We start from the raw sequence: 144,179 nt of genomic DNA, 5'->3' as shown, positions 1-144,179 counted from the left end.
TATAGTAAAAATATCATGGTTCCAGTGTCTCACCACCCCCACAGCAAAGAATTTCCTCCTGATAGCTTATCCATCCCTCTTTCAGTTTAAAGCCATCACCTCTCATCCCACCACTACCTGCCCCTGTAAAAGGTCCCTCTCCAGCTCTCTTGTAGCCCCTTTTGGTACTGGAAGGGTGGTCTAAGGTCTGATGAATTAGCACAGGGCTATTTAAAGCTGATTACAAAGCATCCCTACTTATTCCCAACAAAAATTTCGCATGGCTTTGGAAATTCTATTTTAATGCTTGGCGATGGCAGCAATAGAGAATTAATTATGAACTGTAGCACCCCTTTGGGCATTACTGAAGTCTAAACAGGCAATAAGCTGCAAGCTTAAAAGGTCTGAGAAGGATTTATGGTGGACTAACAGATCCAAAGAAACTGCTTTTGAGGAAGCTAAAACTCCACGACAACACAATGCCAGGCAAAGTAATTTTAAAAACTGAATTGGTAATGTCCCCTCGGCTGAATGCAGCAATTGGAGAGGCCAGAGCCAAGAACAAAAGTTTAAATCTAGTCCACATAATTCCATCACACAATTCCATAAACCACCTGCCTCACCAGGTTTTGCCATCCCAACTCTAGGGGGCCAAAAGCAAGAAAAAACAAACTCAAGTTTTCTCCGAATTACATCAGTGTTACTGGGACATTGAAATAAGAACAATCAGAATTTAACTGACTATAAACTATCACAGTAGTGTCTTTCTAATTTGTGTTGTGGTACCACCTACCTTTCCTGACACAGAATGGGGTTGCTCTTGTTCCTTTCCCCACACAGTAAACTGCCCACAAAAATGTGGAGGAGATAAATAAAACCTCTGAAAACCTAACCCCCACTGAACACAGGGTTATCAACCCAGAACAGAAAGAAGGCTTGACACCACACACAGCTCAAATTTAGGGACAAGTCCGAATTTTTTTCCTTTCATGGAACTAGGAGTCTAAAGATAATTTTGGGGAAGTTTTTACTTGCTTGTAAACGTAACTATGCATACATAAAAGAGTTAGTCATCTTCTCCAGGTCAAAAATAAGCACAGCAATTTCCACAATGTGTCACAATACAATATTAACTGCGTATCTGCACAGTCACTGAATCAGTGGACGCTTAATAGCCTTAATTTAGAATATGTATATTTTCCAGAATCAGACTTCTGAACCCTGAACTACTAACACCACTTCTGAAAGGGTCAGTTTGCTGTATAAACACCTCTAAAGCTGGTGCCAGTGATGAGAAACAAGCAGTGTGCCCTCCCTGACACAGAGAGGAGGCTGCGCTTTCCAAGTTCATGGGCTCCTCACACAGAAAGAGCTTGAACAGGGAACGTGCAGCCAAGAATTTGCTCACACACAAAACTCACACCCCAAATTCCTATTATATAGGTACACATCTATTCTAGAGAGGCAGGCAAGCCAGGCTGCCAGCACAGACACAGAAAGCAGCCCCTCAGCCTTTCTGTAGCTCCTTGACTCTGGATCCAACTCGAGAGCAAGCTGGGAAAACAGAAGGACCACGGGGAGGCAGATCTCAGTTTCAGACACCTGAAATTGTCTGTCTTCATTTTAAGGGAATCAAAACACACCGTGCCCTTCAGATGCAAAGCCTCTTCCACTAAGAAAAGAGAGCTTTTCTGCTGACACCAGGGGAAGCAGAGGGAGGCAAAGAAACAGACACAGGTTACCAAGCATTCACAACAAATGAACCAGCCACGTGGGAGAGTCCCAATGGCAAACATATAGCATTTCAAAGTTTTTCCTTTTTTCCCCCCTTTTCAAGGTACTAGTTATAAAATACCCGAGCAGTGAGACAGCTGGAGCAGATACAAGGCATGTGCTAAAAGAGGCGAAAGACTTCAAGCATACTCATGAAGAGACTGGAGAGCAATCACCTCTGTTTTCTGGTTTCTTACACTTAAAGAACATCTCCAGCCAAAACATAGGCTCCTCACATCCACAAAAAATGGGTTATTGACAGGAGACTAGAAAACCCTGCTTAAGCACATCTTAATAAAAACAAAACCTTTTCAGACCATCCGTCTAGATGCTAGGCGAAACTGAAGGAAACCTGATCTCCCCACAAACAGCACCACCCTGATATCAGGGCAATTAATTAAAAACAAGCAAAAAAGAAACTCAGAGTGAAACAGAGACAACTTCCCATTTTTATATGATTTCCTTTATACTAATTTGTTAAAAAGTCACCTGATTGTACAGACAGGGCAGGCAAAGTCACATCACTTGTGGCAGACCACACGGCAAGAAGAAGTGGAATGAAGAATGCTTCGGTTCCCCTGCAGAACTTCATTCCCCCACCACACACACACTCTGAGATGCAGCTGCAATATTTTTTCCGAGCACCATGAAAAGAACAGCACCAGCAAACATCAAACAGTGCTTTAAAAGGTATCAGCGCTGGCTGATCAAGGTTCATCAAGGCTGTCAGGTATCAACGCTGCAGGTCCATTTAGCACGGGGAAGGACAATTCTGCAGCCACAATGGTGAAAAGAAGTGAACCAAAGGGACGAGCCAAATGCCGTGTCACACAGCAGCCTCCCAGAACACAGACCCGATAAGGCAGCAGCGATAAGGAGGAGATGGGGCAAGATTCAAGTCAAGGGAGTAAAGCGGCTAATTACTCCTCTGAGCCGCAAGTAAAGCGGTTAAAAAGATACATTTTATACTTTAAGGCTTGTATTTTCAAGGAAAGAATTGTAAATTTGTATGTTTCCTCTATTTCTAAAGAAGTAAAGCATGACAAAAACGGAGACTACGGTAAGATTCAGGCGGAGTAAGATTTAAGATCAGGGACATGCTGAGAGTTGAGTCAACAGTTTTAATTCTTAAAACCTTTACTGACCTCATAATACACAGCGAAAAAACTGCGTAGAGTTAGGAGCGAAAGTCTGTTGCTGCTTCAGTGCAAATTCTCATCCTCCAGAAAGGACAAACCCCGCTGTTTTTAGAGAAACACCGGACACCTCAAACTAAGCATAAGTGGGCACACAGAGTGCCCGTGTCAATGATAACAGACATGAAATCCAGTTCGGTTGTCAGCCAATCTGTTTTCCACCCATGTAATATAATTAGCACCCAAAATAAAGTGGCGAAATAAAGAGGGAAGCAAGATGCCCTCTTTTCTGCCAGATCAAGGCACTTCGTGAGCATCAATTAGATGTTAATGTCCCTGGGAGGCAAGCGTGACAAGTCTCATTAAGCCATTTTAAAGATTAGAACACTGAGTCACAGATTAAGAACTTCCTCAAAACCAAAAGCAGAGTCAGAGAGGGGGGCAGCTACACCCCAGCTGGGACTGGCAGCAGAGGACAGCACCTTACTGAAAGGTTTAGAGTCTCTGCTGAGAAAGAAAGGCAGGGGGGGGAAAAAAAGTTCACGCTGCCACGAAGTTTCCTGTCCATGCCAACACGCCTATGTTTTGACCTGCAAGGGACCATCTTTAGGTACAAGAATGCCGTTCCATTTCCACGCTCAGATCTCGTTTTGGCTGAAGGCACCAACAAGGTTGCCAATTGTAAACAGCTTTTAAAGACGACAGAGACCTCCAGATATGTTTCAATAAACTTGAGAGAGAACTCAAAGCTTTTTGATACTGGCTCAACCTTGCAGGCATAGGGGCAAATAAACGTACAATCACCACTCCACGGGGCAGCTATCTGAATTCAAGTCACATGCTGAATTTAGACACGAAAAACGGAGTGAACACGACAAGACAATCACCGTTAACAAACACTTCGAAGCGTAAAGAGAAACTCGGCAGATGCCGTTCTCAATCACCCCAAAAGGTGAGCAGAGACGGATGTTACGCTGATTAACACACTCATTAGGACGCGTCCAAACTAATACCCCGCTCCAGCGTTGTAACATGTTGGGAAGGCGCTCGGCTGCCTTAATCGCGGGCTACTCACTGAGCGAAAAGATTATTTTGACTTTTCCTGCGTGGCCGTCCGAGCCAGCGCGGTGCCACCGTCCGGGAGGGCTCCCGGAGCGCCGCACCCGGACCCGCCGGTGGGGGCACGGCACAGCCCGGCTCATCCCGGCACAGCCCGGCCAGCCCCGAGCGCCGCCGCCCGCGGAGCAGAGCCCGGTTCGGGGCGCTCCCTCCCTCCCGCCCTCGGACGGACCCCCGTGCCCGGCGCCAGCCCGCGGGTCCCGCTCCGTGCCCCGCTGCCCTCCCCGCCCGGCCCCGCCGCACCTGCTGCGCCTGTCCCGCGGACCCAGCGGCTGCAGCGGCGCCGCCGCTCCTCATGCTGCCGGCGCTGCCTCGGCACGGCTCGCCGGGCTCGGGGCGGGGCCCGCGACCCGCCCGCCCCAGCCCTGGCCCTGCCCGGCCTCGGCCCCAGCCCTGGGTGAGTCGGGCGGAGCGCGCTGAGCCCCGCGCAAAGTGCGCGTGCCCCGCCGCCCCGAGCGGGGCTGTTTCTGAGGGGCAGTTTCTGGGGGCAGTTTCCCGCAGGCGTCCCGGTGGTTTCGGGCCCCGAGCGGGACGAAGCGGCCCCACCTGCCATAGGGGAAGCGCTGCGAGGGACAGTGTGGGAGCCCGGGGTGCTTCCTCTCCGCTGCTAAAGTTCTGGTTTTGAGAAGGGTAAAGGTTGTCACGTATTCGGCAGGTTCAAGAAGGTTTCGGTCTGCAGGCAAACAGAAAAGCACTGGGGAGAAAGTTCAAGATCAGCTACCAGCGCTGGCGCTGTAACTCCCAATTCCCATCGACAGTAACATCTTGCTGACGGCAGATGTGAAGTTGTATAAAAGAGGAACAAAGGAAAACAATCAGGAATTACTTGAAGTGCAGAAAGGGAAAATGAGCTAAAGCCCATATCTGCCAACGTAAAGGCTTGGCAAAAGCCCCAGCGGGCCCACTTTATAGGTAACCTCAGCCAGCCATAAATACTTTGACACATGCCCCACAGTCACTGCACCTCAGAGGCGCTGCAGAAGGCTGTGGCAGAGCAAGGCAGCAGGACCCTTGGCCTGCCGTGACTTGAGCTCTGATCCTTTTCTCACCTCAGCCAAATTTGAAGCGGCTTTTTGGGTAACAAGTGTGAATGGGGCCCTTTTCGTCCTTGTACAGCTGAACATAACAAACTCTCTAGTGACCCAAGTGGTTTAGCCAGCTCTCTAAAATAATTTGTCTATTTTAAGGTGAGAATTTAGTTGTAGAAAATCTCTCATTTGGGTTGAAATTTGTCTTCTAGTTTTTTTGCATTGTGCTTGGCTGAACCCAAGTTTTACTCAATGATTAACTTTTAATTGCAATATGTTTGTCTGCTGATTTAACTTCAGGAGATTAACTGTACTTTCTCCTCCAAGTGATAAAAGCAGGAATATAGAAATAATGGTGCATACTATTTCCCTGTTATCTAAAAGACTATCCTCTTTAGCAGCCTTGGGGAAGGCAAGAACAAGGAATGAGAAAATCCTCTTGGCAAACTTCCAGAAAAAAAAGTGATCTGTAGTTATCAAAGAGGCATGTGTGTATGAAAGAAATAATATTTCTATGATTTTTACAAAGTCTTTATAGTTTCCACTGTGTTGTTATTATATTTCTAGAGTCCCATACCTTCTGGGTGGTTTTTTCATAAGCAGCTCTTCACAGCAGTGTTCCTCCTGCTTCTTTGTCAGAGCTCCTCCAAGGCTCTCCCTGACCAGCCAACCCACCCCCTTTTATCCCAGTCATCTTCACCAGCCACAGCTGCTGCCCAGTTAAGGACATCACAGCTGCAGCCCATCTAGAACAACTAGGATTGAGGCAAGGCCACTTATACAATACATAGATTTTACCGTGGCTCAAAGGCCACCTATACAATACACACTAAGCTTCAATGGCCACCACCATTTAATTTCCCCCTTTTCTTTTAACAATTATACAATACATATAACCCACCATGACTCAAAGCCCATGTACCTCCACAACTCCTTGACTCAAAGGCCGTATTTCTCACAGCTCTCAGGCTGCCACAGCTCTTGGCTGTCCTATCTTCCACAGCTCTCAGGCTGCATATCTCTATCACATCAGGGTCACCACTTGTTATATTCATATTTCTAGCGTCCCATACTGCTGTTGTTAGATTGCTAGAGTCCCATACCTTCTCTCAGTGTTTTCTTATGGTTGTCACAGCTCCTCGACTCAAAGTACCACAGCTTTTCACCAGTTGTTGTATTCATATTTCTAGCATCCCATACTGTCACAACCATATTTCTAAAGTCTCGTACCTTCTCGGTGATATTCCTTGGGGGCAGCTCTTCACAGCTGCCCCCACAGACCTTCTCCTGCTTGTTGCTGCTCCTTAGTCAGGGCTCCTTCCAGGCTCCCCCTGACTGGCCAAGCCCACCCCCTTTTATCTGTTATCTTCACTGGCTACAGCTGCAGCCCAATTAAGGACATCACAGCTGCAGCCCATCAAGAACAACTGGGACTTACCAGGGCAAGGCCTATATACAGATGTTCAAATACAATACAGATATTTTACTAGGACTCCTACTATATTTCCCCCTTTTCTTTTTCTTACAGCGACAGGTTTTACATATTCTACTTACAATTATACAATACATATATTTTCACAGCTCTCGACTGTACAATACAATACAACTAGGACTCCTGCTATACCACTGAGGGTCAGAGAACCCAGAAATATAAAGTCTGAAAGACTTTAGCCCCTACTGGGAAATATTCCAAAACCTCTTTCTTGAAGATAGCTGTTCCTTTTTGGTTAGGAAAGATGCTTGCAGCACTGGTCTCCCACATGTCTTCACCTTCACAACTGTCCTCTTCCCTCCATGCCTCAGAAAGAGTTAGTAAGTCCATAAAAAGATAACCCTTTCCTGCCAAGTTCTTCCAAAGCTTTTCTGCATCATCAGGGGCTGCATGAAGACCAGCGGGAACCTTGCTGTTTATTAACTATAATTAGTGTATTTACTCATTGTCCTCCACTGTTTGATCTTTGAAAGTGGCTGAAAGATGACTGTATCATTTACACTAAACTATTATCACAACCATCTTTAAAAATTATGTTTCATTAGATGTTACTTAACCAGAATTAAGAAATTCTTTATTCATAGTCACACCTACCTCTCTCCAAAGGAAAACATAAGTGAGATACTCAAACTGAGATAATCACTCTGGGCTAAGATGAACCCACATCAGTTAAAAGATTAGACTAAAAAGCATTAATCAGGAGCCACCAGTCTGGCATTACATGGGGCTCTGAGATATCCTAGCTCACCCTCCCTCCTTGGAGGTGAGGGACACACAAGCACAAAGGGAGAGAGCAGCTTCCCCAGGTGCTGCACAGCCTCACCTTGCCAGGACCAAGTTCCTGACCCTTTTTTTAACATTGTGGCTGCTTTGTAATTGTTTTGTTCAATCCTAGCCTGTTCTGCATTGAAAGGAGAGGAAAAAGGAGTAAGAATGGTCCTTACAAAAACCAATCCAGCCTTATTAGCTGGTATAAAGCTGTGCCTGCTAACTCTGCTGTAGGATATTGATCCCACTCTGTGGCTGGTGATGTGCAGCACCCCCTTTCCTGAAATGTGCAGGCCTGTCTATTCAAATTCTTGTAAATGGATTCTTATTTACATATCCAGCACAATATCCAGTTTGAATACCCTTTTTGTGGTATTCAAACAACTTGTCTGATCCGTTCTGATGAACTGTGGGTGTCTTCAAAGTTAACTGAATTTTTCATACAAGAGAGATGGTCTGGCTGTGCCCTGGAGACCACGCTGAGCTCCCTCCTCAATCATTTCTTTTCTTTATGACTTGGAGAATTCATCATGTATCAGTTTGTGATCTGTAGGGTGCAGATAACAGCACTCTATTCCTTCATTCCCTTATGGGGTTATGAGGATAAAACCCTCCTATGAGGCTGAAACTTCGGCATTCTGCTGCATCATGTGAAAGACCACTATGGGTATTTTCCTGCTCTTGTTTTGAAGTTGCTCATCGTACTGATCTCTGGTGAGAATCAGTAGTTAAATACAAATTTTCATGTTCTCTTCCTTCATTAATGCTTGGTTTGTATCAACATAGAAAGCCATTAGGGTGGTTCTTTTAAAGGAATTTTGCTTTATAGAGTGAGGAAAAGAAAACAGATCTAAGGAAAGGAAGCTGGATTCTTTACGTGGGAGCATGTAATTTTCCTGGGGCCTGGAATAGCTGGATTTTCTTACCACATGTGCAGGAAATAGCCCTTCCTACCCAGTCCTGGGTGTATCAGATAATACCCTTGGCATATAAAGGAACTATTCCAGTGTGAGACACCTTCCAAACAACATTTGTGTTCAAGTGTCCAAGCACATTAACAGATTTATACAGGTCTATTGAGGTTTATCAAATACTTTGATTCATTAGAAAAAAGCAGACAGAAATACCTGTGAAGCACACACAACTAATTTTCTAGCCTCTTCCCACGGGAGGCTCCAAGTTCATTTGTTAGGAGAGTTTGGGGATGGGTCCTTCATCATCCTGCCTTCCTCCTGTGATGTTTGTTTGATGCATGTTACTGACACAAATCTAGGAAATTTCACTCTTTGGGCCTTTTCTGGCCATATCTCCCTGAGGCTAAAAAGGGTGTGAAATTTTTAATAATGCACCAAATCTGGGGACAGGATGATCTCTTGCTTCTGGTATCATTCAGCATTAATTGATTCATTTCCTAAGACACTTTGCTAAATGCAATTTCATAGAGAGACAGACCAGCTAGCCAGCCTCTTCAAAATCTTCAGCTCATGAATCAAAAAAAATTCCTTCTTTGAAGGCAGAAGAAATTAATCTTAGAATCTGTAGGATAACTTTAATTTTAGTAAGGCATGAAATTATGGTCCCATATTTATTCCTATAATGGAGTCATGTCTCAGTGTCATTTTACTTCATTAAGGGATAATGTCAGCTCTGGTGATGCTGTAATTACAAATCCTGGAAACTTTTTTTGAGTTCTGAAAAGCAACAGTCACAACCCTAAGAAGTTTTAAACCTCTTATGGGGCACATATAAACTTGTAAAGTGTATTTGAATTTTGAGAAGGCTTGACAGATAATCAAATAAGGTGGACATTATGAGGGGTGGAATAAACCATTATGAAAAAGAGTTGCATCTTTTGCTTTCCTCCTTGTAGGCAGTCTTTTAGTCAACTCTTAAAAGATTTAGTCTTTCAGAAGGGTATGTTTTTATAATTACCCTTAGGAATACCACTAAAAGCCTTCATTTTATCAATGTTAAGTCATCAGAGTTTATTCCACAGATATTTCATATTTTCATTTCTGACGCTTGGGTTTGTGTGCTCAAAAGAATAAAAAAAAAGAAGTTTTTGATTCTGCTTTGGTTTGCAGAAGTCAGTACTTAGAAATACATGAGAGATATCAAAGCCAGGGAGCTGCTTCTGTTGAAATAAATGCCAACATCTCACTGACTTCAGAGAGAAAAGGATCAAGTAATTAGGTGTTGTTTTGCATGGATTCCAGCAGGCTTTGGATCAGGCCTCATTTCCCCAGCCCGTGCTTGCAGCATTGCTGCTTTGGATTGTGCTGACAAACGACTCTCTGTAAAACCAACCCGCCGAGCTCAGCAAAGCTGATAAGATTTCCTTCCTGCACTGCCGTGCTAGCACCTTCCCTGAAAATGTGCTCCCACTTTGCCCATACCTGATTGCAGACTTGAGGCTTTGCAGAGAAAAATGAAACTTCGATGTGATAAAGTGATAAAGGAATTTAAGCTAATGCACACTCTTCCAAGCCAAGTGATTCCAGGCTATGTGCAGCTGGGAAATAGATTCTGCCTTGCTGGGGTGCTAAAACACCTGCATGAGCCAGTAACTACCAGCTGCTTGAGGGATTGTCACATTGCAAAACAGGCAGAGAGGGTTCAAATTGTATCTGGAGAAAAACAGAGCTCTGTGAGAGACATGTTGGGGAAATTTTGTGAGAAAAAAAAATAAAAAACAACCAAACCCAAACAATAGAAACAACTCACACACCTGCGTGGAAACAGTTCCTAGAATGTGACTGTCAGTGAGTAAGGGGAACATTCTGTGAACGTATTCTTAATACAAATTAACTTTTCTGTATGTGTTGTCAGCAAGAATCTAGATTATTTCTTGTCTGTGGGAAACCTTCTGTCAGAGACAAAGATCACTTTCCACATGCTTTGATCTTAGCATATTAAATCTTAGCAGAGACTTTATTTAATTAAATGTTATTTATGTTTTGTGGGTGTTACTGAACAAAGAAAGACTTCCCTGAGTGTCATTAATGGAAAAGTGACAGAGGGTTTGAACCAGGGAGGACCATCAGTCTGAATGCAGAGATATTTTAGGGAAATCACCATTTCTCATTCAGCTGAACACTCAAACATACTTGCCTAACTCAAGGTGAAACCACAACACTTCTCAGTGCCATCCTTCCAGTCTCTCAGAGTCTTCATTTTGAAGTTAACCACTGAAATTGCTGCTTTAATTGCTGTGATTTCACACACACGAGCAAAGCTCTGTTACAAGGCTGGTGCTGAACCTTGGGGAAGGAGGTACTGAGGGACTTTCTTTGGCAATGCCAGAGTTTACTTTGGGACATTCTGGTGACTGATCACTTACTGTGCTGCATTGCACTGTGTTAGAGGAGAGGTGACCTCACTTCTCATGCTCAGCCAGGAAGGAGTGGCCAGGAAGAAGATATGTTCTTTTTTAAAAATCATCTAACACAAATGTTTCTGACCTGCTCTATGGAGATAATAGAAAACAACCAGCAACTGCTGGGCATGAGTTTTGTCTGTTATACATTATTGTCTGTCTTGACAGCATAAAATTAATAAACTACATGTATTCAAACCCCCTTTGTTTGAAAAATAAGGTTGCTAAGATACAAGAGTTATGCACATTTAATGCCATTTATGGTCAGAGGATCCTGTCAATAGGAGGGGAATAACTGAGACCTACAGGTTCCACTAAAGTTTTGCTCATTATAGTTGAACATACTTCAGCAAGAAGTGCTGATAATGATAAAAATTTGGTTTACGTATAGGTTTGCGTTTCAGTATGATTTAAATATGTTACAAATAATTGTATCTGTGAATTTTGTCCAAAACTGGTCAGTTGTCATGGGCCAGGAGGTTAAGTGGGTATGCCCAGGGAAATGTGCATATTGATATTTTTCACTACTGTTCTTATTGTTAAGAGAGAAAATTAATCCAGCCTCTTACATTTCACTAGAATCAATGCTATGCTCATTTAGACCAGAAACCAACTTGTCCTCTGAACTTGCTCATGGCCAAAAAAGAGAAAAAAAACAAAAGAAAGAAAATATAACAAGTGGCAGCGCAGCAACACAACTGCTAAACCTAAAGGTATTCCTGGCACTGCCAGGCTGCCCATAGTACACACACAGAAGAGACTTTTCCCCAAACTTGGTGCTATAAAATTGAGAGCTAGAGGTCTCTAATCACTACCTTAAACTTAGGAAAATTATCCTCAAAAGATTGCATTTCTTGCTGGGTAAAAATACAGCCATGTTCTCAACCTGCTACTCAAGAATATGCTCTTCAAAGTTTAATTGCTTTTTAACTACTCACTGCAACTCCAGTCTTTTTTCTTTTTTAATTTTCTATCCAGCTACAGCAGCACTGAAGATTTCTCTTTCTTATCTGATCACAGGGGAAAAAAAAAAGAAAAGGAAAAAAAAAAAGAGCAGCTTGTTTCTGCTTCCACCCTTTCATCCCTGGTTTCTTGAATGAGGCCTGAAGCAATTTACCTGTTTAACCTTGTGGGAGAATTAAGTTATTCAAGCTTAGTCAACTTCAGTTTCCCAGTTAAACTGGCCCCCTGCCAGCATTGTCAGCTTTCCATCACCCTGTGGGGAAGGTTTACATAACATCCCCGCTCCCAGGGAGGCTCAGTGCTGCCTTGGTGATGTGCACAGACACCAGCACTGCCAGAACCCCTCTGCCACATTCAGAGGGGCTCAGGAAGGGATGGTCACATTCACATTCTCTGAAAAACCGGTTTGCCCAGGACTTTTCTCCTCGGGAAGCTGAGAAGCCTCAGAGAAAAGGAAAACAATTCTTATCTCATTTGCTTCTCCTGTGTTGTGCTCATGTGGAATGTGTTTGGAGATTGTTTACCCACAGGTGATTGTTCCATTGGATTCTGCTGGGAGTTGTTTTCACTCTTTGGCCAATCAGGACCAAGGTGTGTTGGGGCTCTGGAGATAATCAGGAGTTTTCATTATTATCTTTGTAGCCTTCTGTAACTATCCTTTCTGTATTCTTTAGTTTAGTAGTTTAGTATAGCATTCTTTGATATAATAAAGTATATAATAAAGTTAATAAAGATAAAGATAGATAAAGATAAAGATAAAGATAAAGATAAAGATAAAGATAATAATAATAATAATAATTAGCCTTCTGAGAACATGGAGTCAGATTCATCACTCCTTCCTGCCATGGGGCTGCCAGCAAATACCACGGGGACAATGCCCTTCAGCAGTGCTAACAAGAGGAAAAGCCAGTGCCCCAGTCCCCCTGGCACAGCCAAACAGGGGTTTTAGTGAGTGTTTGACAGCGTTGGGACCGTGTGTGGGATGAGGCCATGGCCGTTCTCCCTGCTCTGGTTTTGGGGATGCTGAGGATGCTGAGGATGCCGCCTCCCCAGGGATCCAGGACCACATCTCCTGCCAGCACTTGGCCATTAGCTCAGTGCTTGGCAGAGCCGTGCCAGCCCACAGGTTGTCACCAGCTGCCAGGGTGACAGCAGGGCCTGTTGAACAGCCTCCTTTCCCTTCCCTGGCTGCCTCAGTGCACACGATGGCAGCACCAGCAATATTGTTCCTGACAACCTGCAAAATATTTGTGTGAACTTCACCATTTAGTGTTTAAACATGTCATGGTGGCAACTTCAAACAAACAAGCAGAGCTTACGGGGAGACCTTTTCAGGCTTGCACCATCTGCCAGTAGCTTTCCTGTGTCCGTGCCAGCATGAAAAAAAAGGAGTATTCTCTAATTAAAAAAAAAAAAAAAAATTAGATCTTGTGCATCTGCAAATTTGTCAGCAGGGCAGATGGCATCCCTTCCTGCTCCTCAACAGCCAGAGTCTGAAATAACACTGAAGAGGAAGAGCCTGAACACACTGAGAGCAAAACCACTTAGAAGTGCCTGGAAGGGCAGCAGCAGCACTCGGGAAGGGAACAAAGCCTGGGCACAAGTGCATTCCCTCAGCCACTGAAATGAACACTAACAATACCTCATTCCCAGGGCAAATCCTCTTCAGCAGAAACCCTGGCCGTCAGCTGGCTCCGGGATTTTTCCTCTTTGCTCACAGAGCTGACATTTCTTTAAGTGCCTTTTTTTCTGGCAATATTTGCAGTTCCCAATACGTGGGAGTGGGACGGACCTGTGGAACAGCACAGCTCAAAACGCTCCTTTCTGCGTGTGAGTGCTCCTTTCAGCTCCCTGTATTGCATCCTTGCAATTCCTTAATGAGCAGCAATCATGCTGCTCTTTCAAGATACCATCTGCCATCACCCATTCACCAACACACTGGTTAGCGATGGATGGATGAGATAAAGATTAAAAGGCATTTAGTTTGAAATATCTCCACTGGATTCCAATGGTTTATTTACTTCCTGGTGATCAAGAGATTCCAATGGTCTATTTACTTCCTGGTGATCAAGAGATCACTGGCCTTTTACTTTCACTCCCAGAGACAAATATTTGTTATCAGATGGTAAACAAAAGTTTAGTGGTACGTGGATAATTCATATTGAACTTCAATACAATAGGAATGCTATCCAAGACTGTTTCAGAGAATGGTTTCTTGTGAAACTTCACAGATGAAACTTCCTTATTAAAAACAACAAAAAAAAAATTCTGCATTTTGAGCAGGCTCCCATTTTAATGAATTGAGTTAAAGGGCTGGTTTCCTTCATGCCACTTCTCTTGTCATTTACTCCAGGCAGTGACAGAGCAGGACATTTTTCCTAGTGCAAAAATCCTAGTTAGGATTTTTGCTGGGTGCTCACGGACAGCAGATTTATATTTTTGTATTTTTTATTTCACAACATATCCAGACTTTGGAAACTTGCCAGGTCTCGCCTTCAGTTTGGCTTGAAACGTTAGTCTGTAAAGCACCAATAAGCATCTGAAACTAAACTAATGTCTGCATGTCATTACTTCTAAATGTGTAGGTGCTTGTGGCATTTCTGCAGTACTTTTTGTTCCAGATTGTCATTTTGCCTGCCCCGATAGTGTGTGCAGCCCCAGTTTCACCCTAATAGCTCTGGCCAAAGGGGTCAGCTGAGAACAAGGCCTTGGAGCATCTCCCAGGGCCTGGCTGGGCTCTGTTACCAGCACTGCTGAGCACAAAAATGCAAAGTTTAATGAAGTCAGTGGAAAGACTCCTACTGGCTTTGGGTTAGCTTTGCATCCAGCTGTAAATTATGGGACTTGGATTTTATTTCCATTACTTGTCCACAGTGTACTTTGCCTGTGTTAACAGCATAGCTCCTTTTTAAACAATGACAGAACTGATCTTTCCAGTCAAGTGATCCATTTGTCAGTAAATTACACTGCAATATGACCAGATAGGCACCCTAAAATTGCTGCTGGAAGGAAAAGAGTGAAAAACCTCTTTCTGGGTTTGTGGGCAGTCACTGGCTTCAGGGCAATCACCCAGTGTCCTGTCATTCTTTGTATTCAGCATTCTGAAATGGAGGAATAGTTGCTATCCCACCTTTCCAGAAGAACAATGTTATCTCCTTTCTAGAAGATAAATCAGAGCTCTAGGAAATGATAGGAAAACTGGTCTCCTGTGACTCCATGGCTGGCCAATGGCAGAAGTTAAATTAACACAGGAATATCTAGCTTATGTCCCATTTCTGCTCTCTCTGTTCCTGTGACATTTCCAGACTGTGTCACAGAAGAAAGCCCATAGGAAGTGCACAGGAAATCAGGATTTTGTCACTTTAACAAGTTTAAAGAAATACATGTTCTTGGAATTAAAAGCAGAGGCCCTGAAAACAAAAGAACTGCTATGAAGGAAGTTTAATTTTAAGTTATAAAGTGATTGCTCTCCCTACACACTCATCTAAATAAAATTAAGATGTAATAAATAGTGTTAAGTAATTAAAGTGATCTAAATTAAAAAAAAAAACAGGAAAATTTTCATTAAGAATACTGGTGGTATGTCTGTGCAGTCATGTAGCAAGAGACTTTGCTCTCTGAGAAACAATTTTCCCTCAGAACATGTTCTATTTATAACCCCCCTAAGCCTTTTGCAGTATGTTTCCTGTTCAGACACCAGAAAATGACTCAGCCAATCAGTCCAGTCACTTCCCAAACATGGGATTCAAAACTAGGGAGAAAATCATGAACATGCTCAAAACTTGACTGATGAGTCAAAATACTCTTTAAACTGATTCTTTTGGGATTTTTTTTTAAGGTACTTGTTAGAAATGGTTCACCTTGTCATTTGGGAGCACTTAGGTGCTTGTTCTCCGAGAATGATATTTCGTTCATTCATTCACTGTGAAATGCTTTCTATCTCTGTAATTACTCTACCACTGTATTATATTTCAAAAGTAATAGCCAAAAACTGACATGGACAAGTCTCCCACTGCTCTTCTTTGGGCCGTGGTGGGCATTATTATGAAGAAGCACTTTATACTTTTAGCTTGCATAAGAAACTATATTGGAGTTACAACTGGTTAAAATTGTGATTTTCAGCTTATTTACTAATTCACTGCTAATTTTTAAGCTCTAGAATATGAGAGATGTTGCTACATTTTCCATGTACAAAAGTGAACACTATTTAAATAATCCATAAACCGCCTCCAGCACACTAGTCTGCAAAAAAATTGGAGATGGAACTGGAACACAGAGCAGAAGCATTCTCAATTCTCCTTTCAAGAGCAGGAACATTATCAAAAGCAGGACGGAGTTCCATCCTAAAACAAGAACTGATGCATAGCTGCAATCTGCATGATTCATCATAGCTACAACCACAGAAATTCTTCCACACTCCACAGCTGAAAAAGTGTTTCCTTTTGTCCAGATGTAAAAGCACCACATTTCTGGCATTTCAGCCATTTAGCTTAAAGAGAGCATCACCTGCAAGTCTTGTCCTAATCTAAAAACCCCAGAATATTCCTGACCCTTTGGAACCTGAGTCATGTCTCAGAGTTTATGAGATCATGGCCTGTTAAGCAGAAGAGCACATATGATTCACAGCTAGAAAATTACCTGCATTTGATACCTACTTCAATTTATTTAGGTTTGCTTTTTTCAGAGAGACTAAACAGGCTTTCTCTAATGCCACTGTGTTTTTTTTTTTTTTTTCAGGCAGATCCTTAAAACAGGTTGGAAGTGGCAGAGGAATGTGGTAAACAGCTACAAATGAGAGAGGGGGTTTGAAACGAAACTTTTTCCACATTGAGGTTTTGAAATTAAACCTTTTCCACAATGGGGTTTTGAAATTAAGCCTTTTCCACATTAAATGAGCTAAATTCACATTGAGAGTGTTGACAGGCCATTTGTGGGCCTATGGCTGGCATGGCTTGGGTGCCCCATCCTTGCTTTGGTGCCAGAAGCCGTGGGATAAATAAGGATGGGGTGTCGGTGTCAGGCTGACAATGTCACTGTGAAAAACGGCCCAGGGCACATTCCAGCCCTATCACTGCTGCTCTTTCATCTGCAGGGGCTGCTCTCACTGCCTGCACCAAAACAGAGCTCCAGAGCACATGGAAAGCATGCAGGGATAACTGCCATGGAAACATCAGGGGAAAATCAAAATACCCGCACGTTTTCATCTCCAAGTGCAGTTTCTGATGTGGTACCACCTATGTCTGCTCCAAGCTTTGTCCCAAGCACCAACAGTGCTCACTGGGGGTTCAGGATGGAAAACTGACACATGTGAGCAATGAACTTGCTCTTACAAAGTGTGTGTCTCACTGCCTTCAGAATGCTGTGGCTTCTCCCATCTCTTCTTGGCATTTCAGCTTCCAGTTTTCTGCCTCAGATACCCAGCGATATTTTTATGACAATAATGAAACTGCTCATTAACTCCAGACATGCTTTGCTAAGTCTTTTCTCTTAATTAGGAAAAATTTATGTTTCTTAGGTAATATATACCCATTGTCCCTCTTTTTTTCCAAGCCCAAGTTCTTGTCCTGTATGGGACAAGGTCACCCTGAATTCTTCTGAAAAATAACATTTTTATAGCTTGACATGGTGCACATATTTACTGGGAGTGGACAGAGAGATGGGTCTGCAACACCATCACAAGACCCAGGGCAAGCACACATGACCCTCGCCCTAGAGCTGCAAGAAGTTTTGATTTAAAATTTTGTTTCAAAATAGATTTGGACAGCTGCCCAAGTCTGAATGCCTGTGCTGCATTCTGCAACAGAGAGGGAAGAGGCAAAGAAGGGGGAAAGAGGGAGGAAATTGGATTAAAAGAAAACTCCCCAAGTAAACATAGGTGAAATAATTAAAGAGAGACCTTGGAAAACTCCATCTACTTTAAACTTCTTAGAAAATAATGATTTGGAAATACAAGCCAAAGTCAGCCAAAGTATAATTAAACAGTTCAACAGTGTACCTTTTATTTAACAAAAAGTCATTATACAACTGCATTTTTCAGATTAGATGGAGCAAAATAAGTTGTGTGCAGAACAAAAAGTAACATTGGGCGTCAGTGTTACTTTCCAAGGCCCCTGTTTCTCTGGTGTTCTTAAAAAGTCCTTCACCTCTTCTATGCAGGGTAACTTGTCAAGTTTCTCCTCTGCCCTTTCCCCATGCCCTGCTATGATGAGTTTGGATGTGGATGCCAAGAGCAAACCTGCCTGAGTTCAGCTTGGTCACATCCCCTCCACAGGGAATTCTGTGCACCATTCCTGGGAGATCACAGAAGCAAACTTCATTGGGACCAGGCAAATTAAGAACTGCTGTTGATCAATATTTCCTGCCAGACAGAACAATTAAACCCCTCACCAAGGAGCAAGATCAGCTGGCCCTCAGTTAAGAGCGCTTAAGAAGCAAGGATCTGTCAATTATGCCAGAAATAGTTCCAAAAGGAGCACAAACACCACAAACACACATGACAAAAAGGTGAGGCTGCAGAGAGGAGAGGCTGAATGATTTCTGAGCTCAGTTATGGCCTTTGGCTGGGGGCTGCTGCTGCCCCAAGTGCAGCACCTTATCCAACAGTGATGCAATTGTCATGCAAAGTAAATGGAGCATCTCAAGCCATGCCATTTGCTGAAACTGGACATTAAAATACTCAGAGTGATGAATTATTTTAAAACAATTCACTACCTTGCCAGTCCTGATAAAGTTCTCTGTGAATTGTTTTATGTATGTGTTTGAGACAGCAAATAGCAGGAATGGAGCCATGTGTTCTACCAGTTCAATACAGGTTGAATATACCCCTGATAGCAGAGATTACTGATAATCAGAAGGAAAATAGGACTCAGAGGAAGATACATAAATAAATGAGTACCTGAGGAACTTTATCTTAATTTGATTTCCTATCTAATGCCAGTTGTTAATTTTTAACTATGTTCTTTCTGTATATAGCATTATGGTACCCCTTTTAGAAGTATTTTTGCCTTAATTAAAAAGGCTGAAATATTAAAGAAGCTTCTGAAATTGCAGAAGAAGAAATTGCAGCAAGAGCTAGCTTGCCTCAGAACAAAAAACTCCTGCTGCTGTAGGTTATTTGTAGCTTGAACATATCTAGTTCCTACTTCCAAATTTAGGGTGTTTCTTCTGCTTGGTTATGGAGCTGACAGTCTCCTTGCCTTTACTATCATTTAACCAGGTATTCAACACTGCATTTCTCTCTCTCTTTTTTTTTTTTTTTAAGTCAGAATTTTCTAAGGACAATTTAATAATATATTCAATAATCATAGGTGTGTTTATAAGCCACACTTACATGTTACATGTCCATTGTCAAGCTCTATCACCCATTAAACTTTGTCAACTGATGCTGTTTATGGCACCATCAATTATTTATTTTCTTTTTGCAAACTGTCTTGAATTTGGTCTGACTTTGCCTTTGGCAATCTTAAAGTAACTATTCTGAAGTCCCTTTTCCCAGTTAAAATACTGGTATATCATCTGGTTTTCGTCCATTTTATCCATTTTTACAATTCAGTAAAAATGCTACTTGGTCAAAGAATTCTTTAATCATCCCAGCTATACCCCTGAAGTATTGGACTACAATCAAAGCTGAAAATATGGTTTTGTGTATAAAATGAATTACAAGAGGGGCATGTCATCACACAGTGCAAAGAATCAATAATGAAGTGACTGGAAAATTAAAAAATACTATAAATTTCTGCTCTCACTGTGTTGACTGTAGTAAAACCTTCTAACAGCACTGTCTGAGCAGGAAGTCTGGCAGGGCTCACAGTAATCCAGCCTGAGGTAAATAAAGGTGTGGGCAAGTTTCAAAACATCTCAGGTGCTGACAGGGTCAAAGCCTAGGACTCTCCTACAAGTGGTGAAAAGAAAATGTTCAAATGCTTGAAATACTGTTCCTCAATGGGAAAATTAAAAAATAGCACAACAGCCCGAGTCCAAAAGGGTACAGTAGCTGAAAAGTAATTCCATATAAAGAAAAAAAAAATAAAATCAGTAAATTCAGTAAGTGGTTATATTTAGAAGGCCTCAGTGCCAGCTGGGTTTCGGGCAATGAATTGTTGCCAACCCTATTCCTTCTAAAGATATGTCATATCAAAGAGGCAGCTTTTGGTCACCAGAAACAAACACAAGGGTGACCAAGGCTTTGCAGAAGCAGATAGGGAAAGGCTGCACTGGATCATACACAGTAGCTATGCAGGGATCAAAACCTGATATTGTGGATTTCTGTGGCAGAGTTACATCTGCTAGAAGAAATTATTTCATTCACAGGGTTGACACTCTTGGTTCTCACACAGGAAGGCCACATTTACACTGGCCCTAAGCCCATTCACCCTTGAACAAAAATGAGTGCAACACTAATCAGGGCAAAATCAGCACACAGAACATAATGTTTGACTTTGAAAAGCCACAGTGGTGTTTTATGTTTTTTGAAGAATTTAAATCTTCCAGTAACTTGCTGTTAATACTCTGCAACTTTTTCTGAGTTAAGTTCTGTTCTTGTCCCATTGATAGATTTTGTTTGTATAATTTACACAGAATGATTGAGTGGATTAGGGGTCACTGGTTATCCACATGGGAGAAGATTCTTCATCTAGTTAAGGCTTATTCTTGTTCCAAACACTGCTGGATAGGCCAGAACTGGTAATGCATATTGAACAAAGTCCAGCTTGTGAAGAAAGCTGTTTGTGGGACAAGCAAACTACGTTCATTTTGTGCAAATTCACAGAATCACTGGGTTGGGAGAGACCTTCAAGATCATCCAGTCCAACCCAGCCCCAACCCCTCAACTGAACCCTGGCACCCAGTGCCACATCCAGGCTTTGTTAAACACACCCAGGGATGGGGACTGCACCACCTCCCTGGGCAGAACATTCCAGAACTTTATCACCCTTCTGTAAAATACTTTTTCCTAATATCCAACCTGTATTTCCCTTGGCACAACTTGAGACTGTTTGATTACTCAGAACACAGAACAGAAGCTAAACACAGTCTGGGGCCTGATTCTTTTCAAGTCCACAACTCAATGTTCAGGTTTAAGTGTTTATAGTTCAGAAGAAGTAATTTTAGCTGTTTTAAGGAATTAGTATCACCAGGCCAAGACAGCTGTGGTGACACACGTGACATGACAGAATGATGTCTCTGCACAGCAACAGAGCTGTGTCAGCTGGAGATCCTAAATTTAACCCCAACAGCATCAGGTTTCAGATATGCACCAAAACCACCTACATGTCAATATTTATTTGGTCTTTTGGATCTGTAGATACATTTGAAAGGAAGAAAAATGCTCAAGGACAGCAGATGCACCGGGTTCTAATCCCAGTTCCTGTCTGAGTAAACTTGGCTTCTCCTCTCATCTTCTACAGGATGTAAAAGTATTTAGAAATGTTTCTTCTCTGTGAGGAAGGCTTTACTCATGTGATTAGTGGGTTAAGAGGTAAAGATTAATGATTGTAAAGTGCTTTGAAATCCAAGATGAAAGGTAAAGGTATTATGCAAGAATGATTATTTTACACAAGTTAATATCATTTGTTCCTTATGATGTAACATAATGAGGAAGGAAGAATTCTTAAACTAGACACCGAGGTCTGGCAAGGGAACTGGGATTCTGGCTGCCACAGAGTTTTCATGCCCATATGCTACACAGCTACATCACAGACCCTGACCACAAAAGAGAAGTGATGAAAGGGTTTTTTTCCTCTTAGTGTTCTTAGCAGAAGTGATGCGTGTTTGTGATGGGTGTGAAAGTGCTTGGGTACACATGCACACCATATAACACATCATAACAAGGCTATCATCACATCAGACAAGACAACATAATTTCTGTAGGTCTGAAACAAGTGCCAAATCAGATGGGGAAAAAAAATAGCTTTTTTTTCTGCACATAAAGTCTTTCACTGGCTCGCTGCTTTCCTTTTCTGGGCCTCTGTCAGTACAGGACACAAAATAACACTATGTGGACATGCAGCTCTTCTAAGGCGAAAAGAGAATTTTTAATTTCTGACTCTATTATTTATAGATTTTAAAAAGTGACAGTGGATTGGAGGGTGACAGTACCACCTCTCCAATGACACTGGACAAACCAACAGTCCCATCAAATTTCTCTTTTTCTAGAAAAGAATACAAAACAATAAGTTATTTACATAAAGTGTGTGAGAAAGTTTGTTACAAAAATGTGAAGATCAGAAGGCTTAGAAAAACTTTAAAAAATCAGGGCAACAGGCCTCCAGCCTCTCTGGTGCAATAGCAGATTTACAACACAAAAACAAAAAAAGGATTCACCACAAGAAAAAGAGATTTGGGAGGTTTTTTTTGCCTAGTTTTCAATCACCTGGTTCTTGGACCTTCAGGGCACCCCTCTCTCACTGTTGGCTCTATGTCCTGCCATCAGGTGAAAGAAAAAAGAGCCAAATCTCTCCCTGTATCACTTCCCCAGCTCTGCTTGCCACACCTGCGAAACAAAGGGGAGTTTCTCCTGACAAAGGGAAGCAGGGAGGTGAAGTGAAAGGATGCAGGTGGATGGAGGTGATGCTGTCACTGCAGCAGGTGACCCACTTGTGTCACACAGGCACTGGCAAACCCCTGACACCTCTCCAAGACACAGCCTGGATAAGTAAATCCATCTGTGTGCGTGTGCAGCCACAGAGAGGAAATATTTACACTGCTAAGCATTTGGACGATGGAAGCATAAACAAAGAGAAGGCTGCTGGAGCCACTGGAACCCATCAGAGGGGTGCCAGCCCCAGCAGGGTGAGCTGCTCCACATAATGTGCCCTGGATGTGTCAGACACTGGGCAAACCTTACCTTCAGCAAGCACTGAAGGCAGCATTTTAATCCCTTTAGTATGGCTCTGGTACACTGATCACCAAAATCTAGGGCAGGCCTCTGAAGTAGCTGGATCAGGCTCTAATACTCCCTTAGATCATAATCCTGCAAAGATTTAACATTTGCAAATAATTTTATCATGTGAGTGGTTAAAAGGGATGTTGGAGGAACTGGGTCAGAACTGGAAAATTCAACAAATTCCAACTTTGGTTATATCCATCAAGGATACAGCAGAAATGAGGAAAATTCAGGGTGGCTGCTGAGAGAACCTGACTATTAGGAAGGCAGCATTTCAAGCCTTAGATATCAGCTTAAATTCACCCACAAACATTCACTCCTATCAGCCTCAAAGGATTTTAATCAGCATGCAAAGCTAAGTAAATCTGCAAGAGATAGGGACTGGGCTATAGCAGTCTTTCTCTTGACACAAATATTCTGCACTTTGCCCTGACCCCATGCCTATTTTAGTGCTTTACCACTTTTGTTGCTAAGCTTCCTTTTTTTCAGCCTTCATCCTCCAAACTGGACACCTCAGCATACAAATGCTGTGAGGCTTTTACCTGCAACAGCCATCAAGATAACACTAGAAATAGGAGAGCTGAAAGAGAGAAGCTGCTCTCTAATTTAAAAGCTGAGCAATGAGTGCTTGCAGCCCTCAGCTGAGCTACCTTACCACCTGAAAAATTCTGGCTGTGGATTTGGCCTCTTGCCTTCTGTGTAAAGCACTGGAAGTTTAATTTACGGGAAAATAGTTGCATTTCTTGAACAAGTTTTGTGTGGTTATTGTGGGAGGGAGAAGGAAACTGAGCAGAAGAAAAAAATATATTCTAAAAAATTGGGCAGATTACAGATGTGTCAGGTGAGAAGTATTTGTTTAGTCACTGCTAGGTTTGATATTGGATAATTGAAAAATGTATCAAATTTTCCATGAATATTTCTGCCTGGGGATCTGCTACAGCCCTGCTGTGTTTAGGCACGTGTTTGTCATTAGAAAGCCTCTGCCCTGCTGCTTACACACCTTCTCTCACAGGGAGAATAAACACTCACAGAAAAATTAAAAGTGTTCTGGAAACAAAATAGGAAGAAAATATCTTTTTAATTTTTTTTTACTTTTTTGCTGCAATAAAAATGAGACCAGGAAAAAACCCAACAGTAATTAATGCTGGTTTTGTAGATCAGTGTGTAATTAAGATTCAGATACCAGAGGAAGAAAAACTGGGTAAGACCAGAGTATGAACAGTAAGTTCATCAATTCCTGCTGGTCAGAAAATGTGTGATTGTTCAAGTACTGAACAGTGCAGTATCAAGGAACAAGCTTTAGCATGTCATTAAGAATCTAACTTAGTTCAGACTCTGTCCTTTATTTATAAAATCATCTATTTGATAAATCACAAGGCAGAAGTGCTTGCCCTGGTGAGGGAACAGTTGGGGCAGATGTTTCTGTAGAGGACATCACTTCCTGCTGTCCTCCTTAGCTCATTTCCAGTCCTTGTGCAATGAGCCAACTCTGCTCTGACAGGCTGCAGAGACACAGTAAAACTCAGCTGATGAAATCAAAACTGTTTTACAGCAGCGTGTCCCTGCTCCCACAGCAGGTTCACAGCTAAATGTGTCCTCTGTGCTTGCTTCTGTACTGATTCCAGTCCTAATAAACAAATAAAATTCCCCCTCTCTCATTACAGGAGGTTTGGTGCAAAATTCAAGGTTTTCAACAAGCCTTCACATCAAAGTAGCTTATTAAAAGCTTCAATCCTAAGGTCTTGAAAAGCTGCATGAGCCAGAAATACAGGAGCGGAGACTAAAATAAAAAAATGTCATAATATAATAAAAGAACTGACCTTGCTAAATTACATCTTAGTCTTCAAGTTCCCATAGGTACTTAATTCCTTGCAGACTGAAGGTCTATAGTAGTTCTTTCCCAGTCTGTCAAAAAAGTTTCCAAAATTTAGTTTAGACAAGTGAAAAATCAAGGCACTAATTGAAGCATCTTTCTACACTTTCTGTCAGCAGAGAAGGATATGTTACCGTTGTTTACTGCACAGAATTCTGTGTTAATTAGGTTAGAACTGACAACTTGAGTGCAAAGTTATTTGTGTAAAAGAAAGGTGATAGGGTATAAAAATAGGCTGCTGTTTTCAAGCCACCCAGCAGTTGGGAAAAAAAAATTAAAACTCTTTTCCAAGTAAAACCTTGAAGTGTTGAGGGTTTTTTTACAATTCTATAGCTAATAAAAAAAGTATTTTTAAAAAGCTATACAAATTCTATTTTTTTCCAGTCATTCTTTAAAATACTGTGTTCATTGTAGGTGTTTCCTAGTAACTAAAGGCCACACTCATTAAGTAGCTCTGATATTCCTGGTTTAGAAAAACTCATAAGCAGGAGATCATCTGACCAGCCCATAAATACATTTAATTTTTATAATAATTGGCTAAATTATTAGTCACATTTCAAGATATGTTGAAAACTACCATGTGCCTAAGACAGCACAGTCAGTAAGTATGCCTAAATAGTCATTAAATTCCTAATCCAGAATGTTTCAGTATCCTATCTTGTTGCTTGCCTGCTAACAAACAACAAGAAAATATGTGCATTAAATATCATTGATCCCAAGCATTTGATAATCATGGCCCTTGTCTGAGGCTTTCTGATAATAAATGTGCCTGTAATTTGCTTTTCACATAAAACTGAGCAGGTTATTAAGTGCTTTTCAGCAACCACAGCTTAATAGGTAAGGTATTTTCATATTTATTTTTAACTCAAAAAAAATCCAGAAGCTGGAGCTCAACAAAAAACAGACCACCAAAAATCATGACACTCCCATGACATTGTGAAAATCCATTGACAAGACATGGAAAAATGAACTGATGCAGGGGGTTTTAAAAAGCTGCTTATTTATTTTCATCCTGGCATGGCAAATAGACCTATCCAACAATTTTAGCAGGCATGATAAAAGGCTCTTTTATCAAAAGGAATTAAGGCAAGGCAGGCAGGGTATAAAACAGAGTCCTGAGACATCAAAAGGAAAAAAAGAAACTATTTGTTGGCCTGCAGGAAAAGCAAAAGCTCATTTAACTAAGCAGGTAGGGAGCTTGAGAAGTTCCATCCGTGGTACAGTTTATCTTGTGTGGAAGCCCAGGGCACCACAGGGAATATTACTCTCTCTGCTCTGGGTGCCCTGACCCCCAGGGCAGCACTGACTCTGACCCTCATCCATGGAGAAAGTTTCCCAGACTTCAGGACAGACTGGAATCCACAAGAGTGTGAAACAGATTATAGAGAGCAGTGTGGGTGTATCACTGGGTGAGAAATTCAGGTTTTGGGGTTTTTAGTACATTGTGGATGGAAGCAACATGGAGGGCACAGGGTGTCATCCTGGGTTTCTTCTTCATGCTACTTCTTCCTTCTTCTCCATGGGTTTGGGTGGCATTTTGTGATTGGGCAGGAAAGTCCCCATTGCAGCTCTTTGGGATCAGTTATTGGGTTAAAAGGGAAAATAATCCAGGTGTCAGTTCTTAATTGGATAGTTTAGTCTTAAAAGACCTTGTACCAAGAGATTGTTGGCCATTTTGTGCCTTCTAATGAAAAGCTGCTGAGCTCACAGTAGTGAGACTGTTTCACTGATAAGAAATAACAAACACCTGAGTCTGAACATGAATTACTGTCTCAAGTGCCTTCAGACCCAGAGAAACCCACAACTGGCTCCCCCACATTCTTGGCTCCAGCTGTCTGGCTGGGCATGCACACAAGGACAGGCTGTTATATTTCATATTTCTAGAGTCCCATACTGTCGCAATCATATTTCTAAAGTCTTGTACCTTCTTGGCAATATTCCTTGGGGGCAGTTCTTCACAGCACAGACTTCTTCTGCTCACTGCTGCTTCCTAGTGAGGGCTCCTTCCAGACTCTCCCTGACTGGCCAAGCCCACCCCCTTTTATCACAGTTATCTTCACTGGCTACAGCTGCAGCCCAATTAGGGACATCGCAGCTGCAGCCCATGAAGAACAACCAGGGCTTATCAGGGCAAGGCCTATATACAGATATTCAAATACAATACAGATATTCAAATACAATACAGATATTTTACTAGGACTCCTACTACAACAGGCGGCCACCCTCTGTTCCCTGCTGCAGCCACACAGCCCAGGCTGAGCAGCCAAAGCAGAGCCAGAGCTGAAGCAGGCACTGCTCTTGTACCTCCCTGTCCATGTGGATCTGAGAGCCAGCAGTGTTCATGCTGCCTTTCCTCCTTGCTGCATCCCAGGCCATTGCTGTAAGGCACATGCAAGGCTCTGTGCAAAGGAGAACAAGGGTTCTGTGAGGATTTCAGTGATCTGCCCAGTTCCCTGCAGAGCTGCTGTCGAGGGGAGCTGTGAGTGCTCATCCAGCTGTGCTCCAGCCCCGTCCTCACACCTTCACCACAGCTGGATTTCACAAGAGCCCCCGGGGCAGAGTGCAGCCACTGGGTTTCAAAACACTTGCAGAATGTTTGGGCCTAATTCTTTGGGGAGGATTTAATTTTCTTAATGAGTCTGAGTAAAATCATTAGCTTTCAGTGTGGTACAGGGAATACTTTGGGAGATTTTATGAGGTATGCTTCAGCACAGCACAAGAAGACAAAGTCACACCAGTTGGACATGTGATCTCAGAACACAGCAAGCTGTTTTTCTAATATCTCTACTGCACAGTATGTTTTAAAATACTGAGCAAACCAATCACACTGATTGATTTTACTACACCAGAAATCATACACAATTTTTTTCTTTACAATGTAATTGATATTCCTTTTTGTGTCATGATTTTACCATAAAGACCCATACTGAAGTGTCTTTATCCCTGGAATCAAGTAAGGAATTATTATGGAAAGTGGACAAGTGGGAATCTTACACCTTTGGAGCCAGGTCCTTCTCAGTGTTCCCTCAGCACATGCCATTTTCTGTGCGGATCGGCTGTTTGTCTCTGCCCGGACACGCATAGGATGGGTCTGGGGCAGCCCGCGCTTCAAAGGACGAGTCTGGACTCTTCAGATTTTCAGTCTTCGGATTTTATTTCTTATTTCTTATTATTTCTTTTATTATTTTATTATTTTATTTATTATTTCTTATCTATAGAATTTTCTTTCTGCCCGACAGAGGTCTGACCAGCAAGGCAGCCAAGGGCACTCTGACCTCCCACTGTGCGGTCGTCTATTTTTATACTAAAAACTACGTACATCATATTTACCTTTATTTCCCAATACCTTTCACCCATATTAGCAAGTGCACCTTCACCATGGAGCAATCCCAGAGTGCCAACATCACCACAGAAAATGGATGACAAGAAGAAGAAAGAAGAAGGACAAGACACGCCCTGATCCCTCCATCTTGTCTCCATAACCCCCCTGTACCAAAACCCTAAAATCTATATTTGATTCTGTAAATACATCATTCTTACACCATTCATCCCCAAGTGACTCTGATGTCCTCAAACAGGTGGCACATCCCTCGAAGGGTCAAAGTCAAGCCAACAGGTATTTTGGCTAACATTCCAGGATCTCCGAGCACCCCAAGGGTTGTCTCGGTAACTCTGGACATCGGGAGTGATGTGCTGAGTTCCTACAATTTTCTTGCTCTGTGTCAGTGGCCCAAGATACAGAAGCTGCTCTCTGGAAAATGACTGTGCCTACATGAATTGCATGGGCCATGAGTCCAGCACCTCTGGGCTCCAGGTAAGGCAGCATGGCTGGGTTGTGTCACTCTCCACATCATTGAGTCACCCCTGTGACACTTTCCCTGGTGACACTCCCGCTGCGCCACCTGCCTGGCCTCGCTCAGCAGAGCGCGGCTTGTGCAAGCAGCAGATGCTGCAATCTCCCAGTGGGAAGCAGGAGGCCCATGGCAGCAGTGGCACCCTGCAGAACAGGGCAAAGCACTCCCAGAACCAGCCCTGAGTACAGCCTGCTGTAAGAACCAGCCCTCCTGCAGTTTATTCCTCATTGCCTCGTGCCTGGCAGCAAAGAACGTGACCCCTGCAAATCAGCCCTGACTTGGGTGGCAGGGAGCCACAGGAAAGGTGGCACTTCAGGCTAGCACTCCCTTCCCCCCGTTCTAACCCTTATCATCAAATAGCAAAAAGAATGAAAACAAACTGTGGCTGCAGCCAATGGTGCATTACATTTTCTGTTCTCACCAGCACATTTTGCAGGTCACTGTTTGGCCAGTGAATCGTAACACGGTGTTCCTTCACCACTTCCCCCTTGCGCCTCTTTTTAAATTTGAAAACAGGTATCTTCTTCCAAGCTAAATACTTTTAACTGCTGGACTTCACAGAAAAAGAAGGTCACAAGCTGACTCATCAGCAGGCTGGACTCTTGAGGAGCCTGGACAGGACATCAGGGCACGTAAGTTATAAATGCCAGGTACAGAGATACTCACCACCCAGGGAAACAGGTGTGTGTGTTCTTAAGGTTTCCTGTGATTTATGAAGTAATAAACATATTATGCCAGGCCAAAATGTCCTGGGCCTGATTTTCCACTGCTTATGATCATGTACATGTGTTTGCATCTTCTACAGCCCATGCACGGAGTAAGCTTTCAAATAAATCAGAGTAGAAGGGGTCATGTCTCTTGGTGTGAGGCATAAACACACAACTGTTGACTTTTAGAAGCTGACCTGCTAAGTTCACTGTGAGTGAGAGGGACAGTTGCTAAGAAGAGTCTAAGACTTTATGCAAACAATTTGTATTCCAAGCATTCAAAATACAGAAAAAAATCTCCTTTGCAATTACTATTTGGCACCACCAGCTGGATGTTCTAAGGAACTAAAATCAAGATTTTTTTTTTTTTTTTGTACTGCTTAAAACTGGAAATACCAGCAGTGTGATCCTGTGGTTTATAGTTCTGTACTTTATTTTGCCTTGCTGGTAATGTATAAATAGCCGGTCCTTCTGCACAAGAAGGGGACCCTGCAAGAAACAGAGGCAAAGATTCTGTTCAGACCCTGCAAGAACAGAGGAAAGCTGTTAGAAATCAACTTATCAGCTCACAGGATTTTTTTACAAAGGCCAAATTTACATTTTTTTACTCTTACAAGTACTTGGCATGTTTCATTTCTTCAGTGTAATATATAAGGTGAGTAAAGTAGAAGCAAAACACATCCTTCCATTTCTTTCTGTACACAGGATGTACCAGAAGTGTGTGAGCTGAGGGATGCACAACCTCAGTCTTCAGTGAAGAACAATACATCATGTGTTCATCATCATCATCATGTGTTCATCAGTTGTCCAGCAGTGTTCTGCTGCCCTTATCCCTCTGCCAGGGTTGATAAATGCCATGAAAGGAAATTGAAGTGACCTCCTGCAGATTCAGAACAGGTGTGGTGGTGGCAGGAGATTGGATCTCTCCTCCCGGTGCTGGAGCCAAAACTCCTGCACCCAAATGTCTGATTTGTCTGGAACTGGGTCCTCCTCTCTGCTTTGGAAGGTGAGGTGGTTCTGCTGCAAGCACAGCGAGAGAGGGGTGAGCAGCTGCATGAGATGACAAGTTTTATGTCCAGGGAGCTCAATGTCACCGTCCCTCCTCACAGTGACTCTTGGTGTGACCCTGAAGTTTTCAGGATGATTTCCCCTGTCAAATTTGCAGGGCACCCCCGACAAAGGAAGGAAATGATGAGGAGGGCTCCACTGATATTCAGAAGGCTAATTAATTACTTTGTTATACTATATTATTCTATACTATATTATATTATGTTACATCTAAACATTATTCTATACTATGTTACATTGCATTTTATCTAAACTGAATCTGCCAAGCACTCACTCTGCTCACAGTGCCCAGAATCTCGTGGCTGTCACCCACAATCCTGACACACACACCTGGTCCGGACAGGCCAAGGGAACAGAACACCCTCACTGTGGGTGAACAATCTCCACATTGCATTCTGCTGTGGCACAAACACAGGCACAGCAAAGATTCACAGGATCACAGAATAATGAGGTTGGAAGAGACCTTGAAGATCATTGAGTCCAACCTGTGCCCTAACACCTCAACTAGAGACATGGCACCAAGTGCCATGTCCAGGCTTTTTTTAAGCACATCCAGAGATGGTGATTCTACCACCTCCCTGGGAAGAGCATTCCAGTACTTTATTATTCTTTCAGTGAAATTTTTTTTCCTAATACCCAACCTATCCCTTCCCTGCTGTAGCTTGAGCCTGTGTCCTCTGGTTCTGTCAGACCAACCCCACCTGTCTGCAGCCTCCCTTCAGGAAGGCGTAGAGAGCAATAAGGTCACCTCTAAGGTTCCTCTTCTCCAGGCTAAACAGTCCCAGCTCCCTCAAACATTCCTCACAGGGTTTGTGTTCCCACCCCCTCACCAGCTTTGTTGCCTCCTCTGGACGTGTTCAAGCATCTCAAATGAGATAAGAATTGTTTTTCCTTTCCCTGAGGTTCAGACAATGTGAAACCCAGAAATCCTTGGGAAAAACTGTGCCTTGCTTTTCCCTGTGAGGAGAAATGTGGCGACATTCCCCTCCTCAGGCTGAGCTGCAGGCACACACCCCACTCTGCAGCCCTGAGGAAGCAGCTCAAGTGGCACGGTGACAAGGACTGGGGATGGAAAAGGATTAGAGAGGCTGAGTCAGTCATCATAAGCAATGATTAACTTCGGGGTTCTCTGCTTTTGGCATCCAGATCATGTAGAATCATGGGATTAGTGCAGTGCCGGCCAGCCTCGTGTCTCTGGGCCCTTCCCTTCATAGCAGGCACGAGGAGGAGACCTACCCAGCCAGCAGAGGAAGAGGTGAAAGCTGAAAATGCACAACAGCTATTCACAGTAACTTCTGCCTCACTGCAAGCACTGCTGTAGCTGTAAACAAATAAACTATAAAATTTGGCACAAGAGGGGCCCAGGACTGGAATAGCAGGAATGCTGCAGATCAAGATTGATGTGCACTGGCAGAGCTACCCAGAGAAACATGCATGGCACCTGTCCCCATGGTGCCTGCCTTGAGCTAGGGATACTAATCCCCTGCTTTCACAGCCACAGAGCTCAAACCTGCTGGTTAAAACAACACCTTGGGCGCTGGAAAACGTTTTGAGGGAGATTTTGGTGAGAAGGAAAAACATGAGTAAGCAATATGTACTCATAAGTGTGTTTGTAGGGGAAGGACCTTACCTGTTCTTAGGAATATGTGTGTGTGTGTGTATAAAACTAGGTATGTTCTGTGTGTTGATAACAGGATCAGCATTAAAAGATGTGACAAGAAAGATAAGGACTGTTTACAGTTCCAGCCACATGAGGTGCTACATGGTTCATTCCAGAAAACCTTCTCAATTTCTGCCTGGGGTGTTTTGCTGGATTTAGGGCAGAAATACCTAGCCTGGATGGGATGGTGGAGGACCTGAAGCCTTGCTGACAAATATCAGCAGCAGGCATCTGATTAGTTAGATGCCATTATTCAACCATTCTAAAATAACTATGACACCATTGCAGCCACTAATCCTTTCTGAGAATGACAAGTAAGAAAGCATTAATTGGGTAACCATTGCTGACTGTACTTTCTGTGGGACTGAATGTACTGCCATTTTTGTCGTGCTCTTTTCCTTCCTGAAATATTCCTCACTAAGCCCTAACACTATTAATGTCAAAACTCCTACTAATTTTAGTGGGTCTAAGAAAAAACCATTTTGTCCCCCCATCAGCTAAGAACAACTCCCTCAAAAGATAGGGGAGGGAGTAGATGCAGAATTTTGTAGCTATGTTTCACATTAGGATAATACTGTATTTTCATCTTTTCACATGAATTTGTCTTGAACACAGTAACAAGTAAGTACAAACATAGCAGCTCTCAAACTCTAATAAACTCCTTCCTCTTACGTAAAATATATTCTGAGAAAAGCATTAATTGTGGGCAGAGTATATCAAGCCTGAAAACTTTTCAGTGTTTTTAATTTCTTTTAAAATGGATTCAGAAAATTTCTGGACAAACCATCAGAGATATTTTTGTGTGTTTTAGGGATAATGGAGTCTGCAGTGAAAAAAGCAGAGCAGTCTGTGATGGAAACTCCACACTAACCATTGTACGTGGCTTCGGAATGCCCACGTAAAATTGGAAATAGTTTTGCAGACAGTAGGAGGTTCCTAATTTCATTTCCCTTGAGGAAAATAACAGATACAGTGGAACTGCTGTAGAAGCAGTGTCCTGGTGCGTTTTCAGCCCGGGAACCCCACTAGATGGGGACATTTCCACAGGACACTCCTGGCTCCGGGCAGGGCTCAGAGTGCTTGCACCAGCACCAGCTCACTCACCTCTCAGACTCTCCCCTTTGGGACTGGACTAGCTCATTCACCTCTCTGATTCTCTCCTTTTGGGACTGGATCAGCTCACTCACCTCTCAGACTCTCCCCTTTAGGACTGGACCAGCTCACTCACCTCTTTGATTCTCCGCTTTTGGACCAGCACCAGCTCATTCACCTCTCAGACTCTCTCCCCTTTGGACTGGATCAGTGCATTCACCTCTCAGACTCTCCCCTTTTGGACTGGACCAGCACTAATTCATTATAAGTACTAATTCAGGGCAGTAACTAATTCAGTTTGGGGCAGGCTTTCTGGTTAAAGAGCAGCCAATCCAAATAGTTTTTTTTTTTTTACATGAGACCAGTTGAGTGTGTGCCTGTGCACAAACACACACATATGGGCACACACACACTTGCACATGTAGGTGCATTCCAGAGCCTAAATGGAGTGAAAATCCCCCTGCTCCTTAGTTGGAGTAAGTTCTTCACCCTTTGAAAGTTAAGCATCTCAGACATGTGAGACTTTGGGCACAGATTCGTTTTTCAATGGCCTTCTGATTTTTGTTTAAGGTTTAAACTCAGCTTTACATTTCAGAAGTATTTGCAGGATACTTCTAAAGGGTGTGCTTGAAAATCAGAAACTTGCATTTTGTGTATGTGTAAATCCTTTTCTGCAGCCCAGTGTTTTCCAGTCTGTAACAATCTGTGCAATGGGAACAAGGCCTACATGGAGTTGTCACTTATTCTGATTATAAGAAACTACAGAAATGTTGAGATTTATGAGGTCCTTTTTCCTTCACAGGTGCTAGCATCAGAACATGGAAATATACCTTATTTTCACTTTATGTTACACAGATTTGGGGATCTGCTAGAGATCACTTTCTCTTTCCAAGATTCATAGAATCATTTAGGCTGGAAAAGGCCTCTAAGATGGCCCATCTATTAACCCAGCACTGGCAAATCCCACTAAACCATGTCCTTAAATGCCACATCTACACATCCTCTAAATCCCTTCAGGGATGACAATTCCACCACTTTCCTGGGTAGTCTGACCACCCTTCCAGTGAAGAAATGTTTTCTGATATCCCATCTAAACCTCCCTGGTGCAGCTTGAGGCCATGTCCCCTCCTCCTGTCACCAGCTGGGAGGAGAGGCTGGTCCCCACCTGGCCACAGCCTCATTTCAGGCAGTTCTAGAGAGTGATAAAATCACCCCTCAGCCCCTTTTCCTCCAGACTGAGCACACATAGTCATGATTTTTAAATATTTCTGTCCTCTTTTACCAGTATTTTATCTGTGCTCTCTCTGCCTCTCTGTGTTCCTAATGTGTCATACCCAACATAACTGAAGAACAAATTGTTTGGTATTTCTTGAAATCACTTCCAATTAAAATGCTCTTTCTGTGAGCCTCAGGGAAACCAGGTTGTACATGAACTCCACAGGTCCTGCATGAACTTCACACACTCCACAGCACAAAACAGATTCCAGAGACCTAGGAAGTCATCACAAATACCACTGAGCTGAATCACTGCAGAAATGTTATCTTTGTTAACTATTTATTCCCTAAATGTTCTCTTTGTTTACCATTTATCATTCCCTCACACCCACAAACTGGATAAGAGCACAGGAACCCACACCTCACTATCAACAGGGACACACTGCTCGTGTTTTTTGGTCTCACCTCTTTTCCATCACACTGATAACTGTGGGGTTTTGCCAGTTGCAAGCAGCTCTTGGCTGGCATTTGAGAAATAACTCAGCTGGTGACTGGGAAAAGTATGTAGGGATGATCCATCAGAACAAATTAACTCCTTGCTCTCTGCTGTATTTCTGTGACACAACTAGCTTTTCTTTTAGTACCAGGTCCAATTCGGATTCTCTGAAGTGCTTTCTTTGTCCCCCTCTTAATTTGTTCCTTCAGAGGTGTCTCAAATGGCAAATTGGAGGCATGCTTTAAGCTAGAGTATGTATAAAACCCCACAACTTACAACCCCATCTGCTTGCTTGTACACAGCACAAGTAAGAAAACTGACACTTCATCCACAGCCTGCAGTTTTTCTGAAATAAACCATCAGCCCGTAATCCATGCAAGTTTAATTCTGGACAACTTTCCAGCATTGGTGACAAAACCCAGTGGAACTGCCGGAAATCATTGTCCAAGACAACCTAAATATTTTAAAGCAAGGTGCCCTTTGTAACATCATGTTTTCAGTGAAGTGTTTGCCCAGTCTCTTTTTGTTTTTATCAGCAAATTGCTCCTTCTTCAAACTGTAACACCCCATTACCTTAAAATAATTAACTTAAAATAGCAAGTGCTGGGGGGAGCATCTTATGTCTCAGTTTGACCACACACCATTGGAAGAAAATAATCAGAAGCTCTGTTTTAAAGCCTTTTCTTGATAATTATAATTAATGTAATTAATTTTATTGATAATTACATGTTCTTTAAAAAAAACAAAACAAACAAACTAAATTAACTTCATGCATGTGCAATGCTGGGATCCCTTTTCCAATACATAAAGTGAAAGAGCTGGAAAGAGAGTGGTGCACAGCAGCTGAGAGCTAGCCCAAAGCAGCACATGAATTATAGACAAGAGTAAAGACAATCATTTATAATGAGTCATTTTTAACACTGGCTTTTACAAAAAAAAACATTGCTCACTAGAAAATGCTTTTGTTACAGCTTTGCTGTGTTCCATGCTGCATGACCTTCTCTTATCTTTTTATGAAAATGCTACCACTATCATGGTTTGTGCTGCTCAACAGCAAGTCTCATTCTCACAGCTCCTTATCACACCAGCATATCTTTATCCTTCCACATCATTCCCACCATGGGAGAGAGTGAAACAGTTTTAACCAAACTTCTCAGAGCCTACAACAGTTTTGAATGTCATTTAGAAGCCATTCTCACCAGCTGAATAGCTGTAGACACACCAGTGATCTCAGAGCAGAGCCAGTTCTGAGCAGGCTTAGGCCCAGCAGTGAGCTCAGTGTGTGCCATGGATCAGGTTCAGCCCAACCCTCATTTCAACTGTCCCAGGAGAAACCAGAGAGAGACTGTGACTGAAATGGGAAAAAAAAAAATTTGAATGAATTCAATATTCCAGTGCTGCCAAAGTAGATAACTTAGGGTGAAACCCTTTTTCTTTCATGACTGGCCCAGTACATGCAGCAAATGCACACAAATCCACCCATTCTGTGAATTATGTACCACATATGCATCCCAGAAGGATGAAGTTTACAGCAGGATCAGAAACTGGGCTTTGCTTTTGCAGGACTTGACAGGTCAGTGGTGGTGAAAGTGTTTTTCTGACTGGAGGCCTGGGAGCAGTCAGGCAGAGATAGAAGCAAGGCTGCAGCCCTGTGAAATGGAGAAGCTGAAGTATGGAATGTTTTATTCCAGCTCAGTGAAGGTGGCATGTCCCCAGTCAGCTCCTGGCCACAGGTTGCCTGTCTAGGAAAAAAGTGAGAACTCAACTTGCAAATCACGAGCCTTGAGATATGGAAGGATGTAGAAATCAAAGATTCCTTGCATGCCCAAAGTACTTTTTGCTCTGATAAGGAGAAAACAGAAACTTCTGGCTGCAGCATTTACTTTATTACTCATTTATTTCTGCAGCAAGATGTGTTTTCATGGCATAGATACAACAGAATTGTCAGGTGATATAGCCCAGCTTAAAGATTACCAAAACCCAAATAAATGAAATCTCTTTTTATCTCCTTGTCAGATTTTGTTCCAGAGTACAGATGATAGCAAAAAAAAAAAAAAAAAAAAAAAAAAAAAAAAAAAAAAAAAGGTTCTTTACTCAAAATTGAATTATATTTCTATAGTGTTTTGTCCTTATTGTTTCTTACTGCACTGCAGGAATTGTTTCCTGCCACCACCACCTTACAGGTCAGACAGCTCTTAGGGTCTGTGGTCCTGTCAGCCCCTTTGCTGATGCTCAAAGATGCTGAAATTAAAAGTGGGCTCTTGGAAGACTAACAACCTCCAAAGGCCAGGGAAGTCACACTACTCAAAACCAGAAAGGCTTCCTAGGTGAAAAGAATGTGCTTTGAAACATGCCCAGAAAATGACTTGGTCACCTCAGTGCCATGAATCCCTCCTTGCACTGCCCCTGAAGTTGTCTCACACCTGCTCTGCACTCTGATCTCATCTCCAGAAAGTTGCCATGATTGATTTTGCTGCAGACTGATAACTGTGCTGATTCACTGGTTTACTCTGAAGTATGACTGTGTTTGAATCAGTCAATGATTGCCTGGCTGTGTCAGGCACATCATGTTCCCTCAGTTTCCCCAGATTCTCTCTTTTGAGAAAATAGTGTTTTCTTTCACCCCTATATTCATTTTGGGCAAATCCTGGGTGTTTCTTCCTCTCTTGAATAAGGCAATAATAAAGTGGCCATTGATAATGCTTTTGAGATATTCTTGATGAATTTTCTTCTCTGATTAATTGTCTTGTCTCCACAACTTGTTCTTTTCCTCCCGGTTATTCCTTACAGCTAATGAGCATTCTGCTTTTCAGCAGGCATTGTGATTCTTTTGCCTTTTCTTTGTTTAAAGCCTAGCCCCATCATCAGCCTTTCTTTTATTCTTTCTGACAGCCAGTTTCTAACCACAAATCCTGTGTTATGTAGCAAACTCTTTCTAACCATCCTTCCTCTGCCTGTGCTTGCACAAGCGTAGGATCAGCACCACGAATGCATCTCCAGGCCTTGCAGCTCCCTGGCCAGCCCTGTCTTTGGGCCATGTGCTGGGTTGACTTTATGATGCTTTTATCCCCAGTCCTCTGTTCTGTTTATGCTGAATAATAAGTTTTGAACCTTTAAGCCTTGTTCCAGAGAGTGAAGGGGGGGAGAGAAGAAGCAGCACATTGTTTTCAGACACTGCACTCACTTCTCCACATTCCTGCTCCTGGATTGTATTGTCTGCGGATGGACAGACAGCAGGACAGAGCTCTCCTTTGCTTTTAGTTAGTTTAGCTAGCTGAGGCAAAGAAGTTCCCTGGACTGTGGGGTTTTTTCCCTTTTCTTTGGCCCTGTTTAACCTGCTCTGGCCTGAACACCCAGGGCAGCACCGGCAGCTGCACCTGAGGCCCACCAGGCCGGGCCTGGCCCGCGACATTTCCAGCACTGAGGGACTGATCAGAGCCTGAGTGAGCTGAGCTGCACCCCGGGGAGGGACTTTCTCAGTCTGTCATCTCTCTTGGAGCAACAAGGGGTTTGATTGTTTAATATTGTTTAGGTTTTATTGTTTAATAAACAGGGTTTTTTCCGCTTTTCTCTAAGGAAGTATTTTCTCCCAAACCAGTTGGGGGAAAGGCCAATTGAATCTGCTTTTCTAAAAAAAAAACCCTTTAAGAGTTCTCTCCCAAATTTGCCCTAAAGCAAAACAAATCCAGGCTGAGTGCTTGTCAGTCAGGCTGTGCAGCAGCAGGTGATCCTGCTCAGCTGCAGCCACAGAGTTCTGATAACATTTATGGCCAATCCTTCCTGCCCCACCCGAGCTGCCTCCGTATCCCTCCAGCTGCAGGACTGCACCATCTGCTGCTGCCAAAGCCTCTCCTGCTGCTGCTTGTTTGCACTTTCTGACCATCATTTCTAGCAACATTTTAGGGTCAATGACAAGCTCCATGTTCCAGGAGCTTTGGCCAGATGGCTTTCGTGGTATCGCTTGTTTATTTTCACAGTTCTTGCAGCAATTCTTGTTGCCGTTGCTACCCACATGCCACTCCTCTAGCACATTTTATCCAGAACATTTTATCTCTCCTTTGTGAAGTCAGTGTCACCTAGGGGTTTTTTTTTTTGCATGGGGTTGGCAGGCCCTGTTCCTTTTCTGTGACCACAAAAATTCACTCCACAGTAGCATTTTGGCCCACTTGCATCCAAGCATTTCAAAAGGACTTGTTTTAATTTTCATAGTTTTGTCTTTGTCTCTGCCCCTGACCCTTCCTGATTCTTAAACACAGGACTCCATTAAAAGTGGAATCCTCCCTTGTATTGAACTATGCAGAAGTATTTGATTTTTTTAAAAATCAGAATGCTTATGAAAACCTTTACCTGTAAATGACTCTGTTTCAATTCTGTTATCTCAGTAGATTTATGGGGTTTTTTTACATAAAAAAAACTTTCATGTCAAAAACTAAAAAGGCTACCAGTCCTTGCTTTCAATTTTTAAAAATCCTGAATTTAAAAGAAAATTGCTTAAAAATGGTATTTGTGCATAATAAACTTGTGTTAAAGTTAAAATGAATAACAGTTCCAAATAAACTTGTGTTAAAGTTAAAATGAATAACAGTTCCAATAGGTTGCAGATAATGTGAACTTACAGAGGGATGTGCTTCAGGGCTTTTTTTGCAGATGATATTCCATATAGATTATGAACTTTGCCCTCCATATTTCAATAGGAACTCATGTAAGCATCTTGCCAGGAAAACACTGGGGAAAAAAACTGGAAAAAAGAAGCCAAACTCACAGAGAAGTGCTAAAGTAAAAAAACGTACTAATGCAAGAAAAATGGTTTTTGTAACGATTCACAAATTCAAGCAGTCAAGATGGAGAGGGCACCTAGATTTCCTTAATGAAATGCATTTCTTTGTTCTAAGGCACTGCCTGGCTTTATCTTGTGTACTTTGACAAAGACCATGTGCAGGTTAAATATCAGCGTGGCAGTGACTTTGCTCTGGCTCTCGCAGCTCTGGAGATTCACAGTCAGCTCAGAGCACCGGCCCTGCCTTGAGCAGAGGGATTAGACCATCTTTGATTTATGGATTTTAAAAGTCAGATCTTTGCAAAGGAAGGATTCATGTGTATTTGTAGCCTCAGGGAAGCAGCCAGCTGTGAATGGCTAACCTTTATTGTGGGATTTCTGTTCTCTTTCATGTAAGACACAAACTTATTCACCATAACAACCATTAAAAACTGTGTGGCACGAAACAGTAAAAGTACAAAAAAGGCAGCAATACCCATTCTTGAAGGAATATTAATTTAAGCCAGCTTCATTTCCATAATGGAAAGATGTACAAAATACTGTAATTCACAATGGCAGGCAATTTTAAACTGGAATTGTTGGAGCTGCTCCTCTTACATGGGTATAAATAATGGCAAATCTGCTGAAACCTGTGAAAGTACAATGCCTAATTTTGGCTTGGATTCTGTTCTGGCTTCTGTGAAATTAACAATGTGATGTTAGATACACACAGGTGAAATAAGTTCAAAACATTTAAAATAGCAAATGGGAAATCAGAGTATATGAATGCTTTTTTACAAGGTTTTATCACTTTGTTTGCATTTTTCTTTATTTTGAAATGACAGTGATATTAAACTAAGTTTTGACTATGTAATAAATAAGAAAATTTGAATAATAAAACTCACAGTGCATTAATTAGAAAGACCTATTTTTTTAGGTCTTAATGAATTAAAACTTATGTTTTTGATGATTTAATATATAATTTTGTTTTCCTCTTGACTTCATAAATGTTTATGGTATTGCTAAACATCAGGAGGTACAGTTTCTGTATTCCACTCCCAGTTTTCTTAACCACAAAGTCTTAAAAGCATGAAATACTACCACAGTCCTCACGAGGGTGTTTGTGGATTGTCAGTTGACACTCTCCCCCCTCTCCAGGAAAAACGTGTGCACGCTTGTGTAAAGAGAATTAACTTTTTCATTCATCAGACAATATTGTGCTTCCTGGGAGGTTGGAAAAAAAATGGCATGCAGGAGTTTTAAGGCATGAACTGACTGTATAGAATCAGAGAACCATTGGTAAGGGAAAAGATCCTTAAGGGCACTTAGAGACTGTCACTGTCATATTTTCTGGAAAATCCCTTCACCTGGATTTCTTCTCCTGGGAAGCTGAGAAGCCTCAGAGAAAAATGAAAACAATAATTATCTGATTGCTTCTCCTGTGTTTTGCTGCTTTGGAATGAGGTTTGGACATTGTTTAATAAGTAGTTATTGCTTCATTGGTTTGATGTGAATTGTTTTCACCTAATGATCAGTCATAGTCCAGCTGTGTTGAGGCTCTGGGAAGTCACAAGTTTTTCATTAGTGTCTTGTTAAACCTTCTGTAAGTATCCTTTCTCTATTCTTTAATATTGTTTTAGTATAGCATTCATAATATGATATGATATGATTGATATGATATGATATGATATAATTAATATAATATAATATAATATAATATAATATAATATAATATAATATAATATAATATAATATAATATAATATAATATAATATAATATAATATAATATAATATAATATAATATAATATAATATAATATAATATAATATAATATAATATAATATAATATAATATAATATAATATAACATAATTGCCTTCTGAGAACATGGAGTCAGATTCATCTTTCCTCCCCATGAAGGGAGACCCCAGAAAATATCACAAGAGACCTTAACAACTGTTGACTTTCCACTGCCACCCCCAGCACTAAATCACATCCCTGAGTGCCACATCTGCATATCTGAATGCACATGGACAATACATTTGAGAAGCAAAAATATTCCCATCCATTGCCATGGACTTATGCATTACAAGTAAAAACAAATAAATATTTTCTTAAAACTTTCAGAGCCTTTATGCCACACGGCATTATTTTTAAATGGAGGCAAAGTCTTGGAGAGGCATTTCAAGTGTCTGGGCCAGGTACCAGAGTGCAGCTGCTTGCCTGCATACATGATCTGCTCTTGTGGCAGCAGAGGAGAGCCCTTGCCAGGCTGTGCAGTCTGTGCAAGTCAGGGCAAATTCAATGTGCTGTATTTCTGTGCTCTGGATGGAAAGCAGATCCAGGTTAGAGGTTTCATCTGGTCTCCTGTTGTCACAGCTCTGATAAGGTCAGGGAGGTGACTCACTGCTCCATCTGGTCATGAGGAGCTGACACAATGCAGGGCACTCTAAGGAAAAAGCACTGGGCATTAGTTAGGCCCTCACCAGTTAAAACCTGGAGTACCTTAAAAAGAAAATACAGCCCACAAAGCAATAAAAATGAGGTCAAAGTCCGTTCCTGTTTCAGATGGATAGCTGCTACCTCGCTAAACAATGAGCCATTAAAAGTGAACAATATTTGTATTAGTGTAATTCTGTTTTTCCTGAGTAAAGTACAGCTGCCACATGAGGGCTGTGTTTGAGGAAACTGCCAAGGGCATGCTGTGTGCTGGTAGGTCAGTGTTTAATGACCCCCTGACATACAATAATCCAACTACTAGGAAATTTTACAATAATCCAGTAACTTAAAGTTCTTGTCCCAACATTTACAAGTTTCAATACTGCAAAACCTCCTATGAGTGGAAAAGCATTCTTACAACATCTTGCTATTCCTTTTTTCTGCTGCTGACCAATTGATAGATTGTCCACACTACAATTGTTGGAAAGGGAAGAGAACTATTAAGTAAATTGTTAAATGGACACGCAAAACCCCAGATGTTTGAAACATGGACAACAGAATATAATACACTGTGTCTAAATGAATAAACAATGTGTGGGAAAAAAATAAATCAAAGATGTACGACTCCCTACCCTGCTGCTCTCAGGAACGTGGTCTTTTGTCTGCAAACTCATCCAAGCAGAAGGTGATTTCTATTCTCCAGAATCACTGGATCAGATGATGCCTTTGACAAGAGTGTATTCCCTGTGACAGGGGCTGGTTTTGCCTCCAATCCATCTCAAGGGGCTTGTATTGACACTGACTTAAGTCTTACAAATTCCTTTCATGTAATAGCTCTGAAATGTGCTTTTTCTAACTATGTGTATATATATTCTAAGATTATTCTGGCTCATTATGTTCTCTCTAAATTAATAAATTATACCTTGGCAAAAAGATCATATGTGTTCTTGTGTGATGTATGTTTTTTCTGCTATATATCAGATGCCTTTTAGCTGTGTTAGTTTGCCTCAGAAAAAGTTTATCTCTCTGGGCTGCACCTTAACTATATAAATTTGTTATAGTCCAAAACATTCTCTAGCATCCATTACTTACCTAACATCCTTTTGGACAAGACTTTGTTTCAGTCCAACATAAGAACCTACTATTCATTGTTTGCTTTCATACAGAAGCAGTATTTTCAATAAACATGACATTTTTCCCATTGTAAAAAGTTGGTATAGAGAGCCTGATTACAAGGGTTCCTTTATATTAAATGCAGATGAGTTTGGCTTGTTGTTTTTGTTTGGTTTTTTTTAATTGTAGAGTTTGTCTCGGTTGCTTTGATCATACAAGATAAAAACAGTAGAACAAATGACCAGAAGAGGTGATCAATACTACAAACTCCTTCTGATCCTCAATTATTCTGTTTAGAGTGTAAGTCCTTCTGGAACTTATGGGAATTTGGTTTGAGGCCCAAATTCACAAAGATATTACAAAGAAGTATCTAGCTTTCAAAGTTGGCGACTGGGTGGATTCTACTACGATTCTACTACTATTCTACTACTGCCAGCCGGATGCAGGTCACCGCTCTGAGCCGAGAGCATCTCGGAAAGCAAAGCACACGGCGGAGGTGCCACGCAGCTCCCACCGTCCTCTTCCTATCAAATCTGTCCGATTTGATCTGTCCGATTGGAGAAGGTCTCGGCTCTGAGCGGGAAACTCGCTCTGCTCCTTCCCCTCGGCATCTCCGCCGTCTCAGCATCCTCCCCGCTCGCAGGGCGGGCGCTGCGGCTCCGCCCGCCCGGGCCGGGCCCGCCCGCCGGCGCTGAGCGCGGAGCGACCGCGGGGACAGCGGGGACAGCGTGGGGACAGCGGGGACAGCGGAGGGACAGCGTGTGGGGACAGCGGGGAGCCAGCGGAGGGACAGCAGGGCCGGCAGGGCCAGCGGGGGAGCCGAGGGCCGGTGCGATGCGGCGCTGGGCGCTGCTGGCCGCGCTGCTGGCCGCGCTGTGCGGGCCCGCGGCGGGCGGCGGGCGGCGGCGGGCGGCCAGCCTGGGCGAGATGCTGCGGGAGGTGGAGGCGCTGATGGAGGACACGCAGCACAAGCTGCGCAACGCCGTGCAGGAGGTGAGGGCGGCCGGGGCTCCCTGCTCCCGCCGCTCCCCGGCCGGGCAGCATCTCCGGGGCGGCCCTGAGGGAGCGGCTGTGGGCGGCGCGGGTTCCCCGGCCCGGTGCGCGCCGGCCCTCGGGGCTCGTCCGGTGCCATCCCGGGATGGCATGGCATGGGATAATGGGATGGCATGGGATGCAATGGGATAATGGGATGGGGTGGGATGGGCCGGGCCGGGCCGGCGGGCAGAGGTGCGGGCCATGGTCCGGCTGGTGACAAAGGGACAGAGCGGGGCGAAGGGAGGAGCGGAGGGAAAAGCCACGGGGTGGTCTCTGTGCCGCAGGAGCTAAGGAGCACCAGGGCATCCCGAACCGGCATTCGGGGCTGTAAGTGTCCTGGGAATGTGTGGAGGAGCAGCTTGCCTGTGGTGCGATTGCATGTCTTGATCTGAAATTGCTGGCCCGGAATTGCCCAGGATCTGTTTCAGAGCCAGAAATTGAGACCAGACCCCAAACCAGTGTCTCATATGGTTGTCAAAACACCTTGTCCCTGCACTCCCCTTTCTTGTGGGCTCTTCATTCCTGTACCTCTTAAGAATCTTCCTTTCAAGTTCTCTTCTCCTTTCGTTCAAAAATACTTAGTCTGCAAAAACTTGTAACTGACAACCTGCTGCAGAAACAGACTTGGTTTACTATAATTAAATTAACTTTGGGTCTTTTGCTGTCCTCTGGATGGTTTCTGAAATCTACCACTTCATTTAGACTGCAAATACATTGAGACAAACCATTCTTTACAATGCTGTGAAGATGTTAAGGGTGTAATCAGAATTTCTGTCTGTTTTTCTGTAGTCGGTTCTGGGTTGCTGCCTGGGTGCAGCGCAAAGTGTGAATTGTTTGAGCAGAGTCTTAGGAGATAAATGGTTTGCACTTAGAAAGATTTGCAGCTGTTATTTAAAATAAACAGACACACCAAAAGGAGGGATTTTGTCTTGGGGAAAATCCTGTTGTTCATCCTGGTTGAACTTTTGGCCTCCTAGCTCTGCAAATAAAAGGACAGATTTATTCTTGTGTGTTTGCAAGATTCACGCCCTTCTTCATCCCACAGAAACAGCAGGAACTGAAACAGAGAATTAAATTCTGGATGTGTGCACCCTCATCCGCAGGGTTGACTTGAAGGGGCTTTTGTTTCTCTCTCCTCTTGTGAGGAGATTTTCTCTTCTTTGTCAGAATGGAAAGTCTGCCTGGAGTTTTCTGCAAAGAGCAGAAAGCTGGGCTCTCCACTGACACCAGCCTGTGCAGATACCAAATTGCCAGTGGCCTGCACACTTTTTTCCCTCCCAGGGACTGGCTTTGCTTTACCAGCCCAGAGCTGAAGGGTTTAGCTCTGTTTTTGTGGCCCCTGAAAAGAGCAGCTGCAGGCAGTGTCTGGAGCAGGTAGTGTCAGTCACTGGGGCCTGTGCAGGAAGCATGGCTCCGCCTCTTTTGTGACATTTTTGCTAGTTTTCAGTTGTTTTGTTATGTTTTTCTTAATTTGGCAGATGGAAGCCGAAGAGGAAGGGGCAAAAAAGCTGTCAGAAGTCAGCTTTGAGGATTTACCTCCCAACTACCATAACGAGTCCAACACGGAAACCAGAGTGGGCAACAGAACTGTTCAGACCCATCAAGAAATTGATAAGGTATGAGAAAACTTGTATATGGTGAGCTCTCCATTCTTAAACAGGTTTTCTTCAAACCTCCCCTGCCCCAGCCCAGTTTTACATGGTTATTCACAAAATAATTTGGAGTGTAAATTTTCCTGATGATAATTACTTTGGGGTTTGATTGTATCTTCTGTGCTTGACTAGTCACAGTGTTAAAGACACCTGTCACGAAAGGTTAGTGGAAATAACAATTTATTTTGAAAAAGGGCCTGCTAAAAATAGGGCACAGCTACAGCTATTACATGAGGAATGAAAACCCAACCATCTCCTGCTCAGTTGGCTCCTTTACAGTGCCATTTTAAATAGACAGGGAGGTAGCTCTGTCATCTACTTTTCCCCTCTGATTATGGTTTATTAAGAGTGACAGCAAAGTGGGGAAAAAAGAGGGGGTGGGAGTGGGTTAATGATTGCAGGATGTAGGGCTGAGAGTAACAAAGGACTAATAAAAACTGTAGTTTGATATTTTGTTCTTTTCCGGTGTCAGGTTACAGATAACAAAACTGGATCAACAGTTTTTTCTGAGACAGTTATCACATCCATAAGAGATGGAGAAAACAAAAGGAATCATGTAAGTGAGCACGTTTCTTTCTTTTGAAAATCAAACAAAAACTTTGGGTTCCTTGTTCAGAAGACTGTGACAGAGTTCACCTAACAAAATTTTGGAATGTTTTCAAACATAAAACTATTGGGGTAAGCAGTCAAAAACGTCTGTGTTTTTTAATTAGCTTAACTTAAGAATATTATGACTTGGAAACAAGAGTTCCAGTGTTGTGGTTAATAGACATGTTTGACTATTTGTCTGTCAAATGTAAATGTTAAATAGCAAAGGTAGTTACACAGCCCTTTCCAGCGAGTGTGGATAAATCCTTAGTATAACAGTGATCTTGTCTTCCATTAAAAAATGTTTCATAGATTTAAACAGTTGAAAATAAATAACCCCAAATCATTCATTTATGAGGAATCTTTGGAACAACAGATGGCTCTATTTGCTTTTTATGCCTAACAAGCGATGGACAACTGGTTCTGAAATGCCACTTTGAGGAGAAGGGAGAGAGATGGGACAATAAATCCCCCTCCTCTAAAAATATGGTTGTTTAAGGACTCTCAAAGGAGTTTAAAGATCAAAATATCAATAATATTCTTTACATGAGTCTTGCAAGCACAGGTACATTTGTTAAACATCAGTAGTCCCATGAGAAATTCAGCACATACCACTGCTTTAAAAAATTGGGTTTTCTCTGGTTATAGTCTTACCAAAGTGGAATATTTTTTGTGCTCTTACTAAGACTGCGCTTGCCAGGTTTCCTCTGAGAGCTGGCTTCATCTGACTAATAGTTTGTGATTTGATTTACTTCAACATACCCTGGCTTTTTTTAGAACTTACCTCCAGTTCTTTCACAGAAGCAGCTCTGTAACTATTTTATAAATATAATTATGGAAATCATTTTATAAATGTAATTATGGAAAAATTATGTCAGTAGGTCCGATTTCTAATGGATACAGAACCTGAATTTAGTGCCTCTTTTCTAAAGTTTTCCCTCTTGCAGGCTCATGTTTTTATACTGCTATTTAAGCTTGAAAATGGCAAGCAGCAAAATACAGCACACACAAGCAACTTTACTTTTTTTCTTTTTACTATTAACTTTACTTTTTTCCTTTTTACTGTTTTGCAAAGCTTGTAGCTTAAGTGAAAACTCAAGGTATAAAATAAATTTTAACTATTCTAAACTGCAGCTGATTCTATACAAAGTGTTAACATCCTACACAGTGCTTTTTAATAAGTAATGAAGACAATACATTTTTTTTTTCCAAGCAAATGTGATCATCATCTTCAAACCCAGTGTACAAAGGCAAACTTTTTATCCTTCTCAGCACTGCAACACAACACTAGTGATTTTCATCATGTATTTGGCTTGCCTGTGGTGGCTAATCATTCTCACAGCTGCAAAAATTACTTCTAAATGAACTTTCTCCAGGTTTCATACACAGTTCCTTATAAGCTTCATATATCAAGGTACAGCTGCATTTTCCATCTGGGAAGTTTGCCTCACTGACCAAGCCAGTGCTGCACACAGAGCTCTCCCAGTGCTCTCAGAGCTCCAGCTGAAGGATGTGAGGGCTGAATGCACAGATGATTTTTGTCTGATTTCGTGGTGGCAGCCTCAGTGCAGAGCTGGTAATGCTCATTTCCCCCCTCACACTCATTCTGAACTTCCAGCATGCCCAGGGTACAAACACCTTATTTAGAGGTTGCCAGCTTGGAGGAGAAGCAGCCTCCAGATGTGCTTGGTCCTTGGTTAAGGAGAGAGTGAAATTAATGTGACTAAGAGGTGCCTAAAAGGAGCAAATCTGAAAATGCCTGCACACTTTAGACATGAAGGGGGAATATGAATCACTTTTGCTATTGCAAGGACAAAGAAATATTGTAGGAGTAATGCAATTAAGAATGGGAAGATTTGGGTTACAGCAAGGAAAGGAGTGGTGCTGTGGAGAGATCTGTGAAGCAGAAGAAAGATTTTGTCCAAGTGAAAGGCACTGTTGCTTAGGTCTGCAAACTTAACGTGAAAGTCTTGGGAAATGAGTTGCAGAAAGCTTTGCACTGGACCCTTAGGTCACTTTTATGTACACAGATTTTCATACCTGAAGTTTTGTGAGACACTGTGACATGTCCTGGTCACTTTCCAGGCCACAGGCTTCACAGACCACAGGTGGTGGAAGAGTCATTCCACTGGTTCCACAGGCTCAGTTTGTAGCCCTTATTTATACAAGTCAGAGGTTTCCACAGCTCCTGCTCTTCACAAATTTGGTTGGTAGAAAGAAGAATTTTTCAAGCACTGTCACAAACCACATGCTCTGAAATTAAGGCTCAGTGTCATTCATTCCTGCAGTAATTTGTGATAACTGGAGCCCTACCCCTCCCCAGTTTACATTTATTTTCTGTGCTGAGTTATAAGCCTCTGAAATCACTGAAAGCTTTTCACGTGACATTTTTGGGCTTTGAGAGATGACAGAAGAGCCTCATACGAAGGCAGAGAAGTGTCTGCATTGCAATAATAAATCCACTTACTGGCCGCAATGAGAAATCCAGCCCTGGAGAAGCAGCTCCATGGAAAACAGGTTGTGCCTGCATTTTAAATCCCAGTGCTTGTCCTCCTGCAGCAGGTACCAATACACACACAGAGCAGATAAATAAATGTACATAAGCACGTATGCGTACATAAAAGGCAGATATGACAGAAGCACGAGGGAGAATCCTCCCCACACAGGCTTTTCCTTCCAGACTGTCTCTTCCTGGCTCTGCATCCCAGCAGCATTCCCCTCCGCTGCTCTCTGGTAGTGGTGGCTCCTCTGGCAGGGCTTTTGTGCCTGGGGCTCTTTGGAGTCTCCACGAGTGGGGTTGGGCTCGTTGCCATTCCTCAGAGGCACTGCATTTCTGGGAACCCCAAGTGCATTCCCAGACTCACATTCACTGTCTCAGATGTCACTGAGGGCTGGCAGGCACCCCTGTGGATGTCAGGCTTCAATCCAGCACTCTGTGTAGAGGCCAGACACAGGCAAGAGGTAGCTGGATGGGCATAAAGTCTGTAGAGGGCTTCACATCCATTTGTTGCTGGATTTAAGGCTCAAATACTCTGTAATTTGTCTTCTCAGGGAGCATTGGGTAGCTTGCAAATTAATAAAGTATTTTCAGTCAAAAGTTCAAGCACAGAGCACAGCAAAAAATAACAGCATTCCTCATTATCCTATGAAAATCAAAATCTTTTCTAGCTTGTTGGCTAGGCCTATATCCGGTGTGATGTATTAGCCTAACCAAGGAAGAGCAAGGATGAAAAATAGAATGAAGCAAAACTGGTACTGGTGAGGTTTGCTACAGAAATATTAGTTGCATTTCTTCTCACTTCCATTCAGAGCAGTAATTTACTCTCTCTTCCATTATAAGCTCTCTCTTGTAATTCAAAGCTAGTGTACCCGAGCTTTTTTCTTCTCTCTAGTACTATGATAAATAATAAAAAAAAGCAATGCCTCTTTTTAGCTAGGTTGTTTTTGTGGGTTTCTTTGCAGTTTTTGGGGTTTTTTTCAAATTTTAGTAGAAGTATATCTGTTAGCTTTCAATTCTCTTTTTTGAAGGAGATTGTTAATGATGCTGGTGTCTAGGGAGCGTGAAGCAGGGAGCTGGAAGAACAGAATGCATTTCTCATTTCACTGCCAAAGTAACCACTTGGTTCCTCTTTGGGCACCTTGTCTGTGATTTCACCAACCATGTACTGGAGCTGCTCTCTCTGAGGCTCATACTGCTGCAGGGACAGGAGTTCCTACCAGTGCTCTGTAGAAAGGAAGCTTTGGAAACTGAGAAGGAAGAATCAATGGAGTGGAAATTGCAATTTTTCCATTAGCGGCACTGCAGGAGAGGAGTCAATGGCAGAAGTTTGAAAATGCAGCATTTTAGTGTTGACTTCTGCTCCCTGATATCTCAGGGAGGACACTTGCTTTGGGCAGTCTTGTATTTGGGTCCAATTTTTTTGTTGCTTTTTTCACAGAACTTTTACTCCCTGGTGACTTGCACTCAACAACCTTAAACTATCAATAGACACTGTAAGTGCATTCCTGGGTTGAAATCCAGGTCTCTGCCTAGCCAAAAACCACGTAATATCTAAATCTGGTAGGTTTTGTATATTTAATAATTTCATTCCCTGGTACTCTGAGTCTGCTCTTAGCTGTCCAGCCTGCTCTGCCCCATTAATCATGGGGCAGTGCAGGTCTGTTCTGCACAGCAGCCACCCTTTAGGGGATCCTTGGTGGAGCAGATAAGGCGAACTGTGCTTGTTTTGGAGAGCCATGGCTCCTCAGACAGGCATGGTTAGACATCCTCAGCCAGTTCTTAATGTCTTACTGAGCCCCCTTTTTTGGTTCCCTTTTCAGTTTTGGTCTCAGCAGTGTAGAATATGAAGCTTTGGGGCAAGTGGGAATAGTTCATGGGGACAAGTAGCCTGTGTTTGTTAGAGTAGAAAATGATGTGCAAAGGGAAACTGGATTTAGCTAAAGATGAGAAGAATTGTTCAATTGACATTCCGAGTTGCTCTTATTAATCTGGAGTGTTTTCAGGCTGTGAATCTTGTTGTAGAGAGGGACTTATTCTTGTATGAAGGGGGTGATGGACTGTGTGCATATCTCTGAGACTTCACAGGTAACTCCATAAGCAGCAAGTGCTCCTTAGTGATGCAAAAGCTGTTAAGGGATTTAATTTAGGTCATGGATGAGAGGATGGCAGAGTATCTAAACCCAGTGGTTTTGACAGCCATCTGATGTTCACTGGGCTGTGGCCAGAAGCCAGTCTGAATGCTGGCCTCAGTAACTGCAAAGGGCTGCCAGGAGGAGTTTGAAATACAAGTGTCAGGCCTGATCCTGCACAAAGAAACTTCTCTGAGGAGGAGGGTGGGGAATCCCTGTAATTACCAGGGGCAGGAGAAACAAGGTGCCTTTTGCTGAGGGTGAAGCCAGGCAGGTGTTCTGGCTGGAAACACACCCAGCCATGTCAGAGAACACAGATCAGTAGCTTTTTGGGGGTTTTTTTACTCCCCTCTTAAATGGTGGCTTAGATTTCCAGACAAGCAAACTGATGGAACAGCAAAAGGGTTATTCCTAACTAAAGGTATCAAATCCTGTTTTTGTTTGTATCAGTGGGAGTCTGAAGCAGTTTAGATAACTTTAGTAAATTTACTTGGTTAGTAATGAAAAAAATAGTAGAAGAGTGACTAGGATTTCTCTCATATTTCCTGTTAGTCTAGTTTAGTTTGTTTTCTGTTGAGTTAGGGAAACACAACTATGTAGTACTAATAGATATTCCAAAAGTCTTCATTAGCAATTCCAGTCTATGCCTGTATTTAGAATTGGTAAGAAATTTGCCAGATCCTCATGTGCTGTAATGTGGTATTTCTATTCCAGCTAAACCCCAAAGAAAAAGAATATTTTTATCAAGTTGTTTGAAGTGTCACCTCAGCGTTTTTCTCTCCCTAGGCTGTTACTCTTTGAGTAGCTAAATACTGAGTTTGGGGATCCAGGGCTGTGCAACTGGATTTCATGGATCATGCCCGAGTCATAGGGAGATATTAAAGCAAATCACCATGAAAGATTTTGTTTTCTGCCTCTCCTAGATCAACCTGTTTATTCTAAGAGAAATGTTTGGGGTTCTCTTCTCTTTCTGGTAACATCCATCCAGAAGAGTGAATCTTTTATGTGTGCTGGTGGCAATTTTGTGATCTGGTGACATCTGTTAAGAGATCATAGTATGGATTTTCTCCATTGAAGGTTCATCAGCAGTGTTTCTTTCCTCTTGCCATACACATGTAGCAAATTACCCATGAGAGGAAAAGCTTTAAGGCAAATGAGAATTTTTTTTCCACTGGTTTTGATTACGTAACTTGATCCATTGGCTCCAGCAGCTGCTTATTTGAGATTTTAGCTGAAACCATGTTATCTTATTAAGTAGCAAGCCTTAGCTGGAAGGGTAACAACAGCAGCTAAAGCTTTAGGAAATACAGGCTACAGCACTGGATGTATTGCAGAGGGTTTTTTTTTTTTTAATCTTTTATTTGCCTCTGTTATAATTTGGACTGGTTGAGATAGATGCAGAGGATGCAGATAAATGGGTTAAAGTTGCTTACATCTGTCTTGTCATAGGCAGGGTGGCAGAATTTGCTGTGGCTGGGAGGTTGGAACAATAACACATTGTTCCATATATGATGAGCCTAATGTAATCTTTGCCTGGACTTGAGGAGGGCTAGATTCTGCAAAATCTGTGGAATGATACTGGTTTTACACCAGTGAGTAGGAGGAGAGAGAACAAAGGTGATCAGTGATTGATCAGCATTTCCATTTGTCAGCATTTCCATTTGTAGAGTCAGGAAGAGCTGTGAGATGTTACCAGTCCAGCTTGAAGGTGTTTTGCACTATGGTTTATTAAGCTAAACCATGGAAATTGAAGGAAAATGGGGAATTGAAGTTGTGTGTTTAGTGGAGAGGAAGGAGAGCTCTGTAGAATGGTGTTGTTATCATATTTCTAGAGCCCCATACCTTCTGGGTGGTTTTCTCACACACAGCTCTTCACAGCAGTGCTGTTCCTGCTTCTTCATCAGGGCTCCTCCAAGGCTCTCCCTGACCAGCCAGCCCACCCCCTTTTATCCCAGTTATCTTCACCAGCCACAGCTGCTGCCCAATTAAGGACATCACAGCTGCAGCCCATCTAGAACAACTAGTACTGGGGCAAGGCCACTCCTACAATACATAGATTTTACCAGGACTCCTGCTATAGAATGGTGGTTTGAAATGCAGTGCAATGCCTCGAGAAATGCATTTCTGTGTCAGCTGAGTGAGTCTCAACTTTGTCCTTCCCCCCATGTGACTCACAAGGAGCATTTTGGCTTCTTTTGTGGAGCGAGTGTCTGGCTGGCCTGCGAGAGGCTGAGTCACTGATGGCACTGAGGGACACCACTCTGGTGATGGCATCACTGTGGTTCCTCACCTCTGCAGCCCCCTGCCCTGTCCTGATCCTCACCTTCAGAACAAATCCCTTTCTCCCTTCCAGTCACACATACTGTAATGCAGCATGGTTGTGCTAAAGGTACACAGGGTGGGGTGGGAGTTCTGGGTCTGTTTACTTGTTATTCTGTGTGGAAATGACTCAGAGCCTGCTCCTGAATTTCTATCATGTGAGGAATCCCTCAAAATTCTTCCCTTAGAAAGCCCAAGGGGAGGAGCAGTATCTTAGGACACGGTGGTGTCAGGCAAAGGGGAGCCTTAGTGATTTTCCTGGGTCCCAGATACCTGACATCTGTCAGCAAGGGAAGGTTTTGGTCCCCTGGTGTTTGTCTTGGACTTCATACATGCTGGAAATCTGCACTATGTTTGTATTCTCGTGTTCCTTTTGGAAGGACAAAAAGAGTGTGCTGAAGACCCTTTTTCGTTTCTTTCTCATTTGTGTTTGTTTAGGAAATGGAATGAATATTCATGAACATCTCATGTTGTCAATATCCTCTAGGCACATGATTTCAGATGGAAAATTAAATTAAGGGAATAATAAAATAAAAGAGGCTCTTTTGTAATCCCAGCAAATGCCCCAAAGAGGAGGTCTTGACAAAGCTTCAAAGAGTCCACACCTATGGCCCAAATACCTGTTTCAGCCTTAGGTAAACATGGATCTCATGTTCCCAAAATCCTTGCATGCTGGAGATAATTTATTTCAATGCTGTTGCCGTAATTCAAACCTCTTCTACTTCCATCTGCAGCTCATGGAAAATAAACTATTCCATTTCTTCTGCAGTAAAAGCAGTCTCCTACACTGTCAGCTCTGCCATGGGCAAAATCCACTGAATGTGGATCCTCACCAATGTACTGCTGTTCAGTATTATTGTCTTTGGCTGGCACCTCTAACAGAATCTGTTGAAGTCTGTTGAAACCATAGACTACCAAAAAAAGCACATTATGAAGGAACAAAGCCCATAAGATTCAGGGTTTGAAATCAGTTTAGTGAGGGACGGGGCACAGGTCAACATCTTACTCTTGGTGTGCTACTCTTAATTTGGTGGTGAAGATTAGCCAGCAGCTATTAAGTACAGAAATCCTGTTTCCAAAGGCTTTTATTTTCCTCCAGCTGTTTCACATCCTGGCTGTGTACAGCTACTCTGCCTTGTTTTGCTTTTACAGATTTGCAGAACTGCCATAGTTGAGTAGTGAATCACAGGAACTTCTTTTTAGCTGCCAACTGCAGAGACAAGAGCAGCCTGCAGTCAGACCCAGCTCCTGGGGAGCATCACTGCCTCCAAGCTGTGTCTGTGCTCACTAAGAATGGCACTTCACAGGTTTGTGGCACAGCCCTACAGTGGCTCCACAGCTGCTGCTGGAGCTCAGGACATTTGGAGTGAAACCCAGGCTCTGTCAGAGCACGAGTGCTTAGACACTTCTGGTTATCAAAGGTCAAAGAGTTGCTGTTCTCCCATCAACAGATCCACGGGTGGATGCATTTCTCAGTTAGCACTATAAATTGTAGACTTGTTAGGAAAGCTTTATTTATAAATGTGCATCAGTATTTTGACCTCACATATACATAAATATGTATACACACACACATAGACACAGTCCTTTTCTCCTTTCCTAGTTAGCTAGCTCTTAGTTTTCAGACTAAGTTAATTACCTGACAGATATATAATTTATTAAATTAAAATAGTTCTCATGTGCCTTCTTTGATACCACTGCAAACCAGATTGAAATGAGTACTTGACACTGTGTTTCCTACACAAGAGCATTTGCAGAAGCTGTAGTCCTGCCAAGATCAGGTTCTTTTTGCTGAGGAAAAAGAAGGATGAGGGAAGAAAATGCAGTGGCTGCTTCTGCAGAGTGACCTGCTATTAAATTATTACAAGGCATACAGAGAGGTTTTGACCAAGAGTGAGCAGAGCATGGCCTGAGAAAGCACCTAGGCACCATTTTTGTTTTGTTTATTTAGGTTTTTTTGGGTGTAGTTTCTTCTTTCATTGGAGTAAATTCCTTGAAGCCGTGGATAAGATTATATTTTATTTATTTCCTCTTTTGCCATTGAGCATTAACTGCACCAGGGTCTGAGCAGTGCCAGGATCACTGTTTGTGTGGGGGAATAAGCAGGTGGTGCAGGAAGGGATGCAGTTCTTGCCCTGGTGGTGAGCAGTTTATTGGGGATCACAGCCTGCCTCAATAATTCCCTTTTTGACACCATGTTAAGGCTAACACAGCTGTGTTGCTTTGGGTACCTAAAGCCAAGCTCAGGCCACTTTCAGTTATGTCATGTAGACATATTTTGCCTCCATTTATACTGTGCCATGTGGAGAACCAGAAATGAAGTTTTCCCAAATGAAATGTTTCCGGGAAATGGGGGAGAAGGAATCGGATGGGATTAGCTCTATGGAGAAGTTCAAGGCAGAGCCTGGGGACTTGTTTAGTGTTGTTTATGGGTTCTGAGCTCAGCAGGCACATTCCTGTAGAGCAGCCACCCAAGGAGCTGGCGTTCCCCACAGCCCTGACCCCCAGCACAGCTCTCAGCTCGTGTCTGCTCTTTTTAGGATGTCTCTTTTTAACAGAAGTTCCTGATTTTACCAGTGTTGTGTGCTTGGCAGGACAGCAGTGAGAGACTTGTGCTGCTGGAAAGTATTACAGAGGTTTTGAGGTATTTCAAGGCAAATTAATCCATATCTCATTAAAGACAAATGCATTGCATGCCCTGTCTAGACAACGGAGAGATTAGGAACTGGAATGCTACTGCATTTCAAATTTAGGTAGTAGTTTCCATAAAGCAATATTCCATTCTATGTAATTCTGCCTTTTTTTTTTTTTAATACATGTAGAATATAAACCAGGTTTTTATGCTTCTTTTTTTTCCCTACTACTCAGCAGTTTTTGCCATCTGCTGCAGTAATGGAGAGCAGCCCTGCGTGAAACAACTTGCAGAAATTGAAACAAAACCTAGGAGGGGATTGGTAAACACAGAAATGTTAACTCTTAGGAGGACTCACTGCTGAGAGATGCCAGTGTGACCATGGCACTGCAGCCACAGCTGGAGCTGTTGCTGTCTCACTGGTGCAGCTCTGGAGCTGTTTGGGAAGGACCTGTGGCTGTGGTTTGTGGAGGTTAACACTGAGTTTCACCAGAGTTACAGGTTTTTGAGAAGGGAATTGCTTTGTGTGAGGAGTTTTTAATTAACATGTAAAGGGGCTTTTGTTCAGAGAAGCTTTTGGAGGACAGTTGTCCCGAAATACAGTGAGAGGTGCTCCCACGCATTTCCAAGGTTATTACTAAAACTCATTTTCTGATTGTCACACCAGTTGCTCTAGTGGAATTGTTTCCTGTGCTGTGTTTCTGCTGGCAGAACTTCCTCACCTCTCCAAAATCATTGATTTTTGCCCCCACACTTCATGGCTCGAGCAGCTGAAGTGCACAGAGGTTTAGGAATGAACACTGTGGAAGGGCTGTTTTGGCTTACCAGCTGTGCAGAAAACAATCCTACCTCTCCCTTCAGCTCCTGCAGGAGTTTATAGGCACAAACTCTACCTGGATCACAACAGGCCAGCAAACTGAGCCATGTAGATTACACAGGGAGGGAAAAAGGGGTTCTCTTGCGTGAATCTCACCGTTCCCATGCCAGAGAACCACAGAAATGTTTTCTATTGTCATGGCTGTGCCTTCCTCTGCTTTTTTGGCTTCTAAACAAAAGAGTAAATAGCCCAGGAGAGAAAGTCTCACTCAAGACAGTCCCAGACAAATATTGGGTGAAGATATGAGTAGTGTTTTGCTTAAAGTTACCTTTGAAGAACTTTGTGAGAATGTGGAGGCAGGGTGAGTGTGAGTGGGGAAAGGATAAATCAAATGCCAGTTGTGTATTTAAAATCAATTAGTCCATCTTGAAGGTTAGTCATCATCAGAATATTTTTTAGTCTACAGTTAGGGTTTTAATTAAGGATTAAGGGGAAAAAGATTAAAGCAAAATGAGTGTTATTTCAGTACATACTGCATCACCAGCAAAACAGCTTTAAAGGTATTGCCACAGTGAGGCACAGAAACCAGCGAAACACTGCCAAAGACAGTGGGTTTCTGTATGAAAGCTGGTTAACTCTGGCTTGTTGTTCTGCTTTCGTGACTTGAAATGAGGAATTCTTGGCTTGTCGCTGTTTCTGCTCCCTGGTATGGGCAGAGGTGACGTGGCCCACCCTGGGCTGGGCTGGGCTGGGTGCAGTGCATCAGCCTGTGAAAAATGCCTATTTTATGACTGGCTTTTGGCAAATATTGAAATGAATATTATATGGGTTATGTTAGAAAGTGATGCTGTATTAATTCTCGTAAGTAGAGTGTTAAATATAGTTTTAGGTTATAACATAGTGTTAAAATAGAAACTGTGCTATGTAAGATACTTTTCTAAAGAAAGGACTCGCCCCAGATAGCAGCCACAGGACACCTGAATCTTTCAGAGAAAGAGAATTTATTGCCCCATTATCAGAAATGAACTTCTTCCTGCCTCACTCTGCCCTGAAGACGCTCTGAGGATTCAGAGGAAGAAGCTGACACTGCCCAGACAGAATCCTGTGTTTGAATGGAATTTATGCATCATGTATGAGGTGTATGAATATGCAACAGGCTGTTGCTTTTAAGGGTTAATCCTTTGTTAATGAGGGTCCTTTTTCAGGCTTATTTTGCCCAGAAAAGGTACCCGGACTGTCCATAACTCTTTTGTTTTTATTGTCTCATTTTGTCCTAATCCAAATTGTCCAAATTATTATTACTCTAATTATATGACTATTTTAATAACCATTTTATTACTATTAAACTTTTAAACTTTTAAAAACAAGCGATGATTGGTGTTTTTCACAGAGCCCATTCTGCAGAGCTGCCTGCAGCCCCTTCCAGCCCAGCCCATGCTGTGGGTGCAGGCTGGCACATCACACAGAGAGGAAATTCTCCTCTTCTGTGCCTTTCCCTGTGTGCAGAGTCCTGGGGGAAATGCTCCTGTCCAAGCTTGTCCCCCAGCTCAGGCCTGCTCAGCCACACCTGCCCCGTTCAGCTATCACCAACATCATTCACCGCTGTATTTTCAAATAAAATGGACACTAATCATTCTTTAGGAAAGCAATAATCTTTGACATAATCTACCAAAGACAAGGAACCTGACATTTCTTTCAGCAGCAGTTGTTTCAGCAGACATAGGAACCTTTTCAATTATTTTCAATTTTTTTGTTGTTTTTTTTTTTTTTTTCCCTGTTGGTTTTGGAAGAGATCCTAATGCCCAAATAGCTTCCAGGTGCTGCAGGATATTCACTGCAGAGCACAGTATTATAGTAAGAGTCCACAGGATGCTGAGTGTGTCCTTGCAGGTATGTGGCATGGGTTCTCCATCCTGCCCTCTGTTGTTGGTGGGTCCCAGTACACCCACTGATAAACAACCAGTGCTGCTTTCACTCTGTATTAATCCCAAACAGCCTCTTCCTTTGCCACAGCATTAACTGTAACTGCACCAGAAGGGATTTCAGAGAGGTGTGCAGCATTATCAGTGTGTCTAACCCTGTCTGTAAGTTATCTGCCCAGCTTGTGTGCTCTGCTGCACATCAGAGGCCACCTCTCCTTCTCCTCACTTTACCCTGTTGCTCCTGCAATGACAAAATATTCTGAGAGATAATTTGGTTTTGCAGTTCCAGGAAAAAATGGATTATTCAGAATGTGCTGCAGCTGATGATGGTGTTCAGATTTGCTCCTTGTCCAGCAATTATTCTGTCTAAGGGTAGCTGAATCAGAAAAGCTCTGTTGCCTGATTAAATAAGGAAAAATATATAATTTTAAAAATACATGTAAGCACAACTGAGTTCTGCATGAACTCTGGGTGTCTGTGGAGTGTGGCACACAATTTCACAGAGCTCATGTGAAGGGAAGCCTTTGCCATGCCAGGAAAGAAAACCACAAAGGGATTTTTTTTTTTCCCCTGACTGGAAACTCTCATAAAACTGAATGTCTGAACTGGTGGGACACAATTCAGTAAGAGGAAAAAGTTTTTTGGTGTGGGGCTCATTAATTCAGGAGGAAGCAGCAAGTGGAGAATTGCAACTTTGGTGTTAGGTGGTTTTAGAGCTAGAGTTATTCCATGAGCTTAGAGCAATCGTGGCAAGGTTTCTCCTTTGTGGAGGACAGCTGGAAAACCTGACTGCAGCAAGACCTGGCTGTGTGCCTGAAAGGGGATGGAACAGGAGTGAAATAGTCTGTTCTGGTATGGTTTATACAGAGCATTCATAAAAGCTACAAACACAAAGTTGGCCTAGAAGAGCCTAGCTGCTGAAGAGGGGAGGCTGGCTGCCCACCTGGAGCACAAAACCTCCAACATACTGCATAGCATTTGGATATCTGGATTTTGATCCACCTGGTTATGTAGCAACAGAAAAGAAAAAAAAAAAATAAAAAAAAAGAAAGAAAAAAAAAAACCCCACACAGTACTGGGATAATGAAGCAGAAAAACATTTCAATAATTTATAGCAGCCTAGGCTTGGTGATACTAATTCCTTAAAACGGCTAAAATGACTTCTTCTGAATTATAAACACATATACTTAAATGTTGAGTTGTGGACTTGAAAAGAATCAGGCCCCAGACTGTGTTTAGCTTCTGTTCTGTGTTCTGAGTAATCAGTCTCAAGCTGCACCAAGGGATATATAGATTGGATATTAGGAAAAAGGTTATTTACAGAAAGAGTGATAAAGTTCTGGAATGGCTGCCCAGGGAGGTGGTGCAGTCCCCATCCCTGGGTGTGTTTAACAAAGCCTGGATGTGGCACTGGGTGCCAGGGTTCAGCTGAGCTGTTGGGGCTGGATTGGACTGGATGATCTTGAAGGTCTCTTCCAACCCAGTGATTCTGTGAATGTGCACAAAATGAACGCAGCAAACTGCTGGAAAACATCAGAGGTGGCCAGGATGGGTAACTTAGACGAGGCTGGTTCCTGCAGAGCAGCCTTGCCTCACCCAGGGCAGGAACCCCCAAATCTGGAGGAGATCTGAAGGAATGGAGAAGCTTAGTGGGAACTTTCAGTAGAGCTTGCACAGCTGATCAGCAAGTGAGATTAGTGTGTGCCAAAGAGCAGTCAAGTGCTTAATTCAGAAAATCCAGGCATTTTTGTGTAATCCCCTTTTCCTTTTCCTTTTTTTCCCTTTTCCTTTCCACTAACAATGGTAGAATCCAGTGCTGGGCAGGCCATAAACAGGTGACTCAGAACTAGGAGTTATTCTTCTGTTGACTAACTTGTTTCCAGCCCAGAGGAAAAAAAATATTTAGAGAAGAGGGTTAATCACACAGTTTTAAGGAGGTAACCATTAGATGGGAAAACACCCCCTCCCTCCCTGTGAACCAGACATGAGGGTGCAATAATATATCACTCTCACTGTGCTCTCCTCACTGCCACAAGCTCAGGAGGTGAAATTTGAGGCCAGAGGATTTAGATGAGCCAGGGAGAGGGCACTGCTCTGTTACAGAGCTGTGATTGAACAAAGAACCCCAGCAAGCTTTTTGTCTTGGTTCCCAAATAAGAAATATAACCAGTGAAGAACTTGTGGTGTTTCAAGGAGAATGAATTTTGGTAAATCATTCTTTTATCCTTTCCTCCAGGAGTGTATCATTGATGAAGACTGTGAACCAGGGAAGTATTGCCAGTTCTCCACCTTGGAATACAAATGTCAGCTCTGCAAGCCCCAGCACACAGTAAGTGCTGAATGAGATGGGGTTTCATGTGATCTTTAGAAACTCAGTAAGTTACTGTTGCTAATGTCAGCCAGTCAAAATTGACAGAAAAGAAGCTGCAAAGCTTTCTGCATGAGGGTAAAATAAATTTTCACGTTAACAGGGAGTAATTAAAAATCAAGATTGAAATGGCCCAACACCCATCCCCCTCCCCACATTTCTTTTCAGTTCTCAGCAGAACACTTGTAGGCTAAAGAAAGTAAAAGCTGGATCGTGTGTTGTAAAGTGAGCCCAGGCTGAGGGGGGTGGGATCACCTCCCTGCCGTAGAAGCTGGACAGCTACAGAGCATTTTCCTCTTTAGTGGTGCCAGTGCAGTGCTGCTCCTTGCCCTGTGTTCAGCATCCTGTGGGATCCACTGGAAAAGAAACACAGCTTTTGTATGGCTGCCCAGACAGGGAAAAGCTGCTGAAATGCTGACCTGCTAGGAATGTTTAAGATTGTTAATCAATCTACCTAAAAAAGGAAACAAAGTGACACACACGGCTCTTACTGGGTTGATTCCTGAGGTTTGTATGGTTAAAACACTTGGGCAATTGTCATACAAAGCAACCTTTAGCTAGAAATTCACAAAGAGATTTTTTTCTGAGAGTTTTTTCAAAGACTGTTGGTTACCAATGAGGTCTGGTTCTTATTACAACTAAAAAACAAGTTTTAGTAAGACTTGTTTTTTACTTGGCTCTTTAAGAACAATTCTTCTGAAAATTTTGTTTAGTTCCGGACAGTGGAAAAAAATCAGTAATGCTCTCCACTGATGACATTTAATTTATTAATTTTTTGTTTGATTGCAGAAGAGAGGAGCCCAGGGAGAGCTTAGAGCAGCATTTCAGTGCCTAAAGGGGCTGCAGGACAGCTGGAGAGGGACATCCTGCAAGTGCATGTAGTGACAGGATAAGGGAGAATGGCTTTAAATTGAAAGAGAGCGGGGTTAGATGGGATATTGGGAATTAGGAATTGTTCCCTGGCAGGGTGGGCGGGCCCTGGCACAGGTGCCCAGAGCAGCTGGGGCTGCCCCTGCATCCCTGGCAGTGCCCAAAGCCAGGCTGGATGCAGGGCTGCTGCTCTGCTGTGCAGGTTCCTGCCTGGCAGCAGTTCCATGTGTGCTTCAGCTGAGAAATGAAGCAGTTCTACCTCAACAGTGGGAGTGTGACATTTATTTAAAGTGGACATTGTGGTGCTCAGGCCCAGGGCCCAGTTCTGAGCACAGCCGTGTGTGATGCCCTGCTCTGGGTGCTGCAGTGCCAGTTCTGTGTGTGTGATGCCCTGCTCTGAGTGTGGCTGTGCCCAGTTCTGTGTGTGATGCCCTGCTCTGGGTGCTGCAGTGCCAGTTCTGTGTGTGTGATGCCCTGCTCGGAGTGTGGCTGTGCCCAGTTCTGTGCCCAGTTCTGTGTGTGATGCCCTGCTCTGAGTGTGGCTGTGCCCAGTTCTGTGTGTGATGCCCTGCTCTGGGTGCTGCAGTGCCAGTTCTGTGTGTGTGATGCCCTGCTCGGAGTGTGGCTGTGCCCAGTTCTGTGCCCAGTTCTGTGTGTGATGCCCTGCTCTGAGTGTGGCTGTGCCCAGTTCTGTGTGTGATGCCCTGCTCTGGGTGCTGCAGTGCCAGTTCTGTGTGTGTGATGCCCTGCTCTGAGTGTGGCTGTGCCCAGTTCTGTGCCCAGTTCTGTGTGTGATGCCCTGCTCTGGGTGCTGCAGTGCCAGCTCTGAGCCCTGCCCTTGCCTTGCAGCCCTGCTCTCGGGATGTGGAGTGCTGTGGGGAGCAGCTCTGCGTGTGGGGCCAGTGCAGGAGATCCATTTCCAGAGGGGAGAACGGCACCATCTGTGAGAGCCAGCACGACTGCAGCCCTGGCACCTGCTGTGCTTTCCACAAAGGTACCCAGGCTTTGTCCTGCCCAGCTCAGAGTGCAGGACTGTTGGTGTTTGGCTCTTCTGAGCCCAGGGGTATCTAATTTGCATCTGACTCCATTCATATCAGAAGGTTAATTAATTACTTTATTATACTATATTATTCTATACTATGTTACAATATATTACATTACATCTAAACTGAATCTGCCAAGCACTCACCCTGCTCACAGTGCCCAGAATCCCGTGGCTGTCACCCACAGTCCCCACACACACACACACACACACACCTGGCCCTGACAGGCCAAGGGAACACAACACCATCCCTGTGGGTGAACAATCTCCATATTGCATTCGATTTGGCACAAACACAGGAGCAGCAAGTGAGATAAGAATTGTTTTTCCTTTCTCTGAGGTTCAGAGAATGTGAATCCCAAGAATATTCTTGCCCCGCTTTTCCCTGTGGGGCTGCACAGGGGAAGTGGTTAAATCTCTGCAGAATCAGGAGGTTGTTGTCCCTTGGCCTGTGGAATGCACTGGGTTGACTCCATTGGAAACCTTGACAGAATCAGGAGTGAGAAGCAGCCTGGTGGGATGCGTGCTGGTGAAAGCAAAGCCTGTTGCACACTAGAGATGAGACCAGCAGCAGAAGCACAAAAAAGTTCATTTCTAAGGTGGAGTTCTGTGTCAAATTTACATACAATTACCAAAAGTGATAGGATTACAGATGTGCAGAAGGAATTAATGAGCTGGCTGCAAGTGTCTTCTCCTTCCTCTCAGCAAGCAGCCCATAAGAATCAGGCTGCAGACACATTTCATAGCCCGAGTTTCATGTGAGCCTTCCAGGGCATCACACCATGCAGTGGGGACCAGGCAGCCAAGGGACACACAGGAATGATGCTGTCAGTCCACGTGGGAATGTGAAAGTTGATTTACAGAAGGGAGCACAGAGGAGAAGGTCTTGGGCCTGAAATCAATCCCCAATCCTCTTTGGTGGGGTCCAGTTTCCTCTGCTGTTTCGTACCCACTGCATTTATCATAGCTTACCTTCGTTTAGTAGTGACAGCACACAATTCCAGCTAGCTCCCTACACCAGGGACATACTGCCCTGGCTTTTTTCCTTGCTGAGAGCCAGAGCAGGCCTTGTACTGATGGTTGGGCCTGGTGGATCAGGCTGCAGGGCATTCCAGGAAAACAAAAGAGAAAGCTCCAGCACCATTTAAAAGTGAAGAGAATCTGCTCAGCTTCCCCACGTTAAAATTGAGCATTGCACAGTGGACCTTCAATGCTAAGTAAGTTTGGTTTGGAAGGAGAAAGATATATAGTTATTAAGAAAATTTTATATATACACTGAGAAATATAGATATATCTCAATGTATATATCTCAGTATATATATATATAGTAGGTAAGAACATTGATGAATATTGATAGAATACTAAAATTAAGAAAATTTTATGTCGATATATATATATATAGATATATATATAGTAGGTAAGAACATTGGTGAATATTGACAGAATACTAAAATTAAGAAAATTTTATATCTATATATAAATATAGATATATAATAGGTAAGAACATTGATGAATATTGATAGAATACTCTTTTATATCTATATATAAATATAGATATATAGATATATCAGTAGGTAAAAACATTGATGAATATTGATAGAATACTCTTGTTAGAATATAAAATAGTGCTATTGATTAATAGCAATGCATTTTTATTCTCTATGGCTGTCTGCTTTAGCAGGGCTTTAGGGTTTCTCAGGTCAGGCCTAACCTCAAGGCCTTTCTCCATCACTGGAGAGTTGCAAATGATTGTCCTAATAAAGATGTGTATTTTTATATAAAACTGTGGTAAACTGTGGAGTATTTTCTGCTCAGTATATAATGTTTTGAGCCTGGGAACTGATAGGTTATGTGCATTAAAGCACGTGTCTATGCATGCACACACATATATGTGGTTTTGGACCAAACCTGATTGAAAAACTTAGAGTTTGAATTCTTCTCATATTTCATCCTGCCATATGAGGTGACTGAAGACAGGAGGAAGAAAGGAGCTTTTCTAGGAACATCTGGAAGAGCTGAATTCCAGACTGAGATTGGGAGTTACTGACATGAGGAAACCCAAAGGACACAGCCTTTTTAAATAATGTCTTACACAGGCTGAAATTCAGAGAGTGCCGAGCCCCAGGTGCCATCAGACAGCTTTGCCCACAGCAGAATTGATAAAATAAATCAATAAAATATTGATAAAATAAATTAAATATCTGAGTTGTAGTTCTTGCAAGCTCATTAGTTTCTGAACAATTGCTCTGTATTTGCAGCCTCTGCAAAGAAATAGAAACAAATAACAGGGTTTAAGATAGAGAGGTATGTGTCTGTTCAGATTTCAAACCTGTTACTCATTGCAGAGGATTCCCTGTAACGTTCATTTTCCAAGGGATGCTGTGCTGCCTCGAGAGCAGGCTCTGAGTGGGCTGATCTTGCTCATTAAGGATGAACTTCAAATGCCTCACTCCCACCTAGTGGAAAGAACGTGCTCGTGGCTCCCTGTCACGAAAGGGAACTGGAAAAGAGATGGAGCCTCTTTTTATATCTTGCATGCGGAATTAAACATGGGGTCACCCCAGTTTAGCAGACAGCTAAAATGCCTTTCCCTTGGCCTGCAGAGCTCCTGTTCCCTGTGTGCACACCCTTACCTGAGGAGGGAGAGCCCTGCCATGATCCTTCCAACAGACTCCTGAACCTCATCACCTGGGACCTGGAGCCTGACGGGGCGCTGGAGCTGTGCCCCTGTGCAGGGGGCCTGAGCTGCCAGCCCCACAGGTGAGCACAGAGCTGGGCAAACACGTGCCTGGGAGCTGGCAGGGGGCTGTTTCTGTGCTCAGGAGCTACAGAACTCTCATTCTGCCTCACTAGAAAAGGTTTTGACAGTTTTTACTTTGTCCTTCACAGATGTGCCTAATTGAGTTTGGCAGCACATGAATCCAGTGTGAATTAAGTGTGTGAATTAATGAGGCTGGTACTGCTTTTTAATCAGTCAGTGCTAGCAGCTGTTGAAATGCATCATTCCAATTTCATTCTCTGCATGCAGTCCCTGTCCACCAACTCTCCATGTGAGACTGGGTTTCTGTCAGATTTTTGCTTGTTTTAGAATGTAAGATATGTTAAAGGAATTTTAATACAAACTTTTCATGGGTGATGCTTTTAATATTTCTTTTAAAGGAGTTATTTGTATCATCAGCAATTTCATTGGCAGAAAGTAATATCATTTCAGTTTTGCTAAAAGCATTTTTACAAAACCTATGTTTTCTATGAAATAAACACTCCAAGTTTTCTCCTACACTTCCAGCATCATATTAGCTTCCAACAAGGCATCATAGCTGGGATAGAGATGCAGATTAATATTTCTCTCTTCTCTGTCCAACTCTGTGTTTTTTCATGCTTGAAAAGGAATTGGGTAACATTTTGTTTCATAAATGTCATCTAAGGAAGCAAGCAGAGCTGATCACATCCCATCCCATCAGAACCAGAATTGTTGTTAGTGTGCCATTAACCTCAGGGAAGGTCTGTCACCAAATGTCAGCTCTAGCAAGAACAACGTTTCAGATGAGGATACAGAAACACAGAAATTAATTGGGGTGTGAATGTAGCTGAACTGTCCAGAAGTTTCTATGGGGATTTGAAGATTCAAGTGACTTTTTTTTGTTACCTGTTTGTTTTGAGGGCCGCTGCTCTTGTTTAGCAGGATCAAACATCTTATGCAGTTAGGATCTCTGTATGTGGAAATCACATTTATAACTCACCAGCTGTCAAGCATGTAAGAATCAGGTGCTTGTGAAGTCAGCTGGGGTAGATCCATTGTGCATTTCACATGTTTTCCTATGGGGAGGGAATGGAGAATTTCACAGACAGCAGAAGAACACAAAACGATGTCCTGTGTGACCAGATGTGCCTTTTCCCAACAGCCACAGCACCACATCTGTGTGCCAGCTGTCTGCCAATGAAACACAGCACACTGAAAAAGAAGATCCCCTGATCATGGATGAGATGCCCTTTCTCAGCTTGATCCCTCAAGATCTCCTCTCTGATTATGAGGAAAGCAGTGTCATCCAGGAGGTGCAGAGAGAATTAGAAAGCCTGGAGGACCAAGCAGGTTGGAAGGCTGAGCCTGAGGCAGCTCAGGAGCTGGTTTTGGGAGATGAAATCTAAAGCCCAAAACACCAGTTTAGTTAGTTATTTCTAGATTTATTTTTGTTTAGTATCTTGCTTGTCTGAACCCTGAACACACACTACTGGATAGAAGTGCAATAAACAAGGTCTTTAAGGAGCATCCTTCTCTGTGCACCAAACCTGCATGTCCCTGTGGAGTTCATGCTGCTGTGGAATTCATTCAGTGCCTGCTTCAAACCTTCTGCCAAATGGGAACCGTAGGAGTGCTCTTCTGGATTTGTACTTTCCTCTTGTATGTCAGAAATAAACTTCTTTGTACTTGTACTCATTAAAAAATACACACAAGCATCAATTATTTCAAGTTACTAGAAACTATACAAGTGATCCTTGAGTATGGATGTTCAGAGTTGTTTTATTTCTCTGGGGAAAGAACCATCTACTCTGACACTATTGCAGTCATAAATTTTAAGGAATTTTTAAAGGAATTTAAATTTTTTTCTTTAGAATTGTATTTTTAATATACTTCAAAGGCACAAATCTGTGCATGTTACAAGATGTGATTATTTTTACCACCTTAAAAGGTCATTGATTTAAAAAATCAATAGCCAGCTAAGAGTAAAATCTGACCCCCCAAACTCCCCAGCTCCCAGCTGTCTCACCACTTTGCCACCATGGCTCCTCCACTATTAATGGTTTTCTGCCAGATTTCTCCATCTGTTGTTGCACATGGTAAAACAAGATGTGAGGGTCCAGCCAAGGAACTTTCCATGGTGCTTCTTCCCAGATAATCCCAATTGCTCATGTCTAGTTTGGAGCTGCAGATCACCAGTAACCAGAGCAGGTGTAGGACTGTGCCACCAATCTGCACAGCTTTCCCCACTTCTGGTGTAAGAAGGCTTTTCAAAAAATTCCTTCGGTACCAAAATTAATAATGAATAGCCATTGTAATTATAAACAGGGAGGATAATATTTCATTGTAACTGTCTTAGTTGTGGTTTAAGGATTCTACAACCCATTCTCACACCAACACACACACACAGACATCATCTCTGAGAGTTCACTGGGTCTACCCTCCCTTTCTATCCCTAATAAAATTATTATTATTATTACATCGTGCTTTAGACAGCCCCTTCTCCCCAAAGAGAAGGCATTAAATGCCACTCCTATTTTCCTGTTTCAAACCACATCCGCGAGAGCAGTTAACTCTCTGTAAATACTGCCCTCTTAAGGACACTGTTCTCCTTTCAGGTTCTTGGTGCTGCCATCCCCAGATTTGATCTCTACATTTTTGCCTCTCCAAATACCTGAGTTAGAGGAAAATTCTTGATCCATTTCTCTCTTCCAAAAGCTCTAAGGATGCTTTAGCAGTCTCTACCTGTGGTAAATGGTAGTTCAGTGAAGTTCCCTAACCAGGGGATGGTATTTCCCTCTCTGCTCCCTTTGCCCCCACTTCCAACCTCACCTATGTTGGCCAAGAGGCAGCACAGCCCAGTGCACAGAGGAATAATGAGGGAATGCCTCTGTGCAATGCCTGCTTCCCAAACTGCCACATCCCTCAGCATTTTTAGGGAATGCCTCTGTGCAATGCCTGCTTCCCAAACTGCCACATCCCTCAGCATTTTAAGGGAATGCCTCTGTGCCATGACTGCTTCCCAAGCTGCCACATCCCTCAGCATTTTTAGGGAATGCTGGGCAGGGCTCCAGGCAGTATTGGGTGGGGCTCCATTTGTGAGGGGCAGGGCCCCATGTTTGAGGGGCGGGGCTCCATGTGTGAGGGGAAGGGCTCCATCTGTAAGGGGCAGGGCTACAGGCGGTGAGGGGCAGGGCTCCATAGATGAGGGACAGGGCTCCATGTGTGAGGGGCAGGGCTCCAGGCGGTAAGGGGCAGGGCCCCATGTGTGAGGGGCAGGGCTCCAGGCAGTTAGGGGCAGGGATCCGTGTGCGAGGGGAAGGGCTCCAGGCAGGGAACGGCAGGTCTCCATGGGTGAGGGGCAGGGCTCCAGGCGGTGATGGGCGGGGCTCCACGTGGGAGGGACAGGGCTCCAGGCAGTAATGGGAAGGGCTCCATTTGTGAGGAGCATGGCCCCATGTGTTACGGGCAGGCCTCCAGGCAGTGAGGGGCGGGAAACCATGTGTGAGGGGCAGGGCTCCAGGCAGTGAGGGGGGGGAACCATGTGTGAGGGGCAGAGCTCCAGGTGGTGAGGGGCAGGGCTCGATGTGCGAGAGGCAGGGCTGCAGGCAGTGATGGGCGGGGCTCCATGTGTGAGGGGCAGGGCTCCAGGCAGTGAGGGGCAGGGCTCCATGTGTGAGGGACGGAGCTCCATGTGTGAGGCGCAGGGCTCCACGGACGAGGGGCAGGGCTCCAGGAAGTGAGGGGCGGGGCTCCTTTGTGAGGGGCAGGGCCCCATGTGTGAGGGGCGGGGCTCCATGTGTGAGGGGCAGGGCTCCAGGCAGTGATGGGCGGGAAACCATGTGTGAGGGTCAGGGCCCCAAGTGTGAGGGAAGGGGCTCCATGTGTGAGGGGCGGGGATCCAGGCAGTGAGGGGCGGGGCTCTAGGCAGTGATGGGCGGGGCTCCATGTGTGAGGGGTAGAGCTCCACGCAGTGATGGGCAGGGCTCCATGTTTGACGGGTGGGACTCCATGTGTGAGAGGCAGGGCTCCAGGCAGTAATGAGTGTGGCATTATGTTTGAGGGGCAGGGCCCCATGTGTGAGGGAAGGGGCTCCATGTGTGAGGGGCAGGGCTCAAGGTGGTGAGGGGCAGGGCTCCATGTGTGAGAGGCAGGGCTGCAGGCAGTGATGGGCGGGGCTCTAGGCTGTGATTGGCAGGGCTCCATGTTTGAGGGGCAGGCCTCCAGCCAGTGAGGGGCAAGGGCTCCATGCGTAAGACACAGGGCTCCATATGTGAGGGGCAGGGCTCCAGTCAGGGAAGGGCAGGGCTCCATGTGTGAAAGGCAGGGCTCCAGGCGGTGATGAGCGGGGCTCCATGTGTGAGGGGCAGGGCCCCATGTGTGAGGGGAGGGGCTCCATATGTGAGGGGCGGGGATCCAGGCAGAGAGGGGCGGGCTTCTAGGCAGTGATGTGTGGGGCTCCATGTGTAAGGGGTAGGGCTCCAGGCAATGAGGGGCAGGGCTTGATGTGTGAGGGGCGGGGCTCCATTTGTGAGGGGCAGGGTTCCAGCCAGTGATGGGCGGGGCTCTATGTGTGAGCGGCAAAGCTCCAGGCAGTGATCGGCGGGGAACCATGTGTGAGGGGCAGGAGTCCAGGGGGTGAGGGGCAGGGCTCCATGTGTGAAGGGCAGGGCTCCATGAGTTAGCGTCAGGGCTCCATGCAGTGATGGGTGGTGCTTCATGTGTTAGGGGCAAGGCCCCATGTCTGAGTGGCCGGGCTCCATGTGTGAGGGGCGGGGCTCCATGTGTGAGGGGCAGGGCTCCAGGCAGTTAGGGGCAGGGTTCTAGGCAGTGATGGGCGGGGCACCATGTGTTAGGGGTAGGGCTCCCGGCAGTGAGGGGCAGTGCTCCATGTGTGAGTTTCGGGGCTCCATGTGTGAGGGGCAGGGCACCAGCCAGTGATGTGGGAGGGCTCCCTGTGTGATGGGCAGGGCTCCAAACAATGAGGGGCAGGGCTCCATGTTTGAGGGGCGGGGCTCCATGTGTGAGGGGGAGAGCCCCATGTGTGAGGGGCAAGGCCCAATGTGTGAGGGAAGGTCCTCCATATGAGAGGGTCGGAGATCCGGGCAGTGAGGGGCGGGGCTCTAGGCAGTGATGGGCGGGGATCTATTTTTGAGGGGCAGGGCTCCAGGCAGTGAAGGGCCGGGCTCCATGTGTCAGGGGCGGGGCTCCATGCGTGAGAGGCAGGGTTCGAGGCAGTCAGGGGCGGGGATCCAGTTAATGAGGGGCGGGGCTCTAGGCAGTAATGGGCAAAGCTCCACGTGCGAGGGGCAGGGCCCGATGCCTGAGGGGCCGGGCTCCATGTGTGAGGGGCGGGGCTCCATGTGTTTGGGTTGGAGCTCCATGTGTGAGAGGCAGGGCCCCATGTGTGAGGGAAGGGGCTCCGTGTGTGAGGGGCGGGGATCCATGCAGTGAGGGGCACAGCTCCATGTGCGAGGGATGGGGCTTCATGTGTGAGGGACAGGGGTCCAGGAAGTGATGGGCAGGGCTCCATGTGTGATGGGCAGGGCTCCAGGCAGTGAGGGGCAGGGCCCCATGTATGTGGAAGAGGCTCCATGTGTGAGGGGCGGGGCTCTAGGCAGTGATGGGCCGTGCTCCATTTTTGAGGGGCAGTGCTCCCGGCAGTGCGGGGCAGGGCCCCATGTGTGAGGGAAGCGTCTCCATGTGTGATGGGCGGGGACATAGGGAGTGAGGGGCGGGGCTCCATGTGTTAGGCGCAGGGCTTCAGGGAGTGAGGGGCAGGGCTCCATGTGTGAGGGGTCGGGGCTCCATGTGTGAGGGGCAGGGCCCTATGTGTGAGGGAAAGGGCTCCACGTGTGAGGGACGGGGCTCTTGGCAGTGATGAGTGGGTCTCCATGTGTTAGGGGCAGGGCTCCAGGCAGTGAGGAGCATGGCTCCATGTGTGATGGGCGTGGCTGCATGTGTGAGGGGCAGGGCCCCAGGCGGGGATGGGCGGGGCTTCATGTGGCTGCTTCCCAAGCTGCCACATCCCTCAGCACTTTTAGGGAATGCCTCTGTGCAATCCCTGCTTCCCAAGCTGCCACATCCCTCAGCATTTTTAGGTTGCTGTGGGCCAGCATGGATGGAAGAACTGAAGGTTCTGTTACTGAACATGCCTTTCCCCCTGGAGCAGAATTTAACTGCCAGTCATACTTGGGACTTGGAGGTTCCACTGGTGAGAAACTGAGTTCTAGAAAAGGAAACTCAGAGCTGAAGCAAAATGTGGTGTGAATGTAAAGAGGAGCAGCAGCCAGGCCATGAACCAGTTCCTGCCACACTCTGTACATGGAGGGGGTGTTCACATACACACAAACACACAGCCTTGCAATTCCAGCACTGCCTTGGGAAGTCTAATTCTATGAAACAGTTCCATAATTTTTAAAATAAAAAACACAGCATTTAATGATTAAAATAACACAACAGAATGAACAAATGTTTTATTGGCATGTTCATTGTTGTAAACAGCATCTGGCATGAAAAAGTTTACCAAAATCTTTTGATTGTTATAAATTAGGTGGTTTTTCCAAAAACTATGGAGAATTGTTCTCTATTGATCTTTATGGACCAAAGCAAAAACTTGCTGTTCCTAGGCTTTGCAATGAAATCATGTTGACTGCATCAGTCTTTGCACCACAGCCTGACCTACCGAGTTCGTACGTTGAGGTGTTAAGAGGTTGCCCCAATATTTGACTACATATAGCTATGGAATCAACTCTGGGAAAAAATAAACTGGACTTTCAGCAGGTGGAGAAGATGCAAACTTGTAATAGTCTTAAAAACAAAATGTACAAAAAGTAGCAGAACAGAACAAAAACTTCATTAACAAGGGGAAGTACAACCCTAAAGTACCCAGCATCGTCAAACATAAAATGAATACAAATTTAAATAGGCAACTACCAAATGTACACAATGAATGTTGATATGTGTAAAGAATAGCATGGTAAATAGCTGAACTGCAGTTCTGGTAAATGGATAGGGCAGATTTTATTTACACACTGAACGCAATACACTAGAGCTGCTCATCGGTAACCTATTAAAAACCACTTTACCTTACAACAGCACTTCTGCAAACAAACAAGGCCTGCCAGCAGCTTCCTGCAGACACTCTGACCCCCTGTTTTATGGAAGAATATTCTAAAACCTGACACTTGCAGCACTCCCACGCCCGGCCCTTCCCCGCCGCTGTCCTAGAACCAATGAGTTAACATCTACTCCAGACTCTCTGATGAGGTAATGCGTGTATCAGTGAAACAAACAGAGAAAAGGATTCTTTCATGGCCTTTGCACAGCTTTTATTATTAAGCTATGAGTATCCTGTTGGAGGCTAGTTTCACTAGCTACTATGTGCACACTGTCCTCAACAATTTCCACTCGTTTCCCTCCCCGCCCACTTTTGAGTTCTAATCTTTTATTTGCACATCCCTTTTAGCTTTACAGTACATGTGACTCTAGTGCACAACATGATTCCAAGTCCCACGGAGGCCAGCGGGCGCTGCCTGCGGCCGGCCCCGCCCGGCTGTGCTGGTGTCAGCGCTTTACACCTAATGAATGTCCTGCCGTAATGGCACTACACAGTAGTAGTGAACCTTTTGATTGGAAACAAAAAAAATTCCCCAGGGAAAATGCTATAGCAAGTATCAGTCTTGAGTCAAATCTTTATTTGGTGCTCCATCCAGATAAATTTTTAGTGCTTTTTCTTTACGGGGAGAGTAGGTTACCCGGTGTCCAGTTTTCTGGAGTCTGCTGCTTTCTTTTTTCATCAGTTCATTTCTTTGCTCATCTGTTAATTCCATTAATTCTTCAGTTTTATCCCTAAAATGTAAACATATGTTCAAATTCAGATCAATACAGTAACCACAAGCAGACTTCTGGGGTTTTTTCGGCTTGGAGCAACTTCGTAAAAGCCACAACTAAGCATAATATTTCTTAGGGATTGCTTTATTCTGCAGGAACAGGCAATGTGTCCAAACCTGCTTTTCCAGCAGAAACATTCAGTGTTCTGCCTGACTACAAACCAGGGCAAGAAACAAGCCCATACTCCTCCATCTCCCTTACATTACTCCTGTTCTTTACAGACAACCACAGCTCTGCTTTGCTTTTGGTCTCAGTGCCAACAGCTGGAAGCTGTGTGTTAGCCAGCCCTCACCAGATGTTCTCCCAAGTCATTTTCATCAGGACCAGCACATTATTAACCAGCTGGTTTTCCCCAGCCCACATGCAATTATGCAAATTGCCACAGCAATGTGTCCATGAGGCTGCCCCACCAAGTTTAGGAGAAATGACAATATTCAAGCTCTCAGTCCTCAACTCCTGCCCTCAGCTGATCAACATTTCCCACATTAACAGAGTTTTTAGCATAACAGGCTTTTTAAAAATAATCCATACTAATTTCTCAAAGGAATACACTCAGACAATAAAATCCTTGCTCTCCAAAACCTACAGCAAGACTCTCACTAACTCCACATGGGATATGGTTGTATTTTAAAAAATTAAATCCAGATACACACTCAAGCATAACAACTAGCTTTAATTTCAGTGGTTCAGGAGGGAGGATTGAGTAAAAAGACACAGTTCTTGTTTTCTTAACCTTAATTAATATTCAGGCTTTTAGGAAGCTGAGGAGCACAAATATTTCAGCTGAATGTTTCAAACCTTTTCTTTAAGGTAACAAAGGGTATTTTATGTTCCTGTCCATTACATCACCCCACAAATGTTAACCACAGGGGGTTTTTTGCACTGTTTATTATACTGTAATGAAATACACACCTATAAAATATTACTGCACCATCATCACAAATGTACAGGGGCCAGACATTCAATGTAGATACTTTTGGATTCCAGTCCAAGTCTTGATGAATCTCTAGTATGGAAATGTCACAGGGAAAGGTTCCTCTACCCTGAAAAAAGCAATTACTTAGTGAATACAATAAAACTCATAATCACACATCTGTACTATTAAAGGGTAAAAAACCATAAAATTTTACTTACCTTTGCAAATTCAATGTTTTCTAAGGGTATTCCACTTATTTCACTTAGCTGTGAAGAGAAATGGTGCATTTAATACTATTCCAAAGCAACATTACAGTGTCTACATAAAGTGAACAGCTGCCAAATCTAGAAGCTGAATTATCTGCAAGTCCTCCAATGTACAAAACTGAAGTGACAAGTACACATTCTTAACATTTCTGACGTTACCAGTGTGTCACAAGTGACGCTTGCTGTGACAGCATTTCACCACACTTCTCTTAATACTGAAGGGGAGACAAAAAAAGTTCATAGAAACAATTAATTCATAACATTCAAGTTCCAAGATACAAAGAGACCAAGTGCCTCAAGTTAAACCCTGTGTCACATGGAAGGTGTTATCCAGTCAATCTGGGAGCAGGCACAGCTGGAAAGTATGCATGACTAAGACCCACCTCCACACACCTGCACTTCCTACCAGAACTTTAAGAAAGAAAATTGCTCCCTGCACATCAATTCTTAAGGCAAGAAAACAAGGCAGCCAACTCTTTCTTCAGACACAAGTGAGGAGGAATTCTTGACTGCATGCAAGAACCTGTAGTTATGACTTCATTTCTACCTGAGGAATGCAAGAAAGCAGCCCATAGCTTAATCTGTACAACACAAACCCAGCCTGTGAACTACCACCCCTAATTTATGAATTCTCAGGGTCACTGACACCAGCATTTTTACTGGCCTCAACATCCAAGGTGGCCTCCTAACAACTGGGTATTGCCATGTATAAGTAAACATTTCTCCAAGTGTGGAACCCTGTGATACATTGAATTAACAAAACAGTTTCAGATTTCTGCTGGCATGACACAGGTCTGCTTACCTGTTAGAGCATCCTGACCTTGAGTAAAACCAAACCATACCACAGCCACACTTTTTTCCAACCAAAACATAGTTCAGCCTACTTGATACAGCAACAGTTGTTAAATTCAAATATGAGGAGGCTGAAAAGTTTGGTATTTTGGAATAACAGAACATTAACATGAAAAAACACCAAGAGGCAATAGCTCAGCTTTTCTTTCATGTGTGTTTTCTGATGATAAGGGACAAAGGTACTATTAAGCTGCTTAAACTTCAAGATGTGACTTTTTTTTGCATCTATTCACTCAAATACTTTCAGACCAGACCATTAGGTGAAACTAAGAAATAAAGTTGATAATTCAAGTGGTTTGGTAATGGGATGGGATAGGTTATCAGTTCCCAGGGAAAAATAATCACCACACAACAAGATTTTTGAGGCTGTGACAACCTTGTGCTTCCCACCAGAGAATATCAATAAGGCTCTTGGTCATCACAAGAAACTTGCATCATATTACACATTTTACCTTCTCTTTTAATTCTTCAACACTGCTGCTTTCTAGTACTACTTCCTGGAAAGAATCTAATTTCATCTCTGACGGCCTCCATCGTCTCGATAAAACAGCAAGCTGTGACATGGATTTCATCTTCTCTACTCCTAGCAAAGAAAGAAATTTTTTGTATTAACATTGCAAAATATCCTATTTTAAATTAGAGTTTGTCCATAGCTTAAAGATACTTTAATATGGAAGACTGCCCTAGAGATACATGCACAAATCAAGTAACCCAGTGTGCTGCAAGCAGTTCACTTGTAAAAAAGAGGAAGAGGAAAAGACTATGATTTAGTTGAAATTTTCTGTTACCAGCTCCTATAAATGAATTTTTCATGGGCAGAATCTCTTTGAAGCCATAGGGCAGTTGCCATAAAGCCCAGCTCAGTTATCCATGGCAGATCTATCCCCCTAACCAGAGGCTGACTCCAGATCTGGCATCTGCACAAGACCTTCCTCAGCTATCTGGTATTTCTTCATGTGCTTCACCTCCTTTACCAAAATAAGCTTTTCCCTTTTAACTTCTAGATTTCCCTCACCAATTCTACACTTGTTACTCAAATAATCTTTTCACCCACCACCTTCAAGAGTTTTAGTATTTGCTGCCTCCAGCCTTTTTATACCTTGTTCCAGGTTTCAGAGCGGTCTCTGGCTGATGGAACAATACTGTTTATATTACAATTAGATAAGCAGAAATGATATCCAAGGGGTGATTTATTTTTTATTTTTAACTAGCCTATAATTTCATCATCTAGCATGCAGAACATGAGGATTAGACATTTATGTCTAACATTACATGTTTGTTTTGGTGGAAACTGTTGCAGAACACTTGGAAGCCCTGTAATCTGCAAGGTGAGTTAGGTGGGCTCCAGTGTCTAAAGCTGTATCTCCAAGACCTACTCACTACTGAAACAGTACAGCAGGAGCTGAACAAAATTTTTTAATAAAAATTTTGAGCTGTAAAGTCTGAACTACAGCAGGAGCTGGTACATATGTCCATAGGAATCTGCAGGCTTCCTGAATCTCCAGGTTCATTTCAAATTTTGATACCTTCCTTGGCATAATTCTATTAAAACTGAAAATATCAGAATTGAACACAGCTCCCAAAATACTTGACTAAGAGCTAAGTGAGACTTCTTAAACCAGGTATGCTTAGGAAGAACATTCCTGAGTGAATGGAATTCACATTCTTCATCTATACATTAACTGCAGTACCTGTTAATCTAGAGGCCAAAGAGCATGGCCCATTTTTCTTACCCTTAAATTACTTTTGAATTCAAAATCAAAACTTTAAGTGTACATGAAAAGGAATGCTTAAGAAATGGCATAATTTAAATTATATTTAAGCAGAATTTCAGAAACATTCTGCTCTCTCATCTTTGATTCCAAAATTGTTTTGACGAACAGAAGCTTTGGTTCCAAATTCTTTGACAGAAGTGTTTTCAATCCTGTCTGAAAATTACTAAATGACTGAACTGCTGGGCCAACTTAAATTATACAAATGCATTATGTATCTGCATGTACATATTTCAGCTACCTAGTCATCACTAATACTAATTTAAAAAGAAATAATTACCATCAAGTATTTCTAAGAAGACCTCCCAGTTGCTGGAAATATTGATATCTTCTTCATAGATATGATAATCCAGAAACACAGTGCCTGGATTCTTCCAGGTTTTCTTTCGTAGGCGAAACCTATAAATACATCACAAAAAACCCCAGTGAGAGTTTCTATCTGCTCATGAACACTTAGCACTGGCAGAGATCAAAACTGAGTATTTTCTGACAAAACTGAAATACTACAACTCATTGATTCAAGGCTTGGTGAAGTTTAACAGGAACAAGTTTAATGTTCAGGAGAAATCCTGACAGCAGGGCATCACTGCTGGCTTAGTGCTGAATCATTCATAAACACAAGGGAAACAAGTCTGTATTGCACTTGTTCAATGCAGGAAATATGTAGGGATTTAAAGGAAGAAAACCATTTCCTAATTAGGGATTACCCAATTATGGTAAAGGGCAGACAGCCCAGATCAGTGCTGTACACTCACACAGTGATGCTGCACAAGCAGTTTGCTGCAGTGATCTATGCTGGGCTTGCATGTAGAGAGCAGGTGGCTCTTTTAAGAACTGATTTACTTAACACCCCCCTTTCTGAAGGAAATCATCATTAGAGAGATCTAAAGCTGCAGATATATTGCAGGCAATTCTATGTAAATGTTATCCCCTACAGAATTCATTTTATGTGAGATGAAAGTAAAGAATTGCTGAATTAGTGTTTGCATTCACAAACTGATTCAAAGACCACAGCAATTTATTTCTGCTTCTTTCATTATTTTCTTTCTCCACAAGAGGAAAGAAATTCCCAAACATATTTTAAAATGATATTTCATCAGGCTTACCTGTCAATTGTCAAGTCTAGGCCACATTGTTCTCGAAGTTGAGGAAGCAGCTCCTCTTTGGACTGTCGGACAGTCATTCCTTTAGCAAAAACTGCATCTAGAAGAAACTTGCATGGCTGTGAACATAAATAAAAAGAGATAAAGGACAGAATTCTTTTAAACAGAAAACTGTACCACTGTTTATGCCTTGTGACCAGTCCCATCCACATGGCAAAAAGATCAGCAAGTTTCTTGTTAACAAGGTAGTCAATGAATTCACTAATATGGGGTGGAACTAATTAGTGTAGCAGCAGCCCTTTGGCAGGGCACTCCAACCCTCTGCCTGCCTGTGCAGAAATACTGCCTGTGCTGTACTGCTAACGCTACCATTACATTCACATTCCACACAATGGCAAAGGAGCTTTCAAATTAAATAAGCCACACCATCATAAAAATGCCATTTTGTTGGCTTTCATGATCAGACACAGCTCCATCTATGGAAGTTGCTTTTAAATTTATCTTATTCCCTGCTTTAGCAGTTCAGCCTAGACTCTTATCCATTATTAATACATCTTCTGCAATTTTGTCCAAAAAATAAAATTGAAGTGCATACAAAATCAACTTCTAAAGACTGCAATCTATCCAGTCCACAATCTATATAACCACTTCTGTATTTTTCATGTCCCAGAAGATGTAACAAGCATGAGCTGCCTTACTGCAAAAGAGGCACTTTTGTTTCAGCCTTGCCTTATGCAGAGGGACCATTACCCAGATAACCCTCCTGACAAGCACTATATGCAGCACATGAATGGGATGAATTAGATCAGTTCAGCATCACTGGAAACCACAGCCACAAGCAAACAGTTTCTTCTTTGGAGAGAAGGCTACATGACTGTCACACTTTTAAGGGAAACAAAGAAAGGATTCACTTGTTCTCCATTTACACTACAGAAATAGAGACACTTGAGAGATAGTGTAAATCACATTCCAACTGCTTACTTGGAACAGAAATAATCTCTTAATTTCCTCTCTAAATCCTTTCTATATCCCTTGTGGAGAAATATGAAGAAAAGCAGTTTCATTTTTTTCCGAGATTGCAAAGCAAAACCTCGGCCAAGGCACCAATATTTTCATGAATCAGCATTGAAACATGCAATGCCTTACCTCAGGCTCATTTACCAAGAGTTGATAGACTTTGACTCTGTATTCACCCTTCTTAAGGGCTCTTCCAAGTCTAATAGTTATCTAGAATGCAAAAGGAATATCTGTTAGAACTGGTATCAAAATCAGAATTGTGTTTTGTAACGTGCTACCAAGACCAAAAGAATTCTTTCACCTGTTACAAATTAACTTTATCTATATTGTACCAATATACTTTCAATGATTGAAAATAACTTCTAAACAACCTTATTGTCATCAGAAAATGATGAAAGGGTCTCATTCAGCCGAACACTCTCAAACTCTTGATTGCTGGCATAGACTCTAAAGACTTTGAAGTGAGAAGATGGAACTCCAACAAAAGGCTCCAAGTGTTGCTTGAAGGCAGACAGTGTAATTCTTTTATCAACATGCACCATCAGCCCTAAGCAAAAATAAAGATTAAAAATGGTATGAAACACCTTGCTACAAAAAAAAGCACTCACATACAATTGTCATATATTCAGAGTTAGCACTTGCAGCAATAGAGTACTGAAAAGCCTGAATTATGGTTACTGGCTACATTTACACTTTATCTAATGATGTTATCATAACCTTTAAAAACTTTTCTATATTTTAAGTGGTTATGGGCAGATATTTCTGGGAGACACAGCAGTTGAGAAAACAAACAATTCCATGGAGCAACTGCTAAATCCTCCTCCAGCTTTATCTGCCTCAAAGGACAGGGAGCTGCTTTGGTGCTGGGACTGGCTGGGCACAGCCACCCAGCCCCTTCTATATTCCTTCCTGGCATTCAGCATTAAAAAGGTAAATTCTGTGTTCTGGAAGGCCACAGGCTATCACAAGACAAGCTCAAATCCAGATTAAGGGACTTTTTCATGGAATAATGTTGTAATTAAGGAACAACTGTAGTAACATTAAATTCTGGAATGTAAAGGGAATAGTTACCTTTAGAAATTGCTCTTCTTAATACATGCAATTTGTACTACACTACAAACTATATCATGATTATGTAACTTCATGACACTCTAGAATAAATTATCCAGAATACTGAAGTGAGCAAATAAATAATTTGAATTATATTAAAAATAAAAGAAAGCTTTCTCCTCAGGATAATGGTTATGTGTACTATGATAACATCAAAATTACTGCAAACAAGTAGTTCCTGAATCCAACTAGACCAACCAAAACAAAACAGGGAAAAATGAAAGCAGTTCAGAATTAGCCCTAAAGAAAGACCATTCCAAGCTAAAGGAGTCATTTTATCAAAGCTTTAGTAGATGCAAATCAATTTCTCTGTGAGAAACTCTTCTTTATCTATTATTATTACAATCAGATTTCTGGATTGACATGAAAGCCTTTGCCTTTGAAAATATTTATCTTACATCCTATTATTCTTCTATTATTATTCCATTAGTTATAAAGCACATGCAGGTACAGAGAGTTGTTGAAATTATTTATTTTTTATGACAATTGTATACCACTTAGGGTCTTATACTGCACTTGTTTGGATACTTTCATGTCAGCCATATGCCTCGCTGTACCCACTGTATTTCAGTTAGTGAATTAAATCATCAATATCAAGTGTATTTGAATTTTCTTTACAGTCAAATGACTAAGGCTTTTCAGGTTTGTTAGCCTAAATGGTAACAGAAATATGCTGTTTTAACCACATTAAATAAGTGCATTCTGAAACAGGTGAATCAGGAGCAGCAGATGCAACTATGATCCTTTCACTAGAAGGCAACTCAGCTTGCTATTCAGGGAACACCATCAATACACTTAAACAGAGGTTCATTTTCTTAGAAACAAAAGAGTAAGACACTTTTCAAATATGTAATCACTTATTATAAGATCAAAATAGATTTTTGCTGAACATCACATCCTGTCAGCACTTCCATTAGCTTTAATTTGACATTATAATCAAGTTTTTCAATGCTGCCATTAGACTTATTTAACACAGCACATAAATTAAGTAGTAAAACCCACAGAATTCTTTTAAGACTCTTAAAAAAGAATACATACATTTTTGCCCTTCTCCTGAACCCTCCTCTGCAGTGTAGGGCTCTGATTTAAAGTACATATACTGTGCTTCTCCTCTGCTCTTGCCACTTTCATCATATTCACTGTCTGTTCCAGAATCCTCTTCTGCTGTGTCCCAGGTTTCCTTCTTGCCCTGATTGGCCTTTGATCGCCTGCTGCTGGTGATGCTGTGGGAATCCAGCCCGTTGGCCAGGGGCAGGGGGGCATTGTCCACGTTGCACAGAGTGTCACTGCTGTGGCTGGAGCTGAGGATGTCACTGTCCACTGAACTCGTACTCCTGTCGTTGTTGACATCCGAGTCCGACCGCTCCTCGGACTGCAGATTCTCTGCATCAGAAATCTGAATTTGGTTGTCAAGTTCTCTGTTTTCTGCTGATGCTGAAGAGTCTATTTCATTTAAAGGTGACTCAATGTTTTCAAAATCACTGGCTTCTGTGCTTTTGCTGCTGTCTCCATTATCTCCCTCCTGCTGCTGCTGTTGCTGCAGGGACAAGCTTTTAAGTTTTTCAGTGCTTTCTTCCAAAATCGCCTCTACGGATTTCATATTACCTACAGGTCCTTTTACTCTTTCACAAGGTTCCTCCAAGTTGCCTGCAGCCCCAGCAGACTTCTGATAAAGGGCCCGTCGGAGCTGAGAGCCAGGAGCTTGCTCTGGCAATGACACGTACAGTCTGATGGTGTTTGCGTGGCGATCCAGAAGCTTCCACAGCTGCGAGTCTGTGTATGTCACGTGGCGGTCCAAGGACTCTGAGCTTTCAATGAACACCTGAACAGGAAAGAAGTGTTGTACCATGTAGTGTTCTTTTAAACAAATGCAACAGCAAACACGGGGTTGAGCACACATTAGAAATAATGCCATCAAGAAACATCACCTTTAATCAAAATGTTAAAATATACGCTTAGAAAAAGACAGACCAAGGAGTCTGCAGTACAATAATGATTTCACTTTTCCTTGTTTACATAACCATGTTTAAGACTGGAGTGAACTGTAAGCAGACTGACGAGCTGCAGGAAACACATCCAGATCACACCACGTGCATCCTTCACCTGTGCACAGCACTGTTATGGCAGCAATGAGACCCACCACTGCAGCAGACTGTGTCTTTACTTTCTAGTACAGTGTCATAAGAAGTTTTAAATGTATACATGTTCAACAATAGTGCAAATTAAATGGCTCTCTTCCCTTTGTCAAAGGGCTCCATGTTGTAGCAACATTGATTGAGAAAGGCCTCTAAGTAACTGAATAGCAACTCAGTGCCACTGTTCTGCTCAGCTGTGAGCCATCCAAGTCTTCCTTAATTTTCCTTCATCAAGATGATTTAATATTGAGCTTCAACATCAGAGACAGAGGATGTGCAAAATGTGCTAAAAGATGGGCTATTTCTACAGCAGTAAAAAAGGGCAATGTATGCATTTAAAATGTTAAAGTTATTTGAGTGCTAAATTACTCTTCTTCTGAGTTCATCATACAATTATTATTGGAAATATTTATTAAAAGTCTTTCTTGAAAAAATAATGTAAATTGTCCAGGGGGAATCTTCACAGTGAATACTACTGAGTTTAAGATGGAAACCCACCAAAAACTTGCTTTTAGTTTTGATATTTGTTTCTTAGGAAGTTTAATACTACTAAGAGCAGGTACAGTTGTTCAGGTGTTTTTAGCAAACACATCCATAGCAGGTTTCATAGTCTGATCCCTAAGAATGCTTGACTTTTAACAGTGTTCTTCACAAGGCTGTTAAGCTCAGCATCATCTGAACCAGAGTAACAGCCACATGTCTGATTCTCAGTCCACTCTCTCCTATGCACATTTGATTTCATAAATTGCCTAGAGTACTCACCAGCACCACTGTACCAGGCACAGAAACCCACACACTACAGAGCAAAATCCGGGACAGTTATCCATTATCAATTCCTGTCCATGCCTTTTATAACACAACAGGTAACCACAAACACAAGGAATGAACAATTCAAGAAACAGAGGAGGTACCTTGTTGCTCCTAAAGAAGCCTTCAGCTTTCAGAGTTTTGCTGGAGACGTTCAGCAGCCGCAGGTCGTTGTAGCAGCGCTCCAGCACCACCCGCATGGTTTCAGCAGGCAGGTGTGTGGCCTAAAGCAGGACATGGACAGAACATGGGCATCACACATGCCTTCAAAATTGAAAAAGCTGCTGCATTTCTGGGATTATTCACTGGGAAAGGAGCAGGTTTGTTCATCAACTTGGAAATTGCAAAAGAGAACACGGGGGGAAGATCTCCCAAACCTGTTCAGTCCCAGTACCCTTCCTCCACCCTTTAATATGTAGTAAGTGTCAGTTTTCCCAAAAGGTCAGAAGCATAAAATGGCCTGGCTTTGCAGAGAACTGGAAAATCATTTATGACAATGGTCTTATCTTTAACGTATGAACCAACTGAAAATTAAAAATATTCTTGAACAACAGGTTTTGCACAGTATTCACTTAATTCTTAGACTGAACTCAAATTCCTGGAATCATATTTTATAACAAATATTATGAACTTACACCAACTACTGAATTATTTTACACAGAAATGTGCAAATGCAATCTGTGTCTTCCAATGCAACGGAAGCAGTAATGTCCCTTGGTTTCAAACCATGTAAAAATCAATTTGCATCTTGGTAACACGGGGCTACTGGGAAGAAAAGGATTGTAATATAGACGTGGACAGCTTTGGATGTTGGGTGTCAAATGCTAAAGCTGGGGGAAGTTACACTTAGGTTCAGTTGTATGGTAACAGTTCATTAGTTGTGTCACCAGCTGGACTCTCAGTGAGGATGTTAAAGGTACTAACTCTGCATGGAAGCAAGAAGCAGCCTGCTGCTCTCAGCAGGAGTGAGCAGATGGACAAACTCAGCTGTAGCTTCTAACTGAACCCTGCTGGACAGGACTCACAGCATGATCTGCAAAAGGCGCAGGCTCTCATTTGAGGTATGGAAATCATGACACACTTCACAGTGACAACAAATGAAAACTCTGTAACACAAGTCCATAAGGACTGTAAAGTACCTTTGAAATGAGCTGTTTGAACTCTGACACCGTTTGATTCAAATATGCTCGCACACTTATTGGAGGAGCAACAGATTCAGTCTTCAGGTCGACTACGTGAACCTTTACCATGACCTCTGCAGGAGGAGAAAAAAGAAAACAAAGTCACACATACACAGAGAAAATTCAACAGACAAAGAAAACACATGAATGTTTATCTGATGTAATAATTAAGGGGCTGCATTAAATACAAACAGTGAAAACTCAAAAAGCAGTCCAATTTCAGAATTACATTTTTTGATCAAATTTAATGCCAAAAAAGAAAAAACCTTCCAGTTTGGCAAATTTTAGTATACCTTAGACCTGCTTCAACTAGAAGCAAAGTCAGCAGCACAGTACATTATGTAGTTCTGAATATTGACTGTAAAATCTAGGTTTTTTTCTTGCAACATCTCATACTGAAGCTGTTTTGCAGCTCTGTGCTTGTGCCATCACACAATATAGATAAGGATAGACGAAAAGCATATATTGCAATTATATATCTTACCACCAGGTTTATAGCACTGGAAAACTTGGTCAGGCCTTCTTGTTTCCAACAGTAAGTCAAACATGTAGGTTGACTTGACCCCTCCAAGTAACAAACCCATTGGGGTATCCTCTTCTCCTTCGTACGAGCGCTCCAAGTAGTCATGGAACTCATCATATTTGACAAGGCGACAGCAGCTCAAGGGAACAGCCTCTTCTAAATCCATCAGCTGCAATGTGCACACACAGAACCCCCCTAACATCAGTAACAGCTTAGCTCTGAGTTTAGTTCTTAACCTGCAAGCTAGAAATACCTCACTGTGCGTACATCCAGGAACCCCTTGAATTCACAACAGCCACTGTGGTTTTAGAAAACACATCACAGATATTTTGCAATATAGATACATGTTATATATGCATTTATACATGCAATATAATATACATGTTTCCAAATTCAAATAGATGTGTTGTTGTTATATTTCTAGAGTCCCATATCTTCTCTCGGTGTTTTCTTATGGCTGTAGATCTTCACAGCATGGACTCCTTCTTCTGCATGTGGTTCCTTCTTAGTCAGGGCTCCTCCCAGGCTCTCCCTGACTGGCCAACCCACTCCCTTTTATCCCAGCTACCTTCACTAGCCACAGCTGCAGCCCAATGAAAGACATTGCAGCTGCAGCCCATCAAGATCAACTGGGACCTACTGGGGCAAGGCCTATATACAGATATTGAAGTACAATACAGATGTTTTACTGGGACTCAAAGGCCACCTCTACTATATAGATGCCTGCATGAAAATGCAGAAAAGAGGGAATTTTGAAAAGTATGTACAGAGGCACATGAAGACATTTCCCAGTAGTATTTTCAGAGGAATACATTGCCTATCACTTCTACCAGATGGCATCTTAGAGGCTGGAGGGAGTCACATCCACTAACTGTGCATCTCAAGAAGATGTCAGCACATCCCAAATATGTAAATACCTTGCTGGTGCTCTCCTAGCCAAAAACATACACAGCAAGAAGCAAGGAGTACAAGTAGGTGAGCAAAAATTGATGTCTTCAGCCCCCACCTGTTTGAGGAAGGCAGAGATCAAACAGGCCTTGGTGTTCACTCCTGTTACTGAATTAGCTACCCAGGAAGATTCTTGAGAATCTTCTCTGTTATTATGTATCTAATATAAGGTTTTTTACTGCAATGCCAATAAAAGTGTTCAGAATTCTTTCAATTTGCTGAGGTCATAGTGAGTTAACAGCAACTCTCACTGTCTGAGTTTAAAATAAGGGTATGCCAGATCATACTGCCTTCTACAAGGGCAGGCTGCATCACTCCTATCAGCAATCAGCTGACAGCTACTGGCAGAAAACTTCATCAATAATGACAAAATAGAACACCTTTAAAAAAACAAAACCAAAAAACCCATTATACAGAACTTCCCAAGAAGCAGCCTCCAAAACCAACCCCCCAAAAAATCCCCACAGCCAAGCCCTCTCAAACACTCCCACAGTATTACAAATTAAAAATCTGAAGACACAAAGCAGAAATCACTACAAACAATTTAACTATTCTGTTACACATGGCATACCTTGTAAGCTATTTCCACAGCTTCCTTCAGTGTTCTGTCCTTATGAACTTCCAATTTGTTCTCCATCATTATTTGCTTTGTAGGATGCATGCAGAATAATTTAATCTATGCAATACAAAAGGAAGAAAAATTATCACGAAGACATTTTCAAATGTCTTTCCATTGAAGTTGAGAACACCATATCCATGCAATCTAATATGAAATACACCTTTAGCTCTGCTTCAGCTGTGGGATAGTTTCCTTTCAGCTGGTTATACAACTGCAGACAGAGTATGTCAAAGGCACATGAGGTATTTGTGTGCATCTGAATCTTTCTCCCAGCTAGGGTACAGCTTCTATAACCAGAACATCTTGTGGGCACAGGCAGTGAGCAAATGCTCCAAAGCCAAATGCACATATGAACAACGAATGTGAAATTCCTTTTTTGCATAGAGAATTACACATTTTGCAATGAGAGAACTTCCTCAGAAAATCACTTAATTCATAGATAGAGCAGCTGACTGCCATGCTTGTAAGGCACTGAGATCCAATTTTCTTTGCCATTAAATCTAGGGTTTGAAAAAATTCTGCTCTTTCTGCCAAGTAACTATTTAGAATTAGTTTAAGAAACAACACTGCACAAAGTGAAAGGTCACAATATGAAAAGATTTAACAGTACAAAACACAATGTGCAGCATTACACATTCTTTGGAAGTAATTTTGCTTAAAATAAGTGCTAAGTTTTTTTGGTTTTAATACAAATTCAAATTCACATGCAATACATTAATTCAACAAAAATGTCTGGTGAATACCTCTAACAGATGCCTGCACTATGTACAGCTTTCCAACAGGTGTGCAATTCGCTTAAAAGAATTGTTAGTGCAAACATTTATCACAAAGGAGCCCTTGCACTGTAGTAAAAAAATCACTGTTTACTGTAGAAACATTTCCCACTAGCAATGTATTGTTACTCAGTCCAGCAGAAATTCTAACCTTGCACGTGTTGCGTTCAATTTCACGTTGCCTCTTTTCTTGTTCTTCTAATTCTCTCTCTTTCTGTACCAATTGTTTAATGTGCTCTGGATATTCATGTGCCTCAAGAAACTCTGCCAGTAAAAACAAAGCAATAGTTTTTAAAAAATAGAGTTTTTCCACAGCAAGCATTACATTTCCACCTTTAGGCATTACAGGTATATTTGAGTTATCTTTCTTGCCTTTTCACCCCACTCTTTTTCCACATAAATTTCCCACTACACCATGCCCTGTTCTCTTTTATATTATTTGAATTAAACTGAAGTCAGTCTTTTATTCCCCTTGCTTATGTTATCAGCAACAAAGAAAGTGATAGTAGCAAAAGATTGCAGTACCAGTAAAGCTTTTCTGTAGTAGAGAAATACACTAAAGCTGATGACTGCACTTAATCCATTTTTACAATAAGTGCCAATACTCTTCCAAAAAGTGAATTAGTTGATAATAAAAGTCTCAAGGTATCACTATATTATGATAAAATAAATACCGCACTTCATGCGGGTTAGTGTACTTTATGACATTGTTTCATAACAACAAACAAAACCACAACATGCAACATTTAAGTTAAAAAAAAAAAAAAAAAAAACACCAACTTTTGCAAATACAGCTGTTGAACTTACTTGCATTTCTTGTTGGATCTTTCAGTCTGTATATCAGCATGTAAGCATTTGTTGAGCTGGGGGAAGAGACAGTGAATTTATCACTCAGGAGACAATACTGGCTTCAGAAACTGCTCTGGTTTCTTTATCTTTCAGTAAGGAGCTATATCATATCTAAGTTATACATTAACCAAGAATGATTTTTAAAAATAAATATCACATTATTTTAATGATCTGAAACAGCAGTCAGGGTAGTTCTTACAACTACCTGAAGCATCTGCTAATACTTTTAATGTAATATGTTAGGCATATGCACCTTGGCCATTCATCTCATTACACTAAAACACTACCAGAAAGAAAAGTAACATTACAGTAATACTAACCTAGCAAAAGCACTGGAATAATATCCTCTGCTTCCAGAAGATCCTCCATATGTTTTCTTAATATCTTCCTGAGTTATCTAACAGAAAATCAATGTAATGATTATTTGAGAAACTTGCACTAATCGAGATGCATTTATTCTCACAAGGAAACATGGCGTTACACAACACACTATATTAATAATTTATTTTTGCTTATTTGCTGACTTCCAAAATCAATTTCAAAGTGATTTGGCTCTCCATTTTACAATGAATGCAAACATACTTTTTCGTTTTTAAAGTGGGAACTTCTTAGAGAAAGAGACCAAGTTTCCTGATTGCAATAGTACCTATGGATGATAGCTGGAACACCTCCATCAGCTGGACAGGTTTAAGAGCAAAGTCTGGACTGCAACAGATCTACAAACACTTCTCTAAGCAAGAAATGCTCTTCACATGTACAGAAGACAAAATTTGAAATACAGCCTGGTCTGCACATGAATGACAGCTTCTTTAGGAACCATCCCACCACCACTGCCAAGGAGAAACACTCCTTTCCCCACCACACAAAAATACATAGATACATAAATAAAGACTCTCCAAACCACTAGAAATCAGTTAAGCTGATGAGTGAAACATATGCATATGGCAGGACATTAGGAGATGATGAAATCAAGGAAATAACTTGAAATATGTATAATGAAACTGGTTTTATGGGCAGCTAAGAGAAAAACCACAAAGTATGAGTACAAAACATAACAGAAATTACTATTTTTACCTTGCTAACATGCTGATCATTAAAGCTGTACCACTGATCATCACTAAAAGATTTTATACAGGCATAATAATGGCCACCAGCAGCACTTCCAGAATGAACCATGACAGAAAAGAGCTCATACAGCAAAGAACTCTGTGGAGAGAAGAAAAAGGTGTGAAACGTACCCACTGAAGAAAAGCTAAGCAAATGATAATTTAAAAAAAATTCAAAATAAGGACACAAACCCAGGTATGTAAATAGTTGGGTGCAAAGAGTGGATTTGTGTGATAGAGATTAATTAATGCAATAGGCACTGAACAAAACCAGGCTCTGCTATGCTAAACTTTATTCAGCAGTTTGTAGCAACCAAGCTTAGGTCTATTTGCTATCACCCCTCTCCACACTTGATGCTTTACACCTCTTTTTTCCATAGATAAATGGATAGAAATAGAGGGCACTGAGCATATGCCTTCACTGCTGCATATAAATGAAAAAATAAAACCGAACCACACTGATTCACAAGTGTTACAAGGATATTTTTAGACTATGTAGAAGAAACACTTATGTTCTCAGCATATCCCACATCCATTATTAAGATATCCAAACCAAAACGCTTGGCTTGACAGCTTGCTTGCCTTGAGAACAAGTAGTAAGAAACAACTGGCCAATACTTGGACATCCCACTTGCATTACAGACACAAAATATTCTGGTCTTGTTCCAGTCAAGTGACTAGAATTAATTTTTTCCTCATTTCCAACTAAGACTGACAGTATTCAGAACATATACCAAAAACACCCTCTCAAATGGTTCCAGGTAAATACAACCAGGGCCAGATGTGACGATTAACATGCAAGTCAGCCTTTAAAACTGTTACTTTACAAAAGTACCAGATGAAGCCCAAAAGCTTTCTACCAAGACTGAATGAAAGCTAGTGGCCTAACTTCAGATGAGTTCACTGAACAACAATACATGAAGTACATATTGTGGACATCACCATAAAGGTCAACATTTTCCATGAAAACGCAACCAAGTTCATCAGCAATCTCTACCAACCCTGATTTCCCACAGCAGGATGGCTGCTATTCTGGACTGACTTGCTATTTAATTCCTTTATATTAAGATGACTGAAGGAATATTTAACATTTAGACCCTTGGCTTCATCTATAAAATTAATCAAAACTTCCCAGTTGTCTTCTACTACTTTGCAGCTAAATCTGGTAGACCTTTGACAGCTGGCCACAAGTAAAACCACTGCTCACAAGGCAAAACAGATCTTCAGTTAAAGGATTTGCTGGCAAAAAAAGTTACTGGAAATTCTCAGTCTGACAAGCTGGGAAGACTCTTATGTATCTCAGGTGACCTCCAAATTAGTTGAATTTTTTCCTTTGTTGTAATGTCAATTTTTGAAAATTCAAATAAACTCACACACTTCCAACCTCTCACCTCGCCTTCAATGTCAGAATGAATTATATATTTATCATTTACATTTGTGGTGGGTGGACCCCAGCCAAGAACAAAGCATCCCTCCAGCCAGTCAGTCACTACTCCCCTCAAGTGGGATGGTGGAGAAAATCAGAAGAGCAAAAGTGGGAACTACTTGGAGACAATGACAGTTTAATAAAGGAAACATACAAAAAATTAATAGTGCAGTGATGCAAAGACATTCCTCAGCACACCCCCACCCCCGTCCCCCCCAGTCTCTGAACAACAGCAACCTTGGAAAGCCCCCAGTTTTCCTGCAGAGCACGATGGTGCCCAGAGGGAATCTGGCATGGAATATCCTGGTGGTGAATGCAGGTCAGCCTTTCCAGCTGTGTTCCCCCTTGCAGCCTCCTGCCACCCTTCTAACAGCCAGTGTTCCCATACCTTTTCACTGCCAGCTTTGGAGATCCTCTCTGCTGCACTATTGCTTTCAAGGCAGATTCCTTCATCAACTCCATCATCATTAGAAAAATCATTGCTCATCTGATCACTGTGACAACTGCCTTCATTTTCAGCTCCACTATCAGTGCAACTCTCAGTCTGAGGAGACTTCTTAAAAATAAGACATTTTACAACATTAAAAGTTACATGGAACAGGAAATAACAGTGCTTGTGAAATGAAAAAAAATCCACTCTATGAAGCAATCAAATTCCTCAAAAACTATAGAGACCTCTGTAATTCAGCACCAAGAACAGACTTGTTTCTGTTGGTGTCTTCAGTCCACCTCTTCAGTGTTCCTGGGGTTTGTGTGCAACTGAACAGTAATTAGGAGCTTTCAGACTTGGCAAAGTTATATTTGTTACTAGACTATTGCACTCACTAGCTATCCCAATTCAGTACCTGGAAGTCTGATACCAAAAAACAATCTGTTGTGATGTGGCCCTGCTAATCAGAACTGACTGAAAATATTTTCAGTCACAATCAAAGACTTTTTTTTCCATTTCAACTCACTGGACCGAGCCAAGGTATTACAGTAAGACTGATTAGTGCTCTGCTAGCTTAACAGCATGGTGTCACCAACACTGTGAATGCAGCTCACTCAGTATACTCATCTCTTACCTGATCCTCTTGCCTCTGGATAATTGTTTTGATTTTCTGACAGTCCTTAATTTTATCTGAGTTCTGTCCTCCCAGATTAATCTTCATTGTTATTTATCCCACCCTGAGAGGTATCAAATTGTCTACATGGGATCTTTCCTAAGACAAGGGTTTGTAGAGAGCCAGAAAAGCCTCTCCATGTGCACATCCAGGCAGTATTTCTCTTACACCAGTGCAAGCCAACAAATGTTTTCAGGAATGACGTTAGAGAAATTACTTTGGTCTTCAATGCAAAATGCACAGTAAATACTTCTAGGTGAATGTAAGTGCACAACGTGAATTTTGGTAAAACCCGAAAAGTAAAAAGCCAGAAGACTGATGGGAAAAAATAAAAATTTAAGAATCTTATTTCTACAGTATACACTAACTACATGGTGATTCAGAGGGAAGAAATTCATTATTAATGATTTCTGGACTAACTTCAATATTCAAAGTTTTGAAACTTTACATCACCTCTTATGACCAACACAATTCAGACACAAGTTTCAGATAAATCTTCCCTTCTGGAATTGGAGTACATATAGAAGCCCTGAGACTCACGTCTTTAAATCTGTCTACTGAAGATGTAAGAAATCTGAAAGGGCTTCCTTATGGAAGCAGAAACCCCAAACATGTTCTACAGAGAACATGTTTGTTTGCAATATTAAAGAAAATCCATATGGACAGACTTAAAATCTTCAAATTATAGCACTAGCATGGCTAAAGAACATTATATGTAGATGAATAATATTGTTAAAATGGGTTTATAAAACTAGAATTTTGATTTTCTGAATGAGAAACTTGAAGGAAGTTAAATGCTTTTCTCTGAAAACAAATACCTTACCTCATCTTCCACATCAATAAAGACACTCATGTCCAACTCCTCTGGAAAAGTCATGCGATCATTGAGTTTAATCCTGTGCATTGTGGTATAATCAAAGTCAAATCTCTTCAGCTGCAATGTCAGCAGGTATGGAAAGTGCAAGAACCGCAGGCCCTGAGTGACACAAGGACAAGATTATGTCCCTGTTAGCAGGATTGGTATTTATTAAAAGTAATTTTTGCAAATCATTTGACTAGTCTTTACCTTTCTTGCATCACATTTCTTCTTACATCGCTCACAAAAGTACTGATTTGGGCCATCAAGGATCTCAGGCTGAATGAAAGCATGCAGTGCTTCTTCCTAAGAATAAAAACATGTTACCCCATTTTTAAACAGTGTTTACTATGCAGGTATAAATGTCCAACGAGACTGCAAACACATACAAATAATTCATTTAAATCTGCCACCAAAATTTGATTGACAAACTTTGGTACAGACATAATAGCTAGGTAAACATAACCAGAAATCAATATTTCTACCCAGCAAAACCACAATTACTGTCAATTGTATCTCATTGAGTATTTGATGAATCCCAACTGTCTTTGGTTCAATAGCTACGTTTACTCCTGTTACCTTGCACATCACATTTAGTCGTGTCTGTAAAGTCGTCTGCTGTGAAAACGAGCTTATTTTTAAACCCTGCCTTGTCCTTGTTCTCCCAGAATTTTGAGATGATTCTTCTGCATTTCAAAAGGAGTTTTTCTCAAAAGAGCCAATCTGGTATTTAGAGGGGGAAAGAGGAAGCAGCAGAAAAAAATGTTACTCAGTTTCTCAGTGCCCTGCATAAAGGCAGCCTTAGTCCTGGCTCTACCAAGAGTCAGGAAACTACATTTGAAGATCCTATTTTTAAGTGAAAGCTGGGGAGAGGACAGAGGGAAGAGTATTTGAGTTTTGCTCCCAAAGGAGTGAGAATCAGATAAGGTCATCTCCTATAAAGACAGAAGTAGTTTCCTAGCTAAACCTTATGAGGCAACTAAGCAATAACTGGAATTTTGTCTTCTGACAGCTGCCTAGTTTGGGGTAGTTAAAAAAAAAAACCCACAAGTTCTGTCACTAATACCCAGGACTTCAATGATTTCTATTTTGCTCCTCACTACAGCAATCAATATTCAAAATACAACCAAACTGACACAATTTGCAGCAATGACACTGCACATTAAGGTGTAAATACTTGAGAACCAACTTGTTCAAACAGAATTCACTAGGAGTACTGAGATGGGCTCACTGAAGAATTTCACCCAGAGATGTTCCAGGTTAAAACCTATAGTCCAGTCAGCTTGCAAGCCAATAGGCTCTGGGTTTCTGAACTCCAAGTTGAAGGCAGAAGTTCTCTGTTCAGCCACGGAGGTGAAAGCAAACACAATTTGCACCATCATTTTTTAAATCATCATTTGTTAATGAAGGTCTGTGGCTGTTCCTGTGAAGTTTTGAGTAAGGGGCTTAACTGGGCAGAGTAAACTCAGCAGCCATGACTGGTATCTAAATTGTGTTGTTTGGCAAATCCCACTTTGGGAACAAATCAAGGATATGCCAAGTTCTTCACAAAAGCCCTCAGTTCTTCTCTCCTCCCTTCTTTCTTTCCAAGAATGGAGGCAGTCAGCAAGAACAACAAAGCAAGTATTTTTCAAAAGCTCTGTTGCTATTCTAGGAGAAAGGACTTTTAAAAAATGGACTCTATTCCAGGTGACAACTATTCACAAATGAAGGACCTACCAAACTCCATAAAACAACTGTACAGTGAAGGCAGTCATCTCAGTTTCCCATTTCTTGAGCCAGCCAGAAAGGCTTTTGAACAGTGTGAAATCACAGCTCTTGGGCAGAGACTCTCCAGACGTATGAAAACATTTCAGAGTCTGAATTGAGCTGCTGTCTATGTCTTTACTTCCTAAATGCTACAGAAGCTGAGTCGCTTTTTACTCCAGGGCCACAGACAGATAGTGTTTGGTAAGATTATGTACTGAAATGTGAGGAATCTCAGTCTAAAGTGTAAGAAAAAAAACTAAACAAGTTAGAACCTGCTTAAAGAGAAAGCAGAAGAAATGAATTTTTGTATTTTGATTATTATTCATAACTATTTCAGCAAAAGCAAAGAAGTTAATGGCCAACACAGAAAACATGAATCAGAAAACATCACATGATGACATCATAATCAGTGACAGAACTGTCTTGTGAGCCAAATGCCAGTTAAGGCAAGAAAAATATATTTCAAGTGTAAGAAAAAAGTTGCAGCTCATGTATCAACATGAATACAAATGGGAATATATGGAGGATGGGGCATAAATTATTGTGTAATGCTTATGTAGACTCATGTGATGTGCAATTTAACAAGGAAACACCCTACAAATTTTTACATAAGGCAAGAAGTGATGATGCTTTAGACCCCTGAGAAGGCAATGAAGCATTATTACATCACTCTTGAGGTTTCACTGCTTAGCACTCATAGTGAGCTGTGCTTTGAAAGGCCTGATTGAAGCTCCTGGGACCTCCATTCCTTTTGAGCTATATACATATATATATATATATATATATATATATATATATTTATAGCCATGTATTTTTCAATCCTTGGATAATCATCATTGCTGCTCCTCAGGCTGACTCTCTTCCCTCTTACATAGTCTTTACACCAAGATAAGTTCTGCTGATTAGGAGGTTTCTTAATACACTTCCTACTCCAGTGCAGTTCACTGCTCTCTGCTCTGACAGTTTACTCAGCAAAACCAGGGGCAAAGCTGCCAAGCTGCACAGCCTTTCACAGCACACATCCCTGCCCTGCAGTGCCACCAAAGCCAGTGTTACCTCAGCAGTTCCCTTCAATGTGGCAGCTCTTATCTACCTTTGGAGTCACTGACCATTTCCAAAATCCCCTACACACACACTTCAAAATAAAGCTTAAGCGATCAACCTACAGATTAGGGTGACAAAAGCTATTTAAACTTCTTTCTAGTTCAAAGAATCAAAAGAACAATACAGGCTGAAAGAAATTTCTGGAGATCATCTGATCCTAATCCCTCACTCAAATCAGGTCAAACTTTAGACTTATTGCTCAGAGCCTTGTCCAGCCAAGTTCTGAGTGTATTCAGTTTTTAATATTCTGAGATCTCTATCACTTAGCACACTAAAATGTTGTAACAATTCAACCTAATTATTGTCTGGCTTAAGAGAGGCACTGCAGAGAACTTACCCCTCCATAAAAATGCCTTATGATCTAGTCAGTAGTTTGACAAGTGCCCTACTGCAAGCCTTCATAAATGTGTAAATTTGTAAAACCTGTGAATAGGAGGAATAGGACCTTTATGAAGCCTTACACAAGTGGCATTTAGGTGAAACTGCTGTTGGAAAAAGCTAGAAACTAACTGCCGTCTCAGTTTCTCAGAGGTCATCAGTTTTCCTGTGCTCAAAGAGTATGTTCAATGAAAAATACAAGACCTTGTTGTTACTGATCTAGCCTTAAAAACAAAGAAGGAATTATCACATCATCCATATTCTGCCTTCAACAGTTTGGCAAGGACACCACAAATTAAGTTCACATAAAGTTCAAAGTAATTTCTGCCCTAAGAAGGACTACTTGTACACATACTTACATTCTCAAAAGAAAAGCTATGGTACAAAAGATCTTGAAAACTAACAATACTTAACAAAACACCACTGCATTGGCTACACATCCACATATCCAGAATACTTAGATCATTACTAGCTTTCTGGTATTGCAAATCAACTCTCACTGTTTTAGTATCATAATTTCAGCATCACTGCTAGTTCCCAGTTGCGTCTTTCTCTCCACTGTTCATCCTGCAAAATATTTTTTTTTAACTACAAAACATTTCAGCTTATGCCTAGTGCTGTTAAATTCAAAAAGACACTAGTACCTACGAAAATCAGAAGGTGAATTGCTGCTCCTGTTTACCTCCCTGAAATAAGCCATTTGTTTTTATGTCTGGATTTCTACTGAACTCAAGAAAAGCCTGATTCAGGGGTTTTTTGACACCATACCCTTGAACAATGCAGATTACATAAGTACTTTTTCAGAAACCATCTTGAGTCACACACTGACATCTCAATGCCCCAGAGCTGCCCTAGTGAGTTTGCAGCTATGCTACATGGAGTTGGGTATAGAGTGGAAAATCAGAACAATTCTAAATGCAAACCTTAAGACCACACTGAAGAATTTCAGAATTAGTTCACAGTAGGAAATAAAGAAAGCATGACATTATCCTTCCCAGTTCTTCAATGTCCCCATGCGTTGAGAAGTAATATACATATAAATTAATGCAACATTTAAAGTATCTGCATGTCTTTGGTAATACACAATGTCAAACAGTGGGATAATGCTCTTTAAATGGCATTCTACAGATTAACCTAGTTCAAGGCTCATCCATCCATTCTCTCTTATTGGAAAGTAATGGAAAATCACTTACCTCTAACTAGAGTTCTTTGAAGGTAGTATCCTCCTTAGATCCCCTATCTTGGGTTGTGTCGCCTGCTGCAAGTTCCCTCAGGAGCTGACTAGCAAGGTCTAAAAAGTTTTCCATTCCCTTCCATAAGCCCTATTAGCGCATGTGTCAAGTTTTTGATCTCTCAGACCCTTTTACCTACACCTACTGAATCACATCATCTATGGATCAATGGAGGATACTACCTTCAGAGAATTCCATTTAGAAACAGGCGATTTTTCCCTTCTCCAAAAGCAAGTATCCTCCATATCTCCCCACTGCTGAAGACTACAGAACTAAAAATGACATCTGCCATTGTTCATACATATGCAGGGAGGAGAATCAACTAAGTGTAATCAGAATAGGAATTGAAAAAGCTCAAAAATTGAAGCATCAATACAAGTTGCAACTATGTAGTTTGTGTAACAAAAATCTTAAAACTACGTTCCTCAATGTAGTAAACCCAGTAAATGCTGACTGAAAGGAAAAATATCATGTACTATTAAAACTAATCTGAACTTTAAGTCCTTATTCATTCAAGTTTTGTTTTACAAATAGACAAAGTCTTTTTTTAGCATTGCATTACAGACTTGTCCATTGAAGGAAAAAACCTTTCCATTTAAGACATATGAAAAATACATTGTTAAATGCAGAATTAAACTATATAAACGGAATAGTTTTCATTCTTTTTAATAGATCATACAAATCTAGTTATTGAATAAAAATTACAAAATTTAGTTCAGGGAATACTGCCAGAAATAAGGGTTAAGAGATGAAAAGGGAAGCCATCTGTATAAAATATCAATCTGTATTAAGACAGCTTCCATTAGCTGGATAGTTCCAGAAAATTTTGATCTTAAGAATTCAAAGGACATTACTAACTTGAATTCTTTTCACAAGATCAATGTCCCTCACTTTTACTACTTCTCAACACTGATATTTAAAGTTTCAAAGTATGAAGTACATTGAAGCTATACTATAGTTTAAATTAATTCCAACAATTCTTAACAGAATTACCGTTAAGAATTATGGACTATTAGTGCTTTAAAAATATTGCCAGCACACTAAATACAGAAGGCAAAATACTTTATGTTTAATGAACAAGCCAATTACACAAGTGTTTGTTTAAAACAACCTTTACTGAAAGATTTGTTTGATTCATTCTTATTCTTTCTCACAACTCGATCCACAGTGTACTGTGGAATGCCACAGCTTGTAATACTTTTTTTTCAGGGTGGAAAAACTCAAACAAAAGAACTTCCACAGACTTACTAAGCAATAGTTATGCTTGCCAGCATCAGTAAAGCTGGAGCAAAAGAGACTACAAACATTGATGTAGAACAAGATTTTTGAATCATCATCAAATTGCTTATTAAAAGTATTTGGTATCTAAGAAGTGACCTTTAAAAAGCACAGCAACAACATGGCAATTAAAGTAAAAATTTTATATCAATGTTCTGTTCTTTCACTAACACTTTAAATAAAGCTATGAAAATTTAGCAGATGTGCCAGTAAAAAAACCAACCCAAATAAAACTTTGTGATCTCATAAAAATCTCTCAAGTAAATGCTGAAGATTTTATCAGGAAGAAAATAACTGATTACTGCAGCCCTAAGGCAATAAAGTTGCATTTCCCCTCCCCTTATACATGCACCAGTAGGACTCATCGAAGGGCAAAAGAAAAAAAAAACCAAAACAAAAAATAAACCAAAAAGGCAAAAAAAAGAAAAATCTTCTAGAACTTGCTAGCTGGTTCACTGCACAAAGACGAACACCCCAAGATGGAGTATCTAGGATGATACTTACCAGGGAACCAATTCTACCACTGGGGCATTATGTATTCTATGTGTGTATGGATGCACTATTAGGACCATAATAGTACACACCACGCTAGCAAACGCCTGGCTGGAGCCATAGGGCCGGATGACCAGAGGGATATCCAGGTACGTGTCGATTCTCCAGCCTTCATAGCCACACTCTAGGCACCTCACATAGTCCTTCAGTTTGCCTTGGTACAGTTGATTTATAAGATCAGCCTGAAACAAACAGATGCAGCAACAGGGAGTTAAAAAAAATGACCAATAGGCTATTTCTTTGGTTTTACAAGGAAATACCTTTTTGTCAATTAAATCTTAATTGCATGGCTACACATTTAAAACACTATTCCCCAACAGGACATCCATCTCCTGAATTCTTACTTTGCCCTGCCCAAAACATGTATCAAACAAGCTTCTCAAGTGATGTTACATAAGTTTCAGTGTCCTTAAGAGTCATCCCTTAAGTGACTACAAAAGCACCAAACTGAATATTAAAACGAGCCTGATCTTGCAGACATTGCTAACACTGACCCTGCAGTCCTTTCCTGTATTTCCAGAGACAACTTACAATTACTCCTATTTACCAAAACTGGTGTACAAGAGGGTGACTATTTATCAGAATGTATCCCGTGCCAGGAATATATTCCTAACTTTCTCCTTAAGAAGGGAGAGCTTGAGCTTCTAGAGGCCACAACAAAGCCTAATAAATACTGACAGCAAGGAAGTTACTGTAGGAGTCACACAGTCACTTTCTGTGCTTCAAATAAAGACTGAGTATAATATTCCAGATTATATATATATATATATTCCACTTTTAATTGGGGGAGGAAAACAGATGCAACACACTCTTGAAAGTCATACATAACAGTAGCTTATTACAAGAAACCAGAAAACTGGAAACTACCACAGATTCTCAACAAGCTGGTATTTAAAATTTAGTAAATGATTTTTACAATCATTAGAAAACCCAACAAATGCCCACAATACTACACCAGTGAATGAAGACAGTTTTTCCAAGCTTACCTGCTCTGTTTGCTTCCATTTCTGCTCCAAAGCATCAAACATGACTCTACAAAGCTCCTGCACATCATGCTGCTGCCACGCTATTAAAAATTGAAGTTATTATTAGTTAAAACAGGAGATGTTGTTAGTCCAAATATTGACTGTAGCCTAATAATGCTTCCTAAAAAACTAATTAGTTCAACTGTGTACCTACACTGCTACCTATTGACTACTGGGCCAGTGCTCAATTCCACAGGCAGCTGCCTCTCAATGGAAGCCAGAAAAATAAGCAACCAGCTTGCTCACTATGTTTATACATAAACAAGAACTGCGTACACAAGCAATATGTGAAAAATACAGAACTGCTGATGTACTCTGGTGTAAAACAAACAGCTTCTGATTTCTGTCCCACTTCACAGTGATTCTCCAAAACCCAACTTCCCACTTCTCATCATCATGTGCTGATGGAAACATCAACAGGTGATGGGGCAAAATTACTCCACACCAAGAGTAAAAAAGACACACACAGTGCTTGATTTGAAGCAGGCAATAATATGGGTAGCTCCATAAATGCAACATGGGCATCTGACATTCGTGATTCAAAACAAAAGCAAGTTTCCCACAAAGAATTACTTTTTTAGAAACCATTTACATGTGTAATGACAGTTTAATTACAAAAAAATGATGCTTTTTATGTTAACAGCCTAAAACTCACAGGTGCCATTTCTTTAACAATCAAACACACTGCACAACAAAGTATCCATGTAGGCTATTTTGTTTCCACTGAAAAAGTCGATTCTATTAATTACTCCTAATTATTCTGGTATTTTTCCCCACAAACAGCAGTTCAGCTCCCAGCAGGCAGCAGCTGAAGCAAACCACAGCAGATTACCAGCTGCACATTACCTTCACTGCTGTCCCATCCAAAACTCCGTGTAACATCTGTTGTTTCAATTGCCCTTTTTTTGCTGGTCTGCAGTAAAACAAACAGTCTCTGTAGCTGGTAGGGGATACTCCTCTCAGGATCCTCTTCAGATTCCTCAAATTCCCACCTATTTGGAATGCAAGATATTTGACAAATAAAACTGCTTTGAAAACATTACTCAAAAAAAGCATTAAATCAACATTTACTACATTTCAGGTCTGCCATATCACAGGTTAACTGCAGCTCTCTTTCTTGGGAGAAATCAAATGCAGTTGCTTTCCATTTCTGCAGTAAGTGGCAATGATACTCTTCAAATGCATAAACCTAAGACCAAAAATTTTGAAGATATTCACTGTATAAACATGAACTGCACTTAGCATCAAATTTAACCTTCAGTTTGATGTTTTCAAGATTCTACAAAAAGCGTCCATGCCACAAGCAGTAACTTATATTTTACTTAAAAGCTGCAGCTTTTAAGCAGATATAATTTATAAAGCTATTCAGCTTGACTTTCATTATGATTTTCAGTATCCAAACAAGAAAATTTTGAGAAGTGAAATTCCAAAGGGTCTCCTACCAATATGAACCAGTACAAATTTAAGAAGTTGTTGATTCTATATACTCACTTATACAATGCATTTCTAAATTCAGGAGTCATGAAAAGTGTTTGCAGAAGGCTGTTCAAGTAGCAAGTCATTGCTTGATTTACCAGCCCCACATAACCTAAAAATATGAGAATAATGAGATGGAAATAATGCAAAAAGATGGCACATCAATTCAAGAGTTAAAACACTTGACAAGAAAACAATTCTGTGATAGTGTTTAAGAACTGCATTCATCTGTTATTTATTGTTATTTACACTATAAATGAAGGGAATGCTACAACTTCTGAAAACAACAGAGAATAATAGTTCTCCTGAATGACATGAAGCTGTTTTTTGATCACATTAAAAAGCAATATTTAATGCTGAATACTACACTAATGGGGGTGTAGGTAACTATAAATAATAGCAGATTTAAATATTTCACAGAATAAACTAGAATTTTCTAAGAATCAATTGTGTATCAGCTTGTTTATTGCTTTATGTCTGCTAAAAGTATCCTAGTAATAATATTATTATAATATGTATCTGCACTGGTTTTATTATTGTTTTCAAATCAGAAAAAAAAAATCCCAAGTGCCCACACAACACTAGTATTCTAAACCCTTCCCCCTTAAATAACTAATTTTAAAAACTAACTGAACTACTAAAACAGTCATTTTTACTAGCTGAAAATGAAATTATTTACTTACATTAATCTAAGCTGTAATATTAAGATTTTCTCCAAAATATGCAATATTAGCAACAGCTGATAAGCAAGGAGCATATACTGAAGCATCATATAATAAAGGAATTAAAAATGTTTGTTTATACTCCCAAAATTCTCGAAAAAACAAATAATCTCAGTATCATACTAGTAATGAAAAAGCAGCTACTTCACACACGGGCATTTTCTGTGAAGAGACTGAATCAGAAAATTTGTATTTTATTTATTACTCTATATAAATCATCTCTTCAGTTTCATTAAATCAACAAAAAGGCAGATAAACTTTGTTATTTGCCAAAAAGCCTCGAACAGGTAAGAAGTAGTGCAACAGAGTGTCAGTTTAGTGGCTGCTCAGCACCTTCACCTCAGCTGTAATGTGCTGTCTCCTCCTGCCCTGCAGAGCAGCCTCCCAGAACCCCAGGAGGGCCTGCTGGCTGGGGGATGCACAGGAGCCTCTCCAAGAGGGGAAGCCTCCTCTCCCTGGAGGCACAGAGACCTGCAGCCCTGGCAGGAATTCTCTGGCCAAGCAGAGATGTGGCAGGAGCCCCTCCAGTGACAGGGAATCCAGTCCTCCCTCAGCTGGGAGCGAGCACAGCTGGAGCTGGCACTGCTCGTCCAGCAGTGTGAACTAGGGATGAGCACCCTGACAGAGTCTGAATTACCCTGTCCCAGGTAAGGAAAGGCTAGAACACAGTTCTTCCATTTCTAAAGGGATGGGAGAATATAATAAAAAACATGAATAAAAAATGTAGCAGTGATGTGGGTATTTTTAAAATAAATTGCAATTTATTAAAAAAAAAATCTTGAAGTGCTGCTATTTGAAAATGTGCTAAAATAATTACAAACTAGCATTGCCTTTACAAGGGAGAACACAATACCTGTCTCTGATTTGCTCAGGACTGAAGAATAAGAATAGCTTTGACTGACATAGTCATGGGTACATCCAATGGAGCCTTCTCTGGGAAGGGGGCCTATAAATCTCTCCTGTGCACCATCCTCTGTTGAACCCGACTCCTCCTGAAACACAAACACACCCATGGTGTGCACAAGTTAAAAAAAACATTTTTACTGAAGTACCTATGAGATCTGCTTTTCTCTCCTGGCTAGGAAACCAATTTTGCTTAGGCACATCACACAATTTTTTCAACACTGCAGATACACAGTGTAACTTTAGTTCCCTTGACACATTGTTCTTTAGCACTGGCAGAAAGACAGGTCCTTTGGAACACTGTAATAGCATATTTGGTTGTGCAATGTACACAACAAGCAAGCTGGCAATTCAGCATCTCCTGTGCCTCAAGTTTTCAGCACTGCAATACAGAACAGATTTTTTCTAGACATACAAATTTCATTCCATTACTCTTCCAGAACCATTTTTAAATTCTGATCTTGAGCACAATTATTTACATATGGGGTTTTTTCCCCCCCTTTTTCAGGTAATTAAACTCCACAACAAAGGCTAAGCCAGCCAGCATTATGCTGATACAAGAGCTAGGCAATAAATCTTAATATATCACTAGTCTATCCAACCCTTGATTTGAGGATACTGTAGCATTGTGCATCATGTATTTGAGAAACAGAAAATTTCCAAGTCTTTGTTATGGCAAACAGTGGCTTCTAGCAACTCTGCTGACTCTTCTTCTATAATTTTTTTTATTTATTCATTTTTCCATAAAGATAAATGTGGAATCAGCTCATTGCTGTCAATGCAGGGTTGCCATTTCTGAGAATTCTGCCAGAAAGGCCAAACATTGCTTTCAAATACCCAGAGGAAAGGGACTGGATATATGATTAAATATGTATTGTTAAGACTTATCTCTGAATCTATCAAAGATGAATTATATAACTTTAGATTTAGAAAATTGCTTGCAGCAAACATCACATAAATATTGACAAGCATGAACAGAATGACAGCAAATCATTACTAATGGAATTGGTCCCACTCAGGAGAAATGTGAACACAGATGTAAATATAGTCAAAGTTGTTGAGAAGGTTCCCAAAGAAGCTTAGGATGAAATATTCAGCCCAGTTTTATTTCATGTTCTAATCTTAGACAAGCACTACAGAGAACACACACCTCTCCCACGACACTGGGTTATGCAGCTGAGTGAAGATTTTACCTGCATTACATGAGGCTGCTCACCATCCTTGTCTGTCAAATGCAGGAAGTTCTTCTTCCCTGGCTCAAAACCAGCATCAAGAATGGTTTTGTCACTGTTCTGATCTATTGGAGTCTGCTAAAAAAGAGTGAAACAGCATTTTTTAGAAACAGATCTAATGCAATTAACAGATTCCATCCAAGTACATTGCTTGATGTGGTTGCTGACACAGTAAAACCACATGAAAATAAATAATTATCCAGTAAACAAAACACATCATCAGTACTGAAATAACTTGCAAACAGTTTAAGAAACATTACAGTCTAATGCAGTTAGCTAATGTTAACAGCTGGTTAATCTATTCAGGAGCCAGTCTGTAAGTTTCTTGTAAACATCACATTATCCAGTGAACTCTATAGCATGCAGACACTTTTCTTTAAAAGCAATTAATTACTTTCAGCAGGCATAAGCCTGACCTGAAACAAACTAATGTCTATTTCTTAACATAGAAAGTTTTCTAGATGTATCTATAGAAATAATATTAACTAAAATCAACACTGATTTACAATAAAGCATAGGAGTGATATAAATAATTTTTTTAATGTAATATATTCAAATAGGTCTAAGAAACATCAGGACTCGCTACACAACATGCTGCTGCTGAGAAGAAAGCATTTCTCAAACAAGACTAGAGGAAATTGAGACTATTTATCACGGTACTATTATTAAAAATACATACTGATAACAAAAACTAATAATACATCTGAATGATCATATTACTTTTTGTTTAATGATTAAACAGATATATCATTAAAGAGCACGCTTTGAGACTAAAATTCAGCCAAATCAACACAGCAGGAAAACATTACAGGAATTCACTAGCACAGAGAAGGAGGCTTTCTGCACTGTAACCAAATATTACAGGAATTCACTAGCACAGAGAAGGAGGTTTGCTGTGCTGTAACCAAACATTACAGAATTCACTAGCACAGAGAAGGAGGTGGTTTGCTGTGCTTGTAACCAAACATCACAGAAATTGAACAGCACCAGAGAAGGAGGTGGTTTGCTGTGCTGTAACCAAACACTACAGAATTCACTAGCACCAGAGAAGGAGGTGGTTTGCGGCGCTGTAACCAAACATCACAGGAATTCACCAGCACAGAGAAGGAGGTTTGCTGCACTGTGAAGTGCTTGGAGCCCAGAGGAGCAGCAGGCTCAGTCCCTACCGTGGCAGTGTCTCCGTTGCCCCACACCAGATCAAAGGAGCCGTTCTCGTAGCCCACTTTGGCAGCCACGTCTGCGAAGAGGCGCCGCAGCGGGGTGGAGGCGGGCAGGTTCAGGGTGACGCGCTCGTTCACCGTCCTCGAGTTGGTGGTGTCCTGGATTATACACAGCACCCTGGGCTCCTCAGCAGCACATTCTGCCTGCAATCACAGCACACAACAAGTCAGGAGCAACAGCAGGAACATTCAGGAGCTTAACTGAAAAATCAAAACGAGACTTCACCAATAAAATGTAGTGTACTTTTAAAAACTAAGGTTCCTAAAACTGGACTTTATTTTCTGAAGTGAGCATGAGAAAATGAAGAACCTTCCAGTTTTGAAAAATCTATAAAGACAAGCTTCATTTTTATAGAACAAGAAGGAATTTGTTCTGGTGTGGGGACAGAGAAACCGCTCAGGTTCCACACAGAACTCCAGCTAGCAAGCGCATAGGAGACTCCTTCAAAATCAGGAACAGACTTCCAAGTCATCACTTCATCCTGCTGAGGCAGAATATACCTTTTGTGACTTTCAGGAATGCAACCCAGAAAATTTGCAAGCTTCCAAGCAACCTTGGAAGCTGACCACTAAACAAAAAGTTTCATAATCAAGCCACCAACTTCCTACTAACTCCACAACTGTCTGAGTTGCAGGAGATATTCTTCTGCCTGAACAAAGTAAGAAAATCAACACTGACAAATGGCTACTGAACAAAGTAAAGGGAGTTTAAATAGAAACTTCAATGTATCTGAAATCAGAACAATAATGATCCTGAATGAAAGTGGTAATGGAATAATAATAAAAGTTTCTGGACCCAGTAAGTCAAGAAAAACAGCATTTTGCCAACACTGAAAACCGAGCAAGTCAAAAATCTAAGCACAATCAATTAATTATCTTAATTATCCAAAACTGTAGAACAAGAATAACTGATATTTAAATACACATCTCATAGGAAAGGATCAGGTAAGTAAAAGGAATTAGTCCTTCAGGTACTCAGCCTTTTCAAGCTGTCACACACAGAAGCATTAGTAATGCATTGTCAAAGTGCCCAAATCTCAGAACATGGATAAAGGCCACAGCACCCAAAAAGGCAAAAAATCACATGTGGTGCTATCACCATTCCCAGTGGACAAGAACAACAAATGGCAATAATTACATTCATGCCCAAACTCTCAGCCAAACATCACAGGCAGCTTCTAGAGAATAGAGAACTGCAAAGCAGATTTGAACATCTTCAGAATCTCCTGTGTTTCTACACACTCAGCCTCTCAACACAGATGAGCACCACCAAAGTGGTACAGCCCCTTTTGAGAGCTCTTACATCACCAAACCCATGGAAAAGGAACACGGACATTCCAGCTGATGCCTTCATTCCAGGGGATTGCAAGATCTGCTGGCAGTGCTCACACAGGGATAGAATAAAATGTTAGCTGACTGCAGCATCTATTCCTATCAGCATCACAAAAAAGTTGTTAGAGGAAGGCAAATAAAACCACCCTCGATCCAATCTGAATGACATTAGTTTGCTTTTGATTGGGATTGTTTTTAAAGACTTTGGAGTCCCATTTCTTTAGGTTTATTAAATGAAATATCCTGTGTGGAAGCCTTCATTAACTGCATGCTCAAAAAGATTCAAAGTGTTATTTGCAGCAAATCTGTAACACTTCATATATTTCATCTTTATGGGAGAATTTTACATTTATGAACTACTTTCCAAGAAGACAAAGAAAACTATTCCTGAAACATTAACCACACATTAAGAAGAAAACAGAGTTTGGAAGTCAAAGTAATTTTGACATAGTATATTCTCACTTTCATCTACTGCACCCACAGGGACACATAGTGCTGTACTTAAGTAGACTAAAATTAAATTTCACCAATGATTTCTTCTCCTGGGCTCCTCCCTTGAAATTTCCCAGCACAGCATCTTTTTTATTTTGTTGGTGTTTTTTTTTTTTTTTTTCTTTTTTGCTGAAAAAGCAAGTTCTCTCATTCACTGTGTGGTTAGGAAGAGAAGGTAAAGCTTGTTCAGTGGTCTTTTTTTTGAGAAGGTGAGCAGCAGCTAAGACCCAACAAACTTGGAAGATCAACACATACTTACATGCAGGTGCCTCAGCAATGGTGAAGGCTTGCTGTGGGTGGGAGCCCACCCTTCTCTACAGAACTCTGCAGGGGGGTTACGAGGTATTTACTGCTATTCACACAGGCTCATCTCAGAAACCAGAAGGTACTTTGGATTTAATTATCCCCACGCTGATTTTGTATTGATGCTGTAACTCGATGTAACTGTGTATAAACATGTCATGAGCAGTTCTCCACTGGACACTCAATTCCTTGTGCTCCTGCCTTTACATAACCAGCACTGCCTCCCCTCCTCCCTGCAGGAGCTCCCTGGGAAGGGAACTCCTCCCACTCCCACTCTCCCTGCTACCCTGCACGGTGAATCAGTTGTGACTTGCATTAGAGTTGCTACAGAAAATAATTAGGCACACAGTATCTGAGGGATGGAAATAACATTAAGGGAACAAATTGCAGACGATTACAGAAGATTTGCTGGTTGGGTTGCTGGATGTAGCACGTCACACAAATCCTCTCTTTCTTCTTCACAGATGTAATTCTGACAGACGGAACTGCTCTAACTCACAGTCAGGATAGCAAAGGGTATTAAGCTGTCATTCATTCACACTGTCACCACTTCAAGTTGTTAGGAGTAAACAGATAAAGCAAAAATAACCTCAGCTCAACTCTACTCACCTAAAGCATTCACACACACCAGCTGAACTAGGAGACAACAATGCAACACCTGTGGGGCTACTTTACTAGAGAAATAGTGTGAAAAGCAAGACTGGCGAGTGATAGATGCCTCAGCTATTCTGACAGGCTGTTAGCAAGCCAAATCCACAACAGGAACACAGAAATTAATTGAAACCATTACATAATCTGATATATTTTGAGAGCAAAACAATTACTTTTTTAAACGCAGAGACAGCCAAAGCCTCACACACCAGTGTAAAAGCATAACAACACATACTCAGTTTGAAGCTACCACTTAAACTGAATTGCATATGTACATCATCTTTGTATTCAAGAACACGCACAGAGTTTAGTGTCAATAGCTCATGCTCATGTTAAAATAAATAGAAGCTACAGCATCATGCTGCTGCTATATTTCTTGGTTATCACTTTATAAAGCTGATTTCATCTGTCTACCTGTGCAAACTTCTTCTTCATTTCAGCAAAGATACTCTGTCTGCAACTCCAAAACATATCCTACAGTATATAAAAACAAAATTAACAAGTCATAATAACTGAAAGGTGTAAATTGACTTTTATCTTATACTATTAAAAAAATCATTACTGAGTTTGGAAATACCAATCACAGAGTAACTCAAGAAGGAATAGCCTATTTTAATATTTAAATTATCATAGGAGCAACGTTACAATGTCAGTTAAATTGTAATACACAGACTATATCTCCTAAAGAAAGAAGTGAATGGATAAGAAAATGTAAATAACAATTCAAGATACAAATTCATATTAACACGTTCCTTGATTATCTTTAAAATATGCCACAGACAGAGGTAAATATTTTACCTCAAATGATTCAAGGGTAGGATTAGCATATAACCCTGTAGTTCAGTTTATTAATGTATTTATAAATTATGAAGCTGTCCAGTTTCATATGAAACTATTCTTTCCTGCCTAAATTATTTCCTGTAGGGAAGGTTTATTTTTATGAGCCCATTTTTAAGTATGCAGCTGAAGGTAGTAAAGAGATGAAGTTATTGATTTTATTTCTACTACTCTTAAAGAAATCTTGCCTTGGTATCTCTGATGGATCATCAAAAATTCAACAACAAACACTGACTGCACACAATTGTTTTCTGACTAAACATCAAATTAACCAGTTTCTGAATCTCAAGCAGTGCACTTTGTATTTCTCCAGAAAGGAAAAACAGGAAGTGAGACTGAAGATGCTCATAACATCACTGATTTTCTCCAAATTCCTTCAACTGTGCCCTTGGTAAAGATTACCAAAACAAAAAGCCCGGACAAATCTTTACTGACATGCCCTGTTTGCCCCACCAAATGACCTACAAAATTAGCCCAAATTAGACCACTGCATTTAATTTCCCAGCAGGATGACACATAAAGCATCGTTTTTTTCTTCACAAACTGAACTGAAGATCCAGTTTGGAAGTCTTAATATGACAAGACTGTGTCTAGCAGTTTCCTATACACACCAGTCTGTAATTTCAGATTTGAGAGATTTCACATTTACATGACACAATTTAAATGTTTTGCTGCCTACTGGTTTTACCTGCTCTTAATCAAAAGCCATATACATTTTGTTAAAATGACACAAAGGTTAATGGAGTCCCAGAACCACCAATCTGAAACCGCTGATTTGTAATTTTATCATTGTTATCAAATGCATTGCCCTGTGTCAAGGACTTAATTAAGACAAAAAATTTTCCTCCTAATCAGGGACTCCAAAGACCCCTGACTTCAGCCTGAATTTGTTCTCTCCAGAGACAGGCAATCCAAGTCTGGTACACACAGGGGCACGTGTAATTTTGTAGTGTGCTATTTGACTTGCTGCACACAGCAGAGGGTGGAAGGGGAGGACAGGCTCCAGCTATCACCTGCACAGAACTATCTACAGGTTGCTTATTTTATAAAAACATTCCTGTGCTGGGTTATCAGCTCTTGTTTTTTCACTTAAGGTCTGCTGGAAGATTTTCAAGAGCTACTTCACTAAACAAATCAGATCAAACAAATCAGATTTATAAATTACACTGTTTATATGATGTTCAGAAATTTTAGAAATAACTGAGAGCTTCTTAGACAAGACAAATCACAAGTCACAGAATCACAAAAGCATTTAGGTTGGAAAAGACTTCCAGGATCACTGAGTCCAACCTTTAACTGACTATTACCGTGTCACCTAGACCATGGCACCAAGTGCCACATCCAGTTGTTTCATCACCACCTCCAGGGATGGGGACTCCACCACCTCCCTGGGCAGCCCCTTCCAATGCTGGACAATCCTTTCTGTGGAGCAATTCCTGCTGATGTCCAACCTGACCCTGTCCTGATGCAGCTTGAGGCCGTGTCCTCTCATCCCGTCCCTGGCTGCCTGGGAGGAGAGGCCGATCCCCACCTGGCTCCATCTTCCTGTCAGGCACTTCCAGAGAGTGACAAAGTCACCTCTGAGCCTCCTTTGCTCCAGGCTGAACATCCCCAGCTCCCTCAACTGCTTCTCACAGGGGTTTTACCCTCCAGACCCTCCCAGCTCCACTGCAGCCCCTCAATGTCCTTCCAGAACTGAGGGGCCCAGAGCTGGACACAGCACTCGAGGCCTGGCCTCAGCAGCGCCCAGCACAGGGGACAGCCACTGCCCTGGCCTGCTGGGGACACTACTGCTGATACAGGCCAGGGTGGCACTGCCCACCTGGGCACTTCCAGCTGCTGGCAATCAGCACCCCCAGGTCCTTTTCCAGCCAGGCTCCCCAAAGCCTGCAGCAAAGCATGGGGTTGTGACCCAAGTGCAGGACACAGCACCTGGCCTCGCTCAAATCACAAGGATGTGTCCATCTCTCAAATTCTCTACTTTTTCAATTCATTCTCTACTTTTCAATTAAAGTGTTCACTCACACTCCAAATAAACTTTATAATAACCACTAGTGCAATTCTACATTTTACAAAAAAGCTCCTCTCAGCATGGAAACATATTTAAGGTACAATTAAGAGATCAAAGGTCTTCTATAGAACTTTTTACCCTCATAAAAGTTATTCCGGAATGCACCAAGCCAATTTCTTATTACACCTCACAAAATCAACAGGCAATTAATTACACAGTTCAAGGCTTTCCAATGAACATACACACTATTCACAGCAAATGCCGGAACACCTTACTGCCTTTTCCTCATAAGAGCAACTGCTCAGGTAGCAAGCACATCTATCCAGTGCTTGGGAGAAGTCCTCAAAGCTCCATGCTCAAAGTTCCATGCTGCTACTTTGCCGAAGTGTGACATAGTACACCAGTGGCTTAGGAAAACAAGCTGCAGACCCTCAACTGCATAGGGCCCTAAGGGGCAAATTAACTACAGACTGCAGACTGTTAATTAAAGCTATAATTCACAAAATCATCCCACTATTATTTTAGCACATCAGTCTTTTCAGGCTAATATTTTGGTCAACAAATATTTGAAATTGTAATTTCAAGTGTTAATTGTAATTTTAAAAAAATATTGAAACGCTGACACTTTGATCCCAAGTCACTCCATCTTGCTGAGGCTGGGAATCCTGTGGGATGGAGAGCATTCTCAGCAAGTCTGCTGATGACAATAAGCTGGGTGGTGCTGTCAACATGTTGGATGGAAAAATGCCATTCTGAGAGACACTGACAGCTTGAGAGGGGGGCTGTGTGACCCTGATGAATTTCAACAAAGCCAAGTGCAAGGTCCTACACCTGAGTTGGGACTGTGCCAAACACACCTAGAGGCTGTGCAGAGAAGTGACTGAGAACAGCCCTGAGGAGAAGGACTTGGGGGTGATGGCTGATGAAAAACTTGCTGTGAGCCAGCAGCCCAGAAAGCCAAAAGTATCCTGGGCTGCATCAAATGGAGAGTGACCAGCAGGTCAGGGGAGGGGATCCTCCTCCACTCTGCCCTCCTGAGCCCCCACCCCAAGTGCTGGGGACATTCCTGGTGCCCACAGCATAAGGAGGACATGGAGTTGTTGAAGCAAGTCCAGAGCAGGACATGAAGTTGATAAGAGGACTCAGGTGCCTTGCCTACAAAGACAGGCTGCCAGAGCTGGGGCTGTTCAGCCTGGAGAAGAGAAAGTTGCACAAAGACCTCATAACAGCAGCATCTGAAGGGCATACATGGAAACCAGAGAGCAACTGTTCATCAGGAACTGTAGTGGTAAGACAAGGAGTAATTGGTTCACATTGAAAGGGCAAATTTAGACTGGATATGTGGAAGAAATCATTTACATGAGGGTGGTGAGGCACTGGCACAGTTTACCCACGGAAGTTGTGGAATGCCCCATCCCTGGAAGCATTCACAGCCAGTCTGGATGGTGTTGTTATCATATTTCCAGAGTCCCATACCTTCTGGGTGGTTTTCTCACACACAGCTCTTCACAGCAGTGTTCCTCCTGCTTCTTCATCAGGGCTCCTCCAAGGCTCTCCCTGACCAGCCAGCCCACCCCCTTTTATCCCAGTTATCTTCACCAGCCACAGCTGCTGCCCAATTAAGGTCATCACAGCTGGAGCCCATCAAGAACAACTAGGATTGGGGCAAAGCCACTTACACAATACACATATTTTACTAGGACTCCTACTATAGGATGGGGCCCTGAGTGACTAGCTCTAGTGGAAGGTGTTCCTGCCCATGGCAAGAGAGTGGAGCTAGATGATATTAAAGGTCCTTCCCAACCCACACCATTCTATGGCCCTTTACACTGCTCCATTTCTAGAAAGGTGATGATGATAAACCTGCATGTATAAGATTTCTGACTATTAGACCAGACTTAAAAAAGACAATTTACAATAGGAACATGCAATCAACACACAAGTCTGACCTGGGTGGACATTCTAGAGGGCCATGCTACACAAGAATTCATACCCCATGTACCTTTCAAAAATATATTTCATCTTTCTTCCATGAAAGATCTGCACCTGCAAGTTGCAGAGCATAAAGCATGTTGTTGCTGTATTTCTGTATATACAAAGGCAGCATTGTTATTAGTGCCATCTGCAAGACAGACATTTGCTTAGACCATATAGGTTCTGTATTTGTTGAAAATAAAAGAACAATAAAAATAGAGTGTTACTAGATCTGTCACAACAATATTCAAATGTACAACTGCAGTGGTTTTAACACTGCATTTAGAAGTGGCTTGCTATTTTTCAGCCTTGAATCACTGAGTTAATTAAAATTCTATAGCAGCATTTCACTATTTTAACTCCAGCTTCATTTTTATAAAATTACTTTGTTGTATTCATATTGTTGTTATCATATTTTTTGAGTCCCATACCTTCTGGGTGGTTTTCTCACACACAGCTCTTCACAGCAGTGTTGTTGCTGCTCCTTAGTCAGGACTCACTCCAGGCTCTCCCTACCTGGCCAAGCCCACCCCCTTTTATCCCAGTTATCTTCATTAGGTACAGCTGCAGCCCATCTAGAACAACCGGGGCTCATCAGGGCAAGGCCTATATACAGATATTCAAATACAATACAGATATTTTACTAGCACTCCTACTATATTACTTTAGAGACTGAAAGCAAAACCTAAAGCTAAGGTCAAACTTCATACAGATTCTACCCAATATTTCCAAATTCCAGGTCAAGAGCTGAACTAATAGATGTGTTAAGTTTTACTGCCAAGTAAACTTAGTGGCCTACTGAGACTTAAAAGGATCACCACTAGAGAAGACTCTCTGCATCTCCACACCCCATAAATAATTCTCACAAATCACTGCAGTACAGAGGAAAGACAAAGAGATCAGTAGGAAGCAGCAAACATCAAGCTCACGTTCACAGAATTACTTGGATGATTAAGCCAAAGACAGCAATTCTTAAACCTAATGTAGCTTCAGCAACTTCAGACTCCCACATGAAGTGCACATGAGTGACTACTGCCAGTCACATTCACTGCTGGGCAAACTCTGGGGTGCACATTCCAGGTGCTGTAAATGACTGGAATGCACATTTCCAGCAGTTACAAGGATAAGTGAAATGTGGGACCTTCAATGACACACAAGTAGTCTGCATGTGTAACTTTACTTCTGAAGTATAATCACAGTTGAAACAAGCTTCTGTTCAGCTGAACCATTGTCAGTGTCTGAATGTTCCTTTCTCTCTCAGCAATGACCAAATACTATCAAATCAGCTCCTTGAGAACCCACAACCATAATTTAGGAATTTTCCCACCTATTTCAAGAGGTCCAATCCATTAAATGCCACGCTGGATACACACTGATAGCACTGCTTCCTGCAGAAAATGCAAAGATCAAAGATCTTTCCAATAGACAGCAAATAAGGGGAGAAGAGTCAGTGAGAACTGGGGTACCATTCCTCCTCCTTCTACCCTGTGCTTTTGAACCACAGACTCCTACAACCCACCACCCCTTCCACCCCAGCAGAGCTACTCATGCTCCATGGTTGTTTCCAAGCCCAAGGAAGCTCTTTCAGAGGCCAACTTCCCTGGTACAGCCAGGGGAGGGGAACACAGGGTGATAAAGGTTCTCATCATGAAGGAGGCATTGAGCGGGTCCTCTCAGACTCACACTGGGCTTTATTTCAGAGGAAAGCAGCACCTTCTTTTTGAAACACAGGTTCTAAACTAATCCTGTCAGAGCACTGAGGGGTTTGTTACTCAACACAGGTGCTTTGCCACAGCCCAGTCTTTAATGAGAGAACAGTGCACTTAGAATCCTGTTACAATGCCTGAACCAAAACACTTATAGATGTATTTAACAGCACACTTGTGGCAAATTGAACACACTTCTTAAAACACAGATCCCAGAATGTCTTAAATAGAGCAATTTTGAGCTGTTAACTTGATGTATTGTATGTTGGAATGTTTCCTGAAGCAAAAAAAAAAAAATCTGAACAACCTTTAGATACAATAATTTAATCTTGAATCTGACTGATTTTGAAGTATCAGGTTTGTGAGTACCTCAACAACATACTTTGTCCTCATCTCTGAATTCTTCATTATACCTGGGGAGACTTCAGGCAAAATCCAGACTATAGAAAAAAATATAGTGTAAGGGGACACATGCCTTGGGAGAGCTGAACTAAAGACCAAAAGATCCACTTTTTAGTTTTACAGAATGCATTTTTCATATTTAAAGCAAGATTTTAAATATGTCTTACTAAGGACATCCTGAAGAACCAGTCTTCTTACACTTATCTCCTTATGGTCTTTTAAATATAGTAAATTAAGGTGATTCAAGATAAATTACTTCCCCTAAAAAAAGTCAATCAAAGCAGCTGTCAATCAAAAAAGTGTGCAAATATTTCCTGGTCATACCTGCAGATCACACAAGAACAAACAAAGTTTTCTTCAGGAGTAACAAAGAATAGTTTATATATCTACAGCAATCTCTTAACCACTAGACATTGTATTTCACTCTCTTACTCTTAAAAGTTTTAATTTCAGCTGATCAGGTTTTGTAACCACACTAAAATAATTGTGAGAATTAAATGTCAATGAAGTTCTCTACATTCGCAATCTATCTGCCAGACTCTCTACATTTATTACAGTGTAACCTTTACACTCAGATCTGAAACAGCCTCATTTTTATAGAACTTCCTTTGCTTGTAACTTCTCTCCACCTTCCTAATCAGCATGCTCCTTGGTTTTCCTTAAAAAACAAAACCCAAAAAAGCTAAAAATGGGGATATGAGAATGCCCAAGACACTTAGTACACTTTTATATATTGCTCAATACTTATAATATTTGTCTCCTACTGAGAGTTGCAGAAGTAGTGGATGAACTTGCCCTTCATTTCTTCAAGTATGAATTTTATGGAAATGTTTTCCTTTGCTGCTCCTATTCTGAAGAACTTTCTGCTGGATTGAATTACAAATGCAATATTAGCATAAGTACTCAGAAGAGCTTTCTCTTCATGGAGAATTTTGAAATGAAAGTTTACTTCCCTACAAAATCACCAACAGACATGTATGGTAAAAAATTAAAATCCAGTTCAGACATTAAACATGACTGCAGGCAAAGTTTTTAATTCTTTAACGGCTCTCTAATTTTCAGCTGTCCAGCTTCTGTTGGGGAAGGAAAGATGGAAACTGAACAGCAAGGTATGTGAGCAGGCATTCTTTGTGCAGCTCCCTGGGAACGCTGCACAGAACAAAGGATCCAGCCCAGAGTGGAAGCACCATAAACTCTGCCTGCTGCCACTGCCACCAAGGGCTGCAGGGAGAGCACACAACTCTGGGGCAATGTCCCCACAGAAGGAACAGGGATCACAGTGTGCATGTGAGAAAGGACTTAGACAATTTTTCCATATCTAAACTGATGAACAAAAAAAAAGGTACTACATAAGAGTTTCTGCATCTGCTATTTTTTTCTTTTCCTTCACTGTTGTTGATCTCAACCCAATGAGTGAGCATGGCTGCCTTCCATTCCTTCAGCTCCTGTAGAACACTGCCAAACTTCTTCAGAAAATGCTGTTTATATGTTCAGACATTATTTTACTGGGCAAACTTTCATGCTATATCAAACATATTTCTCATGAAGCTCCAAAACCAGAGCATTCACCAATGCTCAGGAATCCAGGCACACTTGCTTGTGTTACTGAGGCAGATTTCATCACATGTGCTTATTGAGAAGCTACACCTGAACTGCAGCACGATACCAGCTCTAAGCTATTCACAGAAATGCCAATCTAAAAATAATCTGTTGCCATTTTTCAGAAGCACCTAAAGCACCCCTGTGATTACAATCTCAACAATTATATTGAATCAAATGATCTGTACCAATTTCACCCCTCAGTATTTTTAGAACATGCACAACATCCTTTTTAGAAATTATTTCATCTGCCAATGCTGTGCAAGAGCATTTGCTCAGTGCAAGCTGACTACATGCCAAGCATTGCAAAAACCAAAGAAAATAAAAATCCCAGCATGTCACAGTGCCTAAAACTGTGGTCAAGTTCATTGTTATTTTATCAGAGCTCCACAAAAAAAATTCTGTGACTTAAATTATCAGTTCTTTAGTAACTAGTGGCATTGTTTTGTGAATATTTCAGTCAAGACAAGAAAATAACAAGATTATAAATGGCAGCCCAGCCAAAGGTATGCCACATTAAATCTTAAAGGGTAAAGTGTAAAAGAGCAGCTTTAAATGTTCAAAAAGGAATTTAGAAAAACTTTTTCAAACTGGATAAAAAACCTGAATATGTACATGTAACTCAATCACTCCATTTTCTACAAACGTAGCTTTCACCTTTATTCTCTTAGGTAAAACTCAACATATTTTCAAACACAACAAAAAATCAAGCTGGGAATATTTATGAACATTTATGAATATATATGAATATTTGTACATAATATAGTGCATTGCAGTACCAGTTGTAATGTACTGGTGGGGGAAGGTTTAGAACAAAACATTTCCCCCACTCCCATTTAGTTCTGACAAGACTGAAACATGTGATTCAAAGGTAGCACAAATTCAAGGTACTAACTTATTTCAGTAAATCACCACAAGTTTTAATCTTATATTGATATCACTACATTCTGTCAGAAAAAGAGGCAGCACAATAATAATTTTAATTATTATGTGATTGTACAATTAACATTTTAAAACTATAATGCAAGGCTGCCTTGATTGTATCCACAGGCTTTAAAAAGAACAGAAAATGGCACCAAAAAATATTTTCACTACTGATGCTTTTGAATGTGAAATTTTAAATCAGCAGTGACGCACAAAACGGTAATGACATAAAACAGCATTTATTGTTTGTGATGATGTTCAGAACGTCTCACTGCAGGGAAAAAAAGAAGGATTCAGTTATTTAGTTGTCAGATTATTCTCCAGGGTAGTAACTTCCACCGGCAGCATTTCCAGTCTGAGGCTGCAGTACCAAGGGGTGCCCATCAGGCACTGGTACCTCTCAGGCAAGAACATTTCATCAGATGATTGAGAGGTGCTGATACTTCACTGTCCTGATCACCCTTCCATGCTCAGATTAAACACCCAGCTGATAGCAAGGGAAAGTGAACGCTCACTGGGAAGCCCCATGGCTGGAAAAAAGCAGAAATGCTCTGGAATTCTACTCCAAGCTTTATTCACCAAACTCAATATCTACATGAACATCATTCAGAAAGTGTCTGTTTGCAAGGAACAAATTATTTGGTGAAATTCCCTGTGAATTTTCTGTTTGTTTCCTAAATTTGATTTCCAAAATTGCTTCTCAGTCAATGAATTAGTCAGTTTCTCTACTTGTCACAACCATTCCTTTATGTTTTGTAATGGAGCACACGAGAAGGAAAGCAGGATAAATTATGCAAGCTGTAACCACTTGTAGAATCTTTTGATACATGGAAAGAAAAAACAAGGATGTCATCAGCACTGAAAAGAACAGTATCCCTTTACTAAAGAGAATTGCAAAATATCTTAATCAGATTCCTGCTCTTCTAATGAGGAAGTCAGAATGATACCCATCAAGAGACACATTTGATTTGTTCAGTGCAGATGATTAAAATGGACTCATTAGTGCAGGGATGAAAAGATTCCCATTAGTGAGCTGAGAGAACTCACACCACCTTGGTCGCTTTAATGGCAGCAAGTATATATTTATATATTTATATGTATTTATTTATTCATTCTGACAGGTGTACTTTAGATAGTTCATGCTAGAACATGTTGAAAAAGCATCTGCACAGCATTTATTTAATCAGTAGCACAAACACTTCAAAAATCTCATAGCAGAACACACTTCTCATATTATGACCAATACTCACTAAGTTCTCATACATCTTGATTTTCAAGATAAATCTTTGTAAAGTTCACTTACATTACCAGTAAACACACATAGGCATCGTTCTCACCAACTGTGTTGGCAAGAGTATTTTATTATTTTCTATTTGAGGTAGATTTTCCCAAAATAAGTTTCAAGTCAACTTTTCCTGTAAGAAACACTGAGAGCCATAGAAATGCTCTCCCATCTGATAGCAGCATTTTCTTATTTTCATATTTATCTAACTCATACTATTCACCCTCCCTTCCCAGGGTTCCTGGGTAAAAATCTACACCTATTAATACAGCAAATTTTATAGAATATGCTCAAATTTTGCTACCAGGGTGCAGCAATGAACACTTTTTACTCAGTGACTTCTTTTTATTGGATATAAAAGGAAACTGAATTGAGTCTTTTCATCTTTTAGATGAAGAAAGCAAAGTAATTGAGGATGAGAAAAAGGAAGGAAGGGAAAGGAACAGGGAGCAGTTTACACTGAGCCCCAGAAGCAGAGAACAGAGATTCTCACAGGGAATTACTGGTCACACCACTGCAGGAACAGCAGGGAAAGCACTAGGCAGCAGTAGGGATGCAAGAGGGAACTCACCAAGTACCTGCATAGCCCAGCCAAAAACCTTTATGCAAAAAGAAATCCCAACACTGATCTATTAGAACCTGCTTTCATACATCTCCTCCAAAGGAAAAAGAATTTTGTCTCAAAGTTATGAGTAAGAGAAAATGACAAGGCCCTGATTACTCGGACTTCAGAGACGCAGGCAAAGCTATGCAATGTCCAAAAGAAAACCTTTCATAACAGACAAATAAAAGATGAACCTTTGTATGGACTCTGTATCCATGAAAACATAGTACTCACAAAACCTAATGAAAACATCCTAGCAATTCTACGTTGCAAACAGCAGCCTGAGCTCCTGTTAATATACAAAAATATGGATAAAAACACAAATTGAAGACTCATAATCAACTTAATACTCATCCTTCCCCTCCACCACATGCAGACTGGCAGAGTTAGAGACACCTCCCACCACTTATCTACCAAGGCATCACTAACTTGTAGACAAGAACCAAAATCCTTTTCCCATCCACTGCTTTGGATGATTAGTCATTCCCTAAACCAGCCTAAAGCAAACTCATTACATTTCTTCTCATTCCTGCACACTGGAATGCCAAGGCAACTCTGGCTGTGTGCTCATCTTCAGCAGAGGCTGGTTCAGCACCCAGCTGAAATCTCTGAAGCTGCAGTGACACCAGCCAGCGCACCAGGAAGGGACAAAACATCAACTGTGCTCCTCTATCCATCCCTGGGGGCACAGCTGAAACTCCCAACGATCTGCTCTGCCTCCAACTGCTCCTAGGGGCATTACAGGAATATTTAGGAGCAGGCTGTTGAAAACTCAGAGACTTGGGGAATTCTGTTTACTCATAGCTCAGTGTGCTCTGCAATGGGACTATTAATGAATCTCAGAAGGACTTAATGGGAATGCTGCAGTGTAGCATGTTAAAATTCCCTATCACTAAAAAAATGAGGTTATACTGAAAAACACTGGAAAAGTTGAAGATAAACTTCTGTTACAACACATATATAGATATAACCAGATGGACTTAACACAAGTAGTTCATCTCTTTTCTTTCTCAATTTGATTTCACTAATATTCTGTTCAGTTTCATTTAGAGACACAACAAAGAACTTGACAAAACTTGCTGAGAAAAAACAACTCCTCCCGTTAGCATTATCAATGTACAAAGTTTATAGATTTCACACTGTTTGTTTAAGATACCCATAGCTATAATCACATAGATTCGTCTTCCTTTCCCCATACTTCCCCCCCTACAGATAAAAGTACATTCAAAAGGCTCCTCCAATGAGTCAGTTAAAAATACACAGCTGAATCATAAGCATATTCTGAATACAACTCTAAAGCCAAGGGGGATACTATTAATACATATAACTAAAGACACAGCCTTGGCTAGCTGCTTTTATTAATATCTTGTCTATTCCACTTCTCTACAGCTGCTGCCACAATGTTTCTCCTGCCACTATCCCTTATCTGTTTCTTTGGTTTTAAAATTAAATCTTTAAGTCTGTCAGCTACTCTGTCTTCTGGCCTAGTTTTATATTTGTGAAGATTTTTGTTAGAAGTCAATACTCAAGTATATTAGCTACTACATTCCATCTCTTTTAAAGTTTCTCAAGATTTCACTTTCGTGTAAAAGACAAAATATAGTCTTTTATACCTTAGTATTTAAAGTAAGGATACGAGGTAAAGTTACCTTTTTCCTACATATGCCCTGTGTTTACATGCACGAAAAATTGTTTCTAATATTCAGTGTTGTTATTTGCTTCCCAGTTCTACTCGAGAATACCATTTAAGGATCAGCACCTCATTTTGCTAAGCTCCACAAAAACGGAGCCCTTGCCTGACAAAGCTTCCCGTAAGGACACACGACGGGACAGGTAAATGTAACAAACACTGACGTTCGACGAAAACTCCGGGAAGGCTTTGAGTAATTTATCAGAACTGCGAAACTGTCAGAAAAGTTGGCAAAACGTGTACCTGCTCAGGAAACAAAGTTTGTGCTGATACTACCCTACCAGCAGCTGTTTCCAAACATTTTATGCCATCACTTGAACTCCTTCCTGTGCACGGTATCGCTCCAACTTGACACGTGTCATTCGCCTATCGCTGCAGGACAGAGGCTTCGCCTTCCTCTTTCTCTCGGGCTCTTATCTCCAGCCTATGGCCAAAAACAAGCCTTTCCCCTTCTCCCTACAGCAGGGGAGAGATGAGGGGCCCAGAGCAGAGCAAACAAGCCGCTGCTCGACCCGTTTCCCCCGGCAAACGCCGCGGGCACTGCCGCCCGTCCTGCCCCGCTCCCGGCCCCGGCCCCTCGGCCGAGACCCGCCCGGTTCCCGGCTCCCCGCTCTGCCCCTCAGCCGCAGCCCCGCGGGCCGGCAGGAGCGGCCGCGCTGCCTCGCAGCCCCGTGACACCGGAGCGGCCCGGCCGGGCCCCGCCGCGCAGGCCGGGCTCCCCGCATGCCGCGGCACGGACAGGTGCAGCCCTCGGGCCGCCCGGGGCCCTGCGCAGCCCGGGCTCAGCTCCAGCCTCCTCCTCCTGCCCTGGCCAGCCCCTTCACCCGCGCTCCACCATCACCCCCGGGCCCGCACAAAGACAGGCCCGCGCCCGCCGGGCCGCGCACCGAGGGAGCGGAGCGGAGCCGAGCCAGGCCAGGCCGGGCCGGGCCGGGCCGGGCCGGGCCTCCTCCACTCCCTCCTCGGGCGGCGCCGGTGCCCCGGGCCTCCTGCCCGCCGCCGCCGCCTCCATCTCCCGCCTCACCTCCTTGGGGACGAGCTGGTTCTCCTCGCTGGGCACCATGGCCGGCGGCGCGGCGCGGAGCCCGCAGCAGGCTGAACCGAGCGCCGTCGTCAGCAGCAGCGGGAGGCGGGGGGACGCCCGCGGCTCATCCTCCCCCTTCTTCTCCTCCTCCTGCTCCTCTTCTTCTTCTTCCTCTTCCACCTCCTCCTCCTCTTCCTCCGCTTCCACCTCCTCCGCTCCCGCGGGCAGCGCCGCGGCCCCGCCCCGCCGCCAATCCATGGCAAAATGGCCGCCGGCGCGGGTCTCGCGAGAGCCGCCCCACCCCGGGCTCGCTGCGTTCCGCCGCGCTCATCGCCCTCGGCCCGGCCGCGGCGGGTCCCGCTCCCGGCCCTGCTGCCGCTGCCCGGCCCGGCCGAGCCGCGCGGTGTTCACCGAGCACGAGGGGCGGTGTCGGATCCGCAACGCGGAACCTCCGTGGGCGGCCGGGCCAGAGCTGCCCCGCGCACGGGTTATTCGTGGCGCCGGGATAACTCCGTCACGTTATCCTGCTCTGGGGAGCGCCGTGGGGCCTGCGGGGGAGCAGAGAGGCAATAAATGGAGTGGGCGCCGTCTGCGGACTTATTTAGGGAAAGACTGCACGTGCCGCGGGGGTGTTCGCTCATGGGGTGGCCTGGATGATCTCAGAGCTGTTTTCTAAGCTGATTGAGGCCGCGCAAATGCAGCGGCGGGAGGCAAGCGGGCAGGGAGCGCGCCGGGGCCACTGCCCCAGCTGCGGCTCGGGGCTCGTCGGCACATGGCCGGGGGCGCGCTCGGAGCCGGGCCGGCCGGGGGCGCTCAGGGAGCGGGGCTCGGGGCTGGCCGGGGGCGCTCAGGGAGCGGGGCTCGGGGCTGGCCGGGGGCGCTCAGGGAGCGGGGCTCGGAGCTGGGCCGGCCGGGGGCGCTCAGGGAGCGGGGCTCGGGGCCGGCCGGGGGCGCTCAGGGAGCGGGGCTCGGAGCTGGGCCGGCCGGGGGCGCTCAGGGAGCGGGGCTCGGAGCTGGGCCGGCCGGGGGCGCTCAGGGAGCGGGGCTCGGGGCCGGCCGGGGGCGCTCAGGGAGCGGGGCTCGGAGCTGGGCCGGCCGGGGGCGCTCAGGGAGCGGGGCTCGGAGCTGGGCCGGCCGGGGGCGCTCAGGGAGCGGGGCTCGGGGCCGGCCGGGGGCGCTCAGGGAGCGGGGCTCGGGGCAGTCTCGGAGCTCGTCGGCACCCGGCCGTGGGCGCGCTCGGAGCGCCAGGCCCCGCCACACGAGCTCCGTGCCCTCGCAGCTCCCCGGCCGCCCCTGGCGGACACCGGAGGCTCTCTCCGTGCGATTCCCTCGCCCCGTTACGGTGCTGGTGCCAGCTGGAGGGGACGCGTAAGCACAGCCCGCTCCCGCTGGCATGCGAGCCCGTACTGGTGCCCAGAAGTTGTTCCTTGAAGTCATGCGATGGAGTTCAGCATGTGCTCGCTGTAAATCCAATGTTGATAGCTCTTTTTCAAACGGAGTGCAAGGCTGTTTCTGTGGCATTGCTTAATTGTTGGGTTTTGTCCACAACAAGCTGAACTATATCTGTTTTTTTGTGCCACCTAAAACACGCTAAAAGCCAAAATACTAGAATGACTAAAACGCACACTAGAGGGAAAGTAGTTGATGTCTACTTCACTGCAAAATAGTTTGTAAGTGCAAAGCATTTTACTTGGCTAATGAACGATGCTGTTTCGTAGCTGTACATTTCTGCACAACTGTTTTTCTTATTATGTTAGTGTCCTCTTGTGGAAAAATGCAGTACTGAGGATAGGTTTTGGTTTGTGTCCATGAAGTTTTGGAGTTTGGGGTAATTTTTGAAACCCATTGTACTGGAGGCTACTGAAGATTTGATAAAGTTGAATGATCTCATCTCTCTTTTCATGTTCAAAGTGTGTAACTTGTCAGCTTCCTTTGCTTTCTCATAGATAAGTGGCAGCTTTTAGAATTAGGATATGTTGGTAGTGTTTCTATTCCTATAGTATATTAATGCTTCAAAAAAAGGCTTCAAAATGGTAATTTCTGTAAACATCATCAGTGGTTTTATTTTCATCTTTTAAGTGAGCTGTGGAAATGCTATATTTCTGGCTTTGTTGTGGTTTATTTGTTTTTTCTTAAATTTTTGCTCCTTGAATTAAACACAGAAATCCTCTCATTGAAAAACTTAAAGCAGTTTTTAAGTATATTTCTGTTTTGCATTATGTAACTTAACGGGTTCAAGTTATTTATCTTGTAAAGGTCAGAGGGTTCTTTGGCACAGGAGCTCTTGCCCTGTGGGTTTGAAACATGTTGGACCTGAAAGCCCCTCATCTTAGACCTTTGAGCTCTATTATGATAAAATCAAGTACTGAGACAGGAACCTGCGAGTCCCTTACTGTTAATGTTACTTCATGTTAGCACGGGGTTTTGTAGAGCTGCCCCTCTACAAGAGGAAGAAAAATATCTAAAATAGTAGGGGTTTTGATAGGAAAGGCAGTGTGAAATGAATGAACTCCTGTAATTGTGAAAGGAGGTGTTTTACTCATGCTTATCAGCTGTGTTGTGCATTAAAAGTTTGGGATTTAGTTGGGGTTTTATTGAGAGCTTTGTCAGGCAAGGGCTCAGTTTTTGTGGAGCTTAGCAAAACGAGGTGCTGATCGTTAAGTGGTATTCTTGAGCAGAACTGGGAAGCAAATAACAACACTGAATATTAGAAACAATTCTTTCTTGTGAGCATCTAGGTATGAGAAAAGGTGCAGGAGTGAGAAATGATCAAGATGTGTAGCTACCTGAAGGAGCTCAGCTGCCTGGTGATCTCCAGTTGCCCAGAGGTGCCCAGAGACCCAGGAGATGAATGAGCAGGTGCTCGAGTTGAAGAGCCAGAACAGAGCCAAGCTTCCAGTGCAAGGGATCCAAGCACTGGGGCAAAACTGTGTGTGTCTTACTGTAATTTCCCCTCTCCCCCCACTCACACCCCACAAAACCTCTCAGACTTGGAGGATTCTTCCTCTGGGTTGTAAGGAATCCAGAATTCAGGGACAAGAAGCTTTCAGAGATGTTACTTTGGAAAGTTCTTTTGACTCTCTAAAATGTGATGATCTTACATGTTTGTTTTTGCTGCCGTTTGTGCATATCAAGGGAAAAAGCTGCACAACTCAATGACTTTTTGAAATATATTGTTCTATTACAATAAAGAGGTAGCTACCATAAATATGTGCCTGCTAGAGTTGTTTTTAATAAATACTTTGTTAGATCCTCCACTCAACCTTTAAAACTGTGCAAACGTCCAGTGTAGCATGTGTGCATAAAACATCTTTAATGGAGTAATAATCTCAAGTTAATAATTAAATCTCCAGGAGCTTTTGTAATTTGTGGATGCTACAACATTTAATCTCCTTATGTGAGACTTCTTAAAGAGGAATGTTCAGTATTTGAGTTTCACTAAGAGAATCCTGGCCTTACATAAAGGCTCATTTAATACAGCACAGGTTTAACTTGTTATTAATGTTGAAGGAGAAAAACTGATGCCTCAGATTGCAGTTGATTCTGGATTTGCAGGTACAGGTAAATTTGTTGGGCTGTTGATTGTCAGACTTGCTCAGAGACGCATTAATGAGAGTCACAAATGCTGCAGTGTGTCTGTTTTCAGTACAATGCTTGTCACACTAATGTATGCACTGGAATAATGGAAATACAGTTATGCAATGTCAATGTGCTGAAGGAAATAGCAAACCTCTGTTTTAAAGGATGCCGAACTTGTAAATTAGTCTGTAGGAATGGGATACTTCCTTAAAGATTGTGCACTTATCATTCCTCCTTGTCTGTAAGGAGTCACTGAATCTTGTCCCACGATTTGACAAATAACTAATAAGTTTTGAAGAAAGTTCTGAGAATGAAATGGAGTGCTGCCATCTAGCTCTTTCCTATGTGCAGTTAGATGCTGTAAACTGATGTCTTTCCCAAAGGAATGTTAGCATGTTAGCCTACCTCTTTGAAATGGAAAGAGGATTGTGTGGATTGATGCCATGGATTTGGGATGTCTTCTCTGAAACTCCTGGTTTTGGTTTTACAAATAGGCCGTCGGTGGGACATCCATGGCCTGTTTTAGAGGTAGAGCCAACTTGCTTGGTTTTTTCTGTACTGTCCTGTTAAAAACACCCAACCAAAAAAACCACAAAAAACCTCCTTCCCACCAACCAACTAAAAAACCCCCAAAAAATCCCCCAATTCTCAAAACCCCTAAAGCTGAAGTTTGCAGTCCTTGGCAAGGTGCTGCCATTTCCCCCAAATGTCCCAGCCCTGGCAGTGTTCACTCAGAGCTCGTCTGCGCTGTCAGCACTCTCAGAAAATACAGCTCAAGGCCTCTTCCCTTTTCAATCTTTGGCAATTCCACATCTGCTGATAGAAGAGATGTGTGAAAGTTCAGGATATCACAGTCCAGCAGGTCATTGCACTGCTGATTTACTTTGCAGTTTGAGCCTCAAGTCACTTTTCCCCAGTTGCACAGCAAAATTTGGAGTATTTCTCTGAAAATCTGCCTGTACCATCCAGTCCTTTCAACAAGGACAGTTAAAAACATAATCAGTAAATTCAGCCCTTAAATGGATGGAGGGGAGAACTAATAGGAAGAATAAATAGAATTAGTAGATGTAAAAAAGAGAAAATTATGGAACTCAGCATCTTTAAATGCCCTTTTAACTAGATAATAAGCTCTTTGATTTTAGCTTCTTAAGTATGAAACAGATCAATAAAAGGCTAAAGAGCAAATAAGGTCTTTGAAAAAAGAACACTAATTATTTTTAATTATTCTGTGTCTATTAAAATGCTTCTATATTTCAGTATTGTAGACTGTTTCTTGAATGTGTTAAGTACTTGAATCAAGACAGTAAAGATAAAAAATTTTAAAATTATTTTCTATTATATGTATTTTAAAACCCCCATATAGACTTTTATGTTTGAAGATTAATATTTTGAAGCAGAATTTTAGAAAGTAAAGAATTAATTTGAAAGAGTTGAGAATGGTAGGGAAAATTAAAGCATTAAATGGGAGATATACTATGGAAAAAGTATTATTTTGCTTTAGAGGGACCAATGTTGCAGGTCTTGTGGTTGTAATAGGTAGATAAGCAGCCCTCTGAAGTGAAACATCATGAGATTAAGGAAAAAAAAAGTTTATGTTCAGTGCTAAACATTGTGTTCTGCAGTTCCTAAGCAGTGTTTTCTGCCATAATCTTTATGAACAGGCAAGTGCTTTTCTCTCCTGGCATGGTATTTCATGCCAACATCTTTTTGATCAAAACCAGTAGGGGATTATTTTAATTAATTATAAATCAGCAGCCTAGATTCATTAACATTTTTGTTGAAGATTATCTTATTACTCTACTTTCAAGACTATCCAAGTGTTCAGATACTGGCTTAGGAAGTTAGTTGTCTTTTCCATGATAGCACTAATCTTATGTATGAATTCCCACAAGAGTTTGGAACTCAAATGACAATTGTAAAAAGAAGTAGAAATACTGCAGAGAGTTTTGCAGGACCGTGTATTCCTTTGTTAACACTGAATTCTTTTACCAGCTTGGCTTAAAATTTTCAGCATTGTGGTTTTGCCTTTCTTCCTCTGAAGGACACTAACAGAAAACTTCAGAACCTGGGAAATAGAATTGCCTGAGCCTTCCCTGCTGCTTGCAGTTAACAGGAAAATATGGAGGCATCAGGAAAATGTAATTATTTTTCCACAATTCTTCTGAAATCTGAATTGCATAAGTGAACTGTCTGTCTGCAGATACAGATATTGCCCATGGGAAAGCAAGAAGGAAGGAGAGCTGCCTTGAATTCATACCATGGCAATAAACTAGTCATCAACATGGTTCAGTTACTTTGGAGGTTCAAAAAGAGCTCGCTGTGCCACAGCCAGTGTATTTAAAAGCACTGAGTTAACACTTGCTGCATGTGAGGAATTGCTGTTGCAGAGTCAGCCTGGGACACAAAGGCAGCAGTAAACAAGAGGCTGTCATGTGCAAAAGGAACAGAGCAGCCTGGATTCAGCGTGCCCTCGGTATTCAGGAGCTCTCAGTATGGACACTCAAGGTATTTCTAGCTGCCCTTGGCTCCTGGGGAATTTCATAGCTGGGGTTTGCACCAGGGGCTCCCAGTGACCCTTCAGATTACATCTGGTGACGAGTAATATTCCCAGTGAGTGCTAATTATGCTGCTTGCAGCTCTTTGGGCAAGCAGGAAGTGGTTTCCCATCCTCAGCATGCCCTAGCACATACAGAACATTCCATCCTCCCAGAGCTGGGTTCCTAGGTGGCCTTACCCTGCATCAAAGTTGTTTTCTTCACCTTTTCTTTGTAAGGTGTCGTGATAATCAGTGTAAAGACACCTCACAGCTGCCTGGGCTCCACCCCATCCCCTCACTGAGAAGAGGGAAGAAAAGGCACCTTTAGAATGTCTCAAATCCCATGGCATGGAGTGCCAGGACAGTAGGTGCAGCAGGATTTGGTGTGATGTGCCTTGGGCCTGGGCAGTGCCCAGCAGTGCAGACCTGCCAGCCTCTTGACTGGGCAGGGCTGGAGGGCAGATGGGGACTGTCACCATCTCCCTATTTCTGCTGGATTGGTGCTTCCTCTCAGTGCTGACACCACTCTCTGCTTTGCTCTGTGCTCTCAGATAACTTCATTCCGCTGGTGGTGGGAGGAACTTTGTACTTTGAGGAGTGCTGGGCCGGACCTGGTTATTTCCTAGCTGGTTTAGGATCTCTGATGGGACAGGAGGTGCTTTTCATCTTCCCTCATTCCTCATGCCAGGGCTTGGAGCAGGCTGTGCTGAGACCTTGCTAAAGCAGCTTTTGGGCAGTCTCTGCATAGCTGGTGGAAGGCTTGGTCTAAAACCAGCTGCTGGCTCTGCGGCTCTCCAAGCTCAACCTTGTCCTTGTTTTGCAACGTGCTGTGTGTGTCCTGAACATCTGCAGCCTTCTGGGGCTTTAAGGGCCACTCTGCTGTGGGGCTTGCTGAGCTCTTTCTTGCATTAATTAACGTAGCTTTACCTTTGGCAGCAGCAAAGGGAGCTGCCAGAGGTCTTACATAGCATTTCAAATGTCAGCTGCCAGAGCACAGCAGCTGCCAGCACCGGAGCTCTGGCAGGGGGAATGTTGTCACAGGACAAGTGCAGGGAATGCCAGTGTGGACACAGCATGAGTCAGCCAGGGCAGGGACTTGTGTACAGAGTATCCTGACGTTGGTGAAATGCCCTTTGAAATCTCTCTCTCACTGGTGCTGCTTTGGTCATAGACACGGAAATGCTCCTGGGTGTTGTGGCTTGTACTCAGCCCTGATTGTCAGTAGCTGTCAGAGTGTGGGGTGTGCACTGCTCCCGTGGTGCTGGGAGTCTCTCTTCTGGCTGGAAGAGTAGAGCAAAGCATGGGTGGTAAGAGTGTTGAGAGAATGTAATTTCTGAAATTTTTGTCACATGTATCTGAATTTTAATTCTTTTTAATGGATTCTTCTTCTTTCAAATTTGTAATTTATTTGTAATTTATCTGTTGATTGAACTGAATTAACACAGGATAAATAAAAAAAAAAGTTGTAACTACTGTTCTTGCTTGTCATCATTGCCTTTGTGAATAGATGTGTCTGGAGAGCAGTTGTTTCTTCAACATTTGGATTAGAAGGCTTGGCTGCAGAATTGGAATCTTGTGTTGGCTGTTAGTATGGGAAATAGATTTCTTTCAATATTGTTAGTTATTTGCAGTGAATTGTGCTGGCTATTTTAAGTTAGATGCATACCCATTTACCTCTCACCTGTAGTTTAAACCAGGCTTCTTAATTGGGCCTGTTGGATGTAAGCACATCTTGCAGAGGTATCCACATAAGTTCCAGGTAATCTGGACTGAATCCAAATCCTCTCCTGAGATTTAAGTCTTCAGCAGAGCATTCTTTTCTATGCAGTAGTTAAAGGAAGAGGGCTCCTTGGGGTTTTGGGGTGGCTGGTTACTAATGTGCAACCATTAGCTGCATGGGGTGTGCATCCATGGAATGCAGGGGTGCATGAATCAGCAGGGTCTCAGTGCCAGGCTCAGAGATATAATCATAGGCTGGCCACTGCAGTATTTACCACAGTGCTTTACATATGGAATTAATCTGTGTCCTTCCTTGTGCTGGAAACGTGTGCCTTTGCATAGAAGCTACCTTTGTGTTCCTTATGGGAGCAAAAGATTTATGTTAAGCAGCCCAGACCAATTTTAAATTCTTACATGTACTAGAGCTGTGCTTTTGATACCACCAGCAATGCAAATACTTAGAGGGAACCAGATTCCAGTCTTGCTGATGGGAATGCTCTTTACTAGGTTTAGAGTAATCTTACATCAACTATTTGATGTTCTAGGTTTGTTTCTGCCTACAAGAAAACTTGCACACACAATAAAGCTCCCATCCTGCTCTGCATCCCAGACCTGGGCTGTATGGCAGGTTTGTCCTTTTGAAGTCTGGCAGGGTTCCCAAATGGGGAAAATGCAAGCCTCAGACTGTCAGAAGCTTTTTATCCCTACTGCCCAAGAAGTTATAAACAAAGATAATCAAAGCAGATGTATTTGTCTTTTAGGGGTTTTATCTCTTCTGACCTCTGAATTCTAAGAAAAATGAAAGCATGATGATGACATACTTTTCTAACTGCAGATTTTCTGCTAATACCCTGATCATTCCTCAGTCTGTTCTTCCTTATTTTATGGCTACTCCCTTAGTCTCTTCCTTCAGAGACAGGCTGAAAGTGTAGTTTGTCTTTTGTTAATCTGCTTTTTGTATCTCCATGCTATTCACTGTCATGTATTTGAATTTACCCAGGATGGCACTAATGCAGTACACATTTCAGGCATGGAGAGGTTAATGAAGCTTGGGCTGACTGCCTCATGATAACACCCATATTCCTGGCAGCCTGGGGATGGTGGTTCCTGTCACATCCAAGGACTTTTTTCCTCTTTGATTTCCACATTTCTGTACAGCCAAAGTAGATTTAACAGGGTCTTCAGGGGAGTCCTTTTGTACAGTCCTTGGCTGTAACAGCACTTTGAAAACTGAAAAGGCAGCTTTTTGTGACAGGTAATGAAACCAAAAATTCCTATGTTGAAATGAACAGAAATAATGTTCATACAAAGGTGTTTTGAAGATGCTTTTGTGATTTAATTTTTGGAAATAAATTTATGGCATAAGAAATGCTTCTCAAAGCCTCACTGCTAATCTGATTCTGGTCCTTTGGCTGCTTAAACCATGGCACTACCTCAGGATGAAATATTTAACTGTTTTTTTTCTTTTTAATTGAGGAAGGGGAAAACTGAAAGCACCAAGAATTAAAGTGGACATGCAATTTTTTAAAATCTTTAATCAAAGTGATTATTTATTGAGATTCCAGAGTAGTTACTAGTGCTGCTCTGGCTATTTTAATTCCATCATATGACTGAGAATGGTGCCACTCAGTTCACTTGGATTGCTTAATGCCATTTTTCTGGGCACTGTTGTGTTGTAAAACAGTAGTTGGGGAAGGTGGTGTTTCAACCAGAGTTAGTTTGGTACTAATATGCAGTGTGGAGAAATCTGGTTAAAACTGCAATAGCTGGGGGACATTCACAGGCAGAACTAGAGAGAGAGAGATGAAATACAAACCCAAGGCACTTTCTTCTACCTCATCTGTCTAAAGCCTTGAGGCTTGAGGGTGAGAAGTTTGATTTTGAATACAAGGTTATGTTTAGTCCTGTTGTTCCCTTGACTGTTTGCTGCAGTACATCACAGCAGTCTGTAATTTATTGTTTAGGTACATGAGATGTTCAGTGTTACTGCAGCTTTGAGTCTTGGAAATAGCTGAGGTTTATGATTTGGAATATCCACTTAGATTTCATTAGCAATTTTGCTTTTTCTTCCATTTCTAAAAGGGAAGTCCCTTTGCCTATTTGCATTATTTATTTCTACTTAGCAAACATCTAAGTCCACACTGTCACAGCTGGAATAGTTGAGCTTAGAGTTTTGTATCAAGTATACAAATCCTGAGATAATTAGAGTAGTGATGAGTGCTGCTACCCAGAGAATGAAATTTCTGGTTTTCAAAACTGAGAGTAATTCAGACAGTCTCTTCTGCTGTAAACTGGGTGTATCTGTACATTAGAAGAAGTTAGATATTAGAATCCTTTTGTGAAATGTTAACTGCAGCTTGATGTTTTTTCTTCTTTGAATTTATAATGTGCCTTGATGTCATTAAAGGAACCAGCAACCCAAGGTTTTCTGGAGAGCACAGTTAGACCTTCCTCTATCACTGTGCTAAGAGGTTTGAGGTGAACAGATTCACATTCCTTAGGGTCTGCAGGGAGACCATTTTAAATTTAATAGTGTGCTCTAACAGCATATTTAGCTATGTTTCCTTGTGCTCAGTGAGCACGTGAAAGGAAGATTGAAATTTCAAATGTGGGAAGTGTGGGAACAGCATCACATAGATGCATGTGAACATTAGTCTTTACCATGCATGATGCCACTTATGACACTTCAAATTTTGCAAATTACTGTATACGCTAGATTTTTTTTCACAATAATTTCAAGACTTCTCTCTTTTCCTAAGCTCTCCCAGTTAAACCTGGAAGAAGGAACTAAACTTGCTTAAGTTATGTAAATTTGAAGGTTAACGTGATGATAAAGAACCTCCCAGAAATGGACGTGGCAAGGTGAAAGGCAAATCCAAAAGGTTTGGAAAATAATGAGAGACAAAGTGAAAAAAAGGGAGAGTGAAATGTGATCTCTACAGATGAAATCTGTGTCCCTGGGAAAATGCATGGATAGCCATGATGGTGATCATAGAAGGAATCAGCATCTTCAAAAGAACAAGCAGGACACTGTCCAGCTGCTTTTTTGTATTGTTTTTGTACCCAAAGACATTCTGAGAAGAACCAAAACATTTTCCCAGGTGCTTTTATAGGACAGAAAGCAAAAGCAACAAAGCTACTTCCTGATACTGCATTAGACAGTGACAATTCGGAAAGCTTGGTTAAAAAAATCTATTATAAAAACGCTAAAACTTTAATATCAAGTGAAATAAATCAATCTCTGTGTCCTTTCTATTTCACAATAGTCTTGTTGCTGAAAAGCTGAGCCTAATATAAGGCACACAGGGGCAGCTGTAGGTGTGGGACACCTTCAGCCAGGAGCTCTGTGGCTCTGCTGGGAGCTGCTTTGGGGCTGCAATTGGAGAGAGCTTTGAGGAGAGCAGGAAATTGCATAAGGACTCTCTGTTGGTTGTTTACTGGGAGCCAGTGGCACTGGGATAAACATCTGTGCACAGCACAGTGTCCCTTTTGTCATCCAGCCTGACAGCACTGGCAATGGGAACTGGGAGCTCAGGGCCTGCATTCAGGGAAGCCCATGGGGTAAGGGAGCTTGCCACTGAGAGGAATAGCAGATTTGTCTTTCCAAACAACCTTGTAGGTAAAATTAGACTGGGAGATAAAAGAAACAATGGGAAGGATTCCACTGGTTGATGAATGGAAAAAGATATTTGCTTTTACAAATAAGCTTTAGGTTTGCTGAGAAATGAAATTAGGCATTGAAAGATGAAAAAAAAACAATGGGGAAGACAAACTCCTAAATTCTGTAAGAATTAAAAATTAAATGGAGGGTTATCTGTTAGAGGGAAATCTCTGGTATCAGGTGTTTTGGGAAGTCTGTGCCTCTCCAGTACCTCCAAAATGGGGAATGAGAGAAGGGAAATATGGGAAATTGGGATAAAAAGGAGGCAGCATCCTCGAAAAATCTGAGAGATCCCAGGGAAATGCCCCACGGCCTCTCCCTTTATTTGAATAAAGCAAAAGGACTCCTCTGCCTCCTTTTTGGACATAAACCTCTGGCATTTGTGGATTAATTTTCCTAACATCACAGACCCTTGGGAACAGGATAAATGTGGTGCTTTGGAGCAGAGACCAGAGCTTTCTAAACCCAGAAGCTGCTTCTGCCAGTATTTTTATTTATTCAGTAAGCTAACTTTAATGGACACACATAGAAGTTGAAAGCCTTGCCCACTGCCCTTACCTCTCCGTTCCCCGATGATGTAGAAGTATTTTACAAATTTTCCTAAGGTTCTTTGAGCAGAGAAATGTGTGGTGAAGAGAGTCAGGTTTCTTAGCCTGACAGTGAGATGGGGAAGAGGAATTTCCCAGCAAGGGAGTGAGCAATGCAAGCAGAGACCATCCACACTTCTTCAGCCTCAAGAGAATGAGCAATGCAAGCCGAGACCATCCACAGTTTTTCCCTACTCCTCCTGAAGCAGGGAAATACCTGCAGGCTGACTCAGCCAGCTGGCCTCCCTTTGCCTTGCACAATTAGAAGTGATGATAATGAGTGCTTTCCCCACTAGGAGATGCTGGTAACATTTCCACGTATTTTCTAAGCATGTGTAAATATTTGGACCAATTAAACATCTTCCTGCAGGTGTAGTGTTGTCACAGGAAAGGGAAAATCGTGATTTCACCAAGTAATAAATATTTAATGTTATGATCAGATGCTGCTACATTAATCTTGTAGATGCTGGGTTTTCCAGAACACCAGACATGAATCCAGTGCCAGAAAACAGGGTGAAAAACACCCAAACCCACCAGGAATTTAATAAGACTAAAACATCTTTGTGTTCCACTGCTAAGCAAACCACAAGGAATGTATTTACATGGATCCACTGGCAGTTGCTAGGGCTGATTTATTTCAGTATAGCAGAACATAGTGAGTGAATTGTAAAGAAGTGTGCCCTTACATTGAAATTATTACACCTCTAGCAGAGATAAAGAATGTTTGATTTATCTTATTGAGGTCTCTGTTCTCCCCAAGCCTTCTGCACAATAACATCCAGAGACCTCTGTGCTCCATTGTACAACATCAACCAGTTAGGGTGTCTGGGAAGAATATACTTTTTTTCTAATTTCTGAGCTGGGAATAGTTTAATTAGGTTCTAGCTGAATAACTCAAGCTCAACAACCATGTTTCAATGTTAATGTTAGGTTCTGGTAACTGGAAAGAAAGGTCAGCATTACAGGAAAACCTTTGTGCTGTTCTTTTCTGACACTGTAGGAATTGTCCTTGGTACTGTGACAAGTGTTCATCCTGGGCATCTGTGAAGTCCTGCAATAACTCACTGTAGGTCATGTTTAGACTGTTTTAGGAATGTGTTTGTTTTCAAGGAACACCTAGCAAATCTCTGTTTGTGCAGTTGGTTGTGTTGGGAGACAAGAAAAAGAGAGGCAGAAGGTTGAACCGACTGTTGGATTAGGAGCTATCAAATTGAAAGGAGTTCAGAGAATGTCAAAGAAATGCTGTGTGTTCTGGCTATTTACAAAAAATACTAGTCCAAAAATAGCATAAGTATTGGGAAAATATTTTGCTTGTCTTGTTAATCTTTCATGGCAAATTAGTTTCTTATTCATCAAAAGAATTCCTGCTCGGTTTTGATTTAAATAATGCAGTTATTTAAATAAAGTTCTTTGGTGCTTCTTGTATATTTTCTAGAAAGCCCTGTATTAATGTAAAATTCAGTATTGCATTTCTATGCAGGGAACACGATCCTTCTCCTTCATCTAGCAATCTGCATCACTCATACATTCTTTTTTAAACCTTCAGAGGTAACCTCATGAAATATTTAAGGCATAGCTCCAACAGAACAGTTGTAGGCTGCCCTTCTCTTAATCTTGCCCTGCCTTTTCATCTGAGAACTTGTTATTCAGATGTTCTATAAAACACAAGAGGACCTCAGCACCACTGCTTTGGGTGTTGGACTTTCTGCTGGACGGGTTACACTTTTTGAAGGCTTCCTGCTGTTATAGAGAAGTTCTGCAAGAGAAATCCTGCATTTCCCAAAATTCCAAGTAATTTGGGACTTCTTTTTCCTTTGTTTCTGTGGTGAAAGGTTCCATTAATTTTTAGCTCCTCTGTAATTATTTCACTGTGTGTATTGTTGTGTGTTTATTTGCTGTGCAGAAGTAATTACTGCAGCCAGGAATGATAACCAAAGAAGAAATTAATAAAAAGAAAGTAGTTTAACCAGTACAAGCTGAAGTATGATGAATAGTTCAGGTGAAGGTAATTTATTCTAGAAATTAATGGGTTTGAGCAGCCTTGTGATTAAAATAAAATTGTCTTTCTTTGGTAACTTTTCTTTGTGTTTTGTTTTCTTTAATGTCTGCTGCTTTTCTTAAATCTCATTTTGGACAATAATATTTTAAATAGCAATATTGGTTGTGTGTAGCATTGACAATTGTGGACATTAAAAAGGAAAACATCTCTCTTAAAGCCTGAGTTGAGGTAAGTAGTCATTCTTTAATTGATGTTTGCAATATATTAGACCAGCAAGGTGAAGCACTTAGTATTTTGGTTTAATTTTTTGAGGGAGGGCCAACTGTACCCTGAATAGGTCTGAATCCTTAGCTGTTGATTCAGGAAATAACCTTTTTTCCAGAAACTGTCCTGAAAATGTTTAGAATTCTGCATCGCTTACCATACTTGTATAAACAGCTAAAAACAGTTTCATCACATATAACTCATCAGATAATAAATGCATAGAAAGTTTTCACCGCAGTATTCTCAGGATGTACTTTGTGAATCAGAGGGAACAAGATGTCTCCTATTTAGTCATGTTTGGCTGAGCAGGGAGCTATATCTTAACTCATATGAATATTTCAAGTTGCTGAATTGCATTACTGAAAAATGCTTAGAAACATTCTCATTCTAAATATTCTCATTCTAAACTTTTTTTTTTTTTTTTTTTGGTAAGAACTCATCCAGTTTGAGAAAGTGATCTTTCATTTTGCTGACAGAACTTTTCTGTAAAGAAGTCCATTTAGAAGAAGGGACCCAGGGGGTTAAAATCTGAATATTCATGGTGGTTGCAGGTACCGATAATGATCATCTCCCTGCAGCTATGTTGGGTACTTGGCTCAGCTCAGCTGGAGATACTTCTGTACATCTTCCCCATGAACTTGTAGCCACAACTGACACTCCTTCAAAAGAAGAAAGGAAAAAAAAGGCTTTAAAAAGAAGACAGAAGTAGAATTTTGCAACTCTAGAAGTACCTTAGTCTTTTCACCTCCTTTGCACTTCAAATAGAGGTGTGAAAATTCACTGCTTGCCAAGGAAAGGTTTTTCTGACATGAGAATTCTTGTAGGAAGCTCAAATCAGCTCAGGGGAGCTCAGAGATTCAGACCTCTTGGTTCTTGTTCTGGTTCCCAAACTCCTGGAGTTCTTTGGAGCAGAATTTGTGTTGTCCAGGTGGCCAGAGCTGTTCCTGGGCCCTGCAGGAGGCTCTGGCTGTGGCTGGCTGGGTGGCCAGGGCTGCAGGGGGGCTGTGGGGACACAGTGACCCCCATGCTCTGTCACTGAGTGCCCAGTGACCCCAGGCTCTGTCACTGCATCTCCACAGTGACCCCAAGCTCTGAGTCCCCACAGTGACCCCAGGTTCTGTCATGAGTCCCCACAGTGACCCCCAGGCTCTGTCACTGCATCCCCACAGTGACCCCAGGCTCTGTCAGAGTCCCCACAGTGACCCCAGGTTCTGTCATGAGTCCCCACAGTGACCCCCAGGCTCTGTCACTGCATCCCCACAGTGACCCCAGGTTCTGTCATGAGTCCCCACAGTGACCCCAGGCTCTGTCACTGAGTCCCCACGGGGCATTTGGTGACTCTGGATATGTCCTTGCTTGGTCTGCTGGATGGGTTTTATGGTTTTTCATGTTTTGGAGGAATAACAGTGTGTACACACCACCCTTGCAAACATGTCCTCTGTATTCCACTGCTCTAATGCATCTGTTGTTTTTTTTTTCTATTTTAAATTTTAATAGGTTCAAAACAGCAAAGTTCAGGTGTGAGGGAGAGGTGAAATACCTGAGGGCAGACCAACGTTCTGAGGTGAGATACAGAGATAAATCACATTAAAACCAAAGCCCCTGAGCTTTGAAAGAACACCTGCATGCTGGCAGTGTAAGGTTGCTTTCCCAATGAAATAGATACATCTCCTGAGTCCATTTTTCAAAGAGTTCTCAGACTCCAGCAAATTAAAAAGCTCCATTTGTCAGCTGGGTAACCAGTACCAGGAAACACAATGAGAGGGTTTTGCTTGTGAGTGTGGGTCACATCATCCTTTCCCCTTACCTGCTCCTCTCTCAGGCCAGAAACATTCATATTTACAGGAATTAACGTGGGCATGTGGAGCATCAAAGGATTCAGAGGCTCTTGCCCAAAGTCCATAACAGTTTTGCAGATGGAGAAGTACAATATATTCTAATCTCTGATGAACACAGTTTATTTTAGGCTGTGATTTCAGATTAGATAATTGAATATAGAGTGTAGAGACTCCAGACTCGCTAAGCATATTGAATTAAAAATAAAATTCAGGGCCATTGTTGTGGTGAATAAAAGGCCACGTGTTTTACAGAGGAGGCAGTAGAATGTATCTTTTGACTCAGTGCTCTTCCAAGTAATTATAAGGAGCAGATCTTGCTGTTAAGTCAAGAAACAAAAACATTTTATAATTAGGTAGGACCAGATTGTCTGGTTTACAGTTTTCCAGTGAAAAACTGTTCTTTGGAAAGCCTGGGGCAGAACTTCCCCTCTTCTTCCAGCCCTTCTGAAGGAGCAGCAGAGAGAAAAAGGTGTTCTTGGCTCACACCATGCCTGCTGGGGTGTGCTACAAGCTAATGAATGCATTGCACATAGTTTGTCACCATGACATCTTCTGAAAAATCCCTTCACCAGGATTTATCTCCTGAGAAGCCTCAGAAAAGAAATGCAAACAATAATTATCTGATTGCTTGGAATGTGGTCTGCAGGTTGCTCACCAACAGGTGCATCTTTGATCGGTGCCATGTGAATTGTTTTAATTAATGACCAATCCCAGCCAGCTGTGTCAGACTCTCTGGTCTGTCACGGGTTTTTATTATTCATTCTTGTCCAGCCTTCTGATGTCTCCTTTCTCTTTCTTTAGTACAGTTTTAGTCTATAATCTCTTATAATATCATAAAATAATAAATCAGCCTTCTGAGAACTTGGAGTCAAATTCTCATCTCTCACCTTGTCCTGAGGACCCTCGCAACACCACAAAAATAGTTTGCAACTGGAAACTGCCAAAATGCCTGATAATTGAGGCTGTAGTCATTTCTTTCAGAGATTCCAAAACTTTTTTTTTTTTCTTCTTTTTACTTCTGTGTGAATAGCTGTGCTGTTCAAGGACAGGGCACCATGGTGGTTTCCACTCTTTTTCCAGAGGAATAAATGAAGACCCAGAGCTGTAACAGCCTGTGACAGAGCAGGAATAAAATCTAACAGTGTGGTGGGCACTGTCTCCTCACCAGCTGCTCCAACTACAAAGGAACAGATTCATTTCAGTAACACCTGTGAGGGATTATTAAAATACCTTCTTGTAACATAACAAGTTTGCATATTGGGAGAGCAGAGAGGTCACTGCTTAGAGCTACAGCTCTAAACCCAAACAGCAGGATGCTATTTCTGGTGTGGGGGGTCTGCAGAAAAACATGGATTTTGCAGCCAGGATAGCAGGTGATTTTTTTTTCTAGCAACAGTAAACCTTTAGGTGTGCTAATAAAATTAATTTTAGGGACATTTCTCTGTACACCCACGTGAAAACTGAATGTACACAGACTCTGTGGTGTATGGCCTCTAGAATACCACACATGTTCTAGTTGCTTTCAAGAAATGAAACGTTATAAAATTGTGTTTTCTGCATTACATGTTATAAATGTGGAAATAGAAGATTTAAATACTCCATTCACAAATATGAAGTCAGAATATTTTGATCATACTGAAGCTACTTTATTCCTTTTCCAAAACAGATTCACGCTGAGTGCATGCAACACTTGAAGTGGCATTTTCAGTTGCAGAAGCATTGTTGGGAAATTTCACTCTAGATTTAATAGCAGTCAGTTTCTTTAGCCCATGCTGTGAAATTCAATCCAACTGTAGGCGCTTCTAGTTCTTGTCTTGAAATCTGGGGTGTGTGCATTTGGATGAGAGTATGGAGAATTAGAATACAGAGATTCAGAAGAATGTAAGATATTCTATCAGAATTAGAATGACAGTGGTGTGTTATTTGGTGAAACACTCAAGAAATTACTTTGTTCACTTTAGCAATTACTTTGTTCACTTTAGCTGTACCCTGTCCCTTGATCCCTAATGTCAAGGGCTGGTGGATGGATGGAATATCTGGCTATGCAAAAGGCATTTTTAAAATTTGCTTGGGCTTCCCGTCTAGCAGCACAAGGTACCAGCTGTACAGTGGAATTTAGAAGAAGGGAAGTGGAGTTCACCAACTTTTAGCGTGAACTGCCCGTGGTTCCTCTGCTTTCATTTCCACCTGAAATGCAAGTTCTCTTTGTTTTGAATGTCCCACTACAATCTGAATATTCTGCTCCACCAAGGGTGAGCTTGCTTTGAAGAATCCTTAATTTCTGGCCAGGGATGCCTGTCCTCTCCACTCTGTGTGCAAAGAGCTGCTTCTGGGCAGGGAGAACCAATGTCCAGCTCCCCTCCCTGCCATCCCTGTCCTGTGTGTCCCAGATCTACTGTGGATACATCTTAGGAATGAAAATAAAAGTGGATTTAAGCCTTTCCCTCACAAGATGGCAGCATCACTTCAGGGAAACCATCGCCTGCACCAGTCAGGAGGCCCTGGGCATTTGAATATTTCCATTTTATCGAGTATGTGAAAGAAACTCTGATAGCTTTGCTCATTTGTGTTAGCTGAACTTGTAGATCAGCATCAGGCACGGGCCTGGATGGGTTTCATTAATTTGCTGCTGTGTTCACGATGAAAATGATGAATTGTGTTGAAACTATGTCATTATTATTGTGACTCTAGTTAATACTGTATTTGCAGTCCTGAGGTTTCAGCAGCAACATTTGATTGTTTCAAATGCACTAAGCAGAAGTATCTCACAGAAATTTAGTTTCAGATTGACACATATTTCCCTCCATGCCCACTGAGTGTTTTTATTCATTCAAGGCTTGATCCTACTCTCCCTGAAGTAATAGCTGAGTCAGAATTTTAGGGTAAGAAGATAAAAACAGGAGAAAAAAAAAAGACCATTGAAATTGGGGTTTTAATGGGGTTTTTAATATTTTTTCCCTCCCCATATAAATAATCAGGAATGATGGAAGAGCTGCTGTTTGAGCCATTAGAAGTATCAACCTTCAGTTTATTTTATTTCAAGGCAGCATTGATCAACTTCTGAAAGAATTAGATTAAGTTTGTTCCTGATTCTAAAACCAGGTCTACCAATCTGGCCTTACCCATTAGTAATAAAAAGCTTGGAAATACAGGAATCCTGTGCTTTTTGGATGAAGTTGAGCTTCCCAAGGCTATAGATACTTTTTTGTTGTTTTTTTTTTTTAGTTACCATTTTGATTTTGATTTTACAGCATGAGTTATGAGCTGAAGACCAATACTTTCTAATTCATATGGTTGTTTTACAACTTTCTTCAGATTTTCCACTAACAAGACCATTTTCATTTTTAAATCATGAGAGCATTTTTCATGACAGCCTGGAGACGTGCCTCTTTTATAGTAATGAAGATGTTCTTTGCTATTCTGGGTAGCAACTGTTATTATCTCAAGGAAATATTATCTGGTGTGCAATAATACTTAAATAAGAAAATATTTTAAGTCTTGTATTTTCATTTACTTGAAAGCTTTTATGCTGAGCACAAAAGGAAATTCTTACCTTTTCTTTCAATTTCTCAAAATCCACCATGCTTAAGATACGGTTTTATTGACAGGTTTGTTTGCACTTCTAGGATTAAGGCAGGTTTAGTCTGCAAGTATATAACTTTCTAACAGCTCCAGGTGTTGGACTTAATGTTCAGAGATATCAAAATTCATATGTTTAAACTTTACCAAACCGAATGCATGACCCGAGTCTTTAATTTGTTCTTTAATGTACCTGGGGATTTTTATTGGTGCAGCTCTCCTCATCTTCAGCAATTCACAGTACAGCCTCCCAAAACACAAACTTACCACCAGCATTGTTTGCTTCTGTGGCTTTGAACACATTTTCTAAGACTGCTGAAGGAAGGAAGCCGTGGATATAAAAGAAAGTACAGGTAACATTATTCTCTCTGGTTATTCAGAGGATGCAATACAAAAGCAGGCAAAGAGGACAATATAGATATCAGATGGTTTAAGGAAATGCTGAATTTTTGCTTTACACTGGATTTTAGTATGGCCTATTTATTTTTTTGCTTTATACTTGGTTTTAGTATGGCCTATTTATTTTCATTGCTAGAGTAATGCTAATCCAAGTTTATATTATAATCCATGTGTGCAATTTTCATAGAATATCTTGGTAGTTGCTTGACTCTTGAAAGCTATGTTGATTGTCTATAATTTTCAGAAGAAACATAGAAATAATTAGGAGTATTTCTTTTTTCAATACCTTGCTTCAGTCATGAAAGAATTTGCAAAGACACTGTTGACGATGACCAGATTACAAAATTTACTTTTTCCTCAAAACCAGTGGAATGTTCTGTTTCAAATTTCCATCCCATTTTATTTCCCCATGCTTTAAGGATTTGTGTTGGAATTACAAGGATAGACAGAGGTAAACATTTAAAATTCCATTTATTCATATCCTGATAAAGGTGTACCATTGATATAAATAGATTCTTCAAAAGCCTACATAATGCTGGAATGTTAGAAAATCATAAAAATGATTTTGAGTAGCTGAGTACTGCTCAAAATCATTGGATGGGTCTGCATTTGGCTTCTATTTTACTTTAAATAAGAGATGCTGAAATCTCAAACTTTTAATTAAAGTTTCTGACCATTATATGTACCAAAAATCCCCAGGCTTACTCTGAGAAGAATAACTAGACATATGGCCAAAATGTCATTAATACTTTTGCTCAAAAACATAATTAAAGGAACATATGCTCTATGGTGAATAACATTGTTTCTACTAATAAAGGAAAGGATTTGTCAGAAGTAGTCCTTGGGCCACATTCCACTTTCTCATTCTGCTATAACAGATGTGGAATAAACTTAAAGCTGAAAAAATACCAGAAAAACACAAGCTATTGTTTGCAAAGGTTTTATACTGGCATGTTTGAGATGAGTGTCTGTTCTGTTTGCTGTACATGAATTTTTAAGGGGTAATATGTGTGGTAACTACAATACATATTGCTTAGTCCCAAGCATTGTCTATTAGATTGGCTTGCCTGGAAAGTAGCACAAGAATTAATAAATGTTATGCTTTACACAGTATTGCTAAGAAGAAATTTGGTATTATTCTGCCATTGGGAGATGGGGCAGAGTTAAATAAAGCCCAAAAGCAGTGGTATTAGTATAAAACGCTCAGCTGTTAATGTAGAAGAATATGTAATCCTCTTTGGAAGTCCTCAGGTCTTTGGGGTGCTTATTCAGGAGTAACTTGTAACAAATCAAGCAAAACAGAGGTTTTTGGGCTGTGGAAGACCTTTCCAGGGAATGTGAGTTCCAAGCCTTGCTAACAGACCAACTTCTTTATGGTGCATGCCTTGCTATATCAGAGCTGTAAAAGCAGACATCCTTTAAGGTGACAAGTGAGATATTTGATATAAAATTATATATGAAATATTTACTTCGAGTTCATCATGCCTGGCAGGTGAAAGATTGTAGGTGCATGCATTCCACTGCACAGTTGAAGGAAAGTGAAAATAAAAAATTATTACAAACTACAGTAAGTTTGGAGATGTTGAAGAAGAAGCTGAAGGGTCTTAGAATAAAAAGAAAGGTAAATTAAAAGTTGTTGTTTGCAGATAAAAATGAAGCCA

General features: G+C 41.9%; 3 protein-coding genes across 6 annotated transcripts; 2 read left to right on the top strand and 1 right to left on the bottom strand.

Moving 5' to 3' along the window:
• Positions 1-3,920: 3,920 nt before the first annotated feature.
• LOC134419892 (uncharacterized) lies at positions 3,921-4,618 on the top strand. Its single transcript, XM_063159491.1, has 2 exons — positions 3,921-4,404; positions 4,509-4,618. Exons 1-2 carry the CDS (start codon positions 3,921-3,923, stop codon positions 4,616-4,618), a joined length of 594 nt encoding a protein of 197 aa, XP_063015561.1.
• A 39,005-nt stretch (positions 4,619-43,623) lies between these two features.
• Positions 43,624-67,122, top strand: DKK3 (dickkopf WNT signaling pathway inhibitor 3). The gene is made up of 7 exons (XM_063160606.1): positions 43,624-43,782; positions 45,303-45,440; positions 45,949-46,032; positions 60,620-60,712; positions 62,471-62,615; positions 65,267-65,423; positions 66,566-67,122. Exons 1-7 carry the CDS (start codon positions 43,624-43,626, stop codon positions 66,807-66,809), a joined length of 1,020 nt encoding a protein of 339 aa, XP_063016676.1. The 3' UTR covers positions 66,810-67,122.
• A 4,715-nt stretch (positions 67,123-71,837) lies between these two features.
• Positions 71,838-122,596, bottom strand: USP47 (ubiquitin specific peptidase 47). Of its 4 annotated transcripts, none has more exons than XM_063160603.1 (29): positions 122,358-122,596; positions 108,719-108,778; positions 105,473-105,670; positions 104,268-104,384; positions 103,025-103,163; positions 101,465-101,561; positions 100,820-100,965; positions 99,935-100,014; positions 98,981-99,130; positions 92,866-92,961; positions 92,623-92,775; positions 91,085-91,249; positions 89,239-89,370; positions 88,485-88,561; positions 88,123-88,178; positions 87,467-87,579; positions 86,495-86,599; positions 84,937-85,144; positions 84,411-84,526; positions 83,376-83,495; positions 81,368-82,151; positions 79,591-79,766; positions 79,349-79,429; positions 78,206-78,321; positions 77,380-77,498; positions 75,780-75,910; positions 74,428-74,475; positions 74,206-74,336; positions 71,838-73,251 (listed from the first exon to the last, which is right to left on the bottom strand). In XM_063160603.1, the coding sequence occupies exons 1-29, from the start codon at positions 122,394-122,396 to the stop codon at positions 73,077-73,079; spliced, it is 4,128 nt and encodes a 1,375-aa protein (XP_063016673.1). In that variant the 5' UTR covers positions 122,397-122,596; the 3' UTR covers positions 71,838-73,076. The 4 variants fall into 4 exon arrangements, with proteins under 4 accessions (XP_063016673.1, XP_063016671.1, XP_063016672.1 ...); XM_063160601.1 differs by having other exon boundaries at positions 91,085-91,252; positions 122,358-122,595; XM_063160602.1 differs by having other exon boundaries at positions 91,085-91,252; positions 104,268-104,381; positions 122,358-122,595.
• Positions 122,597-144,179: the final 21,583 nt, after the last annotated feature.

The sequence above is a fragment of the Melospiza melodia genome, chromosome 6 (genome assembly GCF_035770615.1).
Source record: "Melospiza melodia melodia isolate bMelMel2 chromosome 6, bMelMel2.pri, whole genome shotgun sequence".
Classification (NCBI taxonomy): domain Eukaryota; kingdom Metazoa; phylum Chordata; class Aves; order Passeriformes; family Passerellidae; genus Melospiza; species Melospiza melodia.
This window is presented reverse-complemented; position numbering and strand designations above follow the sequence as displayed.

Excerpts from the sequence above, each read along its gene's own strand:
- DKK3 (XM_063160606.1), top strand. The coding sequence starts at position 43,624 with ATGCGGCGCTGGGCGCTGCTGGCCGCGCTGCTGGCCGCGCTGTGCGGG. Across the intron at positions 43,783-45,302 it reads TGCGCAACGCCGTGCAGGAG|ATGGAAGCCGAAGAGGAAGG; the intron begins GTGAGGGCGGCC and ends TTAATTTGGCAG. Across the intron at positions 45,441-45,948 it reads CCCATCAAGAAATTGATAAG|GTTACAGATAACAAAACTGG; the intron begins GTATGAGAAAAC and ends TTCCGGTGTCAG.
- LOC134419892 (XM_063159491.1), top strand. The coding sequence starts at position 3,921 with ATGTTGGGAAGGCGCTCGGCTGCCTTAATCGCGGGCTACTCACTGAGC. Across the intron at positions 4,405-4,508 it reads GGCCTCGGCCCCAGCCCTGG|GCGTCCCGGTGGTTTCGGGC; the intron begins GTGAGTCGGGCG and ends AGTTTCCCGCAG.
- USP47 (XM_063160601.1), bottom strand. The coding sequence starts at position 122,396 with ATGGTGCCCAGCGAGGAGAACCAGCTCGTCCCCAAGGAG. Across the intron at positions 105,671-108,718 it reads TGAAGAAGAAGTTTGCACAG|GCAGAATGTGCTGCTGAGGA; the intron begins GTAGACAGATGA and ends CTGTGATTGCAG. Across the intron at positions 84,527-84,936 it reads CCAGTGCTATAAACCTGGTG|AGGTCATGGTAAAGGTTCAC; the intron begins GTAAGATATATA and ends CTCCTCCTGCAG.